The sequence below is a fragment of the Haliotis rubra genome, unplaced genomic scaffold (genome assembly GCF_003918875.1).
Source record: "Haliotis rubra isolate DU_JTF1 unplaced genomic scaffold, ASM391887v1 Scf101, whole genome shotgun sequence".
Taxonomy (NCBI): Eukaryota; Metazoa; Mollusca; class Gastropoda; order Lepetellida; family Haliotidae; genus Haliotis; species Haliotis rubra.
In genome coordinates, this window is record NW_025764904.1 from 974,275 (window position 1) to 1,118,453 (window position 144,179).

The 144,179-nt window shown below is 39.4% G+C and overlaps 4 protein-coding genes and 1 long non-coding RNA gene across 9 annotated transcripts; 1 reads left to right on the forward strand and 4 right to left on the reverse strand.

Moving 5' to 3' along the window:
* Positions 1-328: 328 nt before the first annotated feature.
* LOC124268825 (agrin-like) lies at positions 329-5,991 on the reverse strand. Of its 2 annotated transcripts, none has more exons than XM_046703848.1 (5): positions 5,847-5,991; positions 3,089-3,221; positions 2,055-2,261; positions 1,178-1,258; positions 329-414 (listed from the first exon to the last, which is right to left on the reverse strand). In XM_046703848.1, exons 1-4 carry the CDS (start codon positions 5,881-5,883, stop codon positions 1,186-1,188), a joined length of 450 nt encoding a protein of 149 aa, XP_046559804.1. In that variant the 5' UTR covers positions 5,884-5,991; the 3' UTR covers positions 329-414; positions 1,178-1,185. The 2 variants fall into 2 exon arrangements, with proteins under 2 accessions (XP_046559804.1, XP_046559798.1); XM_046703842.1 differs by having other exon boundaries at positions 1,167-1,258.
* Positions 5,992-11,916: 5,925 nt separating this feature from the next.
* LOC124268839 (follistatin-like) lies at positions 11,917-16,870 on the reverse strand. 3 transcript variants are annotated; one of them, XM_046703860.1, is made up of 5 exons: positions 16,798-16,870; positions 14,593-14,716; positions 13,725-13,931; positions 12,968-13,040; positions 11,917-12,018 (listed from the first exon to the last, which is right to left on the reverse strand). In XM_046703860.1, exons 1-4 carry the CDS (start codon positions 16,832-16,834, stop codon positions 12,968-12,970), a joined length of 441 nt encoding a protein of 146 aa, XP_046559816.1. In that variant the 5' UTR covers positions 16,835-16,870; the 3' UTR covers positions 11,917-12,018. The 3 variants fall into 3 exon arrangements, with proteins under 3 accessions (XP_046559816.1, XP_046559833.1, XP_046559825.1); XM_046703877.1 differs by having other exon boundaries at positions 12,963-13,040; XM_046703869.1 differs by having other exon boundaries at positions 12,953-13,040.
* Positions 16,871-33,317: 16,447 nt separating this feature from the next.
* Positions 33,318-44,758, reverse strand: LOC124268858 (follistatin-like). Its single transcript, XM_046703888.1, has 4 exons — positions 44,663-44,758; positions 42,865-43,071; positions 42,349-42,421; positions 33,318-33,418 (listed from the first exon to the last, which is right to left on the reverse strand). The coding sequence occupies exons 1-3, from the start codon at positions 44,731-44,733 to the stop codon at positions 42,349-42,351; spliced, it is 351 nt and encodes a 116-aa protein (XP_046559844.1). The 5' UTR covers positions 44,734-44,758; the 3' UTR covers positions 33,318-33,418.
* LOC124268959 (E3 SUMO-protein ligase ZBED1-like) lies at positions 39,602-40,360 on the forward strand. Its single transcript, XM_046703986.1, has one exon. It carries the CDS (start codon positions 39,602-39,604, stop codon positions 40,358-40,360), a length of 759 nt encoding a protein of 252 aa, XP_046559942.1.
* Positions 44,759-72,534: 27,776 nt separating the features above from the next.
* Positions 72,535-77,843, reverse strand: LOC124268867. Of its 2 annotated transcripts, none has more exons than XR_006896362.1 (4): positions 77,693-77,843; positions 74,728-74,892; positions 73,658-73,829; positions 72,535-72,615 (listed from the first exon to the last, which is right to left on the reverse strand). It is a non-coding gene; the product is annotated as an uncharacterized LOC124268867 (long non-coding RNA). The 2 variants fall into 2 exon arrangements; XR_006896363.1 differs by lacking the exon at positions 77,693-77,843 and adding an exon at positions 76,751-76,851.
* Between the last annotated feature and the right edge of the window lie 66,336 nt (positions 77,844-144,179).

Genomic DNA, 144,179 nt, shown 5'->3' on the forward strand with positions numbered 1-144,179 from the left:
AGTTTATTCCGGTTTGGACTCCATGTGTTTATAATTGCAGCAGGACCTGGAGTCACCTTTCTAAGGCAGCCCAATTGCCTAGATCGATGCACATGATGTTGATCACTGGATTGTCTGGTCCAGACTCGATCATTTACAGACCGCCGCCATATAGCTGGAATATTGCTGAGTGCAGCGTTAAACAACAAACCAACCAACCAACCAACATCCAAACAACCTAACGCAGTCGACTTGGTCATGTGGACAAGGCATCTGCCTTCCGTGGTTCGAATACCAGCACGAATTTTGTGGCCGCTGTATAATGATATAAGAGATAGCTGATACATGCTACCTGGGTTTGGATATTTTATTTCATGTTGGAAGTTACAAACAGTATGTTTCAGCACGTGTTGTCTCCGATGTTGAGCACGCACTCTGAAACAGAAATGGCATTAACTCTCATAACTATTGATAAAATCAGTTTACCGATGCCTTTATCAAGAACCCTTCATGTAAAGGCTTAACCCAAGTGAATAAAAAAAACTTACATACAGTGACCGTCCCTCCTAAACATACCACCGATAAAACAACAAACAAACAAACATTGTTTCAGTTGCTTTCAAACCATGAATCCGCCAAGTACAAGCTGATCAGCTATTAACTATTTTCAAAATCCATAAAACTCTGTTTGATTGGAATTCTAGAAGTTGATAAATAATAGGAAAGGTATGATATGGATAAAAACTTCTTATTATACAGCTTCTTATTATACCACTCTTCCTTGACAATGGTATACAAATCTATACCAAAACGTCGCATTATAATATGTCAAAGAAGTTGTTATCCATAAAGTATCATACCTTTCTTCGTGAAAGTTCTTGAACCTGGTTCGAGTAGCAACCGATGCGTTTTGTGATTGGCAACTACTAATGGAACCAGCACATGATTTCAGTGCTGAACAAATCATGGAATAAGTTGAACACATCAAATTATGCTTGAAAAACGTTCACTCGCCTGTATTATAATTATACTGTGTATTACTATTGATATTCTACCGGTGAGGTTAAAGCGTTTCCTCCTCAGGCAAAAGTCCGGGGTTCGAGTCTTAACATAAATACAATGCGTAGAGCCCATCGTATGTCCTGCATTGATATTTGACTCATGTTATTTAAGCCCTCCCTACTCACCCTGTACATACACAAATCCTTATGTAGGACATTGTCCAAAAGTTATGATGTGAAGATCTCTGTGGGTGCATTTCGCCTTCTCATATTCACAGCTGAAACACATATTGAACGTACTTATTTAATCGAAAGGTATAAGTGTTAACACACAACAATACATGTGAATTAGATGAACTCGTTGTTTAATGTATAACATGCACAAGCAGTACTTAAGCAGTGGAAGGCACCTCGCTTCCATCAAAATAGATGCTTAACCACACAAGGTAACTACCAGCGTCAACAAACACACTCCTTTTCATGAACATGTACACAATTAAATCAAAGATGTTTTTATTTATGAGATAGTGTTTTCACTTTTTCTTGAACAAATACGTCTTGCCATTATGTCGAACATAATGTCAGTTTAATGGTGGAATCCTTTATCAATTCGTTGTTAAGTTCATCATAAAAGAGGGTTATGTTTAAAATGGCCGAGATCAATGACTTAGCAAAATAGATTAGGAACCATTGATACTTTTATTGACCAAAGTGGGTTCTTATTCTTCTCTACAAACCCCTATCCTTGAAACATTCATTATTCCAAACTGTATTTGTTAAGTGTATATAATACACGTAAAGATCGGAGTTAGAATTGGTCTTCAGTAACCCATGCTTGTCGTAAAAGGCGACTAACGATTTCGGGTGGTCAGGCTCCCTGACTTGGTTGGCACATGTCATAGGTTCCCAATTGTGTACATCGATGCTCAATTCCAATATGAAGAAAGTCTCTTCGCTCCTTTGTGTTATATTTGGATTAAGATAATCTTACTGTATTTGTTGCAACGTGTGCATATTAGAGACAAAATATTAACGTAATATAAGCTCAAAACAACACCAAAAAGCAATTCTTACAAGTTGTCGTAGGTAACTTTGTCTGTTGCACAGACTTCATCTTTATCAGCGGGACAGTCTTCGTGGGAGAGCTCCAGACAGAAGAAATCTAGAACAGCCTCTTCTCCGGAGAGCACTGGGCCCCCGGTGACGGTGCGGTTGTCACAGGCACCGTAGTAAGCAACGTCGATGACGCTGTCTTTACAGCGGGCTTGGGTAAAGTCACATCTGTAAAGTAATACAAGGTGATCTGATGTTTATGTGTTTGGGTAAACAATACACCCGTAAAAGTTGTAAAGGGATGCAGTGTCATCCCATTGTGTATGTATTCATAGTAACTCATTATTGGGCTATGTTGTAAGTAAAATGTCTTCATCATAATCGATCGGATTAGGAATACCACCTTTTCATGTGCGTGACTGCATTCGTGCTCTGCTTGTTCATATATGAAGATGTCAAATACATACCCTTTCAAACAAAGTCACATGAATGCCAAGTAGGTACACTTCCATACATGCTTATGTCAATTACATACACTTTCAAACGTGACTATGTCAACTGCATACACTGTCATTCATGCTTATGCCAATTTCATACACCTTCATATATGACTGGGTGTGACTTCTTCAGTGACAGCACGGTTCCTTGTATAATTGATTACAGGAACGTGTTTGACTGCATCAACGAGTTTCCTATTCCTGTGTGACTGCATCAACGAGTCTCCTGTTCATGTGTGACTGCATCAACGAGTTTCCTGTTCATGTGCGACTGCATCAACGAGTTTCCTGTTCATGTGTGACTGCATCAACGAGTTTCCTGTGCATGTGTGACTGCATCAACGAGTTTCCTGTTCATGTGCGACTGCATCAACGAGTTTCCTGTTCATGTGCGACTGCATCAACGGGTTTCCTGTTCATGTGCATGTGAGTACTTAAAGACAAGAATACCAATGTGCATGAATATATCAGCTATAAAGCGGTCTCAGCTATAGTAACATCTCCACACATGTTACACGTGCAGCAGCATAGAAGATCTCTGCCATGTGTTCGTCATACCTGTTGTCGTACGTTACCCCATCAGTTCCACATTCCTCGTGTTTTGAGTATGTTGAGCAGTCTCTGTGCTGGTAGAGTCGACAGGTGAACTGACTGCCGAACCACCCGCCGGGAAACAACTGAGCAGAGGAAACTAAAACAAATATAAATCAACAAATATACACGGAACGCTGATCCAGGAAATGTGTTCCAGAAAAACAGAAGAAAATGACATTCCACTTCCGAAGTTAAGTCAGCCTTCCTGAATAGGATATGGGATTTAACCCAAAAGGAGGTACAGAGTCGATTGAGGTGAGTGAGTGAGTTAGGTTTTACGCCGCACTCAACAACATTCCAGCTATATGGCGGCGGTCTGCAAACAATCGAGTCTGGACCATATAGTCTGGACGCAATTGAGTGAGTGAGTGGGTTTAGTTTTACGCCGCACTCAGCAATGTTGAAGCTATATTGCGTCTGCCTGTAAATAATCGAGTCTTGATGCAGTGATCAACATCATGAGCATCGACCTACGCAAATGAGATGACATGCATCAACCAAGTCAGCGAGCCTGACCACCCGATCCCGTTAGTCGCCTCTTACGACAAGCATGGGTTGCTGAAAACCAATTCTCGTCTCAGATGTTCCAAGTTCTAACTCTCGTCAGGCGCTCAGTTCCAGCAGCAGACGCGATAAAGCGATATTTCTGATTATCCATTGTATGTTTTGTTCAATGTCATTTTACGATCAAATCTGGAGGCCTAGTAAACTGTCAACTTATTCCCACAGAAATTATATGAAGTGGTTCCTACAAGTCTTAATGCAGATTGTTCTGCAAACTACAAAATATTCTAAGTCAGATTCTTGATTCATTGAATGCTACGTCTAAGAAAGAGGGACAAGGAAAATAAATTCACCAAACAAATATATAGTGCTACATTTTTACGTGCAACTAAATGCAATAAATGGCACTGATGCGAAAAGACCCGTATGGGGGATATAAAGTGACTATACCTCACTCACTCTCTCACTCACTCTCGAGTGAAGCAAACAGGGAAAGGGTATGGGGGGTATACAATGACTATACCTCACTCACTCGGGAGTGAAGCTAATGGGGTTGGGTGGGTATGAGGGTTATACTAAATGCAATAAATGGCACTGATGCGAAAAGACCCACCATGGATTCTAGTTACAGGTGTTGGAAGCAGTATACATAGTTGCAACTGTTACCTCGAACAACCATAGGTAGAGGTTTACAATAGTATAGAATACACGATAAAGAAAGGTCGCCATTTGTTTGTTTCATTACATCTGATTGTCTGAAAAAATGTAATTTAAAGTCCAAATCTAATACGGCGCTGATATATTGAAAACTGGTATTCAACATTGTTCTCAAATGCCACTACTTGTCTGTATAAATTCTTTCTTTTATCTGCTGTCTTGAATTCTTTCTTTTTGGAAAAAGGTTCTATTTCTTATTCATTTGGCTTTCACAAGGACAAAACAAGACATACTTTACCTATTCGTTTGATGTTGTTGATTGTGGAGATTCAGGCTTTTGACACCGTCACCCAACAATCATGTTAGACAATACATCTCACAAAACCTCGCACTTCCCTCAAAGTGTTGGTGTGGCACCAATTGTGCTGCCCACCTTGCGGATCTGTTTCTTAATGAATATGAATTTCTGCTTGGGTTGGCAAAATCAAAACAAGGTAATTTGGCAAAGAAGTTTAACTTAAGTTTGTCGATGATTTGATATCGTTCAATAACCATCAAATAGCCTTCAATCCCTTGATGGATTGTGTCATTTTAACAGTTAACAGATGGGAAGTGTAATACTGACAAACTTCGAGGGTAACAACTTCTTTTATTTCGTGAGACGTTTTGATACAGATCCTTGTACCGTTGTCGAGCAGGGATCTGTATCGAAACGTCGCACTCTCGAAAAATGCCACTAAAGAGACTCAGGTTTGTAACAACTGAGGACAATAACCACTCAGAGCGCAGTCACTGAGGATCATTGTCGCTCTTTGACAAATCGTTCGGTTTTCCAAGAGAAATACCCATAAAGAGATAAATAGGTTTGGTTTGGGTGTTCTTTTAAGCCTAAAGTAAATAAAAATAAATTCTAACATATTCAAATTGTCTTCACCTTGATCTGTTTAATTGTGTGTATTTGTTTTCAGCATATTGCTTGGGCTAAAATGGTTAATATTATTAAGTGTAAGAAGCATTTCGGGCAAATGGCCTTTGTTCTGAATAAAACTGTCCGCATAAAAACAGGAACATAAATGGTAGTCCAATAACTGATATATCTACAAACTGACGGGTATAAATAATATAATCAGGTTGATCTATTATCATGTATGACAACATTTTATCTTATAACATGGAATTTTAATAAAGTTGGTTGGTTGGCGGTGAGGTTCGCTGACTTGGTTGACACATGTCATCGTATCCCAATGAGGTAGATTAATACTCATGCTACTGATCACTGGATTGTCTGGTCCAGACTTGATTATTTAGAGATCGCCGCCACATAGTTGGAATATTGCTCAGTTCGGCGTTAAGCAACAAACAAACAAACAAACAAACAGATGAACAAAAAATTAAAGAATCATGACCTGTGCACAGAGCAAGTGAGGTTAGGTTCAAAGCGCTTGATAACGGCGTGAGATCCTGCTCCAAAACGTCGCTCCTATGTCCAGCATAGGCGTTTATATATATTATGTTATAATCTCCTGTCCTCCAACGAGTGCTCAGTTTGTTGTTTACCTACCGGACAGAAGCCCCAGAACAACAGCTACACGCAGCATTTTCACAAAAAGCACGATCGGACACTGAACTGAATGAAATAGAGAGAGATCACACCTTCACGTGACTATTTGAGTTCACTACATTAAGGTGTGCCAGGCTGACAATGTGCTCTACCAGCTGGCCAACACTTATCTCGGACCTGCAATGAGCAGTCAAATTAAAGTATGTCACAAAGCTGTTTTGTCACTGACATTGTATAAGTGAGTCAACACTAGCCTATAATATTAAGTTTTTACAAAAATATAGCATTGGATCGTAATATTGGTAAGAAAATAACAATTAAAATTAAAATTAACATTAACATTAAAAATTAAAATTCTGCGTGCTCTGGCTCTTAGGGTGTCATTTACTCATGAATACCAAATACCGTTTAGAAAGCGGCCAAGTAAAGAACCCCGATTGCTGAGAGGGTTAGAGCGCAGACTTTGTGTATTAGGTACCCATCCCTAAGAGCGCAGGTTCGAATCCCCGATAGGACTCAACCCCCGAAAAGGTACTAAAATCTAAAATATAACATGTTCGTTTTGTTCTGCGGTCTGTAAAGCATCTAGTGTGGGCCAGATAATCGAGTGGTCGATATCATGAGCACCCGATAACCTATTTCGTTCAGCAGCATTCAAACTTGGCATTTTGTATCTTGGATTACGTCGTAAATCTCGTAATGAAATGATAATTTGGTTTGGCCTTTTATAACCGATGTCTCTGCCCATGTTTCAAACACATTGCACGTGCATTACGTGGAAAACGTTTTTGCATGCACATTTCATGTATCGTCTTCATTTTTTAGGAGGGCAAACGTTTACAAACACATTTTGGGTGGCGTTTGCAGGAAACAACCACACCACGAGTAACAGGATTCAAACAAAGGAATTGTCTTAATGACGTTTGCTGTCAAAATATATCGAAATGAACAGCTGAAAACGCCTATGCGTTTCTTTTTTTGAAGAGTGTAATTCCTGATTGTTTGGGTGGTTTTGAAACTTGACTGTTATTGTTAGTTGACTTCTGAGTTTGATTCTAAAGTGACTATTTGAGTGCCACACCGCTTATATATGGTTCATTGACTCACAGGTGTTGTTATGAGATTCACTTGCATTAGCAGGAGTCATTGAACTAAATGTATGAGTAAAAGCCAGTATGTGTTGAGAGTAAATGCCTCTATCTACACTTTGAACATTAAAGTGGTTCCTTTTGATATGGGGTTGCTTCTTAATCCTGCATGATACACTATGACAGAAATTATTCTTATCACAAAATAGTTTAGTTTCAAAGGATTAGTCATCAGTGTTGGAAGGGATGGTGGGGACCGCCTAACGGTTAAAGCACCCGCTCCTCACGCTGAAGACCCGGGCTCGATTCCCGACATGGGTATGATGTGCCCATTTCTGGTGTCCCCCGCCGTGTTATTGCTGGAATATTGCTAAAAGCGGCGTTAAAGCATACTCACTCACTCACTCACCCGTCAGTGTTGGGAACATTTGGAAGCCTGTTTCAACTTAACGATCAGAGAAAACAGCTGAATACATGCATCACGAAAGTGAATACACACATAAATCCAAAGCATAGTCTTATATATTTCAACACCTAGTTTCTGAACAGGTGCTTGTTTTCCGACTGCGAACAACATCACTACAGTCAAATGTGGGACATAGTTTCAATGGCGTCAGGTGAACATTGATAAGAGGGCTGCATTCCGAACCGATTTCATTCTAAATTAGTTTGAACTACATATAAATTAAAATATTTAAGGAAGGCTGTCAAATACGTTGCAGAATTTGACCGCTTGAACCTCATGATTCGGTGGCTCCTAACCCTAACATTGGAATTAACAAAACTGTATTATAAGGTCAGTTGCAAATATGGTTCATTCTATGGAGCAACTGACTTTCACCATGAACTGGCTAATCCTAAGAAAAATCTATACAATATTTATTCGATCGCATGGTATACATGTGAAATATTGATTGGTTTGTTGTTTAACGTCGCACTCAGCAATATTCAGCTTTATGGTGGCAGTCTGTAATTAATCGAGTCTGGATCGAGCAACCCAGTGATTGACATCATGAGCATCGTTCTACACAATTGGGATACGATGACATGTGTCAACCAAGTCAGCGAACCTGACCTCCCCGATCCCGATCCCTATTACGACAAGCATGGGTTACTGAAGACCAATTCTAACCCGGATCTTCACGGGTCTATAGACATCAACTTCTGTAAAAGTTGGAAATCTTCCAAAATTAAAGTAAAACTCACAATTTACATCTTGAAACAGGAATACAGCAATGGCGGATATAACCGTTAGTTTGCCTGTTTCACAGATTCTATCTTACCGTGATTACCGTCATGCGTTTTATTCACTTTCGGGACGGTGGGGTAGCCTAGTGGTTACAGCGTTCGCTCGTCACGCCAAAGGCCTGGGTTTGACTCCCCACATTGGGACAATGTGTGAAGCCCATTTCTGGTGTCCCCCCGCCGTGATATTACTGGAATATTGCTAAAGGCGGCAAAACCTAAACTCACTCACTCACTCACTCAAATGGTGACAATGTACCGTAACCATTTTCCGATTCCATGTCACCCTTTTGTGACTAAAATTGTTCAAACAATAACTTAGAACTGGAACCCGAAGTTTTCAGTTGGCATTAGTGTGGAATGTTCCAGCATTTTACTCCGATAAGTTATCTCTGTTTCCGAAGATCTGACATCACCTCCACAGTCTGCTAAATTCTGACATTTGTGACCCACTCACGGTATTCCGGGACAAGCCGAATACCGATACCGGTTACGGAAAGGGACGAGTGGTGACGAATGAGATCCTGAGTGAACGTTGACCTCCCGCTCTAACAGAAACCTAGGTGCTCTCTTCATTGCACCAATAGAATTTCAGCTTTCTACAATGGTTGGAGGAAAGCATCGGGGCCAATCAACGAAGGTTGTACAAACACCCTTAACATCTATGAAGTGCAATACGTTCCTTGCTGTATTTGTGCCCAATGGGCAACCATGTTAAACGGTGATCAGGTATTCGCAGTAGTCTGTTATCACCATAGCTGCGACTTTGAACTTATCAGACATCCTCCGTATTGAAGAATGTCGATAGAATTGGTCTTCAAAAACCCATGCTTGTCGACCCACAGGATCGAGTGGTAAAGCTTGGTGATTTGTTGATCGATCAATGGACTGTTCGGGACAGATTTGACCTTTTCCACATCGTCGTCTTGTACCGGAGAACTTTAAAATTGATGAGTGCGGCGTTAGAATTATTTTTTGATGCAAGCATCGAGGTCAGCACTGACAATGGAATGAACCGTACACCAGATGGACAAATCTGCAAGAACACAAGCAATATCGAGAGGTTAATAGTGAGTGAGTTGCCTTTTACGCCGCTTTTAGCAATATTCCAGCAATATCAGGGCGGCGGACACCAGAAATGGGCTTAAAACATTGTACCCATGTGAGGAAGCGACTGAATTGAGACATTTTGTCAAGGCCTGGGAGCTATGGCAACGTCTTGGCATTCCATGCTTGTAAAACCCATTTTCGTATTTTTCGTGTTATTGTTTCAAATGAGATGGGTTGTCAAGTGTCTATACGGTCCAAACATATTTAGCGTTTGGTCTATTGGCATCAACTCATGTGCATCATCACCTCCACATCACCGTCTGTGCATCATCGCCGTTACGTCAACGTGTGTGTATCATCACCTCTGCATCAACTCATGTGCATCATCACCTCCACATCACCGTGTGTGCGTCATCGCCCCTACGTCAACATGTGTGTATCATCACCTTTACATCAACTCATGTGCCTCATCGCCTCCACATCACCGCGTGTGTCTCATCGCCTCTATGTCAACGTGTCTTCATCATCGCCGTTACGTCAACGTGTGTGTATCATCGAATCTACATCAACTATAGTGCATCATCACCTCCACATCACCGTCTGTGCATAATAGCCGCCACGTCAACATGTGTGTATCATCACCTCTACATCAACTCATGTGCATCATCACCTCCACATCACCGTGTGTGCATCATCGCTGCTACGTCAGCGTGTGTGCCTCGTCGCCTCTATGTCAACGTGTGTGCATAATAGCCGCTACGTCCACGTGTGTGTATCATCACCTCTACATCAACTCATGTGCATCACCACCTCCACATCACCGTGTGTGCATCATCGCAACTATGTCAACATGTGTGCACCATCACCTCCACATCACCGTGTGTGCATAATAGCCGCTACGTCAACATGTGTGTATCATCACCTCTACATCAACTCATGTGCATCATCACCTCCACATCACCGTGTGTGCATCATCGCCACTACGTCAGCGTGTGTGCCTCATCGCCTCTATGTCAACGTGTGTCCACCATGGTCTCTACGTAAAAGTGTGTGTATCATTGCCGTTATGTCACCTCTACGTCAACGTGTGTGCATCATCGCCTCTACATTACCGTGAGTGCATCATCACCGCTACGTCAACGTGTGTGCATCATCGCCTCAAAATCATCGTGTGTTAATCATCGCCTCTACATTACCGTGAGTGCATCATTGCCACTACGTCAACGTGTGTGCATCATCGCCTCAAAATCAACGAGTGTGCATCATCGCCTCAAAGTCATCGTCTGTTAACCATCGCCTCTACATTACCGTGTGTGCATCATCGCCTCAAAGTCATCGTGTGTTAACCATCGCCTCTACATTACCGTGAGTGCATCATTGCCACTACGTCATCGTTTGTCCATCATAGGCTCTATGTGAACGTGTGTGCATCATCGCCTCAAAATCAACGTGTGTGCATCATCGCCTCAAAGTCATCGTGTGTTAACCATCGCCTCTACATTACCGCGTTTGCATCATTGCCTCAAAGTCATCGTGTGTGCACCATCGCCTTAAAATCAACGTGTGTGCATCATCGCCTCTACATTACCGTGAGTGCATCATCGCCGCTACTTCAACGTGTGTGCATCATCGCCGCTACTTCAGCGTATGTACTACATCACCTCTACGTCAACGTGTTCATCGTCGGCTCTACATCAACATGTGTGCACCATCGCTTGTTTGTCAACGTGTGTGCACCATCGCCTTAAAATCAACGTGTGTGCATCATCGCCTCTACATTACCGTGAGAGCATCATCGTCGCTACGTCAACGTGTGTGCATCATCGCCGCTACTTCAGCGTATGTACTACATCACCTCTACGTCAACGTGTTCATCATCGCCTCTACATCAACGTGTGTGCACCATCGCCTCTTTGTTAATATGTATACCTCTACATCAACATGTGTGCACCATCGCCGCTAACGTCAACGTGTATGCTTCATCGCTTCTCCGTCATAGTTTGCGCATCATCAGCTCCACGTCAATGAGTGTGCATCATCGCCTCTACGCCAAAGTGTGTGCATCATAGCCTCTACGTCAACGGGTCCATCATCGCTTCTTCATCAACGTGTATGCATCATTGCCTCGACGTCAACGTTTGTTCATCAAAGTTTGTTCATAATGGCCTCTACGTTATCATCTGTGGATCATCGCCTCTACGTCAGCGTGTGTGCATCATCACCTCTACATCAACACCCGTGCACCATCGCCTTAGTATGACCTTATGCCCGCCATCGCTTCAAGGTCATCGTCTTTGTATTTGTATCACGTAGTGGAGTAGCCTAGTGGTTAAAGCGTCCGCTCGTCACGTTAAAAAAGGCCCGGGTTCGATTCCCCGCATGGGTACGATGTCTGCAGCCCTTTTCTGATGTTTCTGATATAGCTGTAATAATTATCAAAGAGGTTTAAAAACACCCACTCACTCACTCAACACCATAGGGGCGTACTTTAAGGCGTACCAAAGCCTGTTTTGTTTATTGACGTACTTGTCATATTTTGCTTATGGAACCTCTATAGTCCCGGTTTGTAAACACACAGTGCGCTGACGTCATTATGACGTTATTAGTTGATATTCAAATGACTCGTTTCATGTCAATGGATTTCTCTATTTATCCCCATCGAGGTTAAGAAAAATACAAAACAGCTGTTTTATATCAGGCTTTAATTCTATAGCCAAGCTTTATTCAAGACTGTGTTTTGTTTCGAACTGCAGCACTAGACGCCGAAGACTGCAAGTCACTGTTTTCATCTGAAAAAATGGAAAGTGGAATTAATTTGTTTGCTTAGATTTCATATCTTTGGACATATTCTCTTTGTATTTGTGGGTGAAGGTTCTGCGTTGGTGTAAGTTTACGCCCTAAAGGATATGTTTCGTCAGAGTCGAGAATGGCATCTAATTAGACACTGGTCCGTTAACTGGGTGCCATGCGCTTTGGGTATGCCTGTCAGTGACAAGGCAGTGAAATATTTAGGTCATTCGTTACGTTACACAAGAAAGAACGTCACACTTCACAAGGTGTTGACGTCATTCAATAATTGTGTTTTTCTAAGACGTCAGTCTGGATCAGCGCATTTTCTAAAAAGGGCCTCAAGGTTTCAGAAATAGGGGATAATATGAAAAAGACACTCGTTGACGTCATTCAACAAATGTATTTTGTAAGACGGCAACCTAGAGCAGTGCATGTTTCTAAAGAGGGGCTCTAACGGATTAAGAAATAAGGGATAATATGAAAAAAAGACTCGTGTAAGAATTTACGTGTTACGCTCGGTCTGGCTGGGGAAATACAAGAATTATGACCCTCTTTTTCGTATACACATCTCCATTTATAATATTTCCCTAACTTTGGATAACCATCAGTATTGGTACTGAGGAAATATAAGGTAGATTAGACGTACTTAAATTTATAATAAATGTCCTCAGACAAGTTAATTTTTCGAAATATGAATCTGTTCACTCAGCAGGTACCCGGTAGGATGAGCTGACTGTTAGACGCTCCAGCGCCTCATATGCAGCTTGGGCTGTATACTTGCCAGGGATTTGAGAATGAGATTTGACAGCACTGTGATCCATTGACCGGGGTGACCGGTGACCGGGGTAAAAGGAAGGTGCTCATTATTGTTGTTATTGACTGATGTGTGAAATCGATTTCTGGTGTCCCAGAGCGGTGTAAAACTATACTTACTCACTCTTACCTTACCTAGCTTGAACAGGCGCCAAAGTCAGCTACGTGGAGATCGCGGTGGGTACACTTGGTCTTCTCGTATTCACACCTACAATAAAGATTCTTTGTTAGACATTCATTATGGAACAAGATCTTAATGACTATAACATCATCTGTCTTGCTGTATTTAGGATGAATTCGAATCAGAATTTCGAACATCTAGATCCACCTTACCGTCACACAACCAGGTTAGATATTTTGACCACCCAATCTCCTTTCTCCCTGCTGAGTAGCAAAGAACAAGTGTAATCGATATGAATAATAATAATTCACATGATCTTTGTTATAATCATTATACATGTAAGGGATGATAGTGGGAGTAGATGGGAAGTGTGGAGTTTTAATTACTTTGTACATTTTTTTCATTTTTTTAAATTAGTATATTTTACCCCAAAGTTTGTGAAACACTTAATTTCTTGCACTAGCCCATGTTCTTGATGCCGAAAATGTCATGATCAAAAGCGTTGGGATCTAGGAATGTATCCGTAACTTGATATTTTACGGACACATCGCATGAAAATCCGGGTTAGGATTGGTCTTCAGCAACCCATGCTTGTCGTAAAGGGCGACTAACGGGATCGCTGACTTGACACATGCCATCCTACATGCGTTGATCGATACTCATGATGTTAATCACTGGATTGTATGGTCCAGACTCGATTGTTTACAGACCGCTGCCATATCGCTGGAATATTGCTGAGTGCGGCTTTAAACAAAAGACAAACAAACTCACACATTGGCGTAGGTCTTGCCGTCGGTACCACACAGTGTCTCGGTGTCGTTAGGACAACTCTGGTGAGACAATTCGACACAGAAGTAGTCGAGAACTGCCTCCTCCCCTGTTATTCCTTGTCCACCAGTCGTTGGGCGGTTGTCACATTTCCCACGGAAAGCGATGTCAATATCCTTTCCACCACAACGGGCCTTGGTGAACGCGCACCTGCATCAAAAGTAAAAAACAGTTTGGAGCAATTTTGGACCGTGTCAGATTGGCTATGGCAACCAGCCAGATTGTTCATGGCTGATCACAAGAGTGGGTCACAAATGAATACAAATGTATCTATGTTCTATTATTATTAACACAATCAGAATTAAATAATTTTGAACGATACATTTTAAGCTATGATAAAGATCCGTATAAACAGGCACACATACACACGCATGCACGTCGTCATATGAGCGAAATATTCTTAAGTGCAACGTTAAACCCCATTCCCATTTCACCTCACCTCACCATATTAAGACGAAACAACCCGTGACGATACAGCTTAGAATTGGCGACTAACGTCTAACGTCAGACTCACTGACTTGGTTGACACATCGTAATTGCTTATATCTGTGCTCATGATGATGATGACTGGATTGTAGGACTCAGACTCGATTATCTTTTACAGACCCACGCCAAATAGCTGGAATGTTGCTGAATGCGGCGTAAAACTAAACTCACTCTCTCACGCTCACTCAAGACGAAACGGTATGAAATACCTGAAATACTAAGTGGCGTGGATCAAAGTGTCTCTTTTCTTTTGGATTTGATTAAAACAAGAAGTGACGTGTCACGATGTCACGTTCTGTAGTTATGAAACTGAACCTGGACTTACAAGTTTCTGTACGTGACGCCGTCAGTGGCACATTCTTCATGCTCCCGCTCGTTATCGCAGTCCCTGTTTTTGACATAACGACAGGAGTAGCGGCCAAATATGTTCGCCAACTGTGTCGAACACACTGAAAAGCAACCACAATAGCAATAAGGCCGAGTCTGAGTAAGTATATGATCTATCTCTGCTGATGTATGTCAAAGACAACTCCTGAAATTTAAATATAGAGGTTGTTCCAGCTACCATCAAATGTTGTTTGTTTGTTGTTTAACGCCGCATTCAGCTATGTCCCAGCTATATGGCGGTGGTCTGTAAATAATCGACTCTTGACCAGACAATCCTGTGATCAACACCATGAGAATCAATCTACGTAACAGGGATACGATGACATGTGTCAATCAAGTCCACCCGATCCCGTTAGTCGTCCCTTACGACAAACATGGGTTGCTGAAGATCAAATCTAATCCGGTGGTGGTGGTGTGTGTGTGTGTGTGTGTGTGTGTGTGTCATTGTGGTTATGTCCAAATTTAACACTACATTAAGTTAGAGAATAACCATGTTTCACAACACCCTCAAAGATGCCAGATCCTTGCGATGAGCATGCCACCAATATTTCATGCGGTAGGAATAACAAACATACACGGAAATATATACATATGCATGTGTGTAGACGTAGGCATACTTCAGAACTCGTCACATAATGTAACGAAGCTGCACAAATACTATGATTCTGCACACTGACTGTTTTTAACCAAAACCGGCCTTGTAAAGAACAGTACAAAATGTATTATCAAAAAAATGACCACGTTTTTGGAAAGTTCAACAGGTTCTTTAATTTGGCATAATTTTATGATATGCGTTAAAGAACTAGATTCCACGATGGACGCCACATTTGTTAGATTTGCTACCACAGACATACGTTCAAGTCAAAGTGGAAATGATAGCTACGGTTTTGACGGACAGATTGGAATCTGGCGTCAGAGTGTCTAAGGTTAATGGACCCGTGAAGGTACGGGTTAGTACATTGATCTTCAGTTACCCATGCTAGTAGTAAGAGGCGACTAACGGGATCAGGTGGTCAGGATCGATGACTTGGTTGACACATGTCATCGTATCCCAATTGCGCAGATCGATGCTCATGCTGTTGATCACTGGATTGTCTGGTCCAGACTCGATTATTTACAGACCGACGCCATATAGCTGGAATATTGCTGAGTGCGGCGTAAAACTAAATTCACTCACTCACCCTAAGGTTTCCATGACAGAATACAGCCTGTTATCAGAGGGCCACACGTGTCTTATCACCTTGCAGAAATAGCAAATACCAGTCACGATCTAGGTTACCTGGATATAGAATAAATAATATGAACCGACGATCTTTTTGCGGTTAGGAATCTATATATCCAATACCTACTCTGACTGTTGTCAGAGTGGCATCTCAAAGTCTTCCTACCAACCAATTTGCTGGACTTGGGTCGTAAAGAAGTACACAATGAAACCTGGAGTTTGTCTAATTATATTAACATTAAATAACGTTTTAGAAAATAATGTTTATCAATACAATTTTATTCATTCCTATAGTTACATAGATGCAAACATATCATTGTAACAGAAATGAGTGAGTGAGCGTAAAGCCGCTTTTAGAATCACTCCAGCAAAATGAGTGAGTTAGTGAGTGAGTTGTGTTTTACACCGCACTCAGCAATATTCCAGCTATATGGCGGCGGTCTGTAAATATTCGAGTCTGGACCAGAGAATCCAGTGATCAACAGCATGAGCATCGACCTACGCAATTGGGATACTGTGACGTGTGAAACAAGTCAGCGAGCCTGACCACCCGATCCCCGTTAGTCGCCTCTTACGAGAGTGAGTGAGTGAGTGAGTGAGTGAGTGAGTGAGTATGGTTTTTACGCCGCTTTTTAGCAATATTCCAGCAATATCACGGCGGGGGGACACCAGAAATGGGCTTCACACATTGTACCCATGTGGTGAATCGAACCCGGGTCTTCGGCGTGACGAGCGAACGCTTTAATCACTAGGCTATCCCACCAGAAGCATGGGTTGCTGAAGATCATTTAAACGTGGATCTTCAGGGATCGTAGGATGGAAGAATGGCTGTAGCGAATGGACGTATCATTGTTAAAATGTCAAATGTCTACGATCTACATCACTCGTGACGGTCCTTCCAGATAAAGCTGATTCACTTACCGGCTAGGAGAGCAGCAATAACAACAGCACGAAGCATGGTGGTCAGGTGAGCTGGTGCAAGGAACAAGGCAGATAAACCGTGTCAGTGGGCTATAAAAGAATTTCGGATATAGGTGCGGCCGTTTCTTTGAGTGATTAGGCCGTCTGTCTGATTGGTTCCTTATGGGAAGAAATGGAACGGACTTGAATGAAACCTGACATGAATCTTGGGTAATGATCAACTTGGGTCCTTACATAAGATGTATATTGATAAAATATGTTTTGTCAAACATTTTAGTCAAATAGAATATTTCTTTACAATTGTACATCAAATGGCGGCATATTTTAGGAGATTGAAAAACGTGTACATGTGAAATATGAATTATTGTCAAGCATGCATTGTTGGTTACGTTTCAGGTATTCTAAACCAACACAAGGCTTCAGATGTTTTAGTCGGGGTTTATGCCTCTTTTGGCAATATTCCAGCAATATCACCATGGGAGATACCAGAATTGGATTTCACGCATTGTATCCACCTAGGGTATCGAACCCGGGTCTTCAGCTTGACGAGCGAACGCTTTAACCATTAGGCTACCTCCGCCCCCTATGAAAGAAGACCGCTTGTGAGCGTGGCCTAACGGAAACATAAATGGAAACAAATTGCTTGATTAGCCCATGAAATGGAATGGAATCACTTGCAATTTACGTGATACAATATATCTATATGTTTTATACATATTAGCCCTGGGCAAAGATAACAGATACATTATAGTAAATCCACCCTGAACATATGATGATGATTGTTTGTATTGATGGTGATGATGATGCTTGCACAATGTTGATGACGAGGATGTTTTTGTATGATGTTCTGTGCAATGTATTATGACAAAAACAAATTGATAACGAGGATGTTTTGTATGACGTTTTGTACAATGTATTATGACAACAACAAATTGATAACGAGGATGTTGTGTTTGATGTTTTGTACAAAGTATTATGAAAACACCAAATGTACTTTGGGAAATAAAAATACTTAAAATTTGTTTTAAAAAAAATATATCTATATGTTGTGATCACCAATATGATATATACACCTGGAACTTAATTAAGCACCCCCCCTATTTTCTGGATGATGAGAAACAAAACTTGCTGTAACTCTTTCACTATTCCAAAGATAGTGGAACCTTAGCTATTGTGAAACATACGATCTATTGGCAAATGAAAAACAAGACAATGATTCCAATACGTGTTGTTTTAATAGCGTAACCAATGTGATTTGGTCACTATTGATTCTTGATGAAATAGTCACTGAACAAGTATGGACGTAGCATTGTCAATGGCTGACTATTACAAGAAATGATGCACAAGGAATGTCACATGTTAACATCTGATGGGTCTGGCATCAGTATCGGGTGTATCCCCCACGTGCTTGGATGACAGCTTGAATCCTCCTCATCATGCTACTGGTAAACCTTCTGATACGATCAATTGGCAATTGCAGCCATTCTTCATGCAAAGCAGCTTCCAGCTGTGCAAGATGCTGGAGAGGGGGTTCTCTCAACCTCACACGGCGTCCAAGAAAGTCCCAGATGTGCTCCAAAGGATTCAAATCGGGGCTCATTGCTGGCCAAGGTAATGTCATGATAGCCTCATTCTTGAGATGTGCGGTCACAGCACGTGAACGATGCGGCCTGGCGTTGTCATCCATGAATATCGGGTGAGTAGCCAACGGGTGGTTGTCAAAGTGAGGCACGACAACTGGATGGGGAATATCCCGGATGTACTGCTGACCATCAAGATTTCCTCGGACAGTCACCATTTGAAGTTTACAGTCGTGTGAAAGACAACTCCAGATCATAACCGATCCTCCACCATAAGGAACAGTAGGCTGGATATTCCTGGGTACGTAAGCAGTGTTTTTATGCCTCCACACTCTCATTCGACCATCTGTAACGTGGAGGAGGAACCTGCTCTCATCTGACCAGTGGACCATCCTCCATGTCCTCAGGTTCCACTGGCGACGGGCCATACACCACTCCAGACGTCGTCTCTTAAGGAGATCAGACAGAGCAGGACGTTTCATGACTCTTCTGGACCTCATACCAAGTGCCCTAAGGCGATTTCAGACGGTTCTGGTGGATAATTGTCTGTAGGGTAACCACAGGCGCTTCAAAACCGAACTTGTGGCAAAGGGTTCTCGCCTTACCAGACGTGCCAGGCTGCGATCATCACGGGCAGTTGTCTTCCTGGGTTGTCCAGGCCTTGGACGATCTCTCAAATCTGTCATCTGATGTTTTCGGACAAGTCGGCTGATGACCGAGTGACTGTAGCCCAGTTGTCGTCCAATAGCTTTGAAGGACATGCCTGTTGCATGCATGCCGACAATTTGCCACCTTATTGCTTCAGAAAGTCTTCTCCTCGCCATTTCAGTATTCATTAATGGAGACAGTTACAAATTTGTCTGCTTTTATACCCATAAATTGCATGTCAGAGAAACTGAATTTTGGGAAAAGTGTGGGTTGTATGCTTCACGTGCACAAGGGATGCGTTGTGACGAGTGCAAAGGAACTGAAACACCTTTTTAGGCTACTAGAGATGTGTTGTAATACAGAGATATCATTCATGTTTAACGATGGTTAACAGTTGCTCTACTATCATGAAATATATCAGGGGGCGCTTAATTAAGTTCCAGGTGTATAGATTCGTTTGTTTGTTGTTTAACGCCGCACTTAGCAATTTTCCAGCTATATCGCGGCGATCTGTAAATAATCAAGTCTGGACCAGACAATCCAGTGATCAACAATGCAGCATCGATCTGCGCAGGATAGGATGGCATGTGTCAACCAAGTCAGTGAGGGGGACTAGCGGATCCCGTTAGTTACCTCTTACGACAAGCGTGGGTTGCAAAAGACCAATTCATAACCGAATCACTGGTCATATGATAAAGAACAAGGGCTTATAAGTAGGAATAAAGTTCTTGTAACTATTTGAATTCCACAATTAGCATAACGGCAGTTCCGTGATTAGCATTTATGACATTGACTCCTTGACTGCAAGGAGAAAAAATGTAACAACATATTTGTTGTGCAGCTTGTGGTCAAATGACCATGTAATTGACACATTTTTGCGGATGGGACAATGACCCAGCGTAAATGAAGTGGATTAAACGAGATATTGTTTTAAACCACTAGGTTTCCCAGCAGCCTCTATATTTATTAACGAGTATCGTCTCTATAGTTATTTACAGATATGTTCCTGGGCCTAGATTTTCGAAGCTCTCTTAGCGCTACGATAGTCGTAAGTGCCATACATTAACATTAACTTACGACTATCTTAGCGCTAAGAGAGCTTCGAAAATCTAGGCCCTAGAGACCAAGGCATGCTAAATTGTACATATTTCTCATGGATTTGTCTGTGGTTAGAACTGATCTTCAGCAACCCACGACGGTCGTAACAGGATCGGGTGGTAAGGCTTGCTGTCTTGGTTGATGCATGTCATCCCGTCCTACTGCATCCATCGATGCTCATGATGGCAACCACCGGATTATCTGGTCGACTGTTTATAGACCACCGTCATCCAGCTGGAGATTTGCTGAGTCTAACAATATATTAACAAGAAACAAAACTGTGGTGCTTTTCAAACAATTTATTACCATTTTATTTTGTGTGATGACCCCCAATCAATTTCTGAAGCCAGTTAAGACCATTTTGCTGAAAGGCAACTGTAAAATTTCCTGATAAACTGATATTATTGATATATTACCATTAATTCACATTGATCATTCCACAAAAGAAGTATGCGATATTCGGCTTTCGGCATAAGTAATGAAAATATGAAATAATTTATCGATAGCGACCGACATTGCTGATACCTTCACTTGCTATTGAGTGAGTGAGTTTAGTTTTACGCCGCACTCAGCAAAATTCCAGCATTATGGCCGTAAAAAATCGAGTCTGGACCAAACAGCCCAGTGATCAGCAGCATGAGCATCGATCTGCGCAATTGGGAACTGATGTGTCAACCAAGTCAGCGAGCCTGACCATCCGATCCCGTTAGTCGCCCCTTACGACACGCATGGGTTACTGAAGGCTCATTCTAACCCGGATCTTCACGGGTCACTTACTAATGAATCTCTTGTAGAATTCATATGTCGCTCTACATGTAAAGAGTGAGTGAGTAAGTATGGTTTTAAGCCGCTGTTAGCAATATTCCAGCATTATCGCGGCGGGTTCACCAGAAATAGGCTTCACACATTGTACTTATGTGGGGAATCGACGAGAGAATGTTTTAACCACTAAGCTACCTCACCGTCTCTTCATGGACAGAAGCCTTAGTAATACCCATTCACGAAGAAAGGAAATGACAGCACTCACCATAGGCCGGTAGCTCTTACAAGTTGTTTGTCCAAGGTCTTCGGAACATGCATTCAAATATAGTTTTAACTAACATGGAGATGATAATGTACTAACGAGTGAGTGAGTTAAGATTTTAAGTCACAACGGCAATATTTCAGCCATATCGTGACTACAAACAAGTTATAATTTTACAATAAATAAATGTAAATTATAAAAACCTGTTAGCAAAGGACAGTAAAACAACTAGTATATCACAGTTTTCAATTTAAAACTAGTAATTAAAACTAGGACAATACAATATACAACATAAAAACAGGCTATATATTGCAAACAACTGAAGTGAGATCACCATGCTAGGGACCTTCGGGACTTCGGGACAGTACTATTGCTACCTGCACGGACCCTAGCCGGATTTACACCATCCCTTCAGACGTTAGCAATTTAGATAAATCTAGCCATAGATTAAAATAACATATATACTACGATTAAAAATAGTAGTACGTTTAAATTTACTGTGAATATATTGGGACTTATGTACCCTCTCAGGAGGACAATAATTTTACAATACTTCAACCCCCTTTGAGGGTACAGCCGATAACAATCTAAGTTACTAATCTAAACTACCAATCATTAAAATACATCTACATAACATATTAATCAAATTCATCAATGAAATCAATTTCTTTAAAAAAACACATAATTAAATGAGAATTAACAGTAGTAAAAAGATCCTTAACTGTTTTCACACTGAAATATTTATCCCTTATGATGGTAATGTACTAACCAACTTACAGTTGGGATTTATGTTTGTTGACTCACCTTAGTTTGTTTAATTATTTGTAGATTATAACGGTTAATGCTAAAGATAACGGAACGGAGGTTAGAGCCGTATTTCGTGACATTAGAAAGGCTTTCGATAAGGTTTGACATACGGGTCTGTTTTATGAACTAGAAAAAACGTGGAATTACTGGTAATAATCTCAAATGGTAAAGACAGAATACAACATGGTGTTGAACAGGGTTCAGAATTTGATACTAAAACAGTTATGGCGTGTATGCCCCGGGGCTCTGTGTTTGGAGCGCTACTGTTCATGATACAGTTTCACAGAAATTATTGAGAAAATCTTTGTTTCCTAATGCTGATAATATAATCTTAAAACAGGTGTTACATTATGTAGAAAAGTACTCAATATGGGAGGCAACTCGTATAGGCAGAAAAATGATGCTTCCTGCATCAAGAGTTATCTCCCCTGGTGTAACAGACGCTTTCCTTTGTTGACATGGCACATTTGATAGCAGAAGAAAAGCTGGTTCTAGATGATTTTGAAAGGGGTGTGACTAATGCAAGAAGAGTTAACTGGTAGACATGAAATTTGAAGCATACTAGTATTCAGTCAGTAGTTGGAATTGAGCACGAGACTGAGGCAGGGAGGCCAAGTGTGTTCAGTACTACGGATTTGGTCAGATTGTGAGTAGGGGGAAATTGAAAAGCGTTGAGAATATCAGAAATAAGATGATTTTTGAGGAAGCCCTCAGGTATGTAGTAAAACCCTTAGGCAATTATTACAAGGACTGAACTATTTCTTTTGGGGCTGATTCATGGCAGTTAGCATTTGATAAAAAAGACCAACAAGAAACATTCACAAAGTGCTGTCATAGTCACAAACCATTGTTGACATTAAAAGATAAAACTATATCTAAATACTCTTCCCATAAACATTAAGGACTTGGATCATGGCACTCTAATGTTAAATACGTTTGGTCCAATGGTCCACTGTCTTCATAGTTTCAAATATCGTTTATCTGGCAAAACGTTCCAATCATTCCTCCTGTGAACAATGTGTTCATATTGGAGATAACTGAATTATTGAGCAAAGTAATATGCTTGCTAAATGAAAAGAACGTATTCCTGAAACTGTTTGAGGAGCATCTTCCCATAGTCTAGGAAATCGAGATAACTATCAGCTTATCAACTGCAAGACGGTATTGTTTTTACGAGTGAGTGAGCATGGTTTTACGCAGCTTTAAGCAGTATTCCAACATCATCCCGGCTGGGAACTCCAGAAGTAGGCTTTGCACACTGTACCCATGTGGGGAATCAAACCCGGGTCCTCGGCCTGACGAGCGAACGCTTTAACCACTAGCCTACACTACCGCCCCCTCACACTCTGAGACAGAAACTAGAAACAGCTCAACGCTTGACGAACCTACCAACGTTGAAACTTAAACAAAGCTTCCACTTTAAGGTTAATTATGCAGCATGTGTGTCTTAAGTCATACGAGGGGATATCAAAAAGTTCTAATTATTGCCATGAATTTATTGGGAAATTATTATGACAATTTGCAGATAACATCAGTGTTCCTTATCTAGTTAATGGACCAAAAACGATTTACAATATTTTATTCAATCTTGTGTTTGTTCATCCAAATCATTAGTAAAATGGATAAAATTGAGGCATACAGCATTGTCACGTTTTTGCACTTGAAAGGTTGCACTGCCTGACAGATTCACGAGGAGATGAAATCTGTTTATGGTGAAGATAGTCCATCTCATGATACTGTTGTGAGATGGAAAAACAGTTTCAAACCGGTCATATGTCCCTCACAGGTGAGCCAAGATGTGGACTCCGTTTTGACGATACCAATGAAGTCATTGAAGAGGTGGAGGGTTGGTTTTCCATGAAATCAGGGGACTTCTATTCAAGCGTATAAGTTCAAGAAACGTTGGGAGAAATGTGTAACTCTGGATGGTGACGATGTAGAGAAGTCTTTAGGACATGAAATCGAAATAAAGTTTCTGTCCTGAATACGTCTTGCTGATAATTACATACTCGCTTCACGCCCTGGTGTGGTGATATAATCGAAGTGTACTAGACATCTATTGCTTCACTCTTACTCTCTCTGTGATGATCAGTGGGACGCTTCTGTCAACAACGTTTTTTTCGCCTTCTATATGATAGAATCAGACGGAAGTGTAATAGTAACTGAATGGATATGACCTTAACTCGGTTAAATCTAGAGACACTAACGCAAACCATTTGTAATCTGTACAATAGTTTATCCTGTTTTTAGACAGATTGGAACTACTCTACTTTTGATTTGTTATTACATTGTATATTATTCAAGCAAACCCTGCCTATATCATTGTACGTCTTAATTGTATGGCATGTGGCACGTTCACCATGCCAACCAGAGAGGAACTCAAGTTAGCCGACTAAGCTTGTCTGCCCATCCGGCCATGTTTATATGCATGGCTTAAATACGTTTAAGCCCTATATTGTACATCATCTCTGATTTATTGGCACAAGTACAGTTGTCGCCTTGTTGTAGTTGATGGTAGTTTATAGTAGCTTTCCTAAAGATATTTTTTCTGATTTGAGTTGACCGCCACCATATAGCTGGAATATTGCTGAGTTCAGCGTAAAACTAAACTCACTCACTCTGATTTCAGTTGATATTCACATACAGGAAAGAAACGATTTTAATTTTCAACGCAACGTTTGTCACAAAATATGCAAATCAGTTGCTGCTCTATGTAATAATGCCCTGGTTCAAAGTTAACTCTCGGTAACGCAACGGATCACGTCGATGATTTGGTGAGATCTAGGTATGGATTGCATACGCCTCTACTCCGTTGGACTGGCGAAGACTGGCTGACTCCTGCTAAGATTAAACAAGGGTCAATGAGACGATAAGGTTTGTGCCATTCTCTGTGTCTCAACAGATGCACAGTCCAACCCTGTAGTAATATACAAACACGAGAACCAAATGACCTGAAGGTATCAATGGACTCGTAGTCAGACAAGGGGACGTTTTCTGTCCACGATTAATCTTATCTCGCCTGCTTTGTTCTCATGTGTGAGTCACGTTTTTTGTTTATAGTGACATTCCTTTAGTTCCCAACCTCAAAATATACTTCTCATCAAAAGTTTAGACTCACTTATAACACTCACTAAATGATATGTATGTATATATGGTTACATCGAAGTTTGATTTGTCCACTAATTTGGGAGAACCAACTGCAAACCTTATGCAGATGCATTGCACAAGGATTGTGCATCAAATTGCTGGAAAGCATGTGCACATATCATACATGTGAACACTTTGGTGTAAAGTTTTGTTAAGAATTCGCCAATTTTCACTGATTTCTATCATTTATTAACCTCAGGACAATAATATTTCCAACGTTACGAATTTGTTTTACAATACATCCGTTCATGTGTAAACAGTAACTTTAAACAGAATGGAATATTTTGCAAATTTAGTTCAGAACAGTGGATTGAAATAAGTGGCTATATTTACACTAGTGTGTCTAAACATTTGATGAGAAATATATGTCCTTCCAAGGGCGTTTTTGTACATACGGTCAACCCAAATGAAGCTGATCTAATATAATGTTCGAAGTGGCCTGTAAACCTTCTAACAACCCAATACCAGGTCTTTACTCTCTGGAGTTATCATGAATAGGTTAGTTTCTTAACACTGCTGCTAACTAACTTATGTTCATAATCGAAGACGAGCGGTAGGGTAGCCTAGTGGTTAACGCGTTCGCTCGTCACGCCGAATGCCCGGGTTCAATTTCCCACATTGGTATTTTGTGTGAAGCCCTTTTCTGGTGTCACCCAGAGGTGGAATATTGCCAAAAACGGCGTTAAATCGTACTCATTCACTCCTAATCGAAGACTTTGTGCTTCGAATTAAAGGAAAATGCGCACCCAAGCACGGATTGTGTTACCATTACCATAAGCTCCAAGGTGCCGTACGGAGTTGTGCTTTACAAATCGTGTAATCAAATCGTGACTACAGGATAGGCCGAGATCTGTGTCACGTGTACCTGGACAGGTGACCAAGGACGTGACTGGAAATAGTTCCATGCACTGTTTACAATACACACAGTACAATCAGTTTGTCCCGTAACGAGAACCATGGTTCTCAAATAACTCGAACTCAGGAATAGTCTTTTAATTGGCTTGTTGATGGATTTGAACCCACAGACATATCTGAACACCTATTCTCGCGAAATATACACCAACTGATAACTGGAACTGATAAAAAATTAAAGTACTTTTTATTAAAATGGACTCCGTCCGTCCGTGCGCCCGTCCGTGCACATTTGCATTTTCTAGGGGTGGGTATTGCAGAGAATGTTCATATTGCGATGCGAAAGCATATATTGCGATATGAGTGAGTGAATGAGTTAATATTTAACGTCACATCGGCAATATCTCAGCCATATCGTATTGCGATATGTATTGCAATATATTGCAAGAAGTTAATGCTTGATTTATAAAGCAAAAACACAACAAAATCACTATGCTTGATTAAGCTTTAATAAAAACTTTTAATTTACTTTACCATTGCATATTTTACATACCGCGTTACTCTTATCAAAATGATTACACAATGCCATTTCGAAAGTGGTCAAATGTAACACTTTCTTAGTAAAGTACAGATTCTAGTACTTTTTGGTATGAGTCCCATCCGGGATTCGAACCCACAGCCTCAGAGTCAGGCACCTAATCGCCAGCACACAAAGTCAGCCGCCTAGCCCGCTCAGGCACCGCGACTTCCACGTACTAGAATCTGTACTTTACTAAGAATCTGTACTTTACTAAGACAGTGTAATTCCAAATATAACCTATGCTACATTTGACCACTTTCTAAATGGCACTGAGTAATCATAGGTTTCGGCCGTGGGAGCCGTGCCAATTTACACTTATCAGAGGGGTACACAAAGTCCGCAGTCTAGACTACCAGTTGTCCGACTTCCATTGTGGAAGTCGCGGTGGCTGAGCGGGCTAGGCGGCTGACTTTGTGTGCTCAACCCAAAAGTACTAGAATCTGTACTTTACTAAGAAAGTGTAATCCCAAATATAACATATGTCTTATCAATTGTTCCCACTACCGTGAACTTTTTCAACCCAAAATGCTGCCATACTGATGCCTTTGCCCTAGTATTTGGCACCACAATAAATTGTTCAGTGTTGGGGGTCGCCATTTTACAACAAACGTGTGACTTCCTGTGTGAAAAAAGGAAATATCCGAAGATTTCCGAGTGTTACGAAGTTTTCCGAATGCATGTCAAAATACCGGTTTTCGATCAACGTATCGCAATACGTATCGTTTTCATGTCTGAACCGGTATATGCCGGTAAAACGGTTATATTGCGCAGCCCTAGCCTTTTCTGGAGCAGAACTTTAAAATATTTCAATATTTCTTCACCAAACTTGAGTGAGTGAGTTAATATTTAACGTCACATCGGCAATATCTCATTCATATCGTGACGAAAACAATTTATACAATGAAAAATGAAAACATTTTGAAGAGTAAAACATGTCAACGATGGACAGTAAAATTAGAGTATCACAGATATGAATATAAAACTAGCATGTAAAACTAAAACATTTTAATTAAAGAAGACAATACAATATAAAACAGGGGCTATAGATCGCCAACAACCAAAGTTAGATAACCATACTAGGAACCATGGGGACTTACATTACTTTTGCTACCTGCATGGACCCTAGCTGGATTTACACCATCCCTTCATCCGTTGACGATGGTAGAAAGATTTAGCCGAAATTTTAAATAACAAAAGTACTACGATTAAAAAGTATGGTTGAGCGAAATTGACTTTGAAAGTGTTTGGGACTTACTCACCCTCCCAGGAAGACAATAATTTTACGATACTTTAACCCCCTTTGAGGATACAGCCACTAAAATCGCAGTTGCTTATCTATACTACCATATATACAATAACATATATCTATTTACAAGGCATATTGTTCAAAATTTATCCAATAATTGTATTTCTTTTACAAAACCAATTATTAATTGATAATTTACATTATAAAAAAGGTCCTTAATTGTTTTGACACTAAACAATTTATCCCATGTGATGGAAACATCAATACAGTCAAGCAGGAGATGCTTGACCGTGATTCCTACATGACAAGGGATACAAAGCGGAGGATCCTCACCTTTTAACAAATACTCACGAGTATATCTAGTATAGCCAATGTGACATCGTCGCATAATGAGCTCCTCAAATATGGACTGACAACCAAAGTAAGGATAACCGATAGTTGGCTCAATTTGATGTAATATATTGATACCTAATTGGGTGTCCCACTTCTGTTTCATTAGATCACGGATATAAGATCTAATAACAGCTTTGTAATAGGAGTATTGGATCAGAAGTGGTGTCACAGATTTGTTGAGTCTGCCTTAGCAGCAAGATCATCCATAGTGTTACCAGAGATTCCAACATGGCTGGGTAACCAGCATAGGACGATGTAGCATTGATCAGTAGCAATATCATTATACAACTCAATAATTTCTAAAAAAAAGTGGATGTTTGCAAGAAAGGATTTTAATAGCCTGAATGCACGAAAGAGAGTCAGAAAAATTATGTATTATGTATGTTTATATTTGGGGTGTCTTTTAATGTATTTAAGAGCTGTTAGTATTGCGTTTGCTTCTGCTGTAAAAATAGAGCTATTATCCGGTAATCGAGAAGATGTTGTTCTTGATCCAACGACAGTGGTACAAGCTACTGCGCCACCGCCCTTGCACCCATCTGTAAACACGGATTTGTATGTATTCATTACTTTTTAATTGATTATATTCTTGTTTACATTGTAATTCATTAGTTACTGATAGTTTAAACTTTGTCAGTGTTAGGTGAACGTGTGGCTTCACTAATTGCGATGGAGGAGAAGAAAAAAAGACGAGATGGAGATATCTTCTCCAGCTCAATGCCAGCCGCGGAAATAAATTGTTGGATTCTTATCCCTAGAAGTGGAACAAGTGAAGATTTTTTATTATACAAATCCTCATAAAGAGGATTAAAAACGCAGTTGTGAGCAGGACTGGATTGATTAGAATATAGCTTTGTGAAGCCAATTTGATACGGTGAAGTTTTAAAGAGTGAGTGAGTGAGTGAGTTAAAATTTAACGTCACACCGGCAAAGTTTCAGCCATATAGTGACGAGAACAAAGTTAGTATATATGATACATATCTGTCACGAAGGACAGTAAAACTTTAGCAACGTATCACAGAATGCAAGTCTAAAAACTAATCATTTCTAATTTTAAAAATGCAACTCGATATGATATATATTAACATTAAAACACGGGCTATGGACCACCAACATCCAATGCTAGGCCACCTTACTGGGGTTCATGGGGACTTACAGTACTTCAGCTTCCTGCATGAATCCCCAGCAGGATTTAAACCATCACTTCAGTCACTGGTAGTTGTATTCAATGCTAGCCATTAATTAAAACAATACAATTGAAGCAATAAAATTCCGGTTGTCTGCAATGTACTATAAAAATAGTATGCAATCATAAGGGGACAATCTTTTTACGATACTTCAACCCCAATAAAGACCAATATAATAACAGTGTTTGATTACATCAACCTCAGTTAAAACACATCCATTCAAAAACTACTGAACAATCCTGAACAATCTCTTTTTAAAAATACTGTAATTAAATGAGAATTGATTGTGTTAAAAAGATCCTTTAAATGTGAAACTTGTTAATATGTATCCCTTATGAGAGAAAATTCTACACAGTCAAGCAAAACGTGCTTGACCGTGATTGTCTCATCACAAGGGATACAAAATGGAGGATCTTCCCCTTTCGATAAATATTCATTTGTACATTTGCTGTGGCCAATACGACATCGTCGTATGGTGACCTCTTCAAATCTGGACTGACAGCCCAAGTTGGTGTAACCGATATTTGGTTTTATTGCATGTAATTTATTGATACCTACTTGGGTGTCCCACTGCTTTTGCATGATATCTCTGATATAGCACATTTATGATAGGTTTCATATTCCCTGGCTCATATCTACGAGTACATTCTGGCAAAATTCCTCTAAAGTATCTTTTGAACCAACTAGAATGAGAACAAGAAGAGGTCGAAAGGTCCTGGCTATAACACTTAACGATGGCTGTCAAATATGTTGCAGAATTTGACCACTTGATTCTCATAATTCGGTGGCTCCTAACCATAACACTGGGATTACCAAAACTGTATTACAAGGTCACTTGAAAAGATGGTTCATTCTATGGAGCAACTAACATTCACCATTACCTGGCTAATCCTAAGCAAAATCTGTGCAATATTTATTCGATCGTATGGTGAGGTGAGGTGAGGTGAAATTGGGTTTAACGTCGTGCTTGAGAATATTTCGCTCATATGACGACGTGCATGCATGTGTACGATCGTATGGTATTCATGTGAAATATTGGTTGGTTGGTTCGCTGTTTTACGCCCCACTCAGCAATATTCAGCAATATGGCGGCGGTCGGTAAATAATCGAGTCTGGACCAGACAATCCAGTGATTTACATCATGAGCATCGTTCTATACAACTGGGATATGATGACATGTGTCAACCAAGTCAGCGAGCCTGATCGCCCGATCCCGTTAGTCGCCTCTCATGACTAATATGTGTTACTGAAGACCAATTCTAACCCGGATCTTTACGGGTCCATGTGAAATTGAGGATGGTTGTTAGAAATATAGACAACAACTTCTGTAATTGTTGAAAGACCTCCAAAATTACAATAAAACACACATATTATATCGTGAAGCAGGAATAAAGCAATGGCAGATATAACCATAAATTTGCGTTTTGATTCACTTACAGGGCGGTTGGGTAGCCTAGTGGTTACAGCGTCACGCCAAAGGCCCGGGTTCGATGCCCCACATGGGGACAATGTGTAAAGCCCATTTCTGGTGTCTTCTGGTGTCCCCCGCCGTGATATAGCTGGAATGTTGCTAAAAGCGGCATAAAACTAAACTCACTCAAATGATTCACATTCTGGTGAGAATGTAACGTAACCATTTTCCGATTTTATGTCCCCCTTTTATGACTAAATTGGTCACACTATAAACTAGAAGCCAAAGTTTCCATTTGGCTTTAGCGTGGAATGTTCCAGCAATTTCCTAAAAATCAGACATTTTATTGAGATAAGTTATCTCTGTTTCCTAAGTTCTGACATGACCCTAACAGTCTGGTTGATCCTGACATTCATGCCCACTCGTGTTATTCCGGGACAAGCCGAATACTGATCTTCTTGGAGGTTACGGAAAGGGACGAGTGGTGACGAATGAGAGCCTGAGTGAACGTTGACCTCCTACTCTTACAGAAACCCACGTGGTTTCTTCATTGCACCAATCGAAGTTCAGCTTTCTACGATGGTTGGACGAAAGTAGCGGGACCAATCAACGAAGGTTGTAAAAACACACTTAACAGGTACGATATGCAATACTTGCTGCATTTGGGACAAATAGGCAGCCTTATTTAACGTTGAATAGCTGTTCGCAGTGAGCTGTCGCCATGGCTGTGGCTTTGAACTTATCCGACATTCTCCGTACTTAAGAATGTCAGTAGAATTGGTCTTCGGAAACCCATGCTTTTCGAACCACAGGATCGAGCTTGATGATTTGTTGATCGATCAATGGACTGATCGTGGCAGATTTGACGTTTTGCAGCTCATACAATGTATATCGGTGAGCTTTAATATTGCTGAGTGCGGCGTTCAAAGGTTCTTTTATACTGCTAACAACTGACAATGAACCATATGCCATGTGCCGTCTGGACAAAGCTGCAAGAAGGAAAACAATCAATATCGAGATGTTAATAATGAGTGATTTGACTTTTATCCCACTCTTAGCGATATACCAGCAAGGTCACGGCGGGGGACACCAGGAATTGGCTTCACACAATGTTTCCATGTGTGGAATCAATCCCGGGCCCTCGGCGTGACGCGCGGAAGCTTTAACCAATGGGCTACCCCACTATATAAGCGTGTAACGAAGAACGATGTGATCTTATGGAAACATATAGGTGGATTATATAATCCGACTGCAGATACTGATAGAACTCTATCTTCAGTCGGAGAAGAAATATGTCAACAGGTTATGACTGAATGAGACAGTGTTAAGCACTGGGTGCTATGGCAACGTTTTGACACTCCATGCATGTATAACTCATTTTGGTATTTTTCTTGTTATTGTTTAAGTTAGTGAGTGAGTGAGTGACCCTAGCTGGATTTACATCATCCCTTCAGCCACTGTCGATTGTAGTCAAATCTAGCCCTTATATAAACTTACAAAAAAACTACATTATAAACATGTTGTAAGTTTAAATGTACTTTAAAAGTGTTGGGACTTACGTACCCCCTAAGGATCTTATTGTATGAAATGTGATAGGTTGTGAAGTGCCTAAATGGTCCAAATATATGTAGCGTTTGGTTGAGTTAAATAGTTTCAAGATCATGCAAACTAACAAATGTGCATCATCACCTCTACATCACCGTGTGTGCATCATCACCTCTACATCACCGTGTGTGCATAATAGCCGCTACGTCTACGTCTGCGCATCATCGCCGCTCCGTCAACGTGTGTGCATCATCGCCGCTACGTCAGCGTGTGTGCATCATCGCCGCTCCGTCAACGTGTGCGCATCATCGCCGCTCCGTCAGCGTGTGCGCATCATCGCCGCTCCGTCAACGTGTGTGCATCATCGCCGCTCCGTCAACGTGTGTGCATCATCGCCGCTCCGTCAACGTGTGTGTATCATGGCCGCTCCGTCAACGTGTGCGCATCATCGCCGCTCCGTCAACGTGTGTGCATCATTGCCGCTACGTCAACAAGTTTTTATCATCGCCGCTACGTCTACGTGCGTGCATCAACGCCGTTATGTCAACGTGTGTGCATCATCGCTTCTACATTAACGTTAGTTCATCATCGCCTCTACGTCAACGTGTTTGCTTCATCGCTTCTCCGTCATACTTTGTGCATCATCAGCTCTACGTCAGTGTGTGTGTTTCACTGTCTCTACGTCAAAGTGTGTGCATCATTGACTATACGCAAAAGAGTATGCATCATAACCTCGCCGTCAATGTGTCCATCTTCGCTTCTTCAACAACGTGTGTGCACCATCGCCTCAACACGATGCTATCCCACCGTCACTTCATTGTCATCTTTTGTGCATTTATATCTACACCATCCTGTCTAGTGGAGTAGTCTTGTAGGTAAATCGTCCACTGGTCACGTTAAAAAGGCCCGGGTTCCATTCCCCACATGTGTACGATGTCTGCAGCCCGTTTCTGATATGCTGTGCTAAACACTCACTCACTCGTGAAAAAATACGAAAGAACGGTTTTAGATCAGGTTTTAATTACTTTGCCAAGCTTTATTCAAGACGGGTAGTTTTTGTGAACAAACTTCTGTTTCGAACTGCAGCCAAAGACGGTGTTGTTCTGAAAAATGGAAAGTGGAATTATATTTATGCTTTGATTCCATATCGTTGGACATATTCTCTTTATATCGATGGGTGAAGAGTCTGCGTGCTGTTCTCGTATTTTATCAACTCATGGTGTGTTACGTTGTCAAAGAGCCACGGTTGGTGTAAGTTTACGTCCAATAGAATCTGTTTTGTCAGAGTCAAGAATGGCATCTAATTAAACGCTTTGGGTATGCTTGTCAGTGATATGGCAGTGCAAAGTTTACGTCAGTCGTTACGTCACACAAGAAATAAGACTGGTTATCTCCCCTGGGTAGTTCAGCTGTCCACTTCACGCTCCTCTGAAAAACGATTATCAACATTAATATATTACGGGGACATCTGCTAATCGTGTACATACAGTACGGTGGATATCTCTGTCGACCTGTGGAGAGATTCCAGGATTGGAACTTTCGTGCCTCCCAAGAGCCTGAAACTGATTGAGAAAGTGCAACCCTACACTGCGACAAGTCAATGGACGCCGGCAATGGATATCTCCTACAGATTGCTACTGTGTGGCACGCTATTCAGTTCTGTGATGTGCACAGGATCACTCTTAGGATCTTGGATGACGGATTTTGAACTCAACTTGATCCCGCCAGCCTCTTTATGTCCACAAGGTGAGATATGTGATCTTCCGGTAGATGTGACGTCATTGTTTACATGGCGAAAACAGGTATCACTTGAAGTATGTATCTTGCCGAGTGTAATAGCTGCACCCTCAATGATCCACTAAGCTGGAGATGTGGAACAAAACCCAGACCCATCTACTAGGGAACTAGAGGAAATGAAGACAACGATATTACGACAGATTAAGAGAGTCAGAAAGGAGATATATATTCCGCTAAAGAGGACATAAAATCTATGAAATCCGATATTACAGATTTGAAAAGTAAACTGCAACTTAACATTGAGGAACAACTGGTAATGAAACAGGACATCGATGAATTGATTAATAAAACTGATAAGCTCGACACATATATTGGTGATCTCGAGGACCGTATAGAGGACCAGGAACGAAGAAACAGGCGAGACAATATGGTCATGTACAATATCCCAGAGAGTGAGAACGAAACTTCTACAGAAAGTAAATCAAAGGTGCTGGATATACTGAATGAGGGCTGGAAATCCAAAGACCTACGTCCACTCGTTGCCAGGGACATTGAGAGAGCACATGGTATCTCTGGCAGGCGGTGAAGTTGAGAAGCGCCCTGAAAGAGAAAGGAATAGGAATTGCCAATGACTTGACAAACTTCCAAAGAAAGAAATTGCAGAGACATAGAATTGAACACCCCGACTCACCATTCTACTACAAAGGGAACAAAACAAGCTAGTCAGGGAACGCGGAGAGGATACCACCCAGGAGAACCATGTGTCTCAGCCTGAGGAGAGACGGGGAGACCAGAGCCAGGATGAGCAACCCAGACGCCAGCTCAGATCCAGTACCCACACTTCTGACAGGGGAAACTCACAATAGCGGTGGGGCCAGGGCTACGTGTCGCCATGCAATGATTGTCACACGGTGAATCATGATACCCGTGACCCACAGGAACAGCGTGCTGATTGATTGTGACAACTTTATTAGCTTCATATTCTGGAACATTTCCGGGATTTATCAGAAACTTACAGATATTGACTTCTGTAATTATATATCTTCCTTCGACATTGTTGGAATTACAGAAACTTGGTGTGTTGATATAGACTTAGGAAATACCTTCAAAGACTACCAAATATATAGTACGGATGCAGATAAATTGTCAACATGGGGCAGGCTCTCTAGTGGAACTGTGGTTCTTGGTAAAAAACACATAAACTGGCATCAAATGGTGCAATATCTCAGAATATGCTATTTTCATTCTATTTGATAAAAAATTATTCGGATATGATCATGATTTACTCTACTCATGTGCCTATATCAATCCAGAGGGTTCAACTTGGTATGACACGATGAGCGCCCATTGTAAAAATGGTATCACTATCCACTAAGACAGCTTATTAGATCTGTTAGTAGAACTTGGCGAGGTCTCTGTACTAAGTGGCGGTGATTTTAATGCTAGAACAGGAAACAAATGTGATTTTGTAGAAGATGACATAGTGGAGTACACGGAGAAACATAGTAACTCCACGTGGGACTTCATAGTTGATTCATTCAATCTTGAACGCTTCTCCTTTGATAAATCCGTAAATAATTTTGGGAAATGTCTTTTAGATTTATGCTCAGTTTTCATTATACACATTCTGAATGGGAGATGTGGTAGGGATGCAAATGCTGGTGACTTTACGTTTCTAGGTGTTAACGGTGCTAGCGTTATGGACTACATTCTGGCTCCGTCATCTCTGTTTGACATTGTGACTTTGGAATAGAGTCTCGCTCTGAATCCCAGAGCCCTCACATCCGAATCGCCCTCACCTCCCAGTTACATTAAAATTACGTGCGCTTCATAAACGTCCATATACACTTGATAGACAAAAAGATAATACCAAATCATTCAGGTTTGTTTGGGATACCAACAAACTACAAACATTTAGAGATAATCTTTTCTCTGATTCCATCCAGGAGTTACTTGATAAATCCGTTGATTCAGCAATGATTGATATTGATAAGAGTGTAAACTACTTAGCCGACGCCCTATGTCTAGCTGCTTCAAGTATGAAAAAACAAACTGGGAAAATTAGAAATAATACCAGGAATAGAATTACTTGTAAATGGTTTGATGCCGAGTGTAATCTTCTGAAAAAAAGAAAGGTGCAGATCCCTAAACCATTTCAGAAAAAGTAAAACCATTGAGAATCTCCGCGAGCATCATAATGCAAGAAACAATTATAATGCTACTTGCAGACGAAAGCAACAGGACTATTTAAAAGATAGACAACAACGCCTAGAAGATAGTATTCATGATCCCAAACAATTCTAGTCAGAACCTAAAAGCTTAAGTGGTCAACGTAAAACAAATAACATTGATATTAAATACTGGCACGATTCCTTCAAAGATTTATTCTCCTCTCCTGATGAGAATGGGACTTGAATAGACTCCGAATTAGGTGGAACCCAGAGTACATCCCAAACAGATTCAGACATGCTGTTTATTAATGAGACTCTAGATTCACCTATAAGCAGAGATGATATTCTCGATAGTATTCACCACCTCAAATGTAATAAAGCCCCGGGAATAGACAATACCCTCCCTGAATTCTTTAAAAATTCAACAGATATCTTGTTGCCATGTTTTGAAATAATATTCAATGTGATTTTAGAAAATGGAAAATTCCCGGAAACATGGTCCCTTGGGGTTATTGTTCCCATATATTAACAAGGCAACTCACAGGATATGAACAACTACAGAGGTATCACTATTCTAAGTATATTCGGTAAGGTATTCACATATGTCATAAACAACAGATTAGTTTTCTCTCTAAATAAAATATGTGAAGAACAAGCGGGATTCAGAAAAGGATATTCTACAGTCCATAATATTTTCACTTTACAGGCTATGATACAAAAATACTTAAGTGTAGTAAGGGAGGTAAATTTTACGTATTTTTTGTCGACTTTGCCAAGGCATTTGACTCAGTAGAAAGAAAGAAGCTATGGAACTTACTAAAATTGCATGGTTTAAGCAAGAAAATGAACAAGTTATTATACAGTATTTATGAGAATGTAAAAGTGTGTGTCCGGAATAATAGTTACATCTCGGAAAGTTTTACTAGCCATGTTATTGATAATTCTTATAAATCTTTGAAATATTCTTAACAAGTGAATAATCCTCTAAAGGTAACAATAATTTAAATTGTACAAGATTCGGCCATTTACTGTAATAAGTCGGGATATATTGGGATCTTTTGTTGTCAAAGAACGAGCATTTAAATAGAGAGTGGAATTCGTCGGCTATTGCCGGTGAATTACAAAGATTACAATTAGGGTCTACAAGCACAAGTCAACGAACTAGAAAAGTATTCTAACGAATGGAAATTGACGGTGAACAGATCAAAGTCAAAAGTCATGGTGTTTAAAAATGGGGGTCAACTATCAAAAACAGAAAATGGTATCATAAATGGGAACGTTTGGAGACAACTTCATTTTATAAATATTAAGTTGTATATTTCAGCAGAAATCTTTCAAGACACAAACACTCAATTCAGGCAGCAACGCAAGCTAAAAAGGTGTTCGTAGGTATTTGTAAACAGACGCATTCCTTAGGCGACCTCTCGCTCAAGACCTTTCTCAAAATATTTGATGTCAAAATAAAACCAATACTGTTGTACGGCTCTGAAGTATGGGGCCTACAAAATATGGACTTAATAGAGAAAGCACACTTGTATGTATGCAAGAAATGTCTATGAGGAAAATTAAATACACCCAGTGTTATGGTTTATGGCGAAATGGGGAGGTTTCCGCTGTCTATCTACTCTTCCATAAATGTTGTCAAATACTGGTTAAAACTTTAAGATATGCATGCATATAGAATACCGAAAAAATGTTATAACATGATGATCGTGTATGATAATAATGGAAAACAAAACTGGGTTACGGGGGTGAGACTGCTGCTCTCTAAAATCGGTTTTGGTAATGTATGGTATAATCAAAAAGATAACCCACAATGCAATTTTATCATGTCAGTGACACAAAGATTGAAAGACATCTATATGCAATCTTGGACCGAATCCATACCATCATCAAATAAGTGTTTTTATTATAAACTTTTCAAAACTCATTTCAGTACAGAAGACTACTTATGTAATATACATGCTAAAATATTTAGGATAGCGCTGTCTCGTATCCGTTGCTCAATCCATGATCTCTTTGTTGAAACTGGCCGTTACACAAACATCAACCGAGATAAAGGAATTTGTAAACTATGTAGCTTAGAATTGATTGAGGATGAATACCACTTTTTACTCGTTTATCCATTATACTTATCACTTAGAGAAAAATATATCCCAGCATATTATTATAAGTACCCAAACTCCACTATATTTACACTGTTGTTAACAAACCCAAATGTAAAAATACTTAAGGATTTATCATTATTATACATAAACAAATAAATTAATAACTACACAGGGTATGGTCAAATGCAAGTATGTATATGTTCCATGAAGTTTTATATTGTATTAATAATGGACTGTACTATAGGACGGGGCCTTGTGAGTACTGAAATAAAGAATTATTGAAATTATTGGAATTACAAGAAATAACGTCACACCTCAAAGGTGTTGACGTCATTCTGTTTGTTTTTCTAAGCCTTGATCAGTGCATTTTTCTAGAGAGGAGCTCTAACGGATTAAGAAATGAGGGGCAATATTGAAAAAGACACTCGCGTGTGTGTCAGACAGATTTTACGAAACTTACGAATTTACGTGTTGGGGAAATACAAAAACTATTACCCTTTTTTTCGTATACAGATCTCCATTAATAATATTTCCCTAACTTTGGATGACCATCAGTATGGGTACTGAATAATTAAAGGTAGACGTAATATTTGAAAATATATGTCCTTAGACTGGTTAAAATTTTCGAAATATGCATCTGTTCACTCTTCAGCGAATAAGTACAGGGTAAGATGAGCTGACTGTTAGACGCTGTAGCGCTTCATACACCGCTTGCGCTGTATGTTTCCCAGGGAGTTGAGAATAGGGCACTCGAGTACCCGACAAAGGGAGATAACTCTAAACTAAACGTGACCAAACGTGCAGTCATGGATGAGAAAAGGTCGAACGTATGGGCCCATTTTGATCTTGACAGTTCAAAACACAAAACCAAGTGTCGCCTTTGCGGCATTATGCTGAGTTATGCAGGGAGCTCAACCAGCTCGATGAGAAAACATCTTAACATGAAACACAAGTCCGTTAATGTGGACGATTCTTCCCAAACTCCAGTCAAAAAGCAAGCCACGCTGACGCAGGGATATTTTGGTGGTTACAACCGAAAAAAGCTTGACTCAAAAACATACGAGACACTCACATGCAAGGCCATGCTGATGTGCGTTAGAGACCTCAGACCTTTGATGGTTTTCGTGATTTTTGTCACTCACTGAATCCCAGTTATATCGTACCATGTCCAAAGACCCTCCATAATTACCTTATGAAAGAATATACCGACACCAAAACTCAGCTTAAGGATATTCTAAAGCAGTCCCCTGGCGTATCTTTGACAACAGATATGTGGACCAGCTGTGCCACCCACGGTTACATCACCGTCACAGGGCATTACATCACAGACGAGTGGGATCTAAAATCATGCATTCTTGCCACTAGACGCGTGGAGGAAGCTGATGCCTTAGTATCCATCCCAATGGAGTTTGAAATTGAGTATGTTTGTGGTCTGACAACAGTCAACGCAAGCAATATGACTGTGGCGGCGAGGGCAACTGGCTTCCCACACGTGCGATGTTTCGCACATACCCTGCAGTTAGCTGTCCATGATGCACTGAAATTGAATGCCATTGACAACGTGATTATTCACGCACGAAAACTGGTAAGTTATTTTTCGAAATCTGTCCTAGCTACACAGGAGCTTGAAGATGTACAGAAGCGTCTTGGCAGAATGGTGAAGCACGTAGTCAATGATGTTACAACGAGATGGAATTCTGTATATTTCATGTTTGAGAGGCTAAATGAGTTGCATGCATCAATTGTAGCAGTTCTTCATGATGACAAATTCAAGAAACCAAAGCATCTCAACCTCAAAGACAACCAATGGCTTCTCGAACAGTTGATAGTTGCCCTCAAACCACTTGTTTCTGCAACAGAGGTGTTGTGCAGCGAGGAGCTCCCAACTGCTGCTGGAGTTTATCCACTGGTGTTTGCCTTAGTCACAAAACACCTCATTCCGTCGGATTTGGACACTCGCATTGTGGCTGACATGAAAACAACTTTAGCAGATGGACTTAAATCCCGCCTTGTGACAGCTGACTTCTGACTATCCCCAACCATGACGGCCAAAGCACTGGATCCGTGTTTCAAAAATCTTCGCTTTCCTAATGAAGAACAGCGGAGAGGAACACGAGAACATGTTATGTTGTTACACTCTTGAGGGAAACATCTGGAGAAGGTCAAGAACCCCCTCCTTCCACCCCACCAGCTACCGAACAAGTAACTGTCAAGCAGGAACCAGTGTCACCAATGAAGAAAACCAAGTACCGTGAAACAGAAAAGGCTATGAATTTCCTGTTCGGAGACATAATTGAGATTGCCGCTGACCAGAACGCTGACTTGTCTTCAAGAAATGAACAACAAGAGTACAAGGATTTCCTTACTTCTGCAGCAAAGGTTTCTAACTTGCAAACGGGCAAATCATTCAGTTTCAGCTGGTGGAAAGAAAACAAACACTGTTTCCCAAGAGTTGCAACCCTTGCACAACGTTTTCTCTCTATTCCAGGCACTAGTGTACCATCAGCAGCCGGGCTTACAATCACACAACAGAGAGCTTAACTCCACCCCGACACGTCTGATGCTGTCATATTTCTTAACAAAAACATGCGTACCTCTTTCGCAAAGCCAGAATCCACAGTTGCCACAATGCCGGATTATACAGCTTCTGAAACTGAGCGCGCTCCTAACATCACAAGAACATTACAGGACTTTCCCCCAGTGAAATGTGAGTCAGTACAAAAAAAACAGAACCTATCTCTTCCCGATCTGCCAGAAGAAATGCTTAACAGTTAAAGATGACACATTTGTGATGCATGGGATTACCAGCTGTTTTCCAGTTCGTTGTGTTCATGTTATAGATATTAATATTTGTGTACCAATTACCATAGAGAGTTAAATGTACTTAAATTGGGTTCTGATTCAATCATTGTTGAAGCATATTTTAATGTCTAACTTACTCAGTTGTCAAGTATACTGACTTATTCTCCGGACATAACATACACAGAGTAACAGAGATTGTACTCCTAAATCGAGGTGAACTCAAGAGTTACAGTTTTAATCAGTACTTAATTATTTGTTGTTACTTCAGGGATATGTGTTTCCCATTTAAATCGTTTCATTCTTCGACAATTTAACCAACTTGATTTCGATTGTTAAAAGAATTGCATTGTGGCGCTAGTTTGGTTATTTCATGATTGATACAATGTTTTATCTTATAACTATCATAAGTTTATTGATTTTCTAGTTTTCAAGTTACATGCGTTAATCAACACGTACAACTGTGTCAATGTTGTCAACAGCTGATGTGGACATTTCATTTTGTTACAATGCGCAAGCTTTTGAAAGAAATTCACATTTGATATTGGTTAAACGAAATGTGCTTTAATAAATGTTCTGATTTTGACAATGGCTTGTTTTTGTTTTGTTCTCTGCATTGTGGGTTGAACCTCATTGTCTCAAAGCTTTTCAAACTCTCGATTTTGTGTATTAAGAACAACGTGTTGCAACATGCGACCCTATGCTTCACATGAACTGGTTTCTGATATGGGCTATTGCTCAGTTGAATAATGTGGCCCTGCATAAACCAATGCTAGTCAAATAAGTCAATGATATTAGGTTGTGGTTCGTCAAATTTGATAACCACACGTTTTAAGGAAAGATTTCGTGTAAGTTTTCAATTCAGTACAGACGTTATAACTTACAAGTGCGGCATTCTTGTGTGAAATTCCATTGAAAGCTACTTAAAACACACGCACATAGCTCTCCCTAAAATTGATGCTATAATTTTCGGGTACTCGAGTCCGGGTCGGGTTTTATCCCTCGGGTACTCGAGTCCGATTTTTGCTACCCGTCAGAGCCCTAGTTGAGAATGAAATTTATTAGCACTGTGATCCATTGACCGTAGTGGAGATGTTACAGGGCTGTGATTAGACCGGGTTGAAAGAAGGGTGCTCATTGTTGTTGTAATTGAGTGAGGCGTGAAGCCCATTTCTAGTGTTCCAGAGCGGCGTAAAACTACAATCACTCTTCACTTACCTAATTTGAACAGGCGCCAAAGTCAGCTACGTGGAGATCGCGGTGGGTACACTTTGACTTCTCGTATTCACACCTACAAAATAGATTCTTTGTTAGATATTTATTATGGAACAAAATTAAATCAGATGTGGCTGTAAGGACCACCAGTGTTAGGCATTTTGACCACCCAATCTCCGTTCTGCCCGCAAAGAACAAATGCATTGGATATGAATAATTGTTAATTAATATATTTTCCCAAACGTTTGTTAAATAATACATTTCGTAAAGTCGCCCATGCTGACAATGAAAAAAAATGCGTTGTGATGAAGGTATGAATCGCTTACTTGATACAAATTCCTCATACATAACCCGTTATGATCCGGGTTAGAATTGGTCTTCAGCAACCCATGCTTGCCGTAAGGGGCGATTAACGGGCTCGCTGTCTTAGTTGACACATGATCGATCCTTATGATGTTAATCACTGGGTTGTCTGTCTGAATATTGCTGAGTGCGGCGTTAAACAACAAACAAACTCACACATTGGCGTAGGTCTTGCCGTCGGTACCACACAGTGTCTCGGTGTCGTTTGGACAACTCTGGTGGGATAATTCGACACAGAAGTAGTCGAGTACTGCCTCCTCCCCTGTTATTCCTTGTCCGCCAGTCGCTGGACGGTCGTCACATTTCCCACGGAAAGCGATGTCAATATCCTTTCCATGACAATGGGCCTTGGTGAACGCGCACCTGTATGAAAAGTTGAGTAGTTGGCCATAAGTGAGTCATCATTAGTGAAATTTCCATAGACTTAAATGTTAATTAACTATTGCAAGCATTATTTTCATAAATTGAGTAGAAGTAATTATATCCAATGGACAGCCATGTTAACCAGATTGGTATGTCTAATATATGTTGTTCAAATAATTGCAGTTTTCTTAAAAATAATCGGAAAATTGAACGGAAATTATGTGTATGTAGATGAGATGATTTCCCAGCTGGTAGGTAAGTATTGGAAGCAATTCGAATGTTATGCATATTATTCTTGGAAGAGTAAATTAACATGCAGGCCTATGGGAATTTCACTAATGATGACTCACTTATGGCCAACTACTGTAAATGACAGTTTGGAGGCTCTTAGTGCCGTGTCCGATTGACCGTGGTTGATCACAAGAGTGGGTCACGAATGAATACAAATCTATCTATTGTATATTATTATTAACACAATCAGAATCATTTTAAGTGATACGTTTTAAGATTTTAAGAAGTGGCACATATGAATACATAATTAGACCTCGATACTTCGAACGAATATGTTTTGTTAGTGAGTAAATGCTGTTTGAAAGTTGCAAATAATAGATAGGGTTGATGTCATTTATTTATTTGTATTTGATGTTATTAATAATCTGTCTCATGTTGCCTGTTGTCACTTTCTTCTGGATGCACCTGTGGCTCGTGTGTTATTTGCAGTGCAGAGTAGCTTCCCTTAGTTGTGCCAGAAACCTATGATGAAACATTCGAATCCCAGCTCTTATTTCATTTCTATGCACTTCATCATCTTGGACGTGCTCATGAGTGCCATCAAATGGGGATAAACACAATCAACATCACTGCCTTCTTTCCAAGATAGACCACCTCCGTGGTGTAGTGGTTAGAGCGTCCACCCTCTGAGCGGAAGGTTGCAGGTTCGATCCCCGGCCGCGTAATTCCAAAACAAATAAATATGGTACTTGTTGTTCCCTGCCTGGCGCATTTATAGGTAAAAGAAGGACTGGTCAGCTCGGAGTCAGTATAATGTGTCTGAGTGGCATATTCATGCTTAACTGCTGCATGGTATCTCAGTGAGCTAGCACAATAAAACCATCTTAAGTCTGGGCTAGTACAAGCAGCCACACATGCGCGTCGTCATATGAGCGAAATATTCTTAACTACGACGTTAAACTCCATTTCACGTCACCTCACGTCACCATATCAAGACGGAAAAAACAGTGAAGATCCGGGTTAGAATTGGTCATCAGCAACCCGTGCTTGTCGTAAGAGGCGATGAACGGGATCGGATGGTCAGATTCACTGAGTTGGTTGACACATGCCATCATATCCAAATTACGTAGATCGATGCTCATGATGTTGATCACTGGATTGTCTGGCCCAGACTCGATTATTCACAGACTGCCGCCATATAGCTGGACGAAACGGTATGAAATATCTGAAATACTAAGTGGCGTGGATCAAAGTCGCTCTTTTCTTTTGGATGTGATAAATAAAGGAAGTGACGTGTCACGGTGTCAGTGATGTGTCACGATGTCACGTTCTTTAGTTATGAAACTTAATCGGGACTTACAAGTTTCTGTACGTGACGCCATCAGTGCCACATTCTTCACGCTCATGCTGCTTATCGCAGTTAATGTACATGATGTAACTACAGGAGTAGCTGCCAAATATGTCCGCCAGCTGTGTAGAACATACTGAAAAACAACCACAATAACATAGAGACGAGTCAGGGCAAGCATATGACCTATCTGTGCTGATGGATGTAAACGAAAACTCCTGGAATTTAACATATAGAGGTTGTTCCAGGTGGCATCAAATACTACCAATGTTTGTTGTTTAAGAGTGTCTAAGGCTAATGACAAAGGATTTCCACGACATCATGAATACAGCCTGCTGTCAGAGGGGCCACTAGGCGCGTAGCAAGCCATCTTCTCGTGTAAGCCCGATAAGTTGCAAAGCTTTATATTTAAATAGCATTGAGGGCTTGCCAAACCTTTATAGCAACACTCATGTGTAAGCCCGGGCGTTTTTATATAGGCAGCTACGCGCCTGGCTACACGTGTCTTATAATTATCACCTTGCAGAAATAGCAAATACAAGTCACGATCTAGCTTACCTGGATACTGAATAATTAATATGAACCGACGATCATTTTTGCAGTTAGAAATCTATTTATCTAATATCTGTACTGACTGTTGTCAGAGTGACAGCTTTAGTTTTCCTACCAACCAAATTTGCTCCACTTGGCTCGTAAAGCACAATGCAATGAAACATGGAGTTTGTCAAAATTATATTTACATTTCATAACTGTTTAGACACGTTTATCAACACAGTTAAGTTTTCAAACAAAATTAACAATATTGGTTTGAATTAGTTTTCTGTTTCATATTTACACGATGTTTATGACTACATGTACTTTGTGATTATCTAACTTATTCACTAAATTTGCTGAAAAAACTTGTCTTCACATTTCAGCGTAGTGTTGAATTAGCATCACACTATTCACACTCATTTGCATACCACGTGACCGGACGTGCTTTCTGTTATAAACAAACGCTTTTATTCTGAAATCAGTGAGTTTAGTTTTACGCCGCTTTAAGCAATATTCCAGCAATATTACGACGGGCGACACAGAAATGGGATTCACACACTATACCCATGTAAGGAATCGAACCCGGGTCTTCGGTGTGACGAGCGAACGCTTTAACCACTAGGCTACCCCCACTTCCCCCCTATCTGACATCAGAACGGACTGGCCAAATGCAAGACTTTCTGCGCTCTCAACATATCGTTTTGTACATGGCTCAGGCCAGCGGCAGGGGTACTAGTTTGGCCGCACTGGATTCTGGGTAGGACAGTGGAATGTCCTTTCCCGGTAAATGAGCACACTGTGTTCTTTGAACTGAGAATGGAATTGCGTTATTCCTTGATTAATTTGTTTTGTTAAAGGTAAATTAGGAAAAAAAAAAAAAGTGATCCTCGTGATTTATAAAAAAAATATATCGGATCTATATTTTTTTATTTACTATTTTCATGGAGTACAAAGTAATCTTAACGATGGTCTTTCACATGGCCTTATTGATTGAAGTATAAACGGTTTGATCAGAGGTTGCACGGCGGATCTGGACGGCAGGGAGTGTCTTAACAAAGGTCGAAACCCACAGCAATGATAAGTTTCGATGCTCTTGGATCACGCAAACAAAATATTTCTTTTAAAAACAAACCGCAAATACTGAGACGACTAACCACCACCAGTACGATGAAAGAATGAGTGAGTGAGTTTAGTTTGACGCCGCACTCAGCAATATTCCAGCTATATGGCGGCGGTCTGTAAATAATCGAGCCTGGCGAGACAATCCAGTGATCAACAGCATGAGCATCGATCTACACAGATAGGTTGCGATGACGTGTGTCAACCAAGTCAGCGAACCTGACCACCCGATCCCGTTAGTCGCCTCTTACGACAAACATGGGTTGCTGAAGATCAGTTCTAACCCGGATCGTCACGGGTCGTAGGATGGAAGAAAGGCTGCAGCGAATGGACGTAGCATTGTTAAAATGTCAAACGTCTACGATCTACATCACCCGTGATCGGAGGTCCTTCCAGATCAAGCAGACGCAGTGTTCAAACAAAATGAAGTCACTTACCGGCTAGGAGAGCAGCAATAACGACAGCACGAAGCATGGTGGTCAGGTGAGCTGGTTCAAGGAACAAGGCAGCAAAACCGTGTCAGTGGGCTATAAAAGAAGTTCAGACATAGGTGCGGCGGTTTCATTGAGTGATAAGGCCGGCTGTCTGATAGGCTTATTGGTTCCTTATGGCAAAAAAAATGGAACGGACTTATAAACCTGACATGAATCTTTGGTAATGATCAACTAGGATCCTTATATAATGATATATTGCCAAAATTAGTTTTTGGCAAATATTCAAGTCAAATAGAATATTCATTCATTCATTCATTTGGCTGGGGGAGTGACGTCCTGGCAGTTTGTCCTAAACGGAGCAGGTTAGAGAGAGGAAGGAAAGTTTCGTGCTCCCCACTCACACACACACACACACAAATGTAAACTAAAAAATGCCTTGATTCCTCTAGGGAGGCATTGACATAAGCGACCTAGGCTTGCCTGCCGGTCCCAGCCATGTGTCCTTTCATGGCTTAAATGCGTTTAAGCCATATCTTGTACATTGTCTCTTATTTACTGGCACAGACGGTACAAACGTCGCCTGAATGTAGTTGATGGTAGTTCATAGTAGCTTTCCTGAAGATATTTTTCTGATCTCAAGTAACATTCGCATACAGGAAAGAAAAGATTTTAATTTTCAACGCAATGTTTGTCACAAAATATGCAAATCAGTTGCTGCTCTATGCAATAATACCCTGGTTCAAGGCTAACCCTCGGTAAAGCAACGGATCACGTCGATCATTTGGTGGAGATCTAGGTATGGATTGCGTACACTTCTACTCCGTTGGACTGACTAAGACTGGCTGACTCTTGCTAAGATTAAACAAGGGTCAATGATAAGGCATGTGCCATTCTGTGAATCTCAACAGAGGCAGAGTCCAACCATGCAGTAATATACAAACACGAGAACCAAATGACACGAAGGGATCAATGGACTCGCAGTCAGACAAGGGGATGTTTTCTGTCCACGATCTTATCTCGCTTGCTTTGTTCCATGTGTGAGTCACGTTTTTTGTAGTGACATTCCTTTTTTTCCCAACCTCAAAATATGTCCTTTCATATTACGGTCAACCCAACTGAAGCTGATCTAATATAATGTTCGAAGTGGCCTGTAAACCTTCTAACAACCCAATACCAGGTCTGTATGCTGTATGGAGTTATCATGAATAGGTTAGCTTCTTAACACTGCTGCTAACTAACCTATGTTCATAATCGAAGACGAGCGGAATGGTAGCCTAGTGGTTAAAGCGTTCGCTCGTCACACCGAATGCCCGGGTTCAATTCCCCACATATTGTATATTGTGTGAAGCTCTTTTCTGGTGTCCCCCAGACGCTGGAATATTGCTAAAAGCTGCGTAAAACCGTACTCACTCACTCCTAATCGAAGACTTTGTGCTTCGAACTAAAGGAAAATGCGCACCCAAGCACGGATTGTGTTACCATTGACAAGGGTCACACATGTTAAAGCTACAAGGTGCCGTACGAAGTGTGAGTCGTGCTTTACAAATCGTGTAATCAAATCGTGACTACAGGAACGGCCGAGACTTGTGTCACGTGTGCCTGGACAAGTGACCAAGGACGTGACTGGAAATTGTTTCATGCACTGTTTACAATACACACAGTACAATCCGTTTGTCCCGTAACGAGAGCCATGGTTCGCAAATAACTCGAACTCAGGAATAGTCTATTAATTGGCTTAGTGATGGATTTGAACCCACAGACATATCTGAACACCTATTCTCGCGAAACATACACCAACTGGTAACTGGAACTGATAAAAAAATTAAGTTCTTTTTATCAAATTGGTCTCCGTTCGTCCGTGCGCCCGTCCGTGCACATTTGCCTTTTCTAGGGGTGGGTATTGCAGAGAATTTTCATATTGCGATATATTGCGATGCGAAAGCATATATTGCGATATGTATTGCAATATATTGCAAGAAGTTAATGCTTGATTTATAAAGCAAAAACACAACAAAATCACTATGCTTGATTAAGCTTTAATAAAAACTTTCAATTTACTTTACCATTACATATTCTACATACCGCGTTCCTCTTATCAATAGTTCCATCTACCGTGAACTTTTTTAAACCCAAAATGCTGCCATACTGAAGCCGTTGCCCTAGTATTTGGCACCACAATAAATTGTTCATTGTTGGGGGTCGCCATTTTACAACAAACGTATGACTTCCGGTGTGAACAACGGAAATATCCGAAGATGTCCGAGTGTTACGAAGTTTTCCGAATGCATGTCAAAATACCGGTTTTCGATCAACGTATTGCAATACGTATCGTTTTCATGTCTGAAGCGGTATATACAGGTAAACCGGTTATATTGCGCAGCCCTAGCCTTTTCCGGAGCAGAACTTTCTTTCGATATTTCTTCACCAAACTTACGTGAGTGAGTGAGTGAGTGAGTTAATATTTAACGTCACATCGGCAAAATCTCAGTCATATCGTGACGAAAACAATTTATACAATAAAACATGAAAAAATGTTGAAGAGTAAAACCTGTCGACGATGGACAGTATAAATACCAGAGTATCACAGATATGAATATAAAACTGGCATGTAAAACTAAAACATTTTAATTAAAGAAGACAATACAATATAAAACAGGGGCTATAGATCGCCAACAACCAAAGTTTGATCACCATACTATGGGGACTTACATTACTTTTGCCACCTGCATGGACCCTAGCTGGATTTATACCATCCCTTCAGCCGCTCGCGATGGTAGGGAGATTTTGCCGAAATTTTGAAATAACAAAAGTACTACGATTAAAAAGAATGGTTGAGCGAAATTGACTTTGAAAGTGTTTGGGACTTACGTACCCTCCCAGGACAATAATCTTACGATACTTTAACCCCCTTTGAGGATACAGTCACTAAAATCGCAGTTCATAATTTATACTACCATTTTATAATAACATTTATCTATTTACAAAACATATAATTCAGAATTTATCCAATAATTGTTTTTCTTTTAAAAACAAAAATTACTAAATGATAATTTACATTACAAAAAAGATTGTTAATTGTTTGACACTAAAATATTTATCCCTTGTGATGGAAACATCAATACAGTCAAGAAGGAGATGCTTGACCGTGATTCTCTCATCACATGGGATGCAAAACGGTGGATCCTCACCCTTTAACAAATACTCACAAGTATATCTAGCATGGCCAATGCGACATCGTCGCATATGATCTCCTCAAATCTGGACTGACAAACCAAGTACGTATAACCGATAGTTGGCTTGATTTGATGTAATTTATTGATACCTCCTTGGGTGTCCCACATCTGTTGCATCAGATCACGGATATAAGATCTAATGACAGCTTTATAATCAGAGTATGGAATAGGAAGTGGTGTCACAGATTTGTTGAGTGCTGCCTTAGCAGCAAGATCAGCCACTGTGTTACCAGAGATTCCAACATGGCTGAGTAACCAACATAGGACGATGTCGCATTGACCTGCAGCAAGATCATTATACAATTCAATAATTTCTGAAAAAAGTGGATGTTTGCAAGAAAGGATTTTAATAGCCTGAAGGCACGAAAGAGAGTCAGAAAAAAATATGTATTGTTTATATTTGGGATGTCTGTTAATATATTTAAGAGCTGTTAGTATTGCGTTTGCTTCTGCTGTACAAATAGAGCTATTATCCGGTAATCGAAAAGATATTGTTCTTGATCCAACGACATTGGCACAAACTACTGCGCCACCGTCCTTGGATCCATCTGTAAATACGGATTTGCATGTATTAATAATTTTTGATTGATTATATTCTTTATATTGCAATTCATTAGTTACTGATCTTTTAAACTTTGTCAGTGTTGGGTCAACTTGTGGCTTCACTAATTCCGAAGGAGGAGAAGAAAGAAGACGAGAAGGAGATATATTCAATGCCACCGGCAGAAATAAATTGTTGGATTCTTATCCCAAGAGGTGGAACGAGTGAAGATTTTTATTATACAAATCCTCATAAAGAGGATTAAAAACGCAGTTGTGAGCAGGATTGAATTGATTAGAATATAGCTTTGTAAAGACAATTTGATACGGCGAAGTTTCAAAGATTACTCATCGGCCTCGGCGGAGAGACTGTCCACGGGGGAAGTTCGAAAAGACCCAAGACAGAGTCTCAGACCCTGGTGATGGACAGAATCAAGTAGCCTGAGGTTGCTTTTACAGGCACCACTATACACGATGGAGCCGTGATCAGTGAGTGAGTGAGTTTAGTTTTACGCCGCACTCAGCAATATTCCAGCTATATGACGGCGGCCTGTAAATAATCGAGTCTGGACTAGACAATCCAGTGATCAACAGCATGAGCATCGACCTCCGCAATTGGGAACCAATGACATGTGCCAACCAGGGGCCGTACTCAAGTTTCGATCGGACCAGTGATCTATACAAATGAAGGAGGGTAATTTGGTCTCCTCCCCACTTTAAATTTGAAACGACATTAAAAAAATCGAGTGCCTTCAGACATTTGGCATTTAGATGTTTGATGTGTGGCAGAAAGGTGAAATGCGAGTCAAAGAGGAGACCAAAGAATTTAGCTTCGGTGACAACTTTGATGGGTGTGCCAATTAATGATAAATCAGGGTCTTTATGGGGTTTGTATTTCCTACAGTAATGTATACATTAGCTTTTGGATTTAGAAAATTTAAACCCGTTTTCCAGACACTATTTATGAATTTGTTTTAGGCAAATTTGTAATTGTCTCTCAACAGTTCGCATATTTTTACCAGGGCAAGAAATATTAAAATCATCCACGAAAATGGAACCATCGATTGAATCACTTAAAACCTTTGAAAGACTATATATTTTAATACTAAATAGCGTGACAGACAAAATACTGCCTTGTGCGACACCCTCATCCTGATTGTAATGATGAGACAGAGTTGAACCCACTCGGACTTGAAATTGCCAGTCGGGTAAAAACTGTGATATAAAACTAGGCAAAAGACCTCGCAAACTAAAATCATGTAAATCCTTCAATATGCCATGCTTCCAGGTGACATCGTATGCTTTCTCGGGATCAAAGAATATCGATACTACATGTTGTTTATTTACTATAGCATTTTTAACAAAGGATTCTAAACGTACCAAATGATCAGTGGTACTACCATGTTTCCTGAAACCACATTGAATATTTGTTATTAGGTTATTGGTTTCAAGATACCAAGTTAATCAATTGTTTACCATTCGTTCCATGGTTTTGCAGACTCGCTAACGTGATTGGTCTGTAATTAGACGGATCAGTATGATCCCGGACAGGTTTTGGAATTCGACTTTCCGAAAACTCTAGTAATTCCGAGTTATCTTCCTTTAATTGTGCTCCCCAATCGTGAAGGAACCACTTCCGATCAGTATATTTACGTCACTTGACATGCGAACATAATGGGCCGACATTATTGTTGCGTTTGTTAAACTATACTTATAGGGGGAAAGAAGTAGGTTCACGGAAGATTTCCTTGCATTGCTTACCTTCTGAGGTACGTCTGAGGAAGGCATGGATTCGCCGATTGAGACTGGTGAGGAAAGATTTCGCACCATCTAGATACACAAGACTGTGCTCCGACCATTTTGACGGCCTGAACGGACCATCCCCAGACAGTATAGTGCCGTCTTTGTTTCCCAACAAGACATTCAACAATTCTTCAGTAAGTTATCTCATCTAAGTGCCTTCTTCAACCTAGCTGATGTAATGTATGAGTTATTATGCATATATAATAATTCATTAGTTATTGAACATTTTCGACATTACATAGACCGTAAAAAATATGTAGCCTACAATAAATGATAATAAACAATAGATTGATAGTAGGTTACTCTCTATATCAGGAATATTTTGTTCAATTTACTGGTCTATATGTTATTACAAAACGGCCATGCTGACTGCTGAATTAAAATGATATTATAAAATCTAAGTTTCAGTTGTCTAGTGAAGGGAGAGAACTCTGCTTGTAAGGGTTGTCGAAGTTATTATCAATCACGTCTGAATTTGAAATTAATTTACTGTTCATGTTATAATCTACTGAATATCTTACATCAGGTGCATGCAAATATAGAAAATAATTTGATACAAAAAGTATGATTTTTTTTTCTGTAGACAGAGTGGTTAGAGTCGGCAACAGGCTTGAAAACGGTGGTCCCAGAATCATCAACGCCTAATGCATCTATAGAAGAGTGCGTCCAAGCATCAGTTCATCAGAATAATAGGTTAGTTTGATGTTATTTCAAATAGCAACATTTATTATTCTTTTTCAATACCAGTGCACATACCACCAAAAAAGTAAAATATTGTTAGCTGTTTTATGGTACAATTGTAAGTTGATAAGTTGTGTAAAATTGCACAATTATATTATGACATATGTTACTGTTAGTTTGCAATTGTATCAATGACAACATATGTAGACAAATGTCTATTTTTTAAACAGAGCCCTTGATGAGATGTCCCTCGTGTTTCACGACTACTGTGGACCTGTAGCAGCAGAGTCTATTTTTTCACATAGATTGACAGCAACCCAGACAGATGAAGTTCAGCTTATTACGACCTCAACGCAGAGTACTGAGACTTTGGAAAAAAATTTGGATCAAAAGAAAATCATCCAGCACAGTGTATCCACTGAGAGTGACACAGTTCAAACATGTGAGCAAGCTACACAAGTTACACATCCATCATTGACCTTGAAGGATATATTGGGAGATTCAGAGATGGTGAACTTTATACAGGATTGGGGGATGGTGACACTTTTAATTGTATGTTTGATGCTTTGTCTGATGTGCATGAAAAGGAATATCTGCAATCTAAAGTTGGTAGGTCACAATCAATGACTCCTATTGACCAGTTTTTATGGTACTCATGCGCCTTCGCCTAGGATTTTTAATTGTCGATCTAGGACACCGCTTCCACGTTTCAAAATAAACATGTGCTCAAGTCATAAACAAGTGGATAGATATTTTTCATAACAATTTGTCATTTTTAGTAGCGTGGCCAAGTAGAAATATAATTGATGCAACAATGCCAAGAGGATTCAAGGAACTGTACCCCCAAACCAGAGTTGTCATTGACTGCACAGAGATCTTTACTGAGAAACCATATTCTGTAGCAAAACAGTCACAGATGTACAGCAGTGTTTAAAACTCCCAAAATTCCAAGCCAGACAGCCGGACTGGTAACTTAAAAAATTACCAGTCCGGATGCAAACTTGCATGTCTGGTTTTAAACAATTAAAAACTGTGACTGCCATTTCCAACTCGCGCAAGCCCCATTCACTGTTTGTAGGCATATCAATGAACTACATAGCACTAACAGGCAATGAACCGAGTTTAGGTAAACTGAAAGTACATGATTGTACAGTCGGGCAGGCGGGAATTTTAAACGCTGCCATATACAGTGATGGCATTCTTGTTCTGAGCTTTCAGAAATATTTCAGTAGGGATGAAGTTCGCGGTAAACACGTCTGGTAAATATTTCTGGAATTACAGCTGTCATGCAAAAGCTTTCAAGATTTGTTCAGCATTTCATCCCACTTTTTTCATCAAACTTTACTCTTTGGATTGAAATATCCTTCAATGTCCACACAACAAAATCACACCACTTTCTATTCGTAACAGCCATCTGGCCCAGAACTTGAAAATAATAAGGATGTTTTTCTTTTAGCTTCAAATTTCCATTTTCATCAACTGAACAAAGGAAATTTGCATGCATGGCAGCTTCGGTAGGGTTGATATCTCTATATACCGATGGACATTTAATCTCAAGAACACCAAGTGATGAATCACATATGTCACAATTAATACAGTTAATCAAACCATCAGGACGTGATCCCAAATACGAAAACTGTGGGTTAACAATTAGTCCACATTGTGATACTTTTATGTTGGGGTGTTTTTGCATCATATTCGCAAAATAATGTTGTCTTGCTGCAGACTCGTGTGATACTCCCCATGTAGTATGAACTGAACTAAAGTCATTCCCACATCCAAGTATATGATGAACAAGTCGGTCTGGTTGTGTTGATGACCTGCGATTGCAAACTCTTCCAAAACTTGAACGTGTTATCCTCCCTGTCCATTTATCTTCTTTGTGTTGGCCCTTGTCAATTCTTCAATAGCTGCTGCTTCTTCTCCAGAGAGATTGATAGTTTGCATGTAATCTGTAAACACATCTTTGCAGCTATCTGATAAAAGATCTATATGATCTCGGAAGCAACGATCAGCGTCAGGACGTTTGGGAAGACTGGAAGCAACAGGAAGGGCATGAATATCTGCATTCGTGTTTACAAGTCACCCACACTTTCTTTTTGTATCAATAGTACCCAGTTTTACCCTAAACCTGTCAACATCCATCTTAGTCTCGGGCATACCGCTGTTCAAACACAAAGTAGATTTGCCATTTACAGATGACGCACTGACATTCTGATCAACATTGTTGTCCATTTTCCTCTTTAAAACGCTCTTTCTGCCACTTGACATCAGTTGCAAGTTGTCTGATGTCATTGGAGCAAGTCTCGAGGAGCCATCCACTTACATTTGTAGATGTACATGACAATGATCCATCTTCTTTTTTCTGGGAAATGTTAATTAGAGCATATAGAAGTGTTGAGACATGATTACAAGCTTCACCAGCTCTGAAATAGAAAAGGGCAACATAAAGATATCGAATAGAACAATGTCAAATCAGTCATTACAAAATGTTTTGATAAATGAAGACACACTGTCACATAATGAGTGAGTGCGTGTGTTTAGTTTTATGCCGCCTTTAGCGATATTCCAACAATATCAAGGTGGGAGAAACCAGAAATGAGCTTCACAATTTCACATATTGTACCCATATGGGGAATCGAACCCGGGTCAATGGCGTGACGAGCGAAACGCTTTAACCACTAGGCTACCCCACCGCCCCTACTGTCACATAAGATTCAAACACAAATTCATAATAAGAAAACATGTAGGTAAAATAATATCACGAGCTTGGCTTATTTTACAATATACAGTTTCGTAGCAGTCCTTTTGAGTCCATCATGATCATCAAAAGGTTATAGATCTAAAGGTAGAAAAAAGATAGTGATGAAAAATATTGCTCTGTGTTGATGATAACATGATTACTTTATCCATGAATAAAATTGAAACATCTTTGATGTACAATATATAACAAATTTATGGATAACAACTTCTTTATTTTGGTGAGTGCGACGTTTCGATACAGATTCTTGTACCGTTGTCAAGCAAGAGTGATACATGAAGTGTAGGAGCTGCATATATATACTGTATATAACAATGAAACAACATAATAGACAAAGGAAACAACATAATTGCCATGATTGGCTAAGCAGTAAGCTGATGAAGCCAGTAAGTACATAAAGGATAGTGAATGGAAGCCAGAGATGTAGTTACAATGAGATGTTTATACAATGGATGCGATGTTTATACAATAGACTGGGCTTGGTGGAGGAGTGGATCATAAGCAGATGGAATGAAGTATCCTTGGTCACGGTTGATGGTAGGCTTGTGGCGTTTGATGTGAATGGCTTCTGTGAGCTTGCGTTTAGTGAAGTCCGTTTGGTTGTTGGCGAGAATGCCACTCAAACTTCTAAAATGCCACTCAAACAAGTTATCTTTGATGTAAGTGAAACTTGATAACTGAACAAAGAATTCACTTTAGAAACCAAATGGGTTGCTTGATGCATGTGTATTCATACCCGGCTGCACATGTGCAATATGCTGAGTTGATGTGACCTGTCACCTTGGATAGACACACCCAAACTTGATGATCTGGATTTGTCTTCTTGTCTGACGTTTGAAGTGAAGGAATGACTGCTTATCTTATAATGAGTGTGGTAGCAATCGTCACTGATAGCGTGAAGGGCAGCACCGTGGACATGGCCATCTTCATAAAAAATTGCAGCCTTCAGTTGACGTAGAGCTTTCATCGGTTTAGAATGTACAGACCGATGTGTACTAAAAACTAAGTAATTTTATTCATACATTTCCGTGAAAAACGGCAACATGGTCAGATCATTTGTCCACCTAAATGTCAATGAATTGTGATTTGGCATACCGTACCCCATTCTTTTCCCACGGAGGTTACTTGTCATATCTTCCTACGAACCTCTGTTCTAATACGTCGATATTTTCCGGTTCTCGTAAAATCCACTCGCGGCCAAAAATCGCAACACGAATTATGCGATGCTTGACCGTGATTCTTTCATCACAAGGTATGCAAAATGGAGGATCCTCACCTTTCAATAGGTATTCATGCGTTGGGTAGCCAACAAAAGACCATGTCGCAATGGCCATTAGCAAGATCATTATATAGTTCAATAATTTCTATTAAATTTGAATGTTTACAAGAACGATTTTTAATAGCAGTAATGCACGAAAGAGAGTCGGAAAATATCATATACAGTGTGTATCTAGGGTGTTTTTAATATATTTTAAGGCTGTTAATATGGCTTTTGTTTCTGCTGTAAAAAGAGAGCTGTTAACTGGTAAACGAGAAGTTCTTGATCCAATGAAAGAGGCACAAGCCACTGGGCCACCATCCTTGGACCCATCAGTAAATAAGGATTTGTATGAATTATATTTACTTTTATTTGATTAAATTCTTGTTTTTATTGTAATTCATTAGTTTCTGATTCTTTAAATGTGGTTAATGTTAGGTCAACTTGTGGCGTCACTAATTGCCAAGGAGGAGAAGAAAGAAGACGGGAAGGAGATATATTTTCTAGTTCAATGCCGGCAGCAAAAGTAAACAATTTAATTCTTAGCCCAAGATGCTAGTTTGATCCTCTCCCCACTTTGAACTGGAGACTTTGAATTTTAACAGATCGAGTGCTTTCAGGCATTTGGCTTTCAGGTATTTGACATGCGGCAAAAATGTTAAATGTGAATCGATAATAAGACCGAAGAACTTAGCCTCCTTGACAACCTTTATGGGAGTGCCATTTAGAAATAGTTCAGGATCTTTATGCGGTTTGTATTTACGGCAGAAATGTATACAATTAGTTCGATTGAGAGAATTTGAATTGTGTTTCAAGACAACATTTATTGATTTTGTTTAAACACAACTCCAATTGCCGTTCAATAGTATGCATATTTGTACCGCAACAAGAAATATTAAAATCATCCACAAGAGGTGATCCATCAATTGACTTGTTTAAAACCTTGGATAAACTATTTATCTTGATACTAAACAGTGTGACAGACAAAATACTGCCTTGTGGGACACCCTTATCCTGAGTGTACTGATCAGACAGGTTGAACCCACGCGTACTTGAAATTGTCTGTCATTTAATAAGTTGGATATAAATTGAGGCAAATGGCCCCGTAATCCAAAATCATGTAAATCCCTTATAATACAATGTTTCCACGTAATGTCGTATGCTTTTTCAAGATCGAAAAAGATCGACACTGAATGCTGTTTGTTAATTATGGCATTTTTAACATAAGATTCTAAACGCACTAAATGGTCAATTGTACTTCTTTGTTTACGGAAACCACATTGTATATCAGTTTTTAGATTATTGGTTTCAATGTACCAAACTAATCGATTATTGATCGTGCGTTCCATCGTTTTGCAAACACAGCTAGTTCGTGAAATTTGTCGATAATTTGAAGGATCAGTATGGTCACGTCCATGCTTAGGAATTGGAACAATTATAGCATCGCGCCATGAAGAAGGAAATTCTCCCGATGTCCAAAAAATACTATCAAAGATATTTAAAAGTGTCTCCAAACATGATTCCGGTAAGTGCTTCAGGACTTGATAATGAATGTTATCAGCTCTTGCAGCAGTATCATGAGCTTGTTCAAGAGCTTTATGAAGCTCTACAAAGAAAATAGTTCATTACAGTCTTCCCCATTACCTGTTGTTGAAATCAATCGTTTTCTTTTCTTGTTGCTGTTGATACTTTTGAAATTTAGGTACGTAGTTAGCGGAGGAAGAGTGCCTAGCCAAAGTTTCACCTAATTTATTTGCAATATCTGAAGTATCTGTTAATATTTCATTTCCATTTCTAAGGTGGGGGATGCTAGATTTAGAGCGTTTACCTTTGAGGTTTTGTACCATATTCCATACCTTGGACATGGGCGTACGTGAATTGATTTTTGATACATAATTTCGCCAAAGTTGAAGTTTACTTTGTTTAAAAGTGTGCCTGGCTTTCGCATTTAAGATTTTTAATTTATTTAAATTATGGACCATAGAATGGCGGCGGAAATATTGCTCATCCTTTTTCCGTGCCCTACTCGATTGTTTGCAGTTGCCATCAAACCATGGTTTTCGTATGTGAGGAACAGCAGAGGACTTCGGGATACATTCATCAGCAATTGCATTAAGTTCATCAGAAAAACATTTTATGTCATCAGGAGTGCCAATAAAAAGTTCAGGCTTCAATTTGTTAGTGCAAAGGGTTTCATATAAAGACCAGTTAGCTTTTCTAAAGTTCCATCGTGATGAAGGAGGAACATCAGATGGGAACACAGTTTTCAAAATAGTTGGAAAGCAGAGGTCATCGTGGACTGACCATGTGAATTCACTCAATAAATTTGAATCTCTGAATAGTTAACGAGGGAGGAAGGTACAAGGAACAAAGTGTGAAAGTTATTTGCAGAGTAAGGCGAACTGCCACAGCTTGCAGATTTGTGTTAAGGTCTATGAATGATGCCCTGTCGCATCAAAACGGAAGAGCCACCGGCAGCTTTATCACCTGGTGGAGAAAAAGAACTGAATTATACTGTCTGAATTTAAACTTATTTGTATGTTTTAGGTACGTCTCTTTTAAACAAATTGCTGATGGAAGTATATCATCTATTAATAGCTGCAGTTCATGGAAATTATGCCTAAGTCCTCTGCAGTTCCATTGAAGAAGATTGGAATGCCTCATGGCGGTTCTATAGGTGATCTTTCACGTGAACATGAAGAGTTGTTACCACCACTAGTACAAGAAGTAAAATCCATCTCTAATGGCCCAAAGACGTTATTGAGATCTACTGATGTTTCAGTAGTAGGGATCTTAGTTTTTATTTTCTTATATTGCTTTTTTTATTTGATTTTTCGTTTGTGATTTTGACACTTCAATCGATGATTTTGATGTAGCTGGTGTCTCAGGAACTGAGATACCTTTAGATGCTGAAGAATTTACGCATTGTTGACTGTCTGTAGACGTCGTCTGACTGTTAGATGATTTACAAACAGGCTGAGGGTGTTCCGAGTTGGTCCATGTCAAGTCAGTTTGACATTCTATGGATCTAGTTGAAGACGTGCGGGAGACAGCTGCAGCACAGGTTTGCGCTGACGGAGGTGACCGGCTCGCAACAACTCTTTTAGCTTCTTGAAATGAAATGTTGTTTTGACATTTCACTGTCAGCGGCCATCTTTGTCGGCCATGTTGTCTACTTGATGGTACATGTAATGGTTGTGCCACTTGAAATACCATATTATTTTAATAACTATATATGTTACAGGGAATGTGTAAAACCAGGGATTTCACGTAATCCCTAAAAGAGGCAGTGATTTCGTGAAATCGCTGTGACCCCCAGAGATTTCATGCATTCCCTAAAATTGTTGGTACTCACTATTATGTGATTGCTTGGTTTATTTGTGGATTGTTCCTGGCATTATGTGAATTGTGGGATTCTAGCTTCACGGTGTGAATTTGTTGTTGGATTCCGGTTCACAGTTTGTATAATATCAATTTCTTTGTGGATGATCATCTGGAGCTATTACTCTGATCAGACATGGATTTTTCACAGGAAGAAATTGCTAACATTTTGGAAACATTTAGGCCAGGAAAGGTGAAACCCAAGGCCAACTCTCCGGAGGATTTTCAGGCTTGGCTTCAGAATGTTATGTGTATGAAGAGTGAGTCCACGCCAGTTGAGAAACAGGATTAAGGGCTCGTCTGCAACAGGATCTGGAGCTCAGTCTAGTAGCGCTATGGGTCATCAATGGTTCCCTAGGATACCCTCGTTTAGTGGTGATAGGACAGGGAAGGACAGTACTTAAGATGTATGGAGGTATCGGGTTGATGCTCTTCTGGAATCCAAATCCTATTCTCAGAATATTAAGGAGCAGGCCATCAAGGAATCCTTGAAGGGAGAAGCCGCTAAGATCGCCGTCAACATGAGACCTGGAACTAGTATTATATCTTTACTTAGGAATTTCAATATTGTCTTTGGAGTTGTCCAGAGGAGGGAATCGAGGATGGCTAAGTTTTATAGTGCAAGACAGAATGATGATGAGGGTGTTTCACAATGGGCTTGTCGTTTGGAGGAACTTCTATCCCATGCCCTGAAGCATAAGCCTACCACCAATGAGGACTAGGAAATGCTCAGGAGTATGCTTTGGACAGGCCTCAAACCAGCTCTCAAGAATATCTGAGGACACAAGTTCGATGCTGTCGATAATTTTGATGACCTGCTAGAAGCTCTCCATAGGATAGAGAATGGCCAGCTGAGCACAGTCATACCTGCCAAGCCTAAGGCACAAGGAACAGTGAAGAGTTTCACCACACAGGATTCGAATGGAAAAGTGAGATGAAGGAAATGAAGGCTATGATACACAAGCTTGTCACTGAAGTCTCAGAGATGAAGTTAGCAAGATCATCAGAGCAAGAGCTCCCTCATTCTTCACCGGTTCCGAGGTCAAGGCCACCTAGTGCCCTAACTGGTACAGACAACAGACCAGAGTGGATCAACGTCAAGCCAGCAATGTTTTCTATGGACTACAGTGGAAAGAAGCACAAGTCGGCTACCAACCTTCATATGGACAAAGCATGGACTACAGATTACCGAGAACATGACCCCCTTGTTGGAGATGTGGATTAGTCGGCCACAGTCAGCATACTTGCCATGTCAGATTGGATCATTCAAGACTATGAAGGACTTTAAACTCGCGCAGGCCTATGGGCAGGGGCTGCCTGTAGGCATTTTCGAGAGCCCCAGAGAAAGGAAAAGGAGAATCCCAGATGGACTTGTGAGTAACGCAAACGAAGTGGACATTACCACTGAGAGCACTTTTAGACACAGGAGCTAGTCTCCATAATATTTCAGTCCTTCTACGATTCACACCTTAGACATGTACCATTGGAGTCGCTTGAGAACATCTTGAACATTGAATGTGCAGTTGGAGAGTCATTACCCTATACTGGATATGTGGACGTGAAGCTAGAAACATCAGGAATAGCATCTGCCAAACCTATTTCATGTTTGTTTCTTGTATCAACGGACAACCAGTACAACTCTAAAGTGCCAGCGTTACTTGGAACCAACATCCTATGTCACCTACTCAAAGGATGCAATAACACACATGGTGTCAAGTTTCTACAGAAGGCTGCACTGTATACACCCTGGTACTTGGCTTTCCGCAGTATAGTGTTGAGGGAGAAAGAGCTGATAAGAAATGGATGGAAATGTGGTCTTGTGAAAAGCGCGGAACAAGTAAATGTTATTATCCCTGCAATTAGCCAAGTTGTTATCAGAGGTCATGTTGTAAAGAGTGTCAACTACCCTAATGTGTGTGCACTGATTCAGGTGACTGACAATGCTGCAATTCCACGTGACCTTGACATTGCTCCCACCATTGTGGACTACAACTGCGAACATCCTGGCAAAATTTATGTCCATGTTGTCAACGTCACTGCTCAGACAGTTGTTGTACACCCAAGAGCACTGTTATGCGAGCTCCAACCCAATACATTCAAAGGATTGATGCCACTGGAGTCAGGGGATGAAAAACGCTTGCTGGAACAAGCTGATGTTGAACAGAAAGCTATATCTCAGGAAGAACTGAATGTAGGACTTGGAGTCATCCACAAGTTCAAGGACATCTTTTATAAGGGAGATGATGCCAAAGTACAGCTGTGAGACATCTCATCAACGTAACCAACGACATACCCTTCAAGCAACGCCACAGAAGAATACCTCCTACCATGTATGAAGAAGTGCACAGTCATCTCCAACAACTGTTGTCAGCCGGAGTTGTCCGAGAGTCCCACAGCCCATGGTCATCCAATGTTGTACTGGTACGCAAATATGATGGAAAACGTAGGATGTGTGGAGATTATCGCCAACTGATCAATCACACTCTAAAGGAATCCTACGCACTCCCTCCAGTTGAAGAAATGTTTTGATGACTTGCTAGAAGCTTTCCATAAAAGACATTGGTGGACATAAATACTTCTATGAGTTCAACCGGATGCCATTTGGCCTATGTAATGCGCCAGCCAGTTCCCAGGATGGCCTGTCAGGACTGCATCTCAAGATATGCCTGGTATATATTGATGACCTCATAATCTTCTCCTAGACCTATGAAGAACATCTTAAACGCCTTGAACTTGTTTTTCAACATCTCAGAGAATGTGGCTTGAAGGTGGCTCCAAAGAAATGCAAGAACAAAGTCAAGTATGTTGGCTACATCGTTTCTGAGAATGGAATTGAGGCAGACACAGAAAAGATCAATAAAATTAGAGACTGGACTACACGGACAAGTCCTGAAGAAGTTTGGAAATTTTCCTTTGCAGGATACTATAGGAAATTTGTCCAGGATTTCTCTAAGATCACTTAACCCCTCTCAGAGCCGATACCTAAGACGAAAGGCAAGAAACATAGAACATGACAAGATCAGACAAATCGACAGTGGACTAGGGGACCCAACTGAGGGAAAAAGCATTCCAGGAGCTAAATAACAGACTTGTATCACCGCCCGTTCTTGGATTTGTGGATTATTCACATCCTTTTGAATTGCACACGGATGCCAGCACACACGGTCACGGAGCTTTGTTGTATCAGGAGCATGAAGGTCACCAGCAAGTTATTACACATGCTAGCCGGAGTCTCAATAAGTCGGAAACAAAGTACTCTCCTCACAAGTTAGGATTTTTGGGCCATGGGCCATCACAGAAAAACTTCACGACTACCTTTACAGACATTCACAGTACTTGCGGATAACAACCCTCTTGCCTATGCACTCACAAGGGCGAAGTTAGACGCAACAGGACATAGATGGCTTGCAGCACTCTCCGCCTATAACTTCACCATATCATACTGACCTGGGAATAACAATACTAATGCTGACATATTGTCACGACTTCCGACACCCCAAGATCAGTCGACTACCAGACAGATTTCAGCAGATTCTATTAGCGCCATCTGCAACATGACATCAACCCCTAGCCTAGTAGAGAGTGTATTTGTTTCATCTGACATCCTTCAAGGGCCAGGTCTGAACATCAGTGATGATAAGTGTGATGTCAATGCCTGTGATTTGAGGAGAGCCCAAGTCAAAGACCCAGCGTTGGATAGTATCATGGCCCATGCGAGGAACGGAACCAAGCCCAGAGCAAGTGACTGCTTAGCAGATCCTGAGATGAGTGGTCTCCTTAAGACCTTTCCAAGTCTCAAACTGAAAAGAGGAGTCCTGTATCGAGTTACATCCGTGCACAGTGAAACCTGTGAACAACTTGTTCTGCCTAGTAGATGTCACCAGTCTGTGGTGCGCTGCCTTCACGATCAGGTTGGACATCCAGGATGCGACAGGACCAATTCACTCATACGAGATCGCTTCTTTGGCCTGGAATGACAAAGGACTTCGAGAATCGTGTCAGCCAGTGTGACAGATGTATCAGGAGGAAAAGCGGAACCACAGTAAAGGCACCACTCGTAAGTATCAAGACCACACAGCCCTTGGAATTGGTCTGCATGGATTTCTTTACACTGGAACCATCCAAGGGAGGACAACAGTGTATACTAGTGGTCACCGATCATTTTGCCGGCTACGCCCAGGCTTATCCCACCAAAAACATGACTGCTCGACCAACAGCTGAGGTATTTTTCAAGAACTTTGTCGTTAATTACAGATGACACAAGAGGATCCACTCAGACCAAAGAGCAAACTTTCAGGGAAATCTTCTGAAGAAGGTGTGTAATCTCACACAGGTTGATCATTCCATGAATATTTTCCTTACCACGCTATGGGAAATGGACAGTGTGAGGGGTTCAACAGAACGCTACTGAACATGTTTGGAACCTTGGATGCTAGTGAAAAGAAGGACCGGAAGAGCCATGTTGGTCCTCTCGTACATGCTTCTCGTACATGCACGACAGAACAGGATATTCACCATTCTTTCTTATGTTCTGAAGACAGCCGAGACTTCCTGTAGACCTAGCATTCGGACTGGATCTTTAACCAAGCAAGGCAAAGTCTCTGTTGGAATACACTATGTCCCTGAAAGATTGGCTGACACAGGCATATGAACTCGCTGCTGAAGTTGCCACCAAGTCTCAAGCACGACAGAAGCCCAACTATGACATCAAAGCCAGAGCTGCCATGTTGGACATAGGGTGCTGGTTAAGATCGTTGCATTCGATGGGAAACACAAGATTGCTGACAAGTGGGAAAAGGATGTATATGTCATTCTTCATCAGCCTGATCCTGCGATACCTGTGTTTGTAGTAGGGAAGGAGAGAAACGACGGGAAATGGAGGTCCCTCCACAGGAATTTACTTCTTCCCATAGGATCTCTGCCACAAGCAGTCCCAGGTGCACCATCCCGATTCCAAGGCCATTTGCTCCATCTGGATCATCAACCCAGGAACAGGAAGATTTGTGTCAGGATCAAGAGGACGATTCCGAAGATATTTGTTTTGTTCCCGTGACCTCACAAGAACCCTTAGTGTCAGCTGGTGTACCGGCTGATAGGCCATCTGAAAGTGAGGCTGAAGTTGTAACAGATGCCGCTCTGCATGAGGAGCACAGGGATGAAGAGCCAGAGTGAGCCACAAATGTTGATGGAAATAAGGCTGGAGGTATCCCAGCATGTATGTTTGGTATTTGTCCCCAACTTGATTGCCCCTAGCTGTATCTGGGCTCAATTGTATTATTGTTGGAGAGCAGGGTGTCCTTTTGTTCTTAACTCAGAGGGCAAGCTATTCCTTGATCTCTGATTGGTCAGTTTAGTGTTGTCTTTTTCTTCTTTACTAACATCACCACATTTTAATCAGTCTACCACATACAGCTGCACAAAGTAGGCACCTTACACATAGGACGTGACATTTTGTCAGACGTCTGATTTTGCTCTTTTTGGTCTACAACTACTATCTGTTTAAGGTCAATTAACTTAATTATGGACATGTTATTAGTTAACTCATTAAGGCCGAGAGACGCATATATGGTGCAAATTAATCAGCTCCTCACAGCGAGTGACGTGTTTATGGGGCAGGTATTTAGCAGTTTCTCACAGCGAGAGCCACATACAGTCGTCAACAGAAAGCACCTCTTATTCAGCGAGAGACGCACATGTGTGTTGTACTTTTAAAAATCGCACTGTACCTATTATTTCAACCAATTTAGCAGTACTGAGCAAATGTTAGCTTTTCTTACGAGCGATCCCACCTTTGGTATCAATCAGAAGAAGTATTTAAAGTGTTTTGATAACAATTGCTAATCATTATCATAGGCTTGTACAATGTTTAGCAAATGAACGCATGTCGGCGAGAAAGGGGATTATGGTGTTTTTACAGAGGTAAGTGCCTGGTACTCTTCCTTGGGAATGGATACTAAAATACTTCGTATGCACCTTGATTGAATTAGATGTAATGGTTTAGACGTTACTAAAAATTATATTTCCTTCAACTACCTAATAAATAGGAAACAATATACGAAATTTCAAGGACATACAAAGAATTCAAACACAATAGAATAGTTTGAATTTACTTTTTAGGCATCATTACGTTGTCATGTTTCATATACTGAAACATACTGTATAAACAAAAGTAATTATACATCCAAGCTCGAATAGATCAAACATAATTGAACTTACTAATTTGAAGTTTACTGAATTGTAACTAGTTGTTTTCCATAATCTAAAGTTCGTAATGTTACCTAAGCGAATATAAAGTGATAAGTCGCGCCTTTGCATCGAATACATATATACATGTCAGTGTTATTACAACAATGAAATGTTTTACTACGTTTGTTACAAAAGACTAAGTTGGTAATTCAAAACATTGTCACACATGGACAGAACTAATAATAATAAGTTATTACATGTAAGCCATACAAAGGTATTTCAAGCATTTTTGTTCAAGCTGTTGAAAGTTTCATGTTGATTTGAATTGTCAGTTTTCTATGCAATTTACATGAGTATTCTGTACAACGTTTGTATTTGATCTCTGTAATTATCCGATCTGGTGCAATTATCACGTGTATCAATCAACTCAGTCTCTATTGATCCATCGTCAATAAAAGCTGGATAGTATATCAGTTACGGTATTGATACACATGCGTATAATCATTCAAGCAGATTACAGTAATGAGATAATTGAACGCCTCTTTCGACCTTGAAATAACAGCCTCCGGTAGAATGCATATGTAGTTACGTCCTTGTTGAAAGGTTTGTCCCGTGACAAGTGTAAAATAAACAGATGCGCTGTTATATCATTGGACATCTTGCTTTATGGAGTCACGCCCCTCTCTGTGATGTGTATACATGCATGCACATCTGTAATCTTATGAACCTCGTTTGTATTCAGTAAAGATATAGGCACGCCCACCTTCATAAATATTGGGGGTGGGGGTGTCAACTGCAAGTTTATACACTATAATAATTCAGTATAGTGTCACCTCGTGAATTCTGTAATGCGTGTACTCTAGTTTGGATAGTCATTCGTATCAAGGTAAAGATTATATTTACATGTACAGCAAACCATTATGTTTTATGTACTAGTTGTGTGCATAAAATGTATATGAAAATAAATACTACCTCTACTCAGTTGTTGGATTTCAATCGCTTTGTTTAACTTATCGAAAAACACTAAAATGAGGACAAATAAACTCGCCAAAGTGACTATCTACTCCTATTTGTCTTATGTGTATATTTCAGACATCGTTACCAGTGTGTATGTTTACAATACACAAACTGTTACATGATAGCTTGAGTTGATAAAGCCGAAACCCAGCATATCGACTGGTCAAGGATATAGCCAATAACCAATCTCTATCCAAGCTGCTGAGTGAGCAAACGTGCTCTTCAGAAATTTCGCCCACGCCCCATCACCTGTCCTTTCCTCTGTGACAGGTATCTCATGATACGATTGGTCGCAGATAACATATGACCAGCCACTACATTGAACAGTTGAGATACCGAACGTTCTATTAGGGAAATTTGATCACGCCCTATCACGTGACTCTTCGTTTTATGTCTGTGCAAGGAATATGTAGTATACATTTTGTATATGTATGTTTGTATGGTCACGTATGTTTTCTGCATTAAATCTGTATGAAATAAAGTGCAATACTATGAATGTGCTTTGTGCTAGTCACAGACTAGCGTAATAGTACTTTCATTAAAATAATTCGTAAACACTAGAAATGTATCTGCAAAACCGCTATTTTCGTCGAAGATTATAAAGTATGAAAGTAAATTCTTCTTTACAGTATGTCATTGTCATAGATGTTTTGTAAATTTAAACCTCACACAATGATATAGGAGAGAGAATTTGTTAACGTGTGTCTCATCTGTTACATACAAAGAATACATGTGTATGCATTTTGTGATAAAATATAAATGTAGACAAAAGGTCTACAAGAGAAACTTGCAATAAAATTACATAAAGCTTGCAATACACGACATGTATTCACACCTAATTTCTTTCAACATATATCTTTACGACACAATTAAACAATCAGGACTTGTTTGTACGACTAGACAGTTTCCTGTGATCCCCGAAACCTGCCAGGGAAATCAGGTGTGACTAGCACTAATTAGTCTCGGTACAGAGAGTGGGCAATCAGCGAGGGCTTCCAGGTGTTGAGTAGTGATGGGGCTCGCGGGCTTAATGAGTTAAGTATAGACATATCATAAACATTATTCTTGCTTAGGTTTCAATATTGTGTGATGTGAAGGTATGAATGTGTTGTAAGAATAGTGTAAGTCGAATATTGGGTGTTTAGAGGTATGAGTTTAATGTTTATTGCATCATGCTTATTATGACTTTATTGGTAATATAGTAACATGTTTTGAAAGTCAGTCGACACACAAGCATGTGTGCCTGCGTAGCGGCCATCTTTGTTGGCCATGTTGTCTACTTGATGGTACATGTTATGTTTGTGCCACTTGAAATACTCAGAGGGCAAACTTTTCCTTGATCTCTGATTGGTAAGTTTAATGTTGTCTGTTTCTTCTTTACTTACATCAGCACATTTTAATCAGTCTACCACATACAGCTGCACAAGAGAGGCACCTTACACATAGGACGTGACATTTTGACAGACGTTTGATTTCTGCTCTTTTTGGTCTACAACCACTATCTGTTTAACGTCAGGGTATGAGTTCCTCCTGTTCCCCCATCCCAAATAATATTTATAAATTAATATATACTTTTTTAACAAAACCTAACACAGCAATTAATAAAGAACTCACAAAAATACATGTAGCTAAAATGCCCCAAAATTAATTAAAATATATAGGGTCGAACCACTTAGCGCTAGCTCTGTTAAAATGGGGAAGAAAGAATATGGGGGAACGATAGGAACTCTTTCCATTCTTGCTTAGGTTTCAATATTGTGTGATGTGAAGGTATGAATGTGTTGTAAGAACAGTGTAAGTCGAATATTGTGCGTTTAGAGGTATGATTTTCATGTTTATTGTATCATGCTTATTATGATAACTTTGTTGGTAATATAGTAACATGTTTTGAAAGTCAGTCGACACACAAGCATGTGTGCCTGCGTAGCGGCCATCTTTGTTGGCCATGTTGTCTACCTGATGGTACATGTTATGTTTGTGCCACTTGAAATACTCAGAGGGCAAACTTTTCCTTGATCTCTGATTGGTAAGTTTAATGTTGTCTGTTTCTTCTTTACTAACATCAGCACATTTTAATCAGTCTACCACATACAGCTGCACAAGAGAGGCACCTTACACATAGGACGTGACATTTTGACAGACGTCTGATTTCTGCTCTTTTTGGTCTACAACTACTATCTGTTTAACGTCAGGGTATGAGTTCCTCTTGTTCCCCCATCCCAAATAATATTTATAAATTAATATATACTTTTTTAACAAAACCTAGGTTTCAATATTGTGTGATGTGAAGGTATGAATGTGTTGTAAGAACAGTGTAAGTCGAATATTGTATGTTTAGAGGTATGATTTTCATGTTTATTGCATCATGCTTATTATGATAACTTTATTGGTAATATAGTAACATTTTATGAAGTCATTTTATGATGCTTGTGTGCCTGCTTAGCGTCCATCTTATATATACAAATTATTTATGCAGGTTTGTCTATAATTATGTTATAATAGCTATTTCAGAATTTGGTTAGTCTTAGACTGATATATGTTTTATCATGATAAGTTAGCAGAATATACTTAAAATTATGCTATTACTTATAGATGGGACAAGCTGAATGACGCTAATGTAAGGTAAACGTTGCTCACTGTCACCTGAGTACCATATATTTGGTAGGTATTTTATTTTTTTAATATGTTTATATTTCATGTATATTATTGCTACAAGTATGTGTAGAGTGATATATGTTCCCTATTATGATGGATATTGTGATATTTTGCTGCTAATATATTTCATGTCTTAGTACAATATATATAATCCTTTCTTGTAAACTGCATTTGTTTATTACTTATGCTTTCTCGGAAGTGATGCAGTTTGAGTAATTTGTATAACATTAAATATATTTTGACAGATATATAATTATTATCAGTAATTGTAATGTGCCATGTCCTAGATTACTGTAGTTTAGATGTGTTATGGCTGTTTTATTGATTGTTTATTATTATGTTACAGGGTGAAAACAAAACAAAATACATATATCTGAGCTCAATAAATTGTGGCGTAAGTCACAGTTCACATCCCAGCAGGCGTTGTTTACAATCAAAGAGTACCACCCCTACCCTGCTATAAAATGGAGCCCCCAGTGAGGAATGTGACTTAGAAGAGAGTGAGGAGCCACATCACTGAGAGATCAGTTGATTCAGTTATATTCACTTACTGCGTAAGTGTTATTATAGTAGAGCTCTACTTGTCACATTACTGTTATCTTGGTGGTGTACACGGGTCTGATTTTGTGCGTCAGTTACCAAAAACTTTGTGCTTGATCATGTGATCAATGAGTATATATTTTACAGGAAATATGTATAATCAGTAAATATGTATAATTACTGAAAATTTTAGTAATTATGTATAATGTCTGATTCCCTCAGGAATTATGTATATTTACTGACATTTTCTATAATTATACATAATTCCTGAAATTTAAGAAACAAAATTATACATATTTACTGAAATCATTTAAATTACTGAAATATTGATATTACTTTTAAAGTCAGATTTTCATAGATATGTCTTCATTTTTAGGAATAAGGTACAGCACATTCATTTTCATGAAGAAGAAAAGGAGACTGACGAGAATTCGTCATCGTTTTTCATTTTTAGATTTGTGCCTAAATTTGAACAGTGACACACATCTTCCAAAATACTGTATGAAAAGAGGAAAGACTTTCCCCATACGTCGAACATATTCGTGAAGTCTTTTCTTGGTTTAAATGTCGCAGACTTTAATGTACAATCAATCAAACTCCTTGATTTCATACAGCGTCAAACTACCCTTGCTCATAAGGTGTTTGATCAAGGTTACGACATTCAATGTTTCAGACATGTGTAACATATCTACCAATCTGACGCATGAGTGACAAAGTTAATGTCTGATACAATTCCCCATTTTGATTAGTACTGTACATTTGTAATTGCCCGTGATTCAGCCCCACAATTGACTCCCCATCACATTTGTTGATGACAGCTGCCACCGTTGGGGCAGAACTTTCTGCTTTTGTCAGAGATTTCTCATGGACTTTTAGGACTCTTTATAAACAAATTTAGCAAGTCATGGTACTGCCTGAGATACATTAGGTTAGAACCAGTGCCATCTCTTTGCATCTCAGATAACGTTCCAGCTCACCTCAAACACTATTGTGTTGTGTAGGAGAATGTGAAACAGACTCGGATGTAAACAAATTGACATCATCTGCCCTTTGACATTGGCACTCGTGCTTGTGGAACTCGTTAGATTCCTTCCTTACACTGCACAGTCATGACACTTCATACTTCAAGGGATAAAATGACATTTTAGCACTTAGGCATTGGGTAAATGCACAACCATAACTATATATCAGTGTATATCACACAGAAAGACCGAGAATATACTATACATTTGTAATTGCCCGTGTTTCAGACAAACAATTAACTCGCCATCGCCTTTGGTAATGGCAGCTGCCACCGGTGGGGCAGAATATTTTGCTTTTGGCAGAGATTTGTCATGGACTTTTAGGACCTTTTATAAACAAAGTTAGCAAATCATGGTACTGCCTGAGATATATCAGGTTAGGACAAGTGCCTATCTCATTTGACGTTTCATCAAACCTTTCATGACACTTCATACGCCAAGTGATATAATGCCATGTTTGGCACTTTGGGATTGGCTAAATGCAAAACAATGGTTATATATCCGTGTACATGCAACAGTTACGTTCTTGATTATGGAATGGGTGTAACCAGTCATCGTAGTCCGTTCGGGAACCCATTTTTCAGATAGATGAACAGGTAATTTTTTTGTTCCAGAACACAACATGATCGAAATCGATGACGTTGTTTCTGAAGGGGTCCTTGACAACCACATACCTGTCAATCGTTAGGTTGATGACAATATAAATAACTCGACACGAAGTAAGTTGCACCTTTTATTTGGATATCCGGAGAAGGGTCTACATGTCTGTCAGAATAGCTGCTGATGGATGCGTCTGGCCTTCTGCAACAGACACGAGTTCATATATTGCATACAAAGCTTCGAAAACAAACACGGTAAAATACACACGTGAATACTGTCATCATCGGTGATGTTTTTGTCAACTTGACTAAGTTCAAAAATGAAACATACAACTTTAAGGATGACAACTTATTTATTGCATAAAGCGACGTTTCGATGTAGATTCTTACATCGTTATCAAGCTAAAAGTGAATACAACCAGATGTAGAGAGGTATATATATTGAATAACTGGTACATAATTATGGGAGGCCAGTGGGAGACTAAGAACAACAAATGAGACTGGGAACGAAGCCAATAAACAAGGGGGATTAATGTGGTCTCTGTTGATCAAAGGTTTGTGGCGGCGAATTTCGTTATTCAATTTCATGTTGTTGTTAATGTTAATCTGCTGTTGTCAAATCACACTGTGTATATATACCCCTCTACATCTGGTTGTATTCACTTTTAGCTTGATAACGATGTGAGAATCTACATCGAAACGTCGCTCTTTGCAATAAATAAGAGGTTGTCATCCATAAAATTGTATGTTTCATTTTTGAGTAACCAACTTATAGAATGCCCAGCAAACAATTTGTCTAAGTTGAGTCACAACTGGACACGATTAGATAAAAGTCCAAGGAGGACGTGAGGAAAGTTTAGAAATTATCATCAAGGTATCTCACACTCGTGTTGTAAACTAGAGACGTGTTTGCAAACACTTTCATTTTCTCATGTCATCTAATACGAGTTCGTACCAAAGTACCTCCAGTGCTCGACCTCAATAACTAAAAACTAAAAAAGATAAAACAAAGTATCCAAGCGTCTAGATCTTACAAATAAGCATGCGACACTAACTCTCAATGAATAATGCAACTATGTTTCGCGCACATATATTGCTGTGTCTGTAGATGCTACAATTCCTTAAACCATAACAATGATCATACTTGAACATAAACATTAGGCTTCACTTAAGACAAATTGCAACACAATCTTTCCAAAGCAGGGTTTTGGAAACTGTTTAACCATGCACAAAGCAGTATTCACCTGTTCCATAAAGCTGAGTAAACAGCCAAGTCTTGACGAGACTATCCTGTCCATCGATGCCGTCTTTTCCGTGACCATCTGTTTCGTTTCCGTCCCCTTGGCCGTCTCCATCTTCGAGGCCGTTTCTTCCCATTCGGCCGTCCCGATCCTGACCAGCTGTTCCAAGTCGAAGCTGCAGTAGAAACGGTTTAGTTGTGAACGCTGCAAGCAGCAATATACCAGCTGTATGTAGATGACATATAGCAATCCGATTTGGACCAGACAATCTAGTGATGGACATTGTAGTGTATTTGCTATAAGTAGTTGTAACACCAACCCTATTGCACATCGTATTCTGATTACGTCATCTACACGAGGATGATGACGTAATGTATGGATCAGTTAGCCATCTTGAATAAAACACGAAGGTTGACACTTCTCCCTCGTTGTGTCTTGGTGCACATGCATGGGGTAAGGAACACCCCACCCAAACCTCTACGGAATACATTACAGACATAAGCACCGAACCAACTGATTGAAATGTAATGATCGAATGTAATCACTAGGTCAGTATAGTAATCATGACCGCAAGTCATTTGGTCACCGCTTGCGAAAAGCACAGGCTTCTTGTATCTTCTTGTATCCAAAACCCCCACCGGTTTTATTCTGAATGTATTTGAACAGATATGATTTTTGCATAATGGAAACAATGTTCCTGTTAACACGACATTTCATCAGGAAAATCGATAGTTTTGAAATTATTCGGATTAAAATCGTAAGTTGTAACTTCTAAAGACTGTGCTATCAACAAGTGATGCACAAATATTCGTACTAAGACAAATGTGGGATAAGTAGTTGTACACTTGTCAATGTCCATACCTTGCAAAAATGACAATGGAGTGATTCTTTACAATTTTCCAGCTACATAACCAGTTGGTTTACAAAGAAGATAATTTCCCCTTGCCTTTACAATGATTCATTATCCGCTTGCCATCATGTATGTCGTTTTGTGAACAACGTTTATTTGGGCTCCTTTCCAAAAAAATGAATCAGTGACGGTAAAGATATCCCAATAATATCAAGACACTTACTGCAGGGGTAACAGTTGCAAGTGACTGTTCTCTCCTCGTGTTTAACACAGTCAGAGCACGTGCAAGTATTTGTACACTCCCGATCGCGAGCCTGTATCTTTGTTCCGTCTCCGCACGTCACCGAACACTGACCACTATCAGCCCATGGGCACCAGGCACCGATAACTGAATATGAAATCAAGACAGAGTAACAAGAATATTTGAAAACGGAAAACTTACATCGTGCGTCCATGCTACAAGTTCACAACGAATGCAAAGTGAGAATTAAGTTTTGAGACTTTCGTTTACATACCTGACTACATCTTTTACTTTTCCTTTCTCAAAAAGCTATGTCAGCACAGGGTAGTTTGTATCACTGTATTTTAGAGAGTGAGTGAGGTAGTATTTAGCGTCACGTGGGCAATATTGCAGCCATATCGTGACGAGAACAATTCAATTTATATCAATAGTAAAATCAATAAATTTAGAACGTAAAAACCTGTCATCGAAGGACAGTAAAATACTAGATTATGACAGCTCTTAATTTAAAACAAGTACGCTATCATAAAAATGCATTACAAGAGACAACAGCACAATATAAAACAAGAAGAGAGTCATCAATATCCCCCGCAACGGCAAAATACTCTTTATGAATATGTCTACTAGTTATGATTATGTCAATTATTTTGGACTGTATACAGCAAAGTGGAAGGAGAACATTGAAAGGCTTTTATGACCTGCTCCAGAAAGGAGCACTACCACCAAATTCACTTGAAGCCTAAACTTGTTGCCATGCAATGGTCGCACGGACGGAACCCGTTTCTATACGGGGATAAAAACGGGCTGTAGGGTCACCAGCAACTGAAGGTTGATCACCACACTAGGGACCATGAGGACTGACAGCTGGACCCTTGCTGGATTTGTATTAACTCTTCAGCAGCTGGCGATTGTAGTCAAATTTAGACACAATTAAAATGACAAATATACTACATTTAAAACAGTTGGTAAATTTAAATTTTCTTTGAATGTTTCGGGACTTACGTACCCTCTCAGGAGGACAATAATTTTACAATGCGTTAACCACCTCGAGGATACAGCTTTATTTAAGTGATTACCAAGTCGACATGTTTTTGCACGTGGGGAAGATTTACTGTGTCTGCAAAGCTTACCCATCTTTGGCAAACAAGCTGAAGGAAGCTGCTGAGAAATGTTAACGAACAAGTGCTAGGCTTCAATGAAGCTATCACGGATGCTTCCACTACTGTCAGATTCCAGTCAAGAGGTTGACTGTGAACTCCAGACGCTCCATAGTAATATAAAATGACCTGTTGAGGCCATTGCGTCTTAGATGATCTACACATTACCCGTGTTTTCCTTTTTGGAAACACTGACTGTTTAGACACTTCATTCCTGTAGAAGCGCCGATGGGTTGTGATTTCAAGAAAGAAATACAATTAATATAGTGGTTGAATCTAACTGAATCATACGATGCCTTCTTCTTATCAATTGACTTGTTAAGCCATCGAGACTTAACTGAAATACACATCATACATTCTATCCCCTTACCACTAACGGATTTTTCTATTTATCTGGACAAGTACAAATCTCACACGCTACTGTTCTCGTCTCACTTCGTGTAAAGTTGGTTGGGCAACAGGTAGATTGGGTACAGTTCCGTGGCCGAGACTGCGTTATTGTCCCAGGCCCACAGGTCGTAGGGCAAGTTGGGTCCACTCACTGATAACTGAGGCGAAGGGACCAAGGGCACAATCAAACAGACATGGATGCAGAGTATGAAACTGAACAGCTGCAGGTAGGTAATGCACTCAGAATAGGAAAATTTGATTAATTCATAACACAGATATATATTTCATTTACTGTGTCTGCGCAAAACAAACCATGCCGTACTCCGTCGCTCGTCTATAGGAGAAACCATAGACGTTGTTCACTCCTTGACGTGTATCAGGTGAACACACGTACACAGTGTGACATAGTTGCATTACACATAGTAATATTTACTCACTAAACGATTCTTTCTACTAACCTGGACAGGAACAAAGCTCACACTCCACTGTTCTCGTCTCAGTTGATGCAAAGTCGGTTGGGCAGCAGGTAGATTGGGTACAGTTCCGTGTGCGAGACTGCATCAGTGATCCAGATCCACAGGTTGTAGAGCAAGTTCCATTATCAGCCCATTCGGTCCACTCACTGATAACTGAGGCTAAGGGACCAAGGGCACAATCAAACAGACATGGATGCAGAGTATGAAACTAAACAGCTGCAGGTAGGTAATGCACTCAGAATAGGAAATTGTGATTAATTCATAACACAGATATACATTTCATTTACTGTGTCTGCGCAAAACAAACCATGCCGTACTCCGTCGCTCGTCTATAGGAGAAACCATAGACGTTGTTCACTCCTTGACGTGTATCAGGTGAACACACGTACACAGTGTGACATAGTTGCATTACACATAGTAATATTTACTCACTAAACGATTCTTTCTACTAACCTGGACAGGAAAAAAGCTCACACTCCACTGTTCTCGTCTCAGTTGATGCAAAGTCGGTTGGGCAACAGGTAGATTGGGTACAGTTCCGTGTGCGAGACTGCATCAGTGATCCAGATCCACAGGTTGTAGAGCAAGTTCCATTATCAGCCCATTCGGTCCACTCACTGATAACTGAGGCGAAGGGACCAAGGGCACAATCAAACAGACATGGATGCAGAGTATGAAACTAAACAGCTGCAGGTAGGTAATGCACTCAGAATAGGAAATTGTGATTAATTCATAACACAGATATATATTTCATTTACTGTGTCTGCGCAAAACAAACCATGCCGTACTCCGTCGCTCGTCTATAGGAGAAACCATAGACGTTGTTCACTCCTTGACGTGTATCAGGTGAACACACGTACACAGTGTGACATAGTTGCATTACACATCGTAATATTTACTCACTAAACGGTTCTTTCTACTAACCTGGACAGGAACAAAGCTCACATTCCACTGTTCTCGTCTCATTTGATGTAAAGTCGGTTGGGCAACAGGTAGATTGGGTACAGTTCCGTGTCCGAGACTGCATCAGTGATCCAGATCCACAGGTTGTAGAGCAAGTTCCATCATCAGCCCATTCGGACCACTGTGTGATAGTAAGATTCACATGCACTCACCTTTTGATTACTAGTTTGATCACTTTTTGGTCGTGAATCATAAAGGCATGGTTCATTGTATAATCTGAATCGTACAGTGGACTCTGCCTTCAGCACATGGAATTTTATGAATATGAAACTGATTTTGTTATTTTTGTAAAGAATATTAGTCTTAAAATTTTACCGTGTCGTCTGCGACTCCAACGCCGAAACGAAACGTGTTAAAACCAGAAAAAACCGTGATTGTTTTGTTTACTGAAATAAAAAATTCTTCAGGGTGTGTTATGTTGATAGTGACTGACATAAATCCATCTGAACCTCCTTCCTCTTCAAGTTTGAGCAGTACAACACCTATGTCTGCAGTCTGCTGTGTGTAATCCGAAAGAGATATTTGACCGCCTGAAACGATAAGGTAGTACTCTCAAATGTCTGTTTCAAGCAGAAACACAAACATTTTTCTCGTTTTAATCATATTTACCCATTAGGTGCACCTAAACCATTTTTGAAACCTAAATAATGGTTACAAAGTGATTTTGCTTGTTGAAATCCACGTCCTAGGATGTGCTGCAAACAAGAGATGCAAAAGATCAAAGTTCCCAGACATATTACTGTTTCATCGAAATAAACTATTTTGAATTTACATTATCAAACCGGAAATCAAACCTAATCGTGAAATGTAAATATTTATACGAACAACTGAATGCTTTTTTCTAATTTGGGAACGTGGATGTCTCAACAGATATTATCGAATGCACTGCCCATGTGATTGTAGACCTGTAATGTGATTATACCCCTGTAATTTCTGTTAATGTAGCTGTCATTAAACAGTATTGTAAGTATTGGCTGGTTTTGCGTGCAAAAAACAATAGCAAGGGTAACAATGACAATCCTGCAGCAGGAAGCTGAAGTCCCTATGATTTCCATCCAGGTGGCCCCGCTTTGTTTCGTTGTGGCTTATAACCTGTGTTTTAAACAGTTGTAAATAACAGTGCCATGAATAAATGACCAAAACAAATTTGCACCAAAATAAAACTTTGTAGTTATAAAACAATTGTATAAGTGTGTCAACTTGGTCTCGTCACTATATACCAGGAATAACGGTGATGAGATGTTCAAATTTCTCTCATTCAAAAAAAGAAATCCACTTTTTGTAAACGTCGTCTACAAGAAGGCTACATGACACATGACAAGGCAGCCAACCAAAGAGAATTAATAGCATTGGGAAACATATTGACAAAACTGGATTTCAATGTTGTTTATCGCCTTGCTCAGGAACGTTCCAGCTCTATGACGACGGCCTGTGTATATGTAATCGTGCCCCGACCAGGCATCTAGTGACTGACATCAAGAGCACTCTGGGATATGATGATATGTATCAACCAAGTCAGCAAATTATCCTTTCATTCTTGTGCAATAGCCTGATAGTAACTACAGTTGCATATATACATGAAATGGGTGAACATTGTTTCTAACACTAACTGTCAACCATTAAAGGAATAACTAACTACACACTCAGTCAGGCAACATACGTCAGCAAGTTTGACCCATCAAAGGGTATTGGCAGAGTCTACTGAGTGAGCTTGCCAAGAGTTTGTCAGCTTTTGTGACTCCACATGAACTTTTTCATAACAAAGTTATCCCATGTGAACGTTCCAGCCATCTTCCAGCGTCTCATCACTGACATTACAGACGATCTTGGTGGTTACAAAGCGTTCATCAATGATGATTTTCCATTGAGTAGGATGGACACATGGAGGCGAGCAGTGCCGTCTTTGAGACACTCACAAAAAAGCAAAGTTCAATGTAAACTTGGCGAAACGTGAATTTGCACAGGCACATGTGTAGGTCATGTTGTAAATCAAGGTAAGGTACAGCCCTATCCAGCACAGGTGGAAGCAATTCGGAAAATAACATTTAAACCAACTGTAAATTTACTTTGAATGTTTTGGAACTCACGTGTCCACTCAGGAGGTCAATAAGTTTACAATTGTTTAACCCCCTCTTAGGATACAGCCACTAACAATCTCAGCTACTGATTTAAACCTCCAATTATAAAAGAAATACATTTGTCTACAATACATATCAAACAAACTATTGACAATTAGTTCAGTAATTAACATTACCAAAAGAACATAAACTGTTGTTACGCTGAAATATTTATCCCCTGGTGATGGAAACATAAACTCAGTCATCACAAAGACCATGATTCGTTCATCACAAGGGGTACAAAAAGCATGCATGAAGACCTCATCAAATCTGGACTGGCTACCCAAGTGGGTGTAACCAAGTGTTGGTTTTGTTTGATGAAAGGACAAGATATGATAAAGGCCCTTATTGGCCCACAAAATTTCATGATATTCAAAGTTCTACAACATGATAATTTTAGCATAAAAAATGCTAAATAAATTGTTGAAATTACCTCCATATGTTTTTTTTATATGTTTTAGTGCTGTTTTTTTCCTCTTTGAAGACCTCAAAGTTAACCTATTTTACAATATCTTCGAAAAACCTGCATTTTCACATTTTCAGAGTGATAAAAAAGTGTGAGCAAAAGCTTGACCCATCCCAATTTTTTCACCACACATGAAGAGAGTAAATTTGAATGCACTCCTAAAAAATTGTGGTGGGTCACGCTTTTGCTCATATCAAAATGTTTAAAAAAGTACATTTTTTTCTGTTGTATGAAATTGCCCCATACAACATCTCAAAAATAAACATTGGCGTAAAGTAATATCTCTGAAAACTATCTGTCACATTTACACAACTGTACCATGATTCATTACTATTTTGAATGTTTTAGAGCACTAAAATGAACTTATCAAACATGTTTATTAAAAAATTTCAATATCGTAAGGGACTCTCAAGGCTGATTACTTTGAGGTAAAACAAGGGTAGTTTTTTGGAGACCCTGTTGATCACTGCTGGAAAAATAAGAAGACATCAGAAGATTTTTCACAATGTGATCAGGCAGCATTCTAAAGGTGAGAATCTTTGTAATTATGCTAGAATTTTATCATATTTGCTCTATCATCTGTTTAGCAAACCCCTCTGTGTCTACTGGCACTGTCAAGTAACACTGGCATTCCACAGGATGTAACTGTGTATAAACATACACATTTTAACAAAAATAATGTAGCTTGATGTTTTCTAGGATATATCAGGCTACATTTAATATTATTAGAATAAGAACATTGTATCAAGGTCTAGCAGATTATGAAAAGCAAGCAGACGTCAAGTGACACATTGTTGCAAAGTGTAATATATAAGCTTAAAGTGACAAATAGTAACAGTAGAATCTGTAGCCTAGTGGTTACAGTGATGGCCTCTCAATTTTTTTTCTGTCATCAGACATTCAGGTTCAAATCCTGTTTTTTTTCTTTTCTTCTTTTTTTCTTCTTCAAAAGTTAAGTTAAACATTGTAAATTGGCTGACCAAACTTGTGCACATGAAATACAGTTTTGTAAAAAGATTTTCTTAAGTTTGGTAATGTAAGTTACACTGTTCAAACAAACTTGAATTAACATCATGTAAATCTTGTTTAAGCCTGAAGACACTGACTTTTCCACTTTGTAGAAGGTAAGCATTGTTTCAAAATGTTAGTATGGTAATTTCTTTAAGTAAATATTTACAAACTGTCCAGAGCTGTTAATTAGTGGTGCACTGATCAAACAAATAATTAGTTTATGGATATTTTGTGGGCTGCCAGTCAATTACCAATAAACAAATCACATAATCAATTAAAGCATTCACTATTTCTTCTTAAAAATATGTTAACAGAATCAATGACTATTGGTTTCAATTGTCATATTAAAATTGAGGACTGATTACCTTTGTTTTCATGTGCTCTAACAGTTGTTTTTATCTTATATCTATAATTGATCAAAAAGTGGCCTCAACAATTGCTTATGCTTTTGGAGGTCAATTCCCTTCCCTATATAACTATACTATTGACATGTTTAGCATTAGAAAAATTAGAAAGCACCAATTTCTTGAACATATTGATAATTCTTTTATGATTTCAAATATTTGTTTTCAGATAAGAGAAATTTGCTTGGACTGATTTCAGAAGAACTTAAAACTTGAGGTGGAAGGTAAGCATAATAATATCCAATATTTTTTCTTCAATTTTCTAATTTAATGTGACCGAATTTCAGAAATACTGATGTCTCAGTGGTGATTAAATCTGCATAAGCCTTCAAGGCCAGACTACTGACATTTGAAAATAAATAAGTAATGTTACCCTTGAATAGATTTATAATATCAAAGTTTTAAAACAGAATTTTCTTTTGATATAAAGTCATCTGTTTTTCAGTTGAGAGAAGATCTGGGTATGGCAGACACCAAAACAATATGCCAGTTTCCAGCAACTCTAGTGATACACGGTTGAATGCTGCAGTTCTTGGCAGTGATTCAGAAACTGATTCAGAGATTGATGACCATGTGGATGAAGAGGGAAAGTGGATGTTTTATATATCTATACAGTGAATGAGTTGTGAATAATTACTTTTTGAAGATTTTTTAACACTTACTTGGTGTCAAAATCAAGCTGTGCCAAGAATGTAATTTCACCTGAAATAGGCCCCTTTGAGGTCAAGACCTGTGCTTTTTAGTGCAACATGATTGGTTATTATAACAACATGTTGAGAATGAGATGTTTACTGTATATATTTGCAAGAATGTTGTAAATACTGACTTTTAACACTTACATGGTGTTAAATCAAGCTGTGCCAAGAATGTAATTTCACCTGAAATAGGCCCCTTTGAGGTCAAGACCTGTGATTTTTAGTGCAACATGATTGGTTATTGTAATAACATGTTGTGAATTAGATGTTTACTGTATATTTGCTAAAACCGGTTGTGAATACTGACTTTTAACACTAACTTGTTAAAATCAAGCTGTGCCCAAAATGTAATTAGACCTAAAATGGGCCCCCTGTGATTTTTCGTGGGACATGATTGGTTATCATAAGTACGTGTTGTAAAATTGACCTATAGTTTATGTGTGCAAAGAAAGTTGTGAATAATGAGCTTTTTGGTAATCAATTGGCAAGTAATTGAATTACTGTCCACAATGTATTGCAACCCTAATTGGGCCCCTTGAAGTTAAAACCTTGTGATTGATGTTGACATGTTTCTTCATCATGAATACCTGTTGCAAAACTGACACTGTTTGTATGTAAATAAACTTATAGTTGTATATTAGTCATTATGGCACACTGATATTTCAGATTTCCTGTTATTTTTTCATGGGAACTGATAAAACCCATTTTTGGCCCCTCTGCATTGAAATTATGGCCTCAAATCATTTAAAAAATAGCTTTTTTATACAAAGCCATCTTGTCTCTAAACAAATAACATGTGTTCAGCCAATTCTGTTTGTGGGCCAAAAACCACCCTTATCATACCTTGTCCTTTATTGATACATACTTGGTTGTCTCACTTCTTTTGCATTACTAGATCACGGATATACGGATTTATAATCAGTGTATGGAATAAGACGTGGTGTAACAGATTTATTGACTGCTGCATTAGGACCAGAATCGGCCCTTGTACTTCCAAAAATTCCAACAAGGCTGGGTAACCAACAGAGGACGATAATTGGCCAGTAACAAAATCATTGTATAATGAAATTATTATACATTCTTAATAGCTTGAAAGCAAGAGAGGGAGTCAGAAAATATTACATATTGTTGATATTTGGGGTGTTGTTTTTTGGTATATATGAAAGAGCTGTTTATATCTCGGATGCTTCTGAGAAAAGTGAACTATTAGCATGTAGCCTAGAATCAGTGGCCTCACTAATCACCAAGGAGGAGTAGAAAAAAGGTGGGAAGGAGATATATGTTCTAGCTCAATGCCAGCAGCAGAAAGGAAAGGTTTGATTCTCATGCCTAAGTACAGTTGGAGGAGGGTTCGCTGAACCCCTCCCAACTTGCAGCAAATCAAGGGCCTTCAGGCATCTAATTTTTAAGTATTTAATATGGGTCAAAAATAGGTCAAATGCGCTTCAAAAATTATACACAAGTTATTCGCTTCTTTTACTACTTTAATAGGTGTGTTTTCTAAATATAATTCTGGATCTTTGTATGGTTTATATGGTCGGCCAAAATGAATACAATTAGTTTTTTATTTTGAAAATTCATTTTGCAAACTCCATTTATTAATCCTATATTAACAAATCTGCTGTTGCCTTACAATAGTATACATATTTTACCAAGGACAACAAGTACTAAAATCATCCACAAAAAGCAATCATTGAATCATTTAAAACCTTTGCTAAACTGTTAAATTTAATGCTAAATAGATACTGCCTTGTGGGACACCCTACTCCTGATTATAATAATGCAGTATAGAACCCACGGGGATTTGAGTTTTTGTGTCATTTAAAAAGGTGAATATAAATTGAGATAAACAGCCTTTCAATGCCAAACCATGTAAAACTTATAAATGCCGTATTTCCACGAAGTGTCATATGCTCTTTCTAGATAAAAAACGATAGACATTGCATTCTGTTTATTACAGCGTTTTTGCCAAATAATTCCAAACGCACTAAGTCATCGATAGTACTGAAAGTAACAGATTTTCTTTTTTGGTGTTTTTGATACTTTTGAAATTGGGGTACATAATTAGACAAGGAAGAATGTTTGGCCAACCTCTCAACAGGTATATTTAAAATAGTAGTCAATGAGTGGTACCCATCTTTGAGATGGTGAATATAAGATTTAGGGCCCTTTAATTTGACTTCTGGATCATGTTTCATACCTTTGATATCAGCATGCGCGAACTGATTTTTTTACGCATACAATCGCCAAGAATGGTGACTTCCACAGAGGTCATCGTGAACAAACTATTCAAATTCACTCAATAGGTTGGAGTCAGTAATTGACAAACCAAGAGTTGAATAAGTTCCAGCACCAGGATGCAAATATGTAATTGAACCGTCATTATAAATGCATAAAACAGTATTTGGAATGAAATCCAACAGTCATTTACTTTTGGTGTTTTTATTAGAGTGGATAGTGGCAATTCAAATCCCCCATGATAAAACAGGGTCTTGGTAGTTGATAATATAAAGAACTTGCTGATCAGTTAGTTGAACGGCTGATGAAGGCGGAATGTACAATGAGTACAAAGTAATTGCTGCCTGTTATTAAAGTCGAACTGCAACGGCTTGAAGATTAGTTTCAAGTGGGGTGAGCTGAGTTGAGTTGGGATTTACGTCACATCGGCATTATTCCAGCCATATAGTGACGAGATCAAGTCTGAATTAATACGCATTTTAAGTCCAAATGAGCTTTATGTTAAAATCATATATATTCATTACATTATTTTTTTAAAACAGAAAATGTCACAGCATCAAATTCAAAAGCAAGCAATTTGTTATGACATAGTTACAATTTATGATACAGGTCAACTTCCCTCAGGTAGTTAACAATGATGCCCACTCAAGCGGGAAACAGATTTCTTGCATCATAATTTGCATCCCTTGCACTTCCACACAGTCAGGCAGAATATGCTTGATGGTGAACACTTCATCGCAAGAGACATACCTGGTAGGTCCATCTCCATCCGTTTTCAGCAGATAGTCATGAGTAAACCGACTCTGGCCAATACGACATCGTCTTGACTGACAACCCAAGTAGGCATAACGTATTGTTGGCTTGAATTCTTGAAGTTTATTTCTTCCTGCTTGGGTGTCACACCTTTTTTGCATGAGGTCCAGAGTATAACTTTTGACAGTGGGCCTGAAATCACTGTACGGGATCGAGCGGAATTGGGCTTTGGATAAAATTGTCCACAAGAAGCTCTATCACCCGGAGAAGACAAACAATGGTACGCATAAAACTGACGTAAATTATTTGTCTGTTTCAGACAGGTTCTTTTATGCAGGACGCTGACGGTATATAATCTTGGGCTTATACATGTAAATGGTTTAAATTAGTTCCAAGTCCTCTTCAATATCACCGAATTATAGGCGAGGACATTATTTCTTCTCTCGGACAGGAGATCTAACCCCACCTTCATTTGAGGGTGACAAGCTATATGCCCAAACGTGGCTATGGTCGACACATCCATGTCCTCAAAGGATCCAAACTTGGACCTGGTTAATCTACCCCTTTGGGGGCTCATATAGTTGGATTGTTGTTGGAAATTTCATTGCTCGGTTTGGATTTATCTTTTACATATAGTTTCACATTTGTGTCTGATTTAGGTGCTTGTTTCTGAGATGCAGATGTATCATTCTCAGAAAATGCGCTAGACTGAACGATGGTTTGTCACATATGGAAGCCTTGCTTGAATTCTGCAGACATCAAAAGTAGGAGCAGATGTCCTAGCTATCTTTAAGTCCGTCTAACAACCTACTGAATTGCATGAAACGTGTTTTGGTTTGAAGGTTAGGGCAGAATCCGAAACTGTGGTGACATAAGTCGGGCCCGAATGTTCTTTTGCAAGAACAGTCTGTTTTTCTTCAAAGATTAAAACATTTCGCTCAAGCTTCACTCGCGAAATCTGTGATTGTAACTTCCAGGAAGAACATTCCTTGGATGAAGACGGATGACAGCCAGAGCTGTTGGCATAAAGAGTAGTATCACAAAGGCTACTTTCTTTGCATGTTCCAGCACGTAGTTGACATGCAGCTGGATTGTGGCAAGACCCTTGGCAAGTATAACACCTCTAGGGTTTGGGGATAAATGTATCTAACCTCAAGTTGTAATATCCTGCTTTCAGCTATGTTGGATGCACTGTTAGCAGACAGGATTATGCTTTGAAGACTCCGTTATTACACGAATCGTTGGACATGAGTTACTCCTTGGGAGTGCATTTCAGTCACGGCATCAATTTCGCTCATGTCTAAAAGCCAACTTCCAATATCACAAAGCCTTTGCTGGTATTTAATGACCTGTGAGGAGAAACCTGAACAGTAACATTTGCTAAAGCTTTTGTCTTGAGCTGAATCTGTGGTTGTATTTGTTTCCTGCATTCAATTAGCACCTCTTCGGCCAAACCTTCAAACATTCAATGCCCTTTGCTACAGCAAAGGGATTCAAGTTAATAGAGCCACCACCAGGGGCACTCATAACAATAAAACGAGGCCAATTATCAGGGTTGGTAAACCTTGTTTGAGCTATATCCTCTGAAGAAAACGAATCGGCAGAAATGTGAGAACGATGTTTTAGTGTGAAAGCCATGATAGGAGGGTGAATCGTATATATTTCTATCTCCTTACCGACCATGGAGTGTCTGTTAGATTTCAATTATTGTCTCACGCCGCAATGCGGAACTGGGAAGTATGTATTCAGCGGCGTCCGACGTACGTCCCGATTCTTGTTAACGCGATATCTCATGGGAATTACGCAGATACCAGTAGATTTTGCTGACCTGGACCTTATTTTCAAGGTCACCCCGACACTTTGACCACTTTTCAAACTTTTGTTAACGCGATCTCTCGTGAACTGTTGTACCCAATGTTTCCAAATTTGGTGACAGCCTACATTGGGGGATTATGCAGACACTAGTCGATTTGGGTAACCTTGAACTTATCTACACGGTAACACTGCCCGTTTAACGACTTTTCAAACTTATGTAAACGGGATATCTCATAAAACATTGCACCAAATGTCTTCAATTATGTCGACAGCCTACATTGGGTGATTATGCAGACAACAGTCATTTCAGGCGTCTCGTATGTGATCAAAGAATAGAAAGTAGTAGATATACTGAACATCATTGAAAACGCACCACCTGTAAATTTTGAAATATGGTAATAGGATTGTTTTGAGAGTGAAAATGAACGTTAGAAATGTTGTTAATAACACAAAAGACAATGAATAATTCTGTACAGTAAAGAACGGATTGCCTGAACGCATCATGGAACACATCGCATGACAACAACAAAATTCATGCACAACACACACGAAGAGCACAAATTGCATGCGAAAAACATACTGATTAGGGATATAAATGACCGTCTGCAAAAGACCGTTCTCATTTTAGCCGTACCTCCGCAAGTAAATTTTATTTTGCAATGCCAAGATTGTCACCAGAGGAACGAGAACGGGCGTTGGGCATGTGGCAGGTTGGCACATCAAGCAGGATTATTGCCAGACGATTTGGTTGACATCAATCCACCATCATAAGACTTACCAACAGGTACCAACAAACAGGAACCACCAGGAACCGCCAACGTCCTGGACAGGCACGTGTTACCACCCCTCGCCAAGATCGAGACATTGTTCGGCGCCATATTCGGGATCGTACGTTGCCGGCTGCCAGAACTGCCAACGCTGTCCAAGGCCGACGTGGTTTGATCAGTGCTTCCACCGTCCGACGCCGTATCCGTGCCCTTATGTTGGACCCACCCTGTCTGATAGACATCGCTGTGAACGCCGACGGGGGCTGAACAGCATCGTTTGTGGTTGTTACGACGTTGGCATGGTGTTGTGTCCTCCGACGAGTCACGTTTTCACTTGCGAAATGCTGACGGGCGTCTACGGGTATGGCGTCGACGGGGAGAACGTTACCATCAGGACTGTCTTGTGCAAACAGATCGGTGGGGTGGAGGCAGTATTATGGTTTATAGAGTCAGTTGTCCTCACAAAACCGCTCTGGTAGTTTGTCGTGGCAGAGTGAATGGCCTTTACTACCGTGACACCATTCTTCAGAACAACGTCGTTCCCTTCTTTAACCAACATCAAGATCTGCACACATTCCAGCAGAACAATGCACGTGTTGCAACACAGGTTCTGGCAAACAACAACATTCCTCTACTTCCATGGCCTGCATTTTCACCAAATGTGTCTCCCATTGAACACTTGAGGGGTTACATCGGCCAATGCCTCTCACGTCGCCAACAGATCAACAACCTTGGGGAACTTGGGAATGCCTTGCAACAAGAGTGGAATGCATTGCCTCAAACCATTATTCAGAGACTTATCAGTTCAATGAGGGGGCGTTACACACCTTGTGTTGCTGCTAACGGTGGTCATACACGTTACTGACTTTCCAATTTGACACCATCTTTCTTTCATGGTCAGCTAAATTAAAACTTCACTGTTTGCTGGATTGGTTCTTGTTTCTTTTCTTTACCAATCATTGGACTACAAAAGTATACTGAGTCAAAAAAGAAACTTCACAAAATGTAATTTGAAAAATAATGAATAAATGTTCTCTGATGATACATCTATATGTATCCGAAATGGGATCCCTATCTTTCGAAAAACGTTAGCAAAACCTACTCAAACCAATCCATTCGTCGTGCAAATGATGTTAGTGCCAAATCAGGTTTTGCACGTGCAGTCGATCACGTGATCTTCGCATCGAAGTTTTCTTCATATGCATGTTTGCATTGGCCTCAAGAATTGAAAAACACTTTTAAACCACAGTTCTAACGGTACTTGAAATTCCACGATTGTCAAATGTGCAGCGTGAACTTGCCGTTGGCATGTTGCAAGCGGGAAGATCAATTATTGACGTCGCAAGAGCAATGGGATGCAGCCGTCGTACTATGTATGACTTGCGAGGTCGTCTACAACAAACTGGCACCACTTCTGATCGCCCAAGGTCGGGTCGTCCACGTGTGAGGTCACGAGCAGAAGACCGTCAAATCGTCCTACGTCACCTACGTGACAGATTTCTGCCGGCTACACGAACCAGGCTGAGATGTTTAGAGGTCGACTGTCCTCACAGACCATTCGAAATCGGTTGCGGGGTGCTAATCTCCATTCTCGACGTCCATATCGTGGGCCAATATTGACGCCGTTTCATCAACGTCAACGTCTGCTGTGGGCTCAACGTCACCTCCGATGGACCCAGAGAGACTGGATATCGAGTCGTCTTTAGCGATGAATCCAGGTTTACCCTCAGATTTGCGGACGGCAGGCATAGAGTCTGGAGACGACGTCGTGAACAGTATGCCCAATGTTATGTACAGGAAGTCGACCAGGTGCTCACCCCTGAACTCGTTCCTCTCATGGCCCAGGTATACAGTTCAAGCATGATAATGCTCGGCCGCATACCGCGATGTTGACACGAAATTTCCTTCAAAACGCTGGAATCAACGTCATGGACTGGCCATCGAGGTCCCCTGACCTTAATCCAATAGAGCACGTTTGGGATGCACTTGGGAGAAGGCTTCGTGGTCTTAGGAACCAACCTCAGAATTTGCAGGAACTTGGCGCTGCCTTGCAAGAGCAATGGCGCAGAATCCCCAACCACGTGTTCACAAGCATCAGGCAGTCGATGAGGAGACGGTGTCTGGCAGTGGTGAATGCTCGGGGCGGCCATACACGATATTTGAACTGAGAAATTTCGCATTTCTATTCTTGTGACTTGACATTATGTATACCCATGTTTTGGAACGGCAGTGTAGCCTAATGGAACTGATTATGGCACTGTCAGTGTATCGAGTACATCACACAGATCTCAGCAATGAAATAATAACAGTTTAACCATCTTACCATCTCTTGTTCTTTTATAGTGCCCTGAAGAAAGAATGTGAAGTTTCTTTTTTGACTCAGTATATGTAAAATTTAAACCGATTGCTTATTTATGCTCTTGGAAATCCAAACTAATACAGGTGGTGCGTTTTCAATGATGTTCAGTATATGTTATAAATATTCATTCATCTTTAGCGGCGGGGGACATTGCCATTTTAGTGGGCAAACACTTGTTTGTTGTAAGTGTTGGAGTGGGCTCTAGGAAGTGATTTATGAGCGACCCCTTGAGTTTCTCCTTAGGGATTTTATCACCTTGTAATATTCAGTGATAATCTGATTTCAGTAATTTTTGGTTTGTCCATATGTGGATTTCTTTCATAGATCTCCACCCTTTGTTCAAATTCAGCTTTTCTGTATAAAAGTTTAGTTTGTCTCTTAGTCCCGGTTCGGCCTGGTTAATGAATACATTACAACAATGGCTGAATTCAGTCACATGTTTGTGATGTCAACTTTATGTTGGATTTAAGGGCGCATAGCATTTTTAAGTATTGTGAGTGAGTCAGTTACTATTTTAAGTGACATCGGCAATATTTCAGCCATATCATGAGTAAAAACAAGATATAATTTCACAATAAATAAAGGTAAATGATAAAACATTGTCAACGAAGGACAGTAAAAAACAAGTTTATCACAGATTCCAATTTAGAACTAGTAATGAACTCTGAAACATTTAACTATATATGACAATACAATATATAATCAGGTTATAGATTGGCAACAGCCGAAGGTATATCCATACAAGGAACCATGAGGACTTGCAGTACATTTGCTTCCTGCATGGACCCAAGCTGGATTTACATCATCCCTTCAGCTGTCAGGAAGGTTAGACAATTTAGCCATAAATTCAATTAACATATCCTCGTGTCATGGAAGTTCGATTACTTAAGAACTATCGCTGAATTTTCAAATTAATATTCATATAATCTTGTTTTTAAATCTCTTACCTCTAAACGTGTCTATTTATGTCAAACATTTCCGAAATCCAGGTATTTTTACTGCTTTTCACAATGCCTCTGACTGTCAACACAAGTGACCCCGAAAGCTACGTCACACAAGTTCGATCATATGATTTGCTTGCTTGTCGCGTAAACATGCATGGACGATCTCTTGTGTCAAATTCAGAGTTAGAGCAGTCCCAAGTAGTTTTATGGTATTTATGTCCATGAAACGTTCGTTTTATATTTTAATACTTCTAAAAACGATGAAAAGTCACAAATATTCAGCTTATATACTAGTATTATGCAGGGAGTTATTCTTCAGGATCGTGACAGGGGCACCAAACCTCAGAATGTCAACAAACACCACGAACTGGATTGCAGAAACGTGTATGTGTTTTCTGTGCTGACATGTACATGTAGGGTGGGTACATTGTGCCCTGGTTGTATTTATCAATGAGGCACTAGCTCGAACCTCATCAGGTACCAATTGACGGAAATTCTCAAAAAGCATTACGTTTTCTATAAGAAATGGCCCTTACTTGTTTCCAAAGTTATAAATTTTGACAAGGATATCACGTGTCTGGTCATGTGACATTTAGACCAGCAACGTAAACAAGCAGAAGACAGATGTGCTGTCAATTTACAACGTGTGAAATAAATACTGTTTACATTTTATTTGAGCTGATAAAGTTACATTATTGATCTAGGGTTAAAAAGTAGTTTTTTGCTGAATATGAGCTATAACTTACGTTTGGTAACTTGACACGAACCATTTTCCAGTCCAAACGAATGAAAGCTTGTCACCAGAAGATCCAATCTGCATATATCGTAAGTTATCGCTACGTATCGCGACAATTACCATTCAAAATGGGCGATCGAAGTTACATGTCGATCGAACTTGTGTGACTTGGCGATATATTCTACGGTTAAAATGATGGCATGTTTAAATTTACTTTTGAATGTTTTGGGACTTTCGTACCCCCAAAAGAGGATCATAATTTTATAATGCTTCAATCCCCTGTGAGGATACAACCACTCACAATCTCAGCTGCTCAATTAAACGACCAATTCTAAAATATTTATCTATTTACAAATCAAATATTAAAAGTTATGCAACAATTCTATTTCTTTTAAAAATGCAATTATTCAATGATAATTGATGTTACAAAGATCCCTTACTGTTTTAACATTGAAATACTTCTCCCATCCCAATTCAGTCAAGCTGGACATGCTTGACCGTGATTCTTTCATCTTGTAAGTATTGTAATAATTTTTTCAATATCTCTTAAATATTGTCACATTACATAAATCATTCAGTAAATTTCCATGTTTTAGTTCACATTTCAATTTCATTCTTAAAATCCGGAAAAGTGTTACATGTCTATGTAAAATGCTATATTCAGCTAGGTATTTATTAGTATATTTTGTTAGTTGTAGCTTGCACCTGTTCTGCAAACTATTCAGCGACCAATCAACCACTGGTCACCAGCATTATTCTTTTTGCATTGTACCCACGTGCAATATGGTACTTTTAGCCTCACAAGCTAATGCTTTAACCACAGGCTACCCTTACAAGAAGGCGTTACACCATTATTGAAAACAAACAAATGATGGACAAATAATGTCTTCGTGTTTTCCCACAAAGACGACCTAAAACGTGATCAAATATAGTATAATGTCAGTTGCCCAACATGAGTATTGAATTCCATATGTATTGGGTGTCACTATTTAGTTGCTCACTTTTTGTGACAACCTTTTCTACCGTCGTCTTTCACAGTATTGTACAACTGACTTCCAGCAGAGATTCGTATCATTAGGGGGAAAAGCTTGACTCCCATTTTCAAGTACTGCTCGTCAAGTTTGATATATGTACTTCTATTGTCTTATGTTCGTGAAGATATGAATCGTCAGTAGAACTAAACGCTCATGACATTGAAAGATGTTGATATCAAAAGCATTTATTCAATTTCAAGTTATGAACACTGTAGCTAGATAAGATGGATTTTTTCTGCCGCTGACAAGAAATTGACCAGAAGCTAAATACTTCACAATAAAGGATTTAGACAATAACTAAAGAGTGACGGGGAATTACAGTTTATCTTTCCCGTGTTATATAGATGACATAATTCTCGAGCCTTAGAATATAACGAAATAATCGGCCATTTCCCGTGACGAGTTGGTTGTTTTTATTACCCATATCAGTTTTCGATGTATCAAAAAAACTAAAATGAAAGCAGCAGTTTCTCTGTAAGGAAACCCGCGATGTGGGTATTCCCCAAATCCCTTTTGTTATTTTCTGAAATAATCAATTTTCACCAAAAGGTGTAACCTCCCTGTGAAAAATACTGCACTGTGTAATCTCTGTATTTATTTGTATCCTACCTTAAAGTGATAAGATGAAGTCAGGTAAAGTTATTACAGTAAACAGCACACTCACCAGTATCATTATCTGCGTTGACGCCAGTCACTTCCGGAAGCTGCAAATAAAGGGGATTGTCAATGTTATATCCAAACCGGAACACTCCAAAGCGAGATGTTTTGATGTTTGATTTCTTCATTTGTTTGGTATATGGCAGTGGCCGGTAAAAATGTTCAGGGCGTTTCCGCCTTACTTCAGATCCAAAAGCTGACACTGCTATCTGATCATATAATCTTAACATGGTACAGACAAACGTTCAGTGTCTGTATCTAAAAAACTCAAACATCTCAGAGCGTAGTGACGTCCAACCCAAGCCAAACCCCCCATAGATCGAAACATAATATCATGCGAAATAAAAGTACATTTTGAGTGCCACTGCAAGCTAAACATTTGGCAAATTTCATTTATACGGATCTTCAGTTATGCTGTCAAAACCTCGAACTCGAAACTCATTAATAGAAGCTTTGAAAAAGCTTGTGAAATTTCAGCTTCAAGTGTCATGAAGTTCTGCTTCAAGTGTCAGGTGTTGTCTTAGTTGTTAAAAGAGATGCTTAGATTGAGGATTTAACAAATGCTCACAAGAGGTGAGGTGAAATTGTGTTTAACGTCGTGCTTGAGAATATTTCGCTCATATGACGACGTGCATGCGTGTGTATGTGTATGTGCGGCTGCTTGTACTAGCCCAGACTGAAACTGGTTTCATAGTGCTAGCCCACTGAGTTACCATGCCGCAGTGAAGCATGAATACCCCACTCAGACACATTATACTGACTCCGAGCTGACCAATTCTTGATGTACCCATTAATGCCGAGCGCCAGACAGGGACCAACACGTACCATATTTGCGATTGTACGCTTATAATTTTGTTTATATGGGTTTTTTTTCATAACCAGCAATGTATATTATATGTCATGAATAAGAAAAAAAAAAAGTACCATATTTTAACGTCTTCTGTTAAGACGCAGTCGGATATCGAACCCGCGACCTTCCGCTCTCCGGGCGGACGCTCTAACCCCAACACCACGGAGGCGGTTGCTCACAAGAAATTAATGTGTATAAAAACTTGAAACAAACGTTATATAATATGTTTGTGATTAGATTTTGTTTTAGTAATTGTAACAGGTTTGATGGTGGGTTCATGGTCTGTCGTTACTGATGTCTTGTAGCTGAGTGATATCTCTTATCGCCAATCGATGGCTTGTTGGCGATATAAGGGTGAGTGCGGGAAAGGGCCTGTTTAATTTGTGATACAAATCACTCATGTTTATGTTGACTTAAAAGATTGCTTACGCAAGATTTCTGTTTGTTGTGTAAGGAGAAGCATAACCGTGTCAAGATGTTTATGAATATGAAAATGTTTTTGTCATTTTTGTTGAGCATATTAGTCTTTAAACCTTACCGTATCGTCAGCGACTCCAACGTCGAAACTAAACACGTTAGTACCAGGACAAAACGTGACTGCTTTGTTTGTAAAAAAGCGTATGGCCTCCAGGTTTGTTGCATCGGCAGCGATTTCAATGAATTCATCTGAAGTCTCTTCACAGTGGAACTTGACAAGGACGGAACCATTCACGCCAATCCCGGTTACATTCGTAAAAAATAATTGACAACCTGAAAGAATAACGCAATTCTCTGTATCAAGTGTTTCGTTTTCTCGTTCTCGTTTCTCGCAGTTATGTGCACCTGAACAATTTTTGAAACCTCAACAATGGTTACAAAATGATTTGGCTTGCTGAAATAGAAGTCCTTGGGTGTGCTGCGAACACGAAATGCAAAAGAACATGGTTCCCAGACATATTAATGTTTCAGCGAAAAAACAAATCTTTTAACATCCAAAAGAAAATCTGAACGATTTATTATCCCGTTTGAGAGGAATTTGTTTCAAACACCTGTCCTTCTCGTATATTGTAAATACTTTCATGAACAACTGAATCCTTGTTTTCAAACTTGGTAACATGGATTTCCATACAGATATTATCGAACGTACTGCCCATGAGGTTGAAGTATTGTAATGTGATTGCACTCTTGTACGAGCCGTGACTTCTATCAATGTAGCTATCATCAAACAGTAGTTTGGGCATTGGCTGGTATTACGTGCAACAACCAGTAGCAAGAATGACAACGTAAGTCAGGCAGCAGGAAGCTGGGGTACCCAAGTCACCGTGATTCCTACCCATGTGACCCCGCTTTGTTTCGTTGGGGCTGACAAGTTGTGTTTCAAACAGTTGTAAATAATAGTGCCATGAATGTTTGACTAAAACTAATTTGCCACAAACTAAAACTTTATAAAACTAAAAGTTATAAAGCAATTGTAAACTTCAAAAAATAGAAACACATAGGTGTTTTTAAGAATATTGAACATGTAGTTGAGGCAAAAACAATACAAATATACTAATTCTTTCCCAAAAGTCATGTGTTGGTGATTGGTTCTGATTAGAACAGAACAGAATTTTATTTCAGTAACAGGCCTCCGGCCCACAATATATATATACTGAGTCAAAAAAGAAACTTCACATTCTTTCTTCAGGGCACTATAAAAGAACGAAAGATGGTTAAATTGTTATCATTTCATTGCTGAGATCTGTGTGATGTACTCGATACACTGACAGTGCCATAATCAGTTCCATTAGGCTACACCGCCGTTCCAAAACATGGGTATACATAATGTCAAGTCACAAGAATAAAAATGCGCAATTTCTCAGTTCAATATCGTGTATGGCCGTCCCGCGCATTCACCACTGCCAAACACCGTCTCCTCATCGACTGCCTGATGCTTGTGAACACGTGGTTGGGGATTCTGCGCCATTGCTCTTGCAAGGCAGCGCCAAGTTCCTGCAAATTCTGAGGTTGGTTCCTAAGACCACGAAGCCTTCTCCCAAGTGCATCCCAAACGTGCTCTATTGGATTAAGGTCAAGGGACCTCGATGGCCAGTCCATGACGTTGATTCAAGCGTTTTGAAGAAAATTTCGTGTCAACATCGCGGTATGCGGCCGAGCATTATCATGCTTGAACTGTAGACCTGGGCCATGAGCCGCCATGAAAGGAACGAGCTCAGGGGTGAGCACCTGGTCGCAGTAAGCAGCAGCTGTGAGGTTTCCATGGATGACCAGAAGTCGGGAACGGTTGTTCCAACAGAAAGCACCCCACACCATGCAACTTTCGCCCCCGAATCTGTCGACTTCCTGTACACAACATTGGGCATACCGTTCACGACGTCGTCTCCAGACTCTATGCCTGCCGTCCGCAAATCTGAGGGTAAACCTGGATTCATCGCTAAAGACGACTCGATATCCAGTCTCTCTGGGTCCATCGGAGGTGACGTTGAGCCCACAGCAGACGTTGACGTCGATAAAACGGCGTCAATATTGGCCCGCGATATGGACGTCGAGAATGGAGATTGGCAGCCCGCAACCGATTTCGAATGGTCTGTGAGGACAGTCGACCTCTAAACATCTCAGCCCTGGTTCGTGTAGCCGGCAGAAATCTGTCACGTACGTGACGTAGGACGATTTGACGGTCTTCTGCTCGTGACCTCACACGTGGACGACCTGACCTTGGGCGATCAGAAGTGGTGCCAGTTTGTTGTAGACGACCTCGCAAGTCATACAGAGTACGACGGCTGCATCCCATTGCTCTTGCGACGTCAATAACTGATCTTCCCGCTTGCAACATGCCAACGGCACGTTCACATTGCACATTTGACAATCGTGGCATTTCAAGTACCGTCAGAACTGTGGTTTAAAAGTGTTTTTTCAATTCTTGAGTCCAATGCAAACACGTGCATATGAAGACAACTTCGATGCGAAGATCACGTGATCGACTGCACGTGCAAAACCTGATTTGGCACTAACGTCATTTGCACGACGAATGGATGGGTTTGAGTGGGTTTTGCTACCCAGTTTCAACTGCTAGTTCAAAATTACAACACCGAAATCAGGCATATATAATTTTTAAATATTGATGGATATCATTATTTATCAAGTAGCTCTCTACATTTAACAAAGATTTGAATCTACTGTCCAAAGATGACTGCCAAGATTGGATTAAATTATCATGTAGTCTCTGTTTAAATGATTCAATAAATATTTTGTGATCACCAACTTCCTGGCTTATCGAAACAAATCCAAAACCAAATTAATTCTAGTTGCCCATGAATTTCGTCGTACCCTGTCGAGAGATAATAGCATAAAATAACATTGTTTTGGTAATCTATAGTCAGGCATGTTTAGAAGTTTGCACCAGTATTTCACTGCATTGGTTGTATAAGTAAATTGTAAAGTCACTCTTCCACATTCACCCAAACCCATTTTTCTACAGGTGGATATTCTAGGTTTCAAAACATATTTACAAAATTCAATATTTAAAATTTGGACAGATTCAATAGTATTACAGTAGGATGTGCCCCAGATTTCAGACCCATAACATAGAATAGGTGATATCATACAATTAAAAATCTGAAATAAATCTGTACAATTAATGCTGCCAAGTTTCCTTTGGTCATTTTTAACAGAGAATATATGCCTTATTAGCTTGTGATGCAAGGCAGAGGTAGGTTTACTCCCGGATAATTTAGGAGTGAACATAAATCAAAGGTACTTGTAAATGTTACAGCGTCAATAACATTTCCATTATAGAACCAATTTTCATGTGAGCGCAAGGGACCACCATTTCTAAACACAATAATCTCTGATTACAAAGAGCAGGAGAACTATAGTGACATTATCATCCTATTTTTTCCTCCAAGGAGTTTTCGAGTCCCATGGTGTGCTACAAGCAGACTTAGGTTGAAATAACTTATCCCCGCCCTGAAAGGTGAAAATCGTTAAGAATGTAAGAGGAATTTAACTGTAAACGTAATGCAAATGCAGTTACAATCAAATCAACTTACTTTGTCCTTTTGTCTGTTGCACGTTGGAAATAAGAAGAAACGCACAGACTGACAAGACAGTTGCAATGGACATTTCTGAAAAGTATAAAGACACGAAAATCAAGTACATTTATGACAGGTTAGCAATATGTTTAACATCAATGTCCCACAGAAACTTATGACTGACATTGTGAGGAAGGCCGTCATTCCAACACGATGGCACGCATGCAACGGCGTCCTCAAGATCCTTCAGGGCACCCAATCCACAAACCTATTATATTCTGGTCACCTTACAATACACCTTCTCCTTTTTCAGCAACTGGGTACAATTTTGGATAAATTCGTAAACTGAAGGCTTCCCACTCTAGCATAGCGCTGAATGGACTCCTTTGCAATTAAAATTTTCTTATAGTATTAGACTGAAATATTCAAGAACTACTACTGCTTTATCTGCAAATGGATTTGTCTGAAAATCAGTATGATAGAATGAACGTAATGCTTAATCGGCTGACATCGTTTTCACCAGGTTTCAAAAATATGCAATCGTTCATTCGTTCACAGAATATTGTTGTTAACTTTGCCTCAGGTCGTGTTGTGATTTTAAATCTTACTAAGTCAACATTATCCTATCGTTTATGCCATGTTCATGTTGAAGTCGAACGCTAATGTATAAACACAAGCTCTTACATGTCACACAACTATTTTCAATTGCACAAATGTAAAGGAGCTTTAATCATTCTTCTACAACCCATTAACTTTTATGAAGATTAAGTTATTATTATACGGGGCATTGTATATGCAAGGGTGTACTGATTCATCGGGCAAAAGACAAAGGTGTCTCTTCTTAGGAAGCGGCACCCATGAAGGGCCACCTCCTCGTGGTGGGTGCTGGGTAACGCTAAGCGCCCTTCAACACCCCGTTGTTGACCCGGGGGAATATTTGGTCCACCAACCCGTTTGCCGTGGGTTGCGCCCCTGTGTCGGTGGAGGATGGGATCCTGGTGGTTGAGGGTAATAGGCTCCTGGAACCATGTTCCCTTTGCCCAACACACCACTTTGGCCCTTACTTCACCTAGACGGGTGGTAGAATGGGCCCGGTTCTACCAATCGGCTGGTCACGCCAGGCCCTGTGCATAGTGGGTATTATTGCACAAATTTGATTTGTTATTTGGTCTTGGCTTTTCAAAATTTCAATTATTCATGATATTATATTGCCTAGAGTCCTATGCCAGAAGGCGGTGGCTCATGGGCCAATCTGGTGATGTTGACCGCTGAATTCTGTATGTTTATAAGTTATTGTTATGGGCAGAACCAGCCTGACAGTGAACTTATTAAACAGATATAGCTATTCATGTCATATTTGCTGGAGTATAGCACCCCTGTATCCCTGGTGTTTGCATGCTTGAGACCCAATGCTGTTAGACACCGTCCTAGTTGACACTCCATGGTGGGTGGGGAGCAGGGTTGTCGAATCTCTTTGATATAATCATGGCTCACAATCATTCTGGTTCTAACCGAAATGAAAAAAAGAGACGTTTGGAAGCTGAGATATTGTCGTCTGATGATGTTTCTCTTCCACAAAATTCTAATTCTTGGGCACGATTTATTGTTGTTGAATCTAAGAATGGTCTTCCGTTAAAGATCAACCCGTTTGCAATTTCCAAGGCAATCGAAGGTATTTGTGGTGAGGTGATAAATGTTTCACGTCTCCGAGGCGGCTCCCTCTTGATTGAGTGTGCACGGAGGCAGCAAGCTATCAACCTTTTGAAATGTTCCACATTTGCAAACACTGAAGTTTCAGTTTCTGTGCACAGAACTTTAAATTCTAGTCGAGGGACCATCCGCGACAGAGCCCGTTGTCTCGCGGAAATGACTGAGGAAGACATCTTAAAAGAAACTTTCTGGACAATATGTTACCTCAGTGAAACGCTTCATGAGAAGAGATGGAGATGTATCTGTTCCAACAAATACATATTTGTTCACATTTTCACTGACTGCTATCCCGAAATCCATTAAAGCTGGCTATTTCAACATCGGAGTGGATGTATATGTACCCAATCCGCTCCGGTGTTACAATTGTCAGAAATTTGGACATGGTTCGAAATTCTGCAATCGACCTTCTGCGTGCCCTCGGTGTGGAGGTAATCATGAAGGCACTGGTTGTAGAGCAGAACTGAAATGCGTGAATTGTAAGGATGATCATGACGCTGCTTCTAAATCTTGTCCTTTGTGGATACTTGAAAAGGACGTTTTGACAGTGAAATGTCAAAACAACATTTCCTTTCAAGAAGCTAAAAAAGTTGTAGCGAGCCGTTCACCTCCCTCAACGCAAACTTATGCTGCAGCTGTCTCTCACTCTGACGCATCTTCCACTAATTCTGTAGAATGTCAAACTGATTTGACATGGGCAAAATCCGAACACCCTCAGCCTGTTTCTAAATCGTCGAACAGTCAAGCAACTTCTACAGACAGTCAACAACGTAACATCTCTTCAACATCTCAGTCCATTCCAGCTCCTGAAACATCAGCTCTGGAAAAATCATCAACTGAACTGTCCAAAAAACAAAAAAAGAAACAAAATAAGAAAATTACAACGAAGATTGCCACTCCTGTTGAAACATTAGTGGAACTTCAAAATTTCTTTGAGCCATTAGAGATGGATGTTACTCCATCTACCCACCATAACACTTCTTCACGTTCACGTGAAAGGACTCCAATCGAACCACCATGAACTATTCCAATCTACTTCAGTGGAATTGCAGAGGACTTAGGCATAATTTTAATGAATTACAATTATTAACTCAAGATATAAATCCATCAGCTATATGCTTACAAGAAACATATCTAAAAAACACAGATAAATTTGATTTTAGGCAATACATTTCATTTCATTCATTTTCCCCTCCTGGTGATAAGGCTACTGGAGGCGCTTCTATTTTGGTGCGACAGGGCATCATTCATAGTCCTGTTCCCCTAAATACAAATCTGCAAGCTGTGGCAGTTCGGCTCACCTTGCTCCTTATATCTTCCTCCTTCTTTGGATCTTCATCTGAGTGAGCTTCAAAAGCTATACGACCAGCTCCCAAAACCATGTATAATCATGGGGGATCTAAATGGGCACAATCCTTTATGGGGAAGTCCATCCATTAATCAAAAAGGAAAAGTGATCGAGGATTTTATATCTAATAATGACCTGTGCATCTTTAATGATGACTCAGAAACTTACCTACATCCTGCTTCAGGTACGTATTCGTCACTAGACCTGTCTTTTGCAGATTCAAATTTGTTGAATGAATTCACATGGTCAGTCCACGATGACCTCTGTGGAAGTGACCACTTTCCAACCATTTTGAAACCTGTGTCCCCATCTGACGTTCCTCCGTCATCACGATGGAATTTTTAAAAAGCTGGTTGGCTTTTATATGAAACGCTTTGCACTAGCAAATTGAAACCTGCACTTTTCATGGGCACTCTTGATCCCATAAAATGTTTCTCTGATGAACTAAATATAATTGCTGATGCATGTATTCCTAAGTCCTCTGCTGTTGCTCACATACGAAAACCATGGTTTGATGACAACTGCAAACAAGCAAGGAAGGCACGGAAAAAAGCTGAACACTATTTCCGTCACCATCCTATGGTCCATAATCTCAATAAATTTAAGATCTTAAATGCCAAAGCTCGGCGTACTTTTAAACAAAGTAAACGTCAATCCTGGCGAAATTATGTATCAAGCATCAATTCACGTACACCCATGTCCAAGGTTTGGAATATGGTACAAAAAATCAAAGGTAAAGGCTCTAAAACTGGCATTCGCCATCTTAAAAATGGAAATGAATTATTAACAGATACTTCAGATATTGCAAATAAAGACTATAATGAATTATTTTCTATTTATGAGCTTCATAAAGCTCTTGACCAAGCTCACGATACTGCTGCAGGAGCTGATAACATACATTATCAACTCCTGAAGCATGGCGTGATGCAATAATTGTTCCAATTCCAAAACCTGGACGTGATCATACCGATCCTTCTAATTATCGACCAATTTCACTCGCTAGCTGCGTTTGCAAAACCATGGAACGCATGATCAATAATAGTTTGGTACTTGGAAACCAACAACTTAATAACTGATATACAATGTGGTTTCCGTAAAAACAGACGTACAATTGATCATTTAGTGCGTTTGGAATCTTTTGTTAAAAATGCCATAATTAATAAACAACATGCAGTGTCGATCTTTTTCGATCTAGAAAAAGCATACGATACTACGTGAAAACATGGTATCTTAAGAGATTTACATGATTTTGGATTACGGGGCCGTTTGCCTCAATTTATATCCAACTTTTTACATGACAGACAATTTCAAGTCCGAGTGGGTTCTACCCTGTCTGACCATTATAATCAGGATCAGGGTGTCCCTCAAGGCAGTATGTTGTCTGTCACACTGTTTAGCATTAAGATAAACAGTTTATCCAAGGTTTTAAATGATTCAATAGATGGATAACTTTTTGTGGATGATTTTAATATTTCTTGTCGCGGTAAAAATATGCATACTATTGAACGGCAACTGCAGTTGTGTTTAAACAAGATAGATAAATGGTGTCTCGAAAATGGCTTTAAATTTTCTAAATCCAAAACTAATTGTATACATTTCTGCCGTAAATACAAACCGCATAAAGACCCGGAACTATCTCTAAATGGCACACCCATCAAAGTTTTTAAGGAGGCCAAGTTCTTGGGTATTATTTTTGACTCACACTTAAAGGTCACATAAACCCTAGGGGGTAAAAATACATAAATCACTAACTGGCATCGTTATAAATGAAACCCCGTCATTAAAACTACTCATTTCGACCTTTAATTGACTTAAATCGACCTTTTTGACAACAGTGCACAATTCTCACCCGCGAACGAAATTTCAACCAATCAGAGCGGCGCGACTCTGTGACGTCATATGAGGAATAGCTTTGAGGGCCGATGCAGAATTCATCTACATTTTAGGGGTTAAATGATCTTGTTTACAGGCTTGTATAAACCTGAAATCGTGACAATTGTTGTGGAAAATGAAAGCTATATGTTCTCACAATCTACTGGCATTTAATTTTGTCTCCTGCTTTGCCTAGTTTCCGAGTTACAACTTGTTTTCATAGACGCTTCTGTCACAATTGATTGGTGTCGTTAGGCCCTATTTGTATAATGACTGATCCAAATTAATCCCATTTCTGTGTTTTTTTACCCTCGATATTTAATCATGTCATGTAAAAATCTGTTTGTATTCTCAAAACAGTGTCGGCCCATAAGTTTTCACATGCAATACAGCAATTAATACTCCCTTGTTGTAACCCGTGTTAGGTGGTATAAACCTACACATGTTATTTGTCATCATTCACTTGATGGCCAGTTAATGAATTTATAACAGGTATAATTAGTGGTAACACACTTAGATTACCCGACAAAGGTTCCCATTTGGCATTTCTTGTGTCTGGAGTAAATATTCAACATTATAAACATCGATCAAAGGATTAACCGATAACACGCTGATTGATTAATTACTTTTATCTTACACAGCGGAATTGTCAAAGGTAGTGTTTATGTATGTAGATTTACTAATCTATACTGAATACACTCTGCCGTGTCGGTGTCTGCGTAAAACAACGTCCTTCTTTCAAAGGATTAACCGGCAATACATTGATTGATTGCCCATTATTGGCTAACTAAATTACTGTTTTTAATGAAAGGCGGACATTATGCAATTAGTTGCCAGGTGTGCTATCTTGGGTGACCAATGAGACTATACACCAATACCTGAAAAGATTTATCACTTTTTCGTATATTAAACTGTTAAAAGACACATCATTTGGAACAGTTTTGTGGATATTGATGGATACATTCCTCAAACAAGGTAATGGCCTGATATTGTTCCTATAACTTTAATCTGTTTTAATTTTAATATTTGCATTTTGTTTTTATTCATTTGTCGTAGCATTCAACAGAATCATTGTTTTCGCCGTGAAGTGTAATGAGACAGACAACATACACTAGGGTGTGTGTGCGAATTATGATTCACATTGGCAAACTATAAAATGTCTAGATATTACAGTTCTGTTATAAATTCACTATAAGTATCAGCAGATCGTCAGCTTTTTATTTAGTTTCAAAATGCATAAAAGTATGATAATAAACTAATTAGGATTATAAGACCAAATATAAAGACGCACATTGACTAGTATCTACATACTGGTGAGTGGACATTAACCATGTGAATGTAGCAAGAAATTTATCGCGCAGTATTGTGACTTCGACCCCCACCTCGCTTCCGTGGAAGAAATCGTTATGTTATAAGTTGTGTCATGCAAAATCCTTTTGGTTATGATTCCAATACATATTTAACTACGAGTAGAAAGTAGTTTTGATTTTTCTAACTTGATGAAAACAAACTATAATCTCATTAATTCTAACAGACTTTACGATTTTCAAAAAATGGCGGCGCCCTGTCAGGAACATCCACCAGTCTGTGGATAAATGCTATTTAGGTTTGTTTTCACCGAGTTACAAAATCAAAACTACTTTCTACTGGTAGTAAAATATGTATTTTATTGATGGCCAATAGGATTTTGCATGACATAGCGTATAACATAACAATTTCTCTCCTGGCAGCGAGGTGGGTGTCAATATAATACTACTTAAAATATTATTGTTACTTCGACCACAACCTCACTTCCGAGGAAGAAATCGTTATGTTACAAGTTGTGTTATGGAAAATCTTTATGGCCATCAATCATATACATATTTTACTATAACTAGTAAGTAGTTTTGATTCTTTAACTTCCGTGAAGCGATCTGAACACAAGTAAGATATCGTTTCAGGCTTCCACAACGCTCGCTTCGCACTCACAAACATAACCCATTTAGCACGAACTGCGAGGTCCTGTGGAAATCTGTGCATGGTGACACCATCACCCGACCCCTAGGAGCAATTGACGACAAAGCAACGATTCGGCATGTCGTCGTTCATGTCGAGAAATCATCAAAATGATGAGCGTGCTACACACTTTCCATACAACTAACTGAAAATCGTTCCTCATATGACGTCACTGCAGTGCTCTGGCGACAGAGTTACGTAACCTGTCTGTGGTTTCGTTGGCGGGCGAGAGGGAAGCAGGCGACTTTTTGGCCACTTTTAATCGCTCGGTATTAATTAACCACAAGTTTTTAAAGAATAAATTTGGTGTTCCGCATAAGACTAACCACAAATCTTTCATATGTAATGGTTAAAAGAGTAACAAAAAACAAAGTTTAGTGGTTCTTTAACGTTTCTACCACATATTAAAGCCCTTAAAACTAAATGCCTGAAGGCACTTGACTTGTTGAAAGTCGTTTCCAATTCTAAGTGGGGAGGGGATCAAGCTACCCTCCTACATCTATATCGATCACTGGTACGTTCCAAACTTGATTATGGTTCCATCGTTTATGGTGGAGCCTGCAAAAGCAACCTAAAACTACTTGATTCTGTCCACCATCAAGGCCTTAGACTTTGTCTTGGGTCTTTTAGAACCTCTCCTATTGACAGTCTCTATGTTGAGGCTGATGAGCCATCCCTTACCCAACGTCGTATCAAACTATCTTTACAGTATATAACAAAACTCTATTCTAACGAGTCTAATCCTGCATTTAACTGTGTCTTTAATCCCCTCTATGAGGATTTATACAACAAAAAACCTTCTCTTGTTCCGCCTCTTGGGCACAGAATTAAGCCCTTTATTTCTGCTGCCGGCATTGAGCTGGAAAATATAGCTCCTTCCCGTCTTCTTTCTTCTCCGCCTTGGCAACTGGTGAGGCCTGAAGTTGACCTAACTCTGACAAAGTTTAAGAAATCTGTAACTAATGAATTACAATATAAACAAGAATATAATCAATTAAAAAATAAATATAATACATACAAATCCTTATTTACTGATGGGTCCAAGGATGGTGGCGCGGTGGCATGTGCCACTGTCATTGGATCCCGAACAATATCTTCTCGACTACCAAATAACAGCTCTATTTTCACGGCAGAAGCTAACGCCATCTTAACAGCACTTAAATATATTAATAAACACCGTAAATATGAACAATACATCATCTTTTCCGATTCTCTTTCTTGTCTTCAGGCTATTAAAAATATTTCTTGCAAACATCCACTTTTATTAGAAATTATTGAATTGTACAATGAACTTGCTACTGGCCAATGCAACATCGTCTTTTGTTGGTTACCCAGCCACGTTGGCATTTCTGGGAACACCATGGCTGATCTTGCTGCTAAGGCAGCACTCAACAAGTCTGTGACACCACTTCTTATCCCATATTCTGATTACAAAGCTAGCATTGGAACCGACATCCGTGATCTGATGCAGAAGAAGTGGGACACCCAAGTAGGTATCAGTAAATTACATGAAATAAAACACTATATCGGTTACACCTACTTGGGTTGTCAGTCCAGATTTGAGGAGGTCATCATACGACGATGTGGTATTGGCCACACAAGATATACTCATGAGTACCTATTAAAAGGTGAGGATCCTCCGTTTTGTATCCCTTGTGATGAAAGAATCACGGTCAAGCATGTCCTGCTTGACTGTGTTGAATATTCCATCACAAGGGATATTTATTTCAAAGTAAAAACTATGAAGGATCTTTTTAGTAATATAAGTTCTCATTTAATTATTGCCTTTTTAAAAAATTAGACTTGCTAACTGATTTGTAAATAGATATATATTTTACTATTGGTAGTTTAGATTAGTAACTGAGATTGTTAGTGGCTGTACCCTCAAAGGGGGTTGAAGTAGTGTAACATTATTGTCCTCCTGCGAGGGTACGTAAGTCCCAAAATGTTCAAAGTCCATTTAAACTTGCCAGGATTTTTAAACGTAGCATTTTTTGTTATTTTAATTTTGGCTGACATTTCTTACAATCGCCAGCAGCTGAAGGGATGGTGTAAATCCAACTAGGGTCCATGCAGGTAGCAAAGGTACTGTAAGTCCCCATGGACCCTAGTATGGTGATCTACCTTCTGATGTTGGCGATCTATAGCCTGATTTTATATTGTATTGTCCCAACAGTGCTATTAGTTTTAAACTTTCTACGCTAGTTTTTAATTCTAATTGTGATAATCTAGTTGTTTTACTGTCCTTCGTCGACAGGTTTTTATAATGTACATGTGTTTCATTTCAATATCAAATGTTCTCGTCACGATATGGCTGAAATATTGCCGATGTGACGTTAAGTATTAACTCACTCACTCACTCATTAATTTTGATACAAATAAACAATACCGAATGACAGAAGTTGCAACTCGTAAATGCCTATATTTCGAAGTTGTTTTTTTACCAAATCGACAACTAATTAATGAAACCAACAACTTTTGGTTAACCTGACCTTGAACATTAGACACATAAACCCTGATCAAAATACCACTGTCACGTAAATTACCAGTCAACAATTGCAACTTATATATAAATGGTCATTGGTGATACTATCATAAGCAAGGACCAAAGCAGAGGTTTCGAAGAACATTTGACGTATATGAACGTATAAAACACAGAAACTTGTACATGAATAAAAGCAGGTAGCTTAAAATCACTGGTCCGTGTGGTGTATTGGACACGCCATTCTCATCAGACTTTTTAGTCACTGCAGGCTCCCGTAGAACAACTTCTGCAGTCGCTTCTTTCTGGGTCATAGTAGCTAGAATGCATTTTACATTTTCTCTGACATTTCTTTTTGTTTCTTTCGCTACGATTAATTTTTCTTTTTCAGCTCTAAACAGTGTACTGGTCTGCTTATAATACTTTTAACACGTTCCAATTCTTTCCTATTCCATTTGTTTCCCAATTCTGATTTTCCCGTTCTCTGTATTCTCTTTCTTTCTCTGCTTGAGAATTAGCTACAATATCTGTAATAGATGACCACAATTCAAGCAATAATGTATAGATTCAATCATTTAACATAATGCCACTTTCCAAACAATCCCAAATAAAGTAATGTAATTTACGTTAACAGTTAATATTAGACTTCATAAATGGTTTATTATGAATCGCATGCAATAACATCACTACTTTGAAGAGTATCCCAATAGCCATTTGTTTAAGGATAAAACATGCATGTTTTTTAAGTATTATCATCATTGTGTGCAGTTTCACAAGTATCATATAAAGAACAACATCAATAAATAATCAAACACTGAAATTAGTTCTGTTTACATCTTTAAATTTAAATCCCCACGATCCAATCACAGTTTTACTGCTTTATCACTTGATAGGAAACCATATGTTTCAATATTCAGCTTACTTTATACACCTGTGCTTTATACAGACAAGATTAATGTAGAGGCAATGAAAAGTAATTTACGTCAAACATCTTGTAATTTAGGTTACAGGGCCATGCATGGAAGGCAAAGAATGGTTTTCATAAATCATGTCTGAATTATAAAGTATTTAAACTGATTAATCAATATATTATCGTTATGTTGCAAACATGTTACTCGGAATTATTATGCAGCATGTGTCAAAACAGTACAGTCATCCTTATCATTGAAAAACACTTATTCTACTTCAGGATGAATCAAGAAACTCCGGTTATTCAAGGTTCACATTCGAATGACGTGCTGAAATGACCACTGCTTCCAACGTGTGATTGCATAGGGTATTAGTGGTGCACTTTTGCACTTACAAGGGATTTCTGAACATCTACTAAACGTAAATTACAAAACGTAAATTACATCCTTATATTAAATGTCCAGGATGAGGGCCACATTACTCCGTTTTGGTGATTTTAATGTTTGGAAACATACACGGTTATGCTATCCATGTAAATGCATTAGGGCCAGCATCGATTCCTTTTCCAGACTTATTTAACTGTGACCGTCACGTAGGATTACATCTTTAAAAAATCGTTCCAATAACTGAAGATAAAATGGATTAGTTCGTTCTATTAATTTTACTTGTTGATCAGTTGACATTTGTTTGCAAGCAATATTGTGTCCGGCATAGAATACATCCCATTTTACTTGCTAAACTTGTTTATATGTAGTAAATGTTATGTACATCAGTTACCATAACGTAAATTACGTTACTTCTACCGACAAAATTAAAACAAAAAATTGTCTTTTTGTTTCTTTCTCATTCTTGATTTTTATGTTCTTAAATATAAAAGCACACTTTGAAATTTCATTATTCTGGTTTATTACGTTGACTTGTAAGTAATTAGTATTATCTAGAAGAGAATCATTGACGCCAATATGCTTTGCCGACAGCAGGAAAATCATAACCAACTGTAAAGAAACAGTCAGTTTCAAATATTTTCTCAAATGTTTGTGACTATTGTAGTTTACCAAAAAATTCTGTTACATCTGACCATTGAATACTGTCGATTTCATAAGAAAAACGGTTTCATGGTATGGATAGTGGGGCATGTAACCAGTCCGACAGCATTTGTACAACTTAACTGAGAATGACTGAAAGACGTAAAGAACACAAAACTTCAGTCCAGAAAAAAACTCCAAATGCGCCATAGCCGACCACACCCAAGCCAGCCCTGACCATGCCATCCTTTGGAACAACGTCCACATCCTGGAAACCAACCGAACAGACTACAAGATTAGGAAACTTCTTGAAGCCATAAAAATCCAACGCTTCAGCCCCCACCATGAACCGCGATCAAGGTTATTTCGTCTCCTCCGCGCATAGTCCTTTGTAAAAGCGCGTTTCAAGCCACCTACACAGAAAACCTCCATGATAAATATCTGCTAATCCGTGGCACGATTCGAACCATATCATGAGCATGTGTTTGTGAATCATAATAAATTACTGATGTTACAAGGCGTCCATGCCGCGTCAACAACACATGGAAACGCACGAGAATTGCAATTCGGGACCCTAAACCACTGATGCTCCGTGACCTGGAGACACATGTGATTGAGCGTATGTAGAGACGGGTAGAAGACAAAAGACAAAATGGATACTCGTGCTGTTATACTTTAGAATTATAAGTAAACATTCGTTCTTGTCACGGGATAAATGTATACTTTCCAGTTTCAACCAAATGTACATTCGAAGGATATCTAAATCTAGGTTAAGCAATTTGAATCATATTTACAATTAAAAGACCTAAACAATGGTCTGTTGTCCAAATGTTTTGTTTTCCATATCTTGTCCCAATCTGTATCCAGTGAGTGAGTGAGTGAGTGAGTGAGTGAGTGATTTAAAGTCACATCGGCAATATTTCAGCCATATCGTGACTAAAACTAGTTCTAAAGTTATAATACATACCTATAATATATAAAACCCTGTCAACGAAGGACAGTAAAATAACTAGAGTATCACAGATGGAGTCTAAAACTAGCATGAACATGTAAAACTAGTTTAATTACGAAAACAATACAATATAAAAACGGGCTATAGATCGCCAACAACTGAAGGTAGATCACCATACTAAGGCCCATGGGGACTTACATTACTTTTGCTACCTGCATGGACCCTAGCTGGATTTACATCATCCCCTCAGCTATAAGCAATTAAGATATATCTAGCCATAAATTAAAATTACACATATTCTCCGATTAAAAAACGGAAAGTTGAAATTTACTTTGAATGTTGTGGGACTTACGTACCCTCTCAGGAGGACAATAATTTTACAGTACTTTAACCCCCCTCGAGGATGCAGCCACTAACAATCTGTGTTACCAATTCAAACTTCCAATCATAAAATATTAAGCTATTTACAAATCACTTAACAAATCTAATTCTTTTAAAAATGCAATAATTAAATGAGAACTAACATTATTAAAAAGATCCTTCAATGTTTTGACATTAAAATACTTATCCCTTGTGATGGAATAGTCAACACAGCCAAGCAGGACATGCTTGACTGTGATTCTTTCATCACAAGGGATGCAAAACGGAGGATCTTCGCCTTTCAGTAAATATTCGTGAGTATATCTAGTGTGGCCAATGCGACATCGTCGCATAATGACCAACAAATCTGGACTGACAACCCAAGTAGGTGTAACCAATGTAGGGTTTTATTTCATGTAATTTATTGATACCTACCTGGGTGTCCCACTTCTTCTGCATCAGATCACGGATGTAGGTTCTAATGCTAGCTTTGTAATCAGAATATATAATAAGAAGTGGTGTCACAGATTTGTTGAGTGCTGCCTTGGCAGCAAGATCGGCCATTGTGTTCCCAGAAATGCCAACGTGGCTGGGTAACCAACAAAAGACGATGTCGCATTGGCCAGTAGCAAGATCATTATATAATTCGATTATTTCAATTAAAAGTGGATGTTTGCAAGAAAGATTTTTAATAGCCTGAAGGCAAGAAAGAGAGTCAGAAAATATTATATATTGTTTATGTTTGGGATGTCTTTGAATATATTTAAGAGCTGTTAAGATGGCGTTTGCTTCTGCTGTAAATATAGAGCTGTTATCTGGTATTCTAGAAGATATTGTTCTGGATCCAATGACAGTGGCACATGCCACCGCGCCACCGTCCTTGGACCCATCAGTAAATAAGGATTTGTGTGTATTATATTTATTTTTTAGTTGATTATATTCTTGTTTATATTGTAATTCATTAGTTTCAGATTTCTTAAACTTTGTCAGAGTTAGGTCAACTTCAGGCCTCACCAGTTGCCAAGGAGGAGAAGAAAGAAGACGGGAAGGAGCTATATTGTCCAGCTCAATGCCGGCAGCAGACAGGAATGGCCTAATTATGTGCCCAAGAGGCGGAACAAGAGAAGGTTTGTAGTTGTATAAATCCTCATAGAGGGGATGAAAGACACAGTTGTATGCAGAGTTAGACTCATTAGAAAATAGTTACGTAATATATTGTAAAGATAATTTTATACGGCGTTGTGCAAGAGATGGCTCATCTGCCTCGACGTAGAGACTGTCAACAGGAGAAGTTCGAAAGGACCCAAGACAAAGTCTCAGGCCTTGGTGGTGGACAGAATCTAAAAGTTGTAGGTTGCTTTTGCAATCTCCACCATATACGATGGAGCCATAATCAAGTTTGGAACGGACCAATGATCGATACAGATGTAATAGGGTAGCTTGATCCCCTCCCCACTTAAAATTGGAAACGACTTTCATCAAGTCAAGTGCCTTCAGGCATTTAGTTTTTAGGGATTTAATATGCGGCAGAAATGTTAGATGGGAGTAAAAAATTAGACCTAAGAACTTGGCCTCCTTCACAACTTTGATAGGAGTTCCATTTAAAGATAGTTCTGGGTCTTTATGAGGTTTGTATTTACGGCAGAAATGAATACAATTAGTTTTGGATTAAGAGAATTTAAAGCCGTTTTCAAGACACCATTTATCTATTTTGTTTAAACACAACTGCAGTTGCCGTTCAATAGTATGCATATTTTTCCCACAACAAGAAATATTAGAATCATCCACAAATAATGATCCATCGATTGAATCAGTTTAAACCTTGGATAAACTGTTGATCTTAATACTAAACAGGGTGACAGACAAAATACTGCCTTGTGGGAGACCCTGATCCTGATTGTAATGGTCAGACAGGGTAGAACCCACTCGGACTTGAAATTGTCTGTCTTTTAAAAATCGTGATATAAAAAGAGGCAAACGGCCCCTTAAACCAAAATCATGTAAATCCTTTAAAATGCCATGCTTCCAGGTGGTATCATATGCTTTCTCGAGATCAAAGAATATCGATACAGCATGTTGTTTATTTATTATAGCATTTTTAACAAAGGATTCTAAACGTACCAAATGATCAATGGTACTACGATTTTTCCTGAAACCACATTGAATATTTGTAATAAGGTTATTGGTTTCAAGATACCAAGTTAATCTATTATTCACCATACGTTCCATGGTTTTACAGACACAACTAGTTAGAGATATCGGTCTGTAATTTGACGGATCAGTATGATCCTTGCCAGGTTTTGGTATTGGGACTACAATGGCATTACGCCATGAAGGAGGAAATTCTCCAGACGTCCATATTTGGTCAAATATATCTAAAAGTGTCATCAGACATGGTTCAGGTAAGTGTTTCAGTAGCTGGTAATGTATATTGTCATCACCCGCTGCAGTGTCATGAGCTTGCTCAAGAGCAGTATGTAGCTCATGTAATGAAAACACTTCATTATAATCTTCACCGTTATGAGATGCAAAATTAAGTTTTGTCTTTTCCTGTTGCTTCTGATATCTCTGAAACTCAGGGACATAATTTGCCGATGATGAATTTTTGGCAAGAGTTTCGCCAATTTTATCTGCAATTTTAGATTTGTCAGTTATTAAATTATCGCCATCTTTAAGATGGTGTACAGCAGATTTTGAACCTTTGCCTTTTATTCGCTGAACCATGTTCCAAACCTTAGACATTGGCGTGCGTGAATTAATTTTTGAGACTTAATTTCTCCAAGATTGTCGTTTGTTTTGTTTAAAGGTACGACGCGCCTTTGCATTGAGTATTTTAAATTTATTTAAGTTATGGACAGTTGGATGATGGCGGAAATAACGCTCGGCCTTTTTCCTCGCTTTTCTGGCTTGTCTACAATCAGTATTAAACCATGGTTTTCGTACATGTGGAGTCGTAGAGGACTTTGGTATACACTCATCAGCTATTTCATTTAAAACGGCAGAAAAAGTTTGAATGGGATCAGTTATATCACTGAAAAAATCAGGTCGCAATTTCGATTTACAATTATATTGAAATGAAGACCAGTTAGCCTTCGAAAAGTTCCATCTTGTGTACGATGGAGAATCAGATGGAGTTATTTCTGAAAGGATAGTTGGGAAGTGGTCACTTCCACACAGGTCAGTATGAACAGACCAATCAAATTCATTCAGGAGGTTAGAATCTGCAACAGATAAATCCAAAGCAGAATAAGTGCCAGTTGCAGGATGCAGATAGGTGCTTGAATCATCATTAAATATGCACAGGTCATTATTGGAAATGAAGTCTTCAATTATTTTACCTTTAGTATTAATGTTAGTACTGCCCCAGAGTGGATTGTGACCGTTTAGGTCACCTATGATAACACATGGCTTCGGGAGTTGATCATAGAGTGATTGAAGATCAGTCAGATGAAGTGTCGATGAAGGCGGAATATACAGAGAGCATAACGTAAATGATACACCCAGAGTAAGTCGCACTGCAACAGCTTGGAGATTAGTGTTAAGAGTAACAGGGCTGTGAATAACATTCTGTCATAAAAGGATAGTAGAACCTCCAGTGGCTCTATCACCTGGACGGGAAAAATAATTATAGGCTTCAAACTGACGTAAGTTAAAATTATCTGTCTGTTTCAGATACGTCTCTTGCAGACAGAACGCTGATGGTGTTAAATCCTGGATTAATAGCTGTATTTCATTAAAATTTGTCCGGAGTCCTCTACAGTTCCACTGCACGATATTGGTAGATATACCTATCTTTTAGACGGATTAATTGGGGATCTACCCCGCACCGTTTTCGAGGGCGACAAGCTATGTGCCCTAGAATGGACGTTTTCGGACACGTCCATGTCCTCAAGTGATCCGTATTTGTTAAATAACTTGATTTTATCATGTGACCCCTTGGGGGCTCTGCCACTTTGTTTCTTTGAATCTGGCTTCAGTTTGCCTTTGTTTTTAACGATTGGTTGAACGTTTGGCGTTGATTGAGATCTTTGAGTTGACTGAGAAGTGTCACGGTCATAAGATGGTTCTGATTGGATTTGGGGCGTACCAGGAAGTGGTTCTGCAGTTTGTTTAGATATTGCAGGTGAGAATATCAGAGGAGAATCAGATTTAACCCAGGTCAAGTTTGTCTGACAGCATGCAGATGATTTTGTTATTCTAGTTGTCGCTTCTGACGGTGTTCTGGTGATAGAAGCATAGCTCTCTTTATGCTCGGAGCTTTGAACTAGTTTTTTTTTGCATCTGCAAAACTAATGTTTTGGGTGAATTTGATTTGATTTATCTCCATTTGACGTTTCCAAACAGGACAGCTTTTAGAGTAAGAGGAATGATCCCCTGCACAGTTTGTACATTTTTTGACAGTACTGTCACAATCTTTTGTTGTATGTGTCTTCTCACCACAGTGAGCACATACAACAGACAATGTGCAAGTATTTACGCCATGACCGAACTTTTGACATTTGAAGCACCTGAGAGGGTTCGGAATGTACGTGTCAACATTGATGTTACAATATCCTGCCTTTAGAGATTTTGGAGCATTTGGTGTAGAAAATGAAAACAGGTAGGTATTTGTTTTTTATAACAGTATCGTTTTTCCTGGTTGTGAAACGTTTGACATAGAGTACGCCTTGATCTTTCATCTCAGAGACGATGTCAAGTTCTGACATGTCAGCAAACAATCGATCCCGATCTCTGATAATTCCTTTGCTCGTGTTTTGTGAGCTGAGACCGTGACTGGAATGCCGACAAAAGAATCAATACTCATAAGGTTGGTGGCTTGGTGCCTCTTTGCACACTCAACCAGCAGAGCACCGGAACGTAATCGTTTAATGTTTTTAACGTCACCAGCTATGCCTTGTATACCTTTAGCTACGGCAAAAGGATTCAACTTCAAAGGTGTCTTGTCAATAGTTTCAAGCACAAGGAAACGTGGCCAATATTCAATCAAAAGGGAGGGTCTGTGGTCAGTATCAACAGGATCAGTGTCGAGTGGACGTTTTGTTTTTTTAATGGGGGTTTCGTATGCCATGGTTAGTTTTTAATGGTTCATCATCCGAGCTCCCCACCCACCATGGAGTATCACAAGGACAATGCTAAAAACAAGTGGATTTCCAACTTGAAGCACCAAGGATACCCGGATGATATACTCCAGCAGAAGAATTAAAAGATTAATAATTCCACCAGATTGGCCCATGAGCCACCGCCTTCTGGGCATAAGACTCTAGGCAAAGTTCAGAACAGTATATCTCAAAATTACAAACGTTTTAGATAAACAAGTAGGCCAAGACCGAAATTAAAACAATTCCAAATCAAATTTGTGCAATGACATATACATATATAGTCTATACACAGGGCTTGGCGTGACCAGCCGATTGGTAGAACCGGGCCAGTTCTACCACCCGTCTAGGTGAAGTAAGGGCGAAGTGGTGTGTTGGGCAAAGGAACACTGTTCCTGGAACCAGTGCCCTCAACCACCAGAATCCCGTCCTCCACCGACACAGGGGCGCAACCCACGGCAAACGGGTTGGTGGACCAAATATCCCCCCGGGTCCACAACGGGGGGTCGAAGAGCGCGCTTAGCGTTACCCAGCACCCACCACGAGGAGGTGGCTCTTCACAGGTGCCCTGTATCCAGAGACGATATAATAGTCTATTATGTGTCATAGTCTAAGAACAATATTATTTATTCTCCGCCCAGCCCCTACTGTAATGCTTACGCCCTAAATGAAGCATATCTAGATATTTCCACGTTAAGCGTCTGTTATAATCTGCAGGAAAACTCACTGCAGGGTTCGGGTTACAGAGCAGACATACCAAACACCCATGGCTGGCGGGGACCAACATCTTCAGTAACATTTACATCTGCCAACGCTTAATTCGCAAGTGGTAAGGCAATACGCTAATGAGCCATGTTTGTGAAATATCTATGATGCCTTATATAAAGTCTATAATCTAAGCGGAGCAGTGGGGTAGCCTAGTGGTTAAAGCGTTGGCTCGTCACGCCGAAGACCCGGGTTCGAATCCCCACATGGGTACATTGTGTGAAGCCCATTTCTGGTGTCCCCCGTCGTGATGTTGCTGGAATATTGCTAAAAGCGGTGTAAAACCAAACTCAGTCAGCCCGTCTTGGTGGGTTCGACTAGGCAGCGATTCCTGAGAGAAGTCCCATCCGCTGTCTGGGCTGCGAGGGGCAATGGCCCTCAGCTGATGATGAGCCTTACCAGCCTGACTGTGCCAGGATCACCTAAGTATAATCTAAGCAAGTCTAGCTATGTATGGCTTTAAGTCACTGTTTGAAGAAAAGCTCCTTTAGAATTTTGTTTGGTAAATATTAGCATTTCACTGACTTAATCATATTGGAAAACACATGGCAACCTATTATTCATTGTGACTATGATTAAGATCATTGTAAAACACATACATCCGGAAACTACATACATCCGGAAAATGCAAGGGTGTACACGTGTTCTGACGACGATGGGTTTTCCCTTCTAGAGAAGAAACTACTTCACATTATGTCCGACTTTGGTGATAAGATAAAGTTTATACTACTCGGAGATCTTAATGCTAGAACTGCTGAAGATTCAGACTGTATTATAAATGATGATATTGACTATACTGAGTCAAAAAAGAAATGAATAATTTTTCTCAGATGAAAGATCTATGTATCCAAAATGGGATCCCTATCTTTCGACTCTAGAAAAACGTTAGCAAAACCCACTCAAACCCATCCATTCGTCGTGCAAATGACGTTAGTGCCAAATCAGGTTTTGCACGTGCAGTCGATCACGTGATCTTCGCATCGAAGTTTTCTTCATATGCACGTGTTTGCATTGGACTCAAGAATTGAAAAAACACTTTTAAACCACAGTTCTAACGGTACTTGAAATGCCACGACTGTCAAATGTGCAATGTGAACGTGCCGTTGGCATGTTGCAAGCGGGAAGATCAGTTATTGACGTCGCAAGAGCAATGGGATGCAGCCGTCGTACTGTGTATGACTTGTGAGGTCGTCTACAACAAACTGGCACCACTTCTGATCGCCCAAGGTCGGGTCGTCCACGTGTTACGTCACAAGCAGAAGACCGTCAAATCGTCCTACGTCACCTACGTGACAGATTTCGGCCGGCTACACGAACCAGGGCTGAGATGTTTAGAGGTCGACTGTCCTCACAGACCATTCGAAATCGGTTGCGGGCTGCCAATCTCCATTCTCGACGTCCATATCGTGGGCCAATATTGACGCCGTTGGATCGACAGCGACGTCTGCTGTGGTCCCAACGTCACCTCCGACTGGAATCGAGTCGTCTTTAGCGATGAATCCAGGTTTACCCTCAGATTCGCGGACGGCAGGCATAGAGTCGTGACGACGTCGTGAACGGTATGTCCAATGTTGTGTACAGGAAGTCGACAGATTCGGGGGCGGAAGTTGCATGGTGTGGGGTGCTTTCTGTGGTAACAACCGTTCCCGACTTCTGGTCATCCGTGGAAACCTCACAGCTGCTGCTTACCGCAACCAGGTGCTCACCCCTGAAATCGTTCCTTTCATGGCGGCTCATGGCCCAGGTATACAGTTCAAGCATGATAATGCTCGGCCGCATACCGCGCTGTTGACACGAAATTTCCTTCAAAACGCTGGAATCAGCGTCATGGACTGGCCATCGAGGTCCCCTGACCTTAATCCAATAGAGCACGTTTGGGATGCACCTGGTAGAAGGCTTTGTGGTCTTAGGAACCAACCTCGCTGCCTTGCAAGAACAATGGCGCAGAATCCCCAACCACGTGTTCACAAGCATCAGGCAGTCGATGAGGAGACGGTGTTTGGCAGTGGTGAATGCGCGGGACAGCCATACACGATATTGAACTGAGAAATTTCGCATTTTTATTCTTGTGACTTGACATTCTGTATACCCATGTTTTGGAACGGCGGTGTAGCCTAATGGAACTGATTATGGCACTGTCAGTGTATCGAGTACATCACACAGATCTCAGCAATGAAATAATAACAATTTAACCATCTTACCATCTCTTGTTCTTTTATAGTGCCCTAAGGAAAGAAAGTGAAGTTTATTTTTTGACTCAGTATATTTGCCTCTCCATGACGACTACAACTCAGACCATTTTGATATGGAAAGAATGTCGTGTGATAAGCAAACCAATAATTATGGCAGGAGTCTGCTAACATTGTGTAAAGTTTTCAACCTCCATATTGTAAATTGAAGGAAACAGGGAGATATGCTTGGCCATTTTACTTTCATTTCAACAGCAGGTGCCAGCGTTGTTGATTTTCTCATAGTATCCAGTGAACTGAATCGGACCATCTGCCAATATTGGGCACCCGTGAAGAGCCACCTCCTCGTGGTGGGTGCTGGATAACGTTAAGCGGTCTTCGACCCCCCGTTGTAGACCCGGGGGTATATTTGGTCCAACCCGTTTGCCGTGGGTTGCGCCCCTGTGTCGGTGGAGGACGGGAGGCTGGTAGTTGAGGGCACTTGGAGCCTGGAACCATGTTCCTTTTGCCCAACACACCACTTCGCCCCTTACTTCACCTAGACGGGTGGTAGAACTGGCCCGGTTCTATCAATTGGCTGGTCACGTCATGCCCTGTGCATGGAAACTTTTATTTTGGATTAATCATGACATAAAAGTATTGGTTAAAGACTGTGACAACCTTATTAATGCAAATTTACATTTTGCCTAGAGTCCTATGCCAGAAGGCGGTGGCTCATGGGCCAATCTGGTGGTATAGACCTCTAAATTCTGAGTTTCTTAAGAAGAATGTCAAGGGCCGAACCAGCCTGACACTTCTTCTTCTTGATTTCTTAGCTATTTATGTCTGTATTTCTGGAGTATAGCATCCCTGTAGCTCTGATCGTGCAGTTTGGTTTCCACTGCAAGATCGTCCTTGTTGACACTCGATGGCGGGTGGAGATCAGGGTTGCTGAAAATCATTATATTACTATGGCTCACAACATTCCCCCTGGTTCAAAAACGAATAAACGTCGACACCTTTCAACATCATCTGATGATGAAGTCTCTTCAGCGGTAGTGGATTCATGGCCAAGATTCTTGGTTATTGAAACCGCAGATGGTAGTCCATTGAAACTGAATCCCTCTGCTATATCCATGGGTATCAAAGGTGGAGAGGTAGCAAACGTCACACGTCTTCGTTCTGGCTCACTTCTTGTTGAATGTGCCCGGAAGCAGCAATCTGTCAACTTGTTGGGATTACAACAATTTGTTAATACACAAGTTGTTGTCTCTGTGCACAGGACATTGAACTCTTGCAGAGGTATCGTCCGTGACCGATCTCGTTGTCTGGCGTATATGACAGAAGAAGAAATTGTTGAAGAATTGAAACACCAAGGCGTAACTGCTGTTAAGCGGTTTACCAGAAAACAGGAGGCAGATATAATTAAAACAAATACTTACCTGTTCACCTTTGGGCTGTCGGCTCTACCAAAAGCTATTAAAGCTGGTCACTTTAATATCCCAGTTGATGTTTACTAATCATGTCCCAAATCCGCTGCGATGTTTTAAGTGCCAAAAATTTGGACACGGTGCCAAGTCATGCACTCGTAAACCAGTATGATCCCGCTGCAGTGGGGCTCATGATAACACTGAATGTACAAAAGATATCAGATGTGCTAACTGTAACGGTGAGCACATGGCATCGTCCAAATCATGTCCTAATTTTGAACTCGAGTCAAAGATTCTCAAAATCAAAATCACTAACAACCTCTCCTACCAAGAAGCCAAAAAGTTAACACCTGCACAGTCTCAAACCACTACAACTCGATCATATTCAGCCACTGTTTCTACCCCTGTTCATCATCCTGTAACAAAGGTTTCAACTTCATGCCAGACAGCCATATCTTGGGTAAAGGCCAAACAAGTTATAATCGATGAATACACCCAGTCCTCTCAAAATGAGCAAAGTTCGTCAACACCTGCCTCACAGACAGAACAAGAACCAGAGACATAATCAAATCCAGGAAACTTCAGCCATTTGTCAAATAAAGAAAAGAAAAAGATGCGAAGGGGAAAGGCCCTCCAGCATTTAGAGGTACCATCTACCTCGTCAACATCCGTGACGGTTCATAATCCGTTTGGACCTCTTGATATGGAGGTCACTCTCTCACAGCCAGGACGAGGGAGTAGACATTCTTCGAAGTCAAGATCCCCTGTTGAAGCGCCATGAACAACTTTATTAATTTAATACAATGGAATTGCAGAGGCCTTAGGAATAATTTTAATGATCTACAATTATTATCACAAGATTTTAATCGATCGGTTTTTAGTTTACAAGAGACCTACTTGAAAAGTGCAGATAAATTTGAATTGCGTTGGTACAATTCATTCCATTCATTCTCACCTCCAGGCGATAAAGCCAATGGCGGCGCCTCTATTCTCGTGAGACAGGGTGTTATCCATAGTTCGGTTCCTCTTAAAAGCAATCTTCAGGCTATTGCTGTCCGTCTTTCTTTACAGATAACCTTTACGCTTTGTTCTTTGTATATTTCTCCTTCTTCAGCTATTCGGCAGTCCGATCTTCAGGATCTCTTTGACCAACTTCCTCAACCATGTATAATCATTGGAGATCTACACGGCCATAATCCTTTGTGGGGTAGTGCCGATACCAACAGTAAAGGAAAAATCATTGAGGACTTCATTTCAAACAATTATTTATGCATCTTTAATGATGGATCTGTCCCATATTTACACCCTGGTTCAGGAACGTATTCTGCACTCGATCTGTCGCTCACAGACCCAAGTATTTATAACGAATTTAAGTGGTCTGTCCACGATGACCTGTGTGGAAGTGACCATTTTCCTACAATACTTTCCGCTATAAACCCGAGTGATGACCCATCTACAACAAGGTGGAATTTTAATAAGGCTAACTGGCCATTATTTCAGACACTGTGTGCTGACAACTTGAAATCTGACCTTTTTGTCAATGTTTCAGATCCGATTGAGTTGTTCTCTGCTAAACTGAAGAATATTGCCGATGAAACGATTCCTAAGGCTTCTGCTAAACCACATGTTCGTAAACCATGGTTTACTGACGATTGTAAACAAGCTAGAAAGTGTAGGAAGAAGGCAGAGAAATACTTTCGACGTCACCCTACAGTTCACAATTTAGATAATTTTAAAATAAACAATGCCAAGGCTCGGAGTACTTTTAAACAAAGTAAACGTCAGTCATGGAAGAACTTTGCATCAAAGATTAATTCCCGTACGCCAATGACGAAGGTGTGGAACTTGATACAGAGAATCAAGGGCAAAGGTAGAAATTCTAGTGTTCATCATCTCAAAGATGGACACGATCTTTTAACTGATAAAATTGACATTGCAAATAAGTTGGGTGAAACTTTAGCTACTCATTCTTCTTCATCAAACTATAATCCAAAGTTTCAGAAATATAAAGATCATCACGAAAAACTTAAAATTAACTTTCACTCTGATAATGGTGAAGATTATAATGAAGTATTATCACTACATGAGCTGAATACTGCCTTAGCGCAAGCTCATGATACGGCAACAGGTGCTGATAATATCCACTATCAGCTCCTGAAACATTTACCCAACGCATGTCTTGAAACACTTTTGAACATTTTTGATAATATTTGGACAACGGGGCACTTTCCTCCTTCGTGGCGTCATGCCATTGTTGTACCAATACCTAAGCCTGGCCTGGATTATACAGATCCATCAAACTACAGACCTATTTCACTAACTAGCTGCGTTTGCAAGACCATTGAACGCATGGTCAATAATAGATTAGTATGGTTTCTAGAATCCAATAATCTTATTACTAACATCCAATGTGGTTTTCGCAAAAATAGAAGCACTATTGACCATTTGGTTCGGCTGGAATCATTTGTTAAAAATTCCATTGTAAATAATCAGCATGCTGTATCAATCTTTTTTCGACCTGGAAAAAGTTTATGATACAACATGGAAACATGGAATTTTAAGAGATTTACATGACTTTGGTTTGAGAGGCCGTTTGCCTCAGTTTATATCACAGTTTTTTAGCAGACAGACAATTTCAAGTTCGTGTTGAATCAACCCTGTCTGACCTTTATAATCAGGATCAGATGGTTCCACAAGGTAGTATTTTGTCTGTTACTTTGTTTTATCATAAAAATAAATAGTCTCTCGAAAGTATTAAATGACTCAATAGATGGGTCTTTGTTTGTGGATGATTTTAACGTTTCATGTCGTGGTACAAATATGCATACCATCGAGAGACAATTACAGATGTGTTTAAATAAAATTCATAAATGGTCACTTGCGAATGGCTTTAAATTGTCACAGATTAAGACCAAATGTATACATTTTTGTCGGAAGTATAAGCCTCATAAGGATCCCGAACTGTTCTTAGATGGCTCTCCAATTAACGTTGTAAAGGAAGCCAAGTTTCTGGGACTGATTTTTGACAAACATTTGACCTCTTTACCACACATTAAGTATTTGAAGACTAAATGCCTGAAGGCATTAGATTTATTAAAAGTCGTGTCAAATTCAAAGTGGGAAGGGAATCAAACTACCCTCCTGCATTTGTACAGATCACTCATCCGATCAAAACTTGACTATGGCTCCATCGTATATGGTGGAGCCTGTAAAAGCAACTTGAAACTACTTGATTCTATCCACCACCAAGGTCTAAGCTTTTGTCTTGGATCTTTCCGCTTTTCTCCCATTGACAGTATTTACGTTGAAGCTGACGAGCCTCCTCTAAACGAACGCTGTATCAAATTATCCTTGCAGTTTATTACTAAACTATATTCTAATCAGTCGAACCCTGCATATAACTGTGTCTTTAATCCCCTGTATGAGGAACTGTACAACAAAAAGTCTTCTCTTGTTCCGTCTCTGGGAATAAGAATGAAGCCTTTCCTTTCTGCTGCTGGCATTGGGCTAGAACATATTTCTCCTTCCCGTCTTCTTTCTTCTCCTCCTTGGCAATTGGTTAGGCAAGAAGTCGACCTAACATTAACCACTTTTAAAAAATCAGAAACTAATGAATTACAATATAAACAAGAATTTAATCAGTTAAAAACTAAATATAATACATACCAATCTTTATTTACAGATGGGTCCAAGGATGGTGGTGCGGTTGCTTGTGCCACTGTCATTGGATCCAAAACAATATCTTCCCGATTACCAAAAAACTGCTCTATTTTCACAGCAGAAGCTAACGCCATATTAACAGCTCTTAAATATATTAAAAAACATCCTAAATAGTAACAATATATCATATTTTCAGACTCTCTTTCTTGCCTTCAGGCTATTAAAAATCTGTCTTGCAAACATCCACTTTTACTCGATAAAATTGAATTTTACAATGAGCTTGCTACTGGCCAATACGACATCGTCCTCTGTTGGTTACCCAGCTATGTTGGAATCTCTGGTAACACAATGGCCGATTTTGCTGCTAAGGCAGCACTCAACAAATCTGTGACACCACTTCTCATTCCATACTCCGACTGCAAAGCAACCATTAGATCGTACATTCGTGATATTATGCAAAAGAAGTGGGACACTCAAATAGGTACTAATAAATTACATGCAATTAAACCAACTATCGGTTACACCTACTTGGGTTGTCAGTCCAGATTTGAAGAGGTCATCATACGACGATGTCGTATGGGCCATACAAGGTATACTCATGAGTACCTATTGAAAGGTAAGGATCCTCCTTTTTGTATCCCTTGTGATGAGAGAATCACGGTCAAGCATGTCCTGCTTGACTGTATTGAATATTCCATCACAAGGGATAACTCTTTCAAATCACGAACGATGAAGGATCTTTTTAATAATATCAGTTCTCATTTAGTTATTGCATTTTTAAAAGAATTAGATTTGTTGAATGAATTGTAATTAGATAAATATTTTAAAATTGGTAGTTTAGTTGAGCAGCTGAGATTGTTAGTGGCTGTATCCTCACAGGGGGTTGAAGCATTGTAAAATTGTTGTCCTCCTGTGGGGGTACGTAAGTCCCAAAACATTCAAGCTAAATTTAAACTTACCATTAGTGTTAATCGTAGAATATGTGTTATTTTGACTTATGGCTAATTTGTCTAAACTTGCTGACGGCTGAAGGGATGGTGTAAATCCAGCTAGGGTCCATGCAGGAAGCAAATGTACTGTAAGTCCCCATGGTCCCTAGTATGGTGATCTACCTTCAGTCGTTAGCAATCTACAGCCTGTTTTTATATTGTATTGTCATTTCTAGTTCCAATATTTTAGATTTAATTGCTAGTTTTTCAATGGATATCTGTGATACACTACTAGTTTTACTGTTCTTCGTCAACAGGTTTTTTAATTTCTAACTTTATTCATCTTTAATATAATTATAAAATGTTCTCGTCACGATAAGGCTGAAATATTGCCGATGTGACGATAAATATTAACTCACTCACTCACTCACTTTTACTCGATATAATTGAATTATACAATGAGCTTGCAACTGGCCAATACGACATCGTCCTCTGTTGGTTACCCAGCTATGTTGGAATCTCTGGTAACACAATGGCCGATTTTGCTGCTAAGGCAGCACTCAACAAATCTGTGACACCACTTCTCATTCCATACTCCGACTACAAAGCAACCATTAGATCGTACATTCGTGATATTATGCAAAAGAAGTGGGACACTCAAATCGGTACTAATAAATTACATGCAATTAAACCAACTATCGGTTACACCTACTTGGGTTGTCAGTCCAGATTTGAAGAGGTCATCATGCGACGATGTCGCATTGGCCACAGCAGGTATACTCATGTGTATTTGTTAAAAGGCGAAGATCCTCCATTCTGCATCCCTTGTGATGACAAAATCACGGTCAAGCATGTCTTGCTAGACTGTATTGATTTTGCCATCACAAGGGAAAAATATTTCGATGTAAAAACAATGAAGGATCTTTTTAATCATGTTGCTCCCCATTTAATCCTTGGATTTTTAAAAGAAATTGAATTAATTGATAAATTTTGATATTGTGTAGATAGTTGATTTTTAATATTAGTAGAGTTTCAGTTGCAACTCAGATGGTCAGAGGCTGTATCCTCGAATAGGGTTGAAGCAATGTAAAATTATTGTCCTCCTGAGAGGGTACGTAAGTCCCACGACTGTCCAAGTCAATTTCGACCTACAAAAATATTTTAATCGTAGAACAATTGTTGTTTTAAATAATGGCTACGGTTCACTACAATCACCAGTGGCTGAAGGGATGGTGTAAATCCAGTCCCCATGGTCCCTAGCATGGTAATCAGCCTTCAGTTGCTGGCGATATATAGCCCATTTTTACCTTGTATTGTCCAAAAATAGCTTTCTACTTTTATAGATATATGCTAGCTAGTTTTAATTCATTTTGTGATAATCTAGTTGTTTTACTGTCCTTCGTTGACAGGGTTTTATATATTATATGTATGTAATACAAATTTAGAACTAGTTTTAGTCACGATATGGCTGAAATATTGCCGATGTGACTTTAAATCTTAAATCACTCACTCACTCTGCCAATATCGTGTCATTTCAATGACGCCACCATTCAGGATCCTCCTCAGGATGTGCCACATATACCGTTGTTTAAGATACCAAGATACTCCTACAGTAATGAAGATTCACAACATTTACATACCATGTACTATAGTGACAAAATCAGGGGTATAGTAGCAGAATTTCTGGAATATGTGGACATTGATGTCGAGCATGCTGTTGGTAAACTTTCTGATATGGTTGCTGCCACTGGACAACTTAAATCCGGCTCTTCGAAGGTTCATCAACGACGCCAGCAACTACCCTGGTTTGATGAAGATTGCGAAGGCTTAAAATCTGAGAAATACAGACACCTTCATAAGTTCAGGAATTTCAGATGTTACAAAAATCGGAGCTACTATATGGATGCAAAAAAATCTTTAAAAACATGTACAGTACAAGAGGAAAATGACAGATGAAATTAATGCTGCAGCTGCGGCTGGAAATTGCAAAGAAGTTTGGAAACAAATTAAGAAACAATTCCGTACGAACCACGTTTCTTCAATTGCAGTATGTGAATGGCAAGATTATTTTAGGAAATTATTACATCCTGTACTGATTAACACCAACACTGATTTTGATGAACATGTCAATTCTTGGAACACCATACATGTAATGACTGTGCAGGTTGTGCAAATAGTGACGCTTACCTTAACACTGAAATAACTGAGGATGAAATTACAACGGCCTTATTGGACTTCAAAAGTGGAAAGGCTCCAGGCATTGATGGGCTTACGTCCGAACTCTTCAAATTATCATCAGGTTTCCTAACTCCGTATCTAAAGCTGCTATTTAACAAAATATTGGATGAAGGTATGTTCCCGACACAATGGAATATTGGAATAATCTTACCTCTCTGCAAATGGGGTGACAAGAAGGAGCCTACCAATTACAGAGGCATATCATTATTCAATGTTATGGGAAAGATTTTACAACAATAATTGAAAAACGACATAGATTATGGATTGATTTCAACAATTTACTCTCTGAAAGCCAAGCTGGATTCCGTACACAATATTCCACAACAAACCATATCTTCACGTTACAGGCACTGTACTCTAAGTATCTAAATAGAACGATTCAGGGCGATTCTACTGCGGATTTATCGACTTCACAAAAGCCTTCGTCTATGTGGATAAAAATATATTATTGTATACATTAGTTAAAAGTGGATGTCACGGAAAGTTACTTGTCAAGTGCAAGCATGTGTAAGAGTGGACATCCAGATATCAGAAGCATTTGATACTTAGCGTGGGGTTAGACAAGGATGTTTCTTTAGTCCGGTACTATTTCTCCTGTTCATCAATGAACTTGCAACTGAATTATATCTCTTTGTCCTTATGTTCTATGGGTCTATTCTCAAGCAACGGCATTGGTCTTCAACGTCAATGTAATGTCCTAGACCAATACTGTGCCAAATGGGGAGTCGAAGTGAATTTGAATAAATTTAATATCGTTGTGTTCGTAACGGAGGAATCATCACCCAGTTTGAAAAATGGACCAATACCTCGGAATAGTGTTTCTTCAAGACTTATTTGGACAAAAGCATGTGAAACTCTTGCACAGCAAGCGAACAAAGCTTGTCTGTCTTTGTTCAGACTATTTAAAAAAAATAAAGAACTGACTTATTCCACCGCTTCAACCATATTTGATAGGAAAATAGTACCGATAGTTCTGTACGGATCGGAAATATGGGGCTTCAGATACACACAGGTCATTGGACGGGTCCAAACAACTCATTTCAAAAGGTTCTTAAAACTTGGAAAATGTGCGTCAAACAAGGTCCTCCTTGGTGAACTAGGACGTCTTCCTATGTTCGTGCTCACACAGGCTAAAGTAATAACATTCTGGTTCAAATTACTGCACATGAAGAATAATCCTTACCCTTTACAATCATATAAGATGCTTAAATCTTTTGACGATATGGGCAAGAGCAACTGGGTGTCAAATGTAAGAACCATCCTTTTCCGAACCGGCTTCTCACACGTAGGAGTTGACAAAGTAAAGTTATTCATGTCTATCTTCCAACAACGACTTACAGATATAGGACACCAAAACTGGCGCAACGATATCAATACATCAAAACATCTAAATCAATACTCACAGTTTAAATACGATCTCCAACTAGAACCTTACATTACTAAAACGTAAAGATCTCATACCTGCTCTCTGCAAATGTGGGATTGCCCACAACGATTTTAAAGCCAACATCTTTTGTCATCAGGATGTGCCTATTGAAGAGCTCTACTGTACGTTCTGCAATTCCCCACAGATTGAAGACGAAAAACATATTTGTTTTCCTGTAAACAGTACCAACACTTCCGCGAAAAATATCTCATCCAACTTAGAAATGTATACAAGGGCCCCTCTCTCACTCCATAATATTTTAAGCTCTAAACATCCACGTATTATTATCATTACTGCTTTATTTATACACCAAATACTCTCTTGCAGGTATAAAGCTACAATGTAGTTAATGAGAATGACCACTGACCGTCTGTACCTTATATTATATAAATGTATTATGGGCCATTAGGCCGACATTACAACATAAACTATGTCTGTCTGTCTGTCATTGTAAAACACAAGGGTTATTTCCTTTGAGTTAACTGACAGCCTTTTGGTATCAAATATTTGGAACTCCGGCCAAAGGTGATGTTATGCTGTCTGGAAATATAGCGTTTTTGTAATGCTTTGGTTGCACTTAATGATAAGTGATTGTTAAATGTACATATGATGTTTTTGAAGGATAATGTCAGTTGACTCAGAGACTTTGCACGTGTTTTCCCCCACTCTTTCCACACCCATCCTTCAGTTGTTATGTTTGTGACATGATCTGCACACTGATAATTTAAAACAGGTATATAAATAATAACTGTTTGCAATTTTTAAGCAGTTTAGTTTTCCATTTATTTAGCAATTTTCAGTTTCTATTATTTTCTGGAAATTTTCAACGCAGGTACATTTAACAGTTTCACCCAATAACAGTAAAGTATACAGATAATACGTTTCGGTACTTTGATTGATTAATAAATATAAGTTCACATTATATTCCCTGATATTGGAATGCCAAAATGGTTAACATTATTATATAATGTATAACAAATCAGACAGCAAAAATTAAAAATGCATGAGCAACATAAATGATGTCAGGTAGTAAGCTTTCAATAATTACAGAAACCGCTTAGTTATCTAACTTTATGAACTAATTGCAGTCACTAGAACTTTCTATAATCTACCCCAGAGATGGAATAAAATAGGTGTACAGTATATTCCGTCGGGTAACTGAAATAGGAGAAAACGTCCGTATGGGACAACATCTGTATTCCGAATCAAAAAGAGGCCATCCCAATTAGTGGTGTAACGATTCATCGATAGTATCCATGTTTGCATAGTCAACTATGCGATACGAATGCATCAATACAAAACACATTTAGGCAATACATCAGGATATTTATATCACAAGGGTCCATGATACAGCAATGTATCGCAACAAGAGACGATATATCCCGATGCTACTTAAGTACTACTTAATGTTGTAATGAGTATTGCATTAGGAATAGGAAGGGAGTCTCTTTGAAATCCTTCGAAATTTAACAACAAATTGAGCCTTATAGGAATTTGTGTGTATCTGTTACATGAACAAAGGAGTTGGTGTAGAGTGAGTGAGTGAGTGAGTTAATATTTAACGTCACGTCGGCAATATCTCAGCCATATCGTGACGAAAACAATTTATACAATAAAAAGTGAAATGAGAACATTTGACATTGAAATGGAATATATGTACCTTATATAAACCTGTCGACGAAGGACAGTAAAACAACTAGAATATCACAATTACAACTAAAACTAGTGTGGAGAGTTAAAACTGATAGCACTATTTTGACAATACAATATAAAACTAGGCAAATTTTGGGACTTACGTACCCTCTCAGGAGGACAATAATTTTACAATACTTCAACCCCCGTTGAGGATACAGCCACTAACAATCTAAGGTATTAATTTAAACTTCTAATCATAACATATATATCTATGTACAAATTAGTTCACAAATCTAATGCTTTAAAACATTCAGTAATTAAATGAGAACTGACATTAGTAAAAAGATCCTTCATAGTTCGTGCTTTGATATAGTTATCCCTTGTGATGGAATATTCCATGCAGTCAAGCAAGAAATGCTTGACCGTGATTCTTTCATCACAAGGGATACAAAACGGAGGATCCTCAGCTTTAAGCAAGTATTCATGTGTATATCTTGTGTGGCCAATACGACATCGTCGTATGATGACCTCTTCAAATCTGGACTGACATCCCAAGTAGGTGTCACCAATGTAAGGTTTTATTTCATGTAATTTATTAATAACCACTTCTTCTGCATCAGATCACGGATGTAAGTTCTAATGCTAGCAGTTGTTGTAGAAGTGAAAGAATGTGAACATGTTTCGAACTCTGTGAACTGTACAATACTTGTCTTCAAGTAATTGAAATATTTTTTAGTTGTTTGACAAATAACACCATTTATTCACAACTATGAATGATATCTTAGCTTTGTTAAGAAAGAGAACAAAGATGAGCTACCAGTTAGACAGCAGACTTAAGAGTATTTTTCAGTGATTCTGAATTCTGATATAAATTACATTGAATTGTCTGTGAAAGAATTGGTGTAGAAACCCAACTTCCCAAGGGAAAACTTCAGTTTCAAATTTATTTTGAGGATATATCGTCTCCCCTCTTAGACTACAAAACACAGCTCTAATACCAATTATGTGCATATTAACCTATTACAACTGTTGCAGAAATTTACATCAGGACTAATTAATACATTGTAATCATCTTTTTTGAAAGTATAGATAGCTATGATCACGAGTATGATAACTCATACAAGTGTGCACTAAAATTAGGGACCTACCGGTTCATGTCTATGTGAACACACCTGTCTGTGTTTTATTGCAACAAGCAGTCTCTCCTTGTATGTCATATATAAGAAGTGTACCTAAGGTCAGTTATTTAAACTATAATGTAATTTCAATTACAAAAAGTATAAACGGTATTACCTACTGATCAGAAAGGCTTATCTGTACCCCATCGCCACCACCCCACCCTAGGCCTACCCTATCCCACACTCTCTCCCTCACATGGACAGACGTGCACACACTCCCTAACATGCATATCGCTCTGGCCCATAGACCCAATATTTGAACCTTTTAAACAGACATCATGTGTGTGTCAAGAAAGGGAGGCACGTTAATAGTGGTGCTCAGTCATGGATATCACTTCGCCATGTGTTTCTAATGATCTCCGTGCATTATGGCGTGGTCCGACGCGCTAACGAACCCGATGTGACAGTTACATTACAGAACCATTGAAATACATGTTAAAATAGTGTTAATCTTGTAACACTATATTTACCCATTACCAACCATTTACGCGTGTGGGGCGGTGGGGTAGCCTAGTGGTTAAAGCGTTCGCTCGTCACGCCGAAGGCCCGGGTTCGATTCCCCAAATGGGTACAATTTGTGAAGCCCATTTCTTGTGTCCCCCGCCGTGATATTGCTGGAATATTGCTAAAAACGGCGTAAAACTATACTCAGTCAGTCAGTCAGTCATTTACGCGTGTACTTAATATATGACAAACCTAACCCTGGTCATACGAGATTTCAAAGGTATTAAAATGCATGTCCTACAATCACAGCATTTACATATGTTACACAAGCTAGAAAACACATGAAAACAATGGCCAGATTTACACACCTGTGAAATACATGTAAGTACAGAGTTGAGTGTTCGTTTATTTTAAGACCCCTTTAAACACACAGCCAGATGATACGTAGATTTCAAACATTTGTTCATATGGCCGCCGGATCAAACGTATATTTCTTAACGTTAGTAATTTGGATAATACAGTCATTTTGTGTGGTAGGCCTATCACCACCTAAGTAAAGATCACCAATAACCCGCCAATACCTCGTACAATTTATCTTCCATGCTCCCTTTTGTGTAGTGTAATCACAACTAATCAGTGTGTACATCAACCTACTCTCTTCAACTCACTATTACCATCTCCATGGTCCCTAGTATGGTGATCTACCTTCAGTTGTTGGCGATCTATAGCCCGAGTTTATATTGTGTTGTTTTGATATGATTTAACATTTTACACTGAACTCAAACTAGTTTTAATAGAATTGTGATATTCTAGTCGTTATACTGTCCTTCGCTGGCAGGCTTTTAAATAAGTATACATATGTCTATTCTTAGTACATAACTTTTTGTCGTCACAATATGGCTGAGATATTGCCGATGTGACGTTAAATATTAACTCACTCACTCACTATAACCATATCAGTGTACATCAACTCATCTATTGTATAAACTAATTTTCATATTGTTTTAATCACTATCACTCTGTACATCAACCTACTCTGCTCAACTCACTAATTAGCAATCCAATGTACACTATCTTACAAACGAAACGCATAGGCGTTTTGTATTTTAATTTTTTTATTAATTACCAATTGTGTTCAAACAATCGTCAAAATATGTAACGAAAGTGTTGATAACATGATTCTACACTATTGCACAAGTGAAAAATCGACTTTGCCTGAAGAATTAAAAAGGCATCGCCACAACGCAACATAAATCACCTTCCAGTTGAAGTTGTGCAGCAAGGAGCATGCACTGTCTGGCTATAAAAATCCAGATTACTTTCGGAAATCGGCATCCGTATTAAAGGAGTTTCAAGGTCAAATCACTACGCCACGTCTTGACGCTGCGACACGGAACATCGCCATTGAAAGAATGCACGCTGGAGATTACCAATTTTCTGTTGCCAGGCGTCTGGATGTTAGTGTGAGCACGATATCACTGCTTGCAGCTCGTTACAACCAAACAGGTATAATAAATGACCGTCACCGTACAGGCAGACCTCGAGGCACCACTGCAGCCCAAGATCGGTACATGCGGGTACTACATTTGCGTGATCATACTCCCACGGGTGCCAGGACTTCGGAGGATATCCGGTCAAACTGTACGGAACAGTTTGAGAGAGATTATACTGAGAGCCAGGGGACCCGACGTCGGGACCATGCTACGTGGTCAGCATCGCGCGCAACGTCTCCGTTGTCTAAACTTATCACTTGGTTGTATAGACATTACCTTCTTCTAAAGTGATGTAAAAATTCATGTACTAAAGTCTTTTGTGGACGAGTTATACATGTTTGAAAATGCAGCATTTTCGCAACCGATTTCTGGGTTATGCGTTTCTTTTTTGGAATAGTATATGCCAACCTTGTCAATTGTATATACTCACTATGCAGGTATGTATATATTCTCCACATTACAACTTTTTGTACTTGTTTGATAACAGTGTTAGTACCTACACCGAAACGTCGCACTCATTGCAATAAAAAAGTTGACTATCCATAGAACTTGGTTTTCCTTTAACTATACAATTTCTAAAAGGCCTCTCGAAGAATTTTCCAGGAGAATTTTCGCAGTTGTAAGAAGCGATTTGATTGGATGAAGACTGGTTTCTCATGACGCAGTCTGTTATAAGGTTCGTGATTGGTAAAAATATTGGACGTGACTAAGGCATCCAATCATATTACACCAATGAATACCGTCCTCGTAAACGAAAACTTTAAGATTCAGACAAACGTTTTGGGTTAATTAATGCTATTCTGAACGTGTTAAGCAAGAAATCGCCATCTGTATGTAAATTATGGAACTTATTGGACGTATCGTGTTAGCTGGCGACCTGTGACAAAAATGCTTTATGCATATATTGTCGCATTAAACATTGTGTCCGAGCATGAAGATCCAGACGACGAAAGCCGACACGTCACTTGAGTTATATAACATAATCGCACGAAAAGATGTACGTCTGGCAACTTTTATGAATATAGCTCTTGATGTTATACATTAGTTTATTCAATTTAAGTGACTTCCTCGAAACATCGATACTTAGCTCTATCACAGTTTTTATGTGGACCCGGTGCAAATCATTTGGGAAGACTTCCTTCCGCTACTTGCGGTGTTAAATGGGGATAACATGTAACATGGAACCATAAAAACTGGTACATCTTAAACGTATTGCGATTCGTAATTGTTATAATTTCGTATTGCGGTTTACCGGTAATACTGTGCAGCACTAATATATCCGATGAACGATTTTAAACAAACTATGTATTTGCCTCTAACATTATTTCCGGATAAAGGTCAGTGTAAACTATTATGCTTGAATGTCAGATGTAGTTAATGTTCATCAACGATTGATCATGATTTGATGTGGGTCCATTATTTTTTCAAACGAACTGTTGTTATATTGGTGCGAAAGGACAGAATGTAATTGGTGAATTTCACAAGATGGGGTTGTGGTAGCATAAGGCCAACACAATTAGCTATGTTTTGACAATTGCTTGAATCAATCTAAATGCAGCACATTTTGCTAAACAAATAACTTTCATATTATTAGTAGTTATATCAACATCGATGTTGAGTATTGTTTAAATCTCCACAGCGCTTAACACCAGGCTATGTCCCCTAAATCGTTTAGTGTTGCATCTGATCCTTCACAGTACCGATCCTCTTCTCTTTCTTGTTGTTGTCTACATTATTTTGTCAGTCGATGGTTTGATTTTCATATGGAAGATTATGTGTACTGTCCACTCGTCGTTGGCATTGTCTGGCAATGCCATAGCAAACGCTGGTGGTGCACGAAACACTACACAAAAAACAGTGTACTCAAGTCCCCACTATGACACCAGGCTACGTGGTGACAGTTACGCTCATTAACCCTTTGTAGTTTCCGGAATGCTAATACGTGTTTAAGGCTTTATTCTGTTACTAAAATTCCTTCCTGGTACTTTCTTTTGATACTTGTTTTAATATCCTGTATAAATGATGTAAATGGTATTTTCTTTTTACAGCAATCTCCTGTAAGTTTTAATCCAAACACTGGCGCCAGTGCAATTGTGTATGGAATCTGAGGAACCAACACTTCTCTTGATTTTGCAAATTAGATTGAAAACGACAATTTGTTCAAATTCTTTCTGAACTTCAGACATGTGAGTACTCAATTTGGTGTCATAAGGGTGTTACCACCTTTGATACCACAACGGACGTCATTTGATGAGTCATGCTTGATTTCATTAACTGTGATTAATTTCCCCCAATACTGCATTTAATGTGGTCATAATGATGGCGTTTGAACTGTTCCCGGCAACCCTTGCTTGTTTTCTGGAACTTGGTATCCCAAGAGACATTAATCACTGCCAGCAAGAATTCTAACCTAATGGATTTGACTGAACGGTCAAAGAATGTTGCCAAAGTCGCAAGTGCCTTATTCACAGGACCTAACACCAACGAACGTCAATTGATCTGTTGATCGCATTCGGTGACATGCTGGATTTAAGTGTTATACCACTCGACTGCTGTATAGATTTTGTCATACCATCGCTTACTAGAGAGGCCCAGACTATTTCCATCCAACTATTTACAGGTTACAAGCCAGTATAATATACTGCAGCGTGAAACAACACATAACATAAAACAATACCAAGTCAAACAATAGTCTAACCTATAGCAGCTTCCACAGCCAGATGTGTTGCCTCATCTCTGGCAACCCACTCAAGATGTGTGGCCATATCCATCACGAGGCGCAGGCTAATCTATGGCAAACTACACATCCAAGTGTGTTGCCTATGCAGGACTTCGTGGTTAAGTGTTACACCACTCAACTGCTATGTAGAGATTATTATCCCCCGCCGCGGGGGGATATAGTATTAGGCTCCGTCCGTATGTACGTACGAATTGGAATATCTCAAGAACAATTGAGTGGATTCTTTTCATATTTGGTACCTAGGTTTATCACAGTTAAAGAAAGGTCCCAGTCAGGTTTGGTGACCTTCACCTTCATTTCAAGGTCACAAGGGGACTTTAAAGTTTTACCTTTGTCAGCAAGATATCTCAAGAACCGTTCTCTAAATTTTCTTCATATTCAACACCAAGCTTTATCTAGGAAAGGCGCAGGGCCCAGTCGATTTTGGTGACCATCACCTAATTTTCATGGCGACACTTTGAAGATTTCAGCATGTTAAGATGCATTTTAAGCTTGTCAGCGAGATACCTCGAGAACCAATCCCTGGATTTCCTTCATGTTTAACGTCAAGCTTTACCGAGGGGATGCGCAGGGCCCAGTTGATTTGGGTGACCTTCAAATAATTTTCAAGGTCACGGCGACACTTCGAAGATTTCAGCATGTTAACTCACTAAGCCCGAGAGCCACTTCACTACTCAAGACCTGGAACCCCTCGCTGATTGCCCTGCTCGCTGTTGCGAAGCTAATTAGTGCTATTCACACCTGATTTCCCTGGCAGAAACTGTCTAGTCGTACAAACAAGCTCTGATTGTTTAATTGTGTCGTAAAGATACAAGTTAAAAGAAAACACGTGTGAATGTATTGCTACGTTTTATGTAATTTTATTGCATGTTTCTCTTGTAGGCCATTAGCGGCTTGTACATTTATATTTTATCAACATATGTATGCATTCTTTGTATGTAAGAGATGAGACATACATAAACAAAGTCTTTCTCTATTATCATTGTGTGAGGTTTAATTTTACAAAACATCTATGACAATGACATACTGTAATTTACTTACATGCTTTATAATCTTCTACGATATTAGCGTTTTTGCCGATACATATCTAGTGTAAACTGAATATTTCAAGGAAAGTACTGTTACGCTAATCCGTGACTAACATAGAGCACATTCATAATTTTGTTTCATCTAGATTTAATGCAAAAACATACCTTATCATACGAACATACATATACAAATTGTATAATACAGATTCCTTCTATAAACATAAAACAAAGAGTCATGTGATAGGGCGTCATCAAAGTTCCCCAATAGAACGTGCTGTATCTCATTTATTCAATATAATGTCTGATCGTTTATTGTCTATGACCAATCGTATCATGAGGTACCTGTCACAGAAGAAGGGACAGGTGATGGGGTGTGGGCGAAATTTCTGAAGACCTCGTTTGGTCACTCAACAGCTGGATAGAGATTGATTATAGGCTATGCCGTTGACCAGTCGATATGCAGGGTTTCGGCTTTATCAACTCAAGCTATCAGGTAACAGTTTGTGTATTGTAAACATACATAATCGTAACGATCTATGAAATATACACATAAGACAAATAGGAGTAGATAGATCTCAGAGATAGAAAACACATTTTAGTGTTTTTGATAAGGAAACAAAGTGATGGAAATCCAACCATTGAGTAGAGATAGTATTTATTTTCCTATACATTTAACGCACACAACTAGTACATAAAACAAAATGGTTAGCTGTACATGTTAATATAATCTTCACCTTGATACGAATGAATTTCCAAATTAAAGTACACGTATTATAGAATTCAAAACGTGACACGATACTGAATTATTATTATGTATAAACTTGCAGTTTAATCCCTACAAATATTTATGAAGATGGGTGTGCCTATATTTATACTGAATGTAAACGAGGTACATAAGATTACAGATGTGCTTGTATGCAGAAACATTACAGAGAGGGGTGTGACTCCATAAAGCAGGTTGTCCAATGACATAACATCGCGTCTGTTTATTTTACACTTGTCACGGGACAATCCTTTCAACAAGGGCGTAACTACACATGCATTCTACCGGAGGCTGTTATTTCAAGGTCGAAGACGTGTTCGATTATCTCATTACTGTGATCTGATTGAATGATTATACGCATGTATATAGGTACCGTAACTGATATACTATCCAGCTTTTATTGACGATTAATCACGTTCATTGATACACTTGATAATTACACCAGATTTGATAATTACAGAGATCAAATACAAATGTTTTACACAATGCTCATGTAAATTGCATAGAAAACTGACAATTGAAATCAACATGAAACTTTCAACAGCTTGAACATTAATGCTTGAAATACCTTTGTATGGTTTACATGTAATAACTCACTCACTCACTTCTGGCTATGTCTAAGAATCTTTTGAATTACCAACTTACTGTGTTTTGTAACAAACGTAGTAAAAGATTTCATTGTTGTAATAACACTGACATGTATATATATTCGATGCAATTCCATGAGACTTATCACTTTATATTCGATTTGGTAATGTTATCAACTTTGATTATGGAAAATAACTAGTTACAATTCAGTAAGCTTTAAATTAGTAAGTTAAATTATGTCTAATCTATTCGAGCTTGGATGTATAATTACTTGTGTTTATACATTATGTTTCATTATATGAAACATGACAACGTAATAATACCTGAAAAGTAAATTCAAACTATTCTAGTATGTTTGAATTCTGTGTATGTCCTTGAAATTTCGTATATTGATACCTATTCATTAGGAAGTTGAAGAAAATATAATCTTCAGTAACCTCTAAACCATTACATCTAATTCAATCAAAGTGCAAAAGAAATTTTTAGCATCCATTCCCAATGAAGAGTACCAGACACTTACCTCTGTAAAAACATCATGACCCCCTTTCTCGCCGACATGTGTTCATTTGCCAAACGCTGTATAAGCCTATGATAGTGACTAGCAATTGTTATCAAAACACTTTAAATATTTCTTCTGATTGACACTAAAGGTAGCATCTCTCGTAAGAAAGGCTAATATTTGCTCAGTACTACTAAATTGGTTGAAATAATAGGTACGACACACATGTGCATCTCTCGCTGAATAAGAGGTGCTTTCTGTTAACGAATATATGTGGCTCTCGCTGTGAGAAACTGCCAATTACCTGCCCCATAAACACGTCTCTCGCTGTGAGGAGCTGATTAATTTGCCCCATATATGCGTCTCTCGGCCTTAATGAGTTAAACTGCATGTTAAGATTGTCAACGAGATATCTCAAGAACAGTTCACTGGATTTTCTTCATAGACTTTCAAGACTTTCCTTGAGACGTTCCGGGCAATATATCAATATCTTGCCCGGGGCCAGATATGACCAAGCCGATCCTGCCCATATCGGGGTGGCACAAAAAGTCCATATCAGGAAACATATCAATGTATTAAGAGATAAATTTGTATTTTAAGACCTTGTTGGTGAACAATTGATTTGGGACACTTCAGTACACAGACACATTGGTATTACTTGTCATAAATGTGTCACAAGAGGTCTAGGTCTGTGACTTGGTTTTCTGCAAGACCCTTGTACCCTGATGACATGGAACAATGCTTACGGCATCAGTTACTGGATTGTTAGTTACTATTATTGACACAGCGTTTAACGAAACAAACTCATACATAATATGATATTGCACAGAAGTGTTTGTGAGTCATTACTATATGGCAGTAGCTTATCTATTACAGAAAACATCATGCTTAATGCTTATATGACAACTTGCTAAAATGTGACTGAAACAGTTGCATTTGTTTTATTTCATGTTTTTATCTCGAGTGCAGCTATTTCAAACTTATATTTGTCTAGTGATCAATATGTTAAGGCTTGAGTAAATCCCACATAAATAGAAAATGGGCATATAAGTAATACTCAAAAAAACATCATGAATAAGCACATATCGTTTCAGTTGAGGGATTACATTAGCTTGGTCAAACTAGAAATCAATTAGGGTATCTGAATCACATGTCTTAGTAACTTAATACACAGTAATGGCAATGCAACCTCTTATATATTGTTACACTATATACATATGTACTTACTCACTGGGGGGGTCGAGATGACTGAACACCCAAGGATGAGCCAAACACTCAGTGTCTGAACAGATGACCAGTGACCAAGGCTTACAGTGAGATCTGCCACATCTACATCAGCAAGAGGGTCCTCTAGCCTATACCAAAGCTTAGGCCCTACGTTTGCCTTTTATAGCATACTTTTGTTTACACGAACGTGTCACTTTCTGTGTGGAGAACACGTGTTGTGTCCATTGTTATGAAAATCCAATCAGATCACTGTTTGTATTCGACACATTGGACTATACAATGACTTAGTATCAAAGGCGTACCCCAATCTTATTGTGCATCAATAAGCAGATCCTGGGAAACATATTGCAACTGATACTGCCATAGGTGTTCGGTGGTATGTTTACAAGTAGACGCAACATATTTCCTTTCCACATCCATAAGGAATCTCTGGCAAAAGCAGAGTCGATTGTACAATTGTGACTATATCATTAGAATATTTGTTTCAGCATTATTACTGCTGTATGATGTTGTTTGTAAACAAATCGGGTCGGAACCAGGCAATCCAGTGATTGGGATACGATGACAGAGCATGTGTTAATGAATCATTATATGAAATAGTGATGATACCAGGTGTTCGCTAAAAAGTGAACGTATCCTACCCCACCGGTGGCACCCGTGATAAACATATGCTAAGTCAAGTCATTTGATCACCTGAAATGATTCGAGAGCGCATGGTATAAGTCAAAATAGGGAATTGCATCGGACATCATATTTGTGACTGATGCATCAAATTTGGAAATTTCCTCCACATGCCTACCATAAAACTTCTTGAAAACTTTACTGAGGCCTTGAATGTTGTAATCTTGATCAAACAACTCCTGAGCAAGAGTGGCATGACGCCCTTTGAAATTCTTATAAAAAGGGCACGCTCGATTGTACCTGAAAAATGGGAAATGTAATCACCAAAGGCTGGAGCTGTTGGAATATTTGCTCTACATGAGAGGGAAGTTAACTATTGGAAACCCTTTTGTCTTACAGCTTTGTGGAGATTTTTTGTCACTCTGAATTTTTATGCATAGATCTAAATATGAAACATTTGAGGCGGCCTCACTTGTCTCCTTAATTTCAAGTTCAGGTGGGTAAATTAGTGGAAAGCAATTGGCTAGTTGATGGTTCTGATTCATCTGCATACAGAATCAGATCCGCAAGGAGGGAAGCACAATTGGCGTCCAATGTGATTCCCACTTCTTGGCGAAATGTTTTACCCCCAACGTTCACAAAGATGTATCAATGAGAACGTCCAGCGTCCAGTATTTGCACACGTATATATAACAATATTTGGACCAGATGATTGAAAACTTAAATACCTATGAAATCCTGTATGCTAAGGTTTATATCTATCCTGTATTTCATATTCTCCTAAATGCTCCGCCTTGGGTTAACGGATCATTACCATGTTGACAGAAATTAACATCTATTTCTGTGGTTAAGTAATAAGACTGCATTATATTGCCAGCGCACAATATTCCCGTCAGTGACGTAATGGCGATCCCCGTTTCTACTGACATTTCCTGTGTTGGCTGATAATACCAATGAATTCACAAGTAAATTCCAACGTTGTAATGAAAAGTAAAGGTGGAAAATATTATTTTAGTTCTACTTTGTGCTTATAATTAGAAAGTCATTCACAACCTGCCCGGAATAAGTCACCATGAAGGCGATAATAATATTCACGAATTTTTAAAGGTTAAGTGATGCTATAGCACGTCACCCCTCATATTCAACTTGATATTTTAACACACCCATGTTTATCATTCTATTCTTTCCCAAGATTCTACAGAACAGGTTCCTGAAATTAAAAAAACCCTGGAAACGGCATATAAATGTTGATATCCGGGCAAACTGCATATATTCGAAAAAGAATTATGTTTCTATATAAGTGAATTTGTAAGCTGTGGCTCAACATAAGAATATCTCAAGTGATGTTTTAATCAGGTCCTCCAGCTAGATCAAAATTAGTGGATTGCAATTCTCCCCGATTCGTCTTCAAACTCAAATTGAAACCAATTGTGTCAATTTATTTAGTCCCGTTGAATAAACATAAGGTCTTTTTGTCATGTTTTCCTGTATTTGAAATAATAATAATAAAAAGCATCTTGTGGAAGATCAGGCCTACACCTATCTTGGAATGAGAGCTCGATACAAGCTCCAGAATGCCCAAATTCAAGACAAACTCGCTTAAAGAAAATCTGGATCTCAGAGCTAAATGCTCGAAACAAGGCCAAAGCCACCAATACTTTTGCTATGCCAGTCCTTTCCTATTCCTTTGAAGTAGCTGAGTGGACAAAACAACAGTCTTGACCGCCTGACCAGACGGATCATCTCTGATAATAGAGTCCATCACCCTCGTTTCTCTATTAATCTTTTGTATATGCCAATTAATTCTGGAGAACGGGGTTTGACTAATGTGGAGGCTCTTAATGATAGAATTTTAGTGTGTACATTTGAACATATCTATTTATCGGATGATCCTCTGGTGATGCATGTCAAGACTCATGATGAAAGCGAGGAATTCCTCTTCTATTTTAAGTGTGCCAAGGTTGTTGGACAGAATCTGAAATTTGAGGTTGATTTTGTGGATGGCAATGTTCTGCTGACGGTACAGCGATGGGAGTAAACCGGGTGAAGTTGTTTACCAAGTCTCCCCAGCGTCGGTCATTTGTAGAAAACTTTCTGAGAAGCCATTGCATCGTGTGTACATGCAGTGTGTGGAACAGAATAGTACTCCAACCGATTCCTTCGCCTGGTTGAAGTCGGCTGGTCGTAAATTTGAAGCCGAGGGCTTCCTTTTTGCTGCCCAGGACCACATACCTGTCGCAATGTGATTCTTAAAGAAAACATTACCATAGAATGTTGACTGTGTAATGAGCACAGCCCTTCTGACACTCTGGGTAATGCAGAAGGCTGCAGTGTTAAGGAATCTACATATTCTCCAGTGGTTAAAGCGTTGGCTCGTCACGCCGAAGACCCGGGTTTGAATCCCCACATGAATACAACGTGTGAAGCCCATTTCTGGTGCCCCCCACCGTGATGTTGCTGGAATATTGCTAAAAGCGGCGTAAAGCCAAACTCAGTCAGCCAGTCTTGGTGGGTTCGACTAGGCAGCGCTTCCTGAGAGAAGTCCCATTCGCTGTCTGGGCTGCGAGGGGCAATGGCCCTCAGCTGATGATGAGCCTTACCAGCTTGACTGTGCCAGGATCACCTCTCTGCTACATTTTCATCTCAATCTGTAAAACGATTATAATGATGCTCTTGTATGGCTTTTATTGGTTGAGAGATTTGAGAGATGTTTGGAGGCTGTTCCACAGAATTGAAGCTGCAACTGAAAAAGCCTGACCAGCCAACCTTGTCCTCGTAAAGGGTACACAGAGCTGCAATGGATCAGATGAGCGGAGTTTACGGGCAGGGAGATAGGCTTGAGCAGTGTCACAGTGGAGAACAGAAAAGCAGATAGATCGATCTTGAAGGATATTCGCTGTTTGGTAGGTAGCTATAGTACTGTCGGTAAGCCGTTCAATCACCCTTACAAGGTAGTTATTTAAATAAACTCTGCGAATAATAAACTCCAAAAGAAAGGTTGAAAGGTTGAAATA

Excerpts from the sequence above, each read along its gene's own strand:
- LOC124268839 (XM_046703860.1), bottom strand. The coding sequence starts at position 16,834 with ATGCTTCGTGCTGTTGTTATTGCTGCTCTCCTAGCCG. Across the intron at positions 14,717-16,797 it reads TATTGCTGCTCTCCTAGCCG|TGTGTTCGACACAGTTGGCG; the intron begins GTAAGTGAATCA and ends GTTGCTTTTCAG. Across the intron at positions 13,932-14,592 it reads GGCGTCACGTACAGAAACTT|GTGCGCGTTCACCAAGGCCC; the intron begins GTAAGTCCAGGT and ends CTTTTGATGCAG.
- LOC124268825 (XM_046703848.1), bottom strand. The coding sequence starts at position 5,883 with ATGCTGCGTGTAGCTGTTGTTCTGGGGCTTCTGTCCG. Across the intron at positions 2,262-3,088 it reads GGGGTAACGTACGACAACAG|ATGTGACTTTACCCAAGCCC; the intron begins GTATGACGAACA and ends ATTACTTTACAG. Across the intron at positions 1,259-2,054 it reads AAAGTTACCTACGACAACTT|CTGTGAATATGAGAAGGCGA; the intron begins GTAAGAATTGCT and ends TATGTGTTTCAG.
- LOC124268858 (XM_046703888.1), bottom strand. The coding sequence starts at position 44,733 with ATGTACATTAACTGCGATAAGCAGCATGAGCGTGAAGAATGTGGCACT. Across the intron at positions 43,072-44,662 it reads GGCGTCACGTACAGAAACTT|GTGCGCGTTCACCAAGGCCC; the intron begins GTAAGTCCCGAT and ends CTTTTCATACAG. Across the intron at positions 42,422-42,864 it reads GGCAAGACCTACGCCAATGT|GTGTGAATACGAGAAGTCAA; the intron begins GTGAGTTTGTTT and ends TCTATTTTGTAG.
- LOC124268959 (XM_046703986.1), top strand. The coding sequence starts at position 39,602 with ATGTGGACCAGCTGTGCCACCCACGGTTACATCACCGTCACAGGGCAT.